The sequence below is a fragment of the Archocentrus centrarchus genome, chromosome 6 (genome assembly GCF_007364275.1).
Source record: "Archocentrus centrarchus isolate MPI-CPG fArcCen1 chromosome 6, fArcCen1, whole genome shotgun sequence".
NCBI classification, from domain to species: Eukaryota; Metazoa; Chordata; class Actinopteri; order Cichliformes; family Cichlidae; genus Archocentrus; species Archocentrus centrarchus.
The window spans coordinates 15,350,016-15,490,656 of record NC_044351.1 but is presented as its reverse complement, the minus strand read 5'-3'; the positions used below and the strand labels follow the sequence as shown (position 1 = coordinate 15,490,656).

At 42.1% G+C, this 140,641-nt stretch overlaps 6 protein-coding genes across 10 annotated transcripts in view; 1 reads left to right on the top strand and 5 right to left on the bottom strand.

Annotated features, from left to right (window-relative positions):
• dhtkd1 (dehydrogenase E1 and transketolase domain containing 1) overlaps positions 1-12,276 on the bottom strand; it is a 19,858-nt gene extending 7,582 nt beyond the window's left edge. The window contains exons 1-12 of the mRNA XM_030731890.1: positions 12,117-12,276; positions 11,726-11,878; positions 6,402-6,613; positions 6,118-6,312; positions 5,685-5,954; positions 4,071-4,242; positions 3,211-3,409; positions 1,487-1,799; positions 1,298-1,382; positions 1,057-1,196; positions 829-979; positions 623-729 (exon numbers count right to left, since the gene is read on the bottom strand). Coding sequence (XP_030587750.1) covers positions 623-729; positions 829-979; positions 1,057-1,196; positions 1,298-1,382; positions 1,487-1,799; positions 3,211-3,409; positions 4,071-4,242; positions 5,685-5,954; positions 6,118-6,312; positions 6,402-6,613; positions 11,726-11,878; positions 12,117-12,276 — 2,157 coding nt within the window. The remainder of the gene's footprint in view (positions 1-622; positions 730-828; positions 980-1,056; positions 1,197-1,297; positions 1,383-1,486; positions 1,800-3,210; positions 3,410-4,070; positions 4,243-5,684; positions 5,955-6,117; positions 6,313-6,401; positions 6,614-11,725; positions 11,879-12,116) is intronic.
• A 9,073-nt stretch (positions 12,277-21,349) lies between these two features.
• LOC115781692 (CUGBP Elav-like family member 2) lies at positions 21,350-53,742 on the bottom strand. Of its 3 annotated transcripts, none has more exons than XM_030731496.1 (14): positions 53,596-53,742; positions 40,213-40,409; positions 32,471-32,553; positions 30,757-30,805; positions 30,173-30,307; positions 29,180-29,259; positions 27,523-27,684; positions 26,615-26,678; positions 25,407-25,544; positions 24,755-24,883; positions 24,464-24,640; positions 24,175-24,318; positions 22,479-22,658; positions 21,350-21,558 (listed from the first exon to the last, which is right to left on the bottom strand). In XM_030731496.1, the coding sequence occupies exons 1-13, from the start codon at positions 53,706-53,708 to the stop codon at positions 22,531-22,533; spliced, it is 1,599 nt and encodes a 532-aa protein (XP_030587356.1). In that variant the 5' UTR covers positions 53,709-53,742; the 3' UTR covers positions 21,350-21,558; positions 22,479-22,530. The 3 variants fall into 3 exon arrangements, with proteins under 3 accessions (XP_030587356.1, XP_030587355.1, XP_030587357.1); XM_030731495.1 differs by having other exon boundaries at positions 24,175-24,321; positions 53,596-53,741; XM_030731497.1 differs by lacking the exon at positions 53,596-53,742 and adding an exon at positions 50,943-51,248 and having other exon boundaries at positions 24,175-24,321.
• A 6,976-nt stretch (positions 53,743-60,718) lies between these two features.
• On the bottom strand, positions 60,719-70,221 carry taf3 (TAF3 RNA polymerase II, TATA box binding protein (TBP)-associated facto). The gene is made up of 7 exons (XM_030731599.1): positions 69,860-70,221; positions 69,195-69,437; positions 66,729-68,563; positions 66,552-66,634; positions 65,859-66,132; positions 65,574-65,680; positions 60,719-61,594 (listed from the first exon to the last, which is right to left on the bottom strand). The coding sequence occupies exons 1-7, from the start codon at positions 70,023-70,025 to the stop codon at positions 61,480-61,482; spliced, it is 2,823 nt and encodes a 940-aa protein (XP_030587459.1). The 5' UTR covers positions 70,026-70,221; the 3' UTR covers positions 60,719-61,479.
• Positions 70,222-73,589: 3,368 nt separating this feature from the next.
• tasor2 (transcription activation suppressor family member 2) lies at positions 73,590-97,214 on the bottom strand. 3 transcript variants are annotated; one of them, XM_030730530.1, is made up of 22 exons: positions 96,799-97,214; positions 96,328-96,476; positions 95,991-96,086; positions 95,835-95,907; positions 94,443-94,534; positions 94,216-94,353; positions 93,068-93,201; positions 92,923-92,939; positions 91,852-91,951; positions 91,651-91,745; positions 91,415-91,521; positions 91,036-91,108; positions 90,850-90,921; positions 88,622-90,748; positions 87,146-87,869; positions 86,552-86,993; positions 80,782-85,797; positions 77,274-77,396; positions 77,033-77,186; positions 76,842-76,947; positions 74,770-74,951; positions 73,590-74,528 (listed from the first exon to the last, which is right to left on the bottom strand). In XM_030730530.1, the coding sequence occupies exons 1-22, from the start codon at positions 96,830-96,832 to the stop codon at positions 74,431-74,433; spliced, it is 10,152 nt and encodes a 3,383-aa protein (XP_030586390.1). In that variant the 5' UTR covers positions 96,833-97,214; the 3' UTR covers positions 73,590-74,430. The 3 variants fall into 3 exon arrangements, with proteins under 3 accessions (XP_030586390.1, XP_030586391.1, XP_030586392.1); XM_030730531.1 differs by having other exon boundaries at positions 87,146-87,440; XM_030730532.1 differs by lacking the exons at positions 73,590-74,528; positions 74,770-74,951; positions 76,842-76,947; ... (3 more) ...; positions 86,552-86,993; positions 87,146-87,869 and having other exon boundaries at positions 90,164-90,314; positions 90,362-90,748.
• A 7,576-nt stretch (positions 97,215-104,790) lies between these two features.
• LOC115782301 (ankyrin repeat and SOCS box protein 13-like) lies at positions 104,791-111,182 on the top strand. Its single transcript, XM_030732409.1, has 6 exons — positions 104,791-105,089; positions 105,728-105,927; positions 106,037-106,187; positions 107,620-107,754; positions 109,862-110,053; positions 110,143-111,182. The coding sequence occupies exons 1-6, from the start codon at positions 105,047-105,049 to the stop codon at positions 110,289-110,291; spliced, it is 870 nt and encodes a 289-aa protein (XP_030588269.1). The 5' UTR covers positions 104,791-105,046; the 3' UTR covers positions 110,292-111,182.
• A 4,085-nt stretch (positions 111,183-115,267) lies between these two features.
• LOC115781834 (neuroepithelial cell-transforming gene 1 protein-like) lies at positions 115,268-124,242 on the bottom strand. Its single transcript, XM_030731709.1, has 12 exons — positions 123,947-124,242; positions 122,440-122,506; positions 121,432-121,491; positions 119,199-119,306; positions 118,938-119,102; positions 118,776-118,838; positions 118,593-118,689; positions 118,417-118,493; positions 117,125-117,382; positions 116,867-117,037; positions 116,589-116,775; positions 115,268-115,746 (listed from the first exon to the last, which is right to left on the bottom strand). Exons 1-12 carry the CDS (start codon positions 124,090-124,092, stop codon positions 115,421-115,423), a joined length of 1,725 nt encoding a protein of 574 aa, XP_030587569.1. The 5' UTR covers positions 124,093-124,242; the 3' UTR covers positions 115,268-115,420.
• Positions 124,243-140,641: the final 16,399 nt, after the last annotated feature.

The window sequence follows — 140,641 nt, the reverse complement described above, 5'->3', positions numbered from 1 at the left end:
CACTCTTAAACCCTCAAACAGGAAAATGAGAGCTGCTTTTATGCAAATGAAGTGACAACAGCTGCACTGGAGAAGCAGCAACAAGACAACCCTCAAAAAAGGAAATGGTTTTTATAGGTGATGGCCACAAACCGTTGCTCTCTTTCTCCCTCCTGTCTGATGACTGCAGATGAAATGGATTCACAATGTTCCCTTCATTTTATTTGAACAGTGCGTATTGAATGCACTGAATTGCACGCGTGCATGCCTGGTTATTAGGAGTATATTTCCCGATAGGAATTATCAGGAAAACGTTGTTCCATATATAAAGGAATGAAAAAGCAGTTGGAATACTCTACTTAAGATGCCAACAGGAGAGGACTAGTTCAGCCTGAAAACTGGGCTTCACCTGGCCTTTCACTTGCTGCCACCACAGGTATACTGTATGGCCAGGTATGTCCATCAAATCTGAGCACAACTAGCTTTATGGCCTTCATGGCATTCTGTGATATTAAGCAGCAGGTTAAACAAACACGCCTATTGAAGTTTCCCAGTTGTGACAGTGGAATTTGTCAACTCCTGCAATTGATACTGATATGAACACATTACGCTAACTGCACCATGACAGTCCTGTCTCACTGACCTGGAGGAAGCGCTCCATGCGGCAAGAGGAGTGTTCAGGACCGGCTCCATCGTATCCATGAGGCAGCAGGATCACCATCCCACACTGCAGCAGCCACTTGGCTTCGCCTGTTGAGGTGAAATTACAGTTTCACCTCTGATGAATGAATCAATTAAATCTTTTGACTGTGTTTATTAGCAAATGCGGCAGAGGGGTGAGAGGTTCACCTCCAGAGATGAAGGTGTCAAAGATGATCTGCGCTCCGTTGAAGAAATCTCCAAACTGAGCCTCCCAGATGGGCAGAAGCTTCGGCTGTGCGATGCTCATGCCGTATTCAAATCCGAGCACAGCCTCCTCAGACAATGGGCTGTTACACACCTAAACACACACGAAGATATCATGATTAAAAAAAAAAAAGAAAATTTAATCTTTTATCTGCTTTGTGAGGGCGTTACCTCCAGGAAACCTGTCTGGTCAGGGCTGATGTGATTCAGAGGGACGTACATGTCGTTAGTGTCTTGGCACACAACCATGGCATGCCGCTGACTGAATGTACCTCTTCCAACGTCCTGTCCACTGATACGGATATTAAAGCCTGCAGTGATAATAACTTGAAGTTTATAGGAAACCCCAGGAATTCCCAAACTGGATTTTAGGTTGACTGGAATGGACCAGTGTCAGACCATGACAACAGACCTTGGCAGAGGAGAGAGCCAAAAGCAAGGGCTTCTGCTGTCGACCAGTCCAGTTTGGTTCCCTCTTCCAATTTTTGTACCCGTGCCTGAGTTTACAAAAGGAAAACAAAACAACAACAAAAACATAATTTAGCTTCTATGACATTTGTACAAGACCACTCAATATAAAATATAGCAACGATCCCGGTACCTGTACGTGGGTCTTTCCGAGGTGGCTGTGAAGCTGGATTTGCTCAGGGATGTCCACAGATTTCATTCCCACAAACTGCAGCAGAGGAACGGGGACACCCGTGTCCCAGGTGGTGACTCGCACCTGGGGTTCAACAAGATCCCCCCAGCGGCCCTGCAGGTTGGTGGGTGGGGGGCTGTACAGGGTCATGTTGGACAGCTTGTCATTGAGCATGCTGTAGTATTTAGTTTTGATCTCGCCACACTCAGCTTCTGTCATCAGACCCTCTGATATCAGCTGGTCTGAGTAAGAGTCTGGGATGCTCTTTCGGGATCTGCAGGGAGCAAACAGCGGGACAGGATCTCCTTATTGATGTGCAGACTTTAATTCAGGGGTTCATCAAAAGTACTGCATTAACTGTTTAGAAATTACAGCCACCCTCAGAGGCTCAAAAGCAATTGGAAAGTTGACTGAAACAGTTTTATATCCAGGTGAGAGCTGGTCCCTCATTATGTCATAAGAAATTAAGCAAATAAAGGATCTGAAATTGATTCAAACTGTTGAACTCGCACTTGTTATCCAGAACTCTCAATGTGACGTTCAAAGTGGTTCAAAGAGACGTTGATGTAAGTGAAGGAGGCCATTATTAGGCTGAAAAACCAAAATTAAACTATCAGAGAAATAGCAAACACTTTAGGAGTGACCAAATCAAAAATCTGGTATATTCTTAAAAAGAATGACTGAAAGGGGCAGCTCAGCAACACCAAAAGCTCTGGAAGACCACAGAAGACAACTGAAGTGGGTGATCACAGAATTCTTTCCTCGGTGACGAAAAAGGCCTTAATTAGCAGCAGGATGAACTGTGAAATGTACACTCTCCTCAGATTCAGCCAAATGCTGCAAAACAGATGGGACATTCTTCAATGGTCAAGTCAGTCACCTTATCTCAGCCTAACAGAGCATGCTTTTCAGTTATCCATACATCCATCTTCCTCCACTTATCCAATACAAGGTTGTGGGGGAGCTGGAGCTTGTCCCAGCTGCCATAGAGCAAAGGGCAGCAAACACTCTGGACAGGTCACCCATCTGTCGCAGGGCTAACACAGAGAGACAGACAACCATTCACTCATATTCAATTTATAATCACCAATTACCCTAACCCCACTAACTGCATGTCTTTGGACAGTGGGAGGAAGCTGGAGTACCTGGAGAGAACCCGTGCAGACATGGAGAGAACATGGAAACTCCACACAGGAAGGCCCTGGCCAGATGGTGGATTAGAACCCAGGACCTTCTTGCTGTGAGACAACAGCGCTAACCACCATGCTGCATGGTGCATCACATCATCCTACAACAGCAGTCATCTGTCAGAGTGTAGGTATGAAGGTTTTCAGCACAGGCTCCTGGAGGACTTCTCATTATGCAGCAAGCACCTCTTGCCACTCCTCATGTGTTCAAACACGTCATTTACCTTTGTCTAACCTCTCTTGCAGTTTGTGTTTTGTCTTCTTTGTTACTCATTGTCTGTCTATGTTATTTTCTGACACACACCCCCGCCCCCGATGGCTGCCCCTCCATGAGCCTGGTTATGCTCGAGGTCTCTTCCTGTTTAAAGAGTTCTTTCTCGCCACTGTTGCTTGCTAATAGGGGCTTGTCTGAAAAACCCACACTAGGTATATGTAGAAGTGCACATACAAGAATAGTTCAAATCAAACTGCTAAGTAAAAGAAGTGCATTTAACTGACCGGATGATCTTGTACATGGCCGGGTTGGTGAAGAAAGGCTCGTCCAGCTCATTGTGGCCCCACTGACGGTAACAGATCAGGTCCAGGATGACATCTTTCCTGAACTTCCGCTGGTAGTCGACAGCCAGCCGAGTAGCTCGCAGCACGTCCTCCGCATCATCTCCATTTACATGGATCACAGCACAGTTCACCATCTTACCTGTCAAACAAGTTTTGCCCATTTCAACGTGATTAGCGTTCCACTTTACAAAGTAAAACTACACTGGCAAAGGAATAATGTGAAAGATCTATGTGCATGCAATTTTAAGTATCCATATGGTAGTCCCGATTCAAACCCTTCATGGTCATAAAATTGAAACTGTTTTAAATACTAGGATGCAGGCTGCATGCTCAACACATTTTTAACTTACAATTCATCATTAGTGTTTCTTCTCTTACTCACTATTTATCTTACATAAAAAAGTAAGTAAAGAGGCTTTACTGGAAAGACTGCCTGGCTAAAGACTGCCTGCTCTTTGATTACATTTAAACACAGCAGATAAAATGTCAGGTCACAGGACTTTTTGACATTAGCAGCACCTCTAATTCACACTGAACTTGGAAAAATTGGGTTTAAATACTTTGGAATGAGTTAAAAAATATATTTATGAAAGCTCCATTACACGTGTTTCAATTTATGAACATACTGTGCCTCTGTATTAAGTGTCTGCCTATCAGACTGCCTATTCTTAAATCATATGTTTTTTGTACACAGGTCTAGCTTGAAAAAGAGACCTTTTAAATAAAGGTTTTAATAATAATGTGTTTCCTCTTTACAAGGGTGCCAACAAAGTGAATACTGATGCGAAGCTTTCACTGACCGACATCACTGCAGTACAAAGAGGACCTTCCTCTCTCCGATGGAGTGGTGTAGCCCACTTGGTTGTTCACGATGATGTGGATACTCCCACCAACTCTGTAGTGAGGAAGGTTTGAAAGAGTCAGAGTTTCAGGAACGATCCCTTGACCAGTGAAAGAGCCATCGCCGTGGATCTGCGGAGAAGAAAAGAAAAAAAAAAAAAGGTTCAAATAACGACATCTTTATCAACTCATTGCTGCAAATAAACAACATCTGATACATTCTGCTGTCTTACACTGACCTGTTGCTAATTAACCTAAATAGTTTTCCAGCCTTTCTTGCCCCGTCCCAACTTTACAGAGATGTGTTGCTGCAGTCAAATTCAAAATGAGCTAATATTTTTTGTGAAGTAGTAAAATGCCTCAGTTTAAACATCAGACATGTTTTCTGTTATATTATGCTAGAAATGTGGCTTCAGGAGATTTGAGATCATGAGGTTTACAGATAGATAAATACATAGACATTTATTGATACACTATTTTGTCAAACGTATTTGCCTTCACACGCGTATGAACTTCAATGACGTCCCATTTTTAAATCCAGAGGGTTTAATATGATGTTGGCCCACCCTTTGTAGCTATAACAGCTTCAACTCTTCTGGGAAGGGTTTCCACAAAGTTTAGGAATGTGTTTATGGGAATTTTTTACCATTCTTCCAGAAGTGGATTTGTGAGGTCAGACAGTGATTCAGATTCAGAAAACTTTATTCATCCCCGAAGGGCAATTGAGGGCACACAGAGCAGCAAAATCATAATAAATATAAAATCTAATTAAGAGTAAGATATAAATAACCAATACTATAATAAATATGTCACATCTGTAAATCACAACCAAGTAGTAATCAGTGCAAGTTAACGGTCCAATAAGATATAAGATATCAATGACTGAGTGTTAGAGATATACATAGTGCAAAGTGATAATGAACTGAGCATTGGAAATATACAAGGTGGGTGCAAACTGCAATGAGAGTTAATACAATATGAATGTATATATGTGTAAGTGTGTGTGTGTGTGTGTGTAGTGTGAAAGAGTAGAGTCCACAACAGTCCGTCTGACGTTGGACAAGAAGGCCTGGCTCACAGTCTAATTCATCCCAAACGTGTTCTATCAGGTGGAGATCAGAACTCTGTGCAGGGCAGTCAAGTTCTTCAAACCCAAACTCATCCATGTCTTTATGGACCTGCTTTGTGCACTGGTGTACAGCCATGCTGGAACAGGAAGGGGCCATTCCCAAACTGTTCCCACAAAGTTGGGAGCATGAAATTGTCCAAAATGTCTTGGTATGCTGAAGCATTAAAAGTTTCACCGGAACTAAGGGGCTGAGCCCAACTCCGGAAAAACAACCCCACACCATAATCCCCCCCCTCCACCAAACTTTACACTTGGCACAAAGCAGTCAGACAAGTACTGTTCCCCTGGCAACTACCAAACCCAGACTCATCCATCAGGTTTCCAGATGTAGGAATACAAGCAGCTGTATGTGCTAGACTTAGTTTACTAAATTCCACGCTAACAGACTAATCACTTATTCTACCAAGGTTTAAAATATACTCTCATACATGTGGGTTTGTGTTACCTGCAGACAGACGACTTGGTCCCCTGGCTGGGCGCTGTCTCCAGTTGAGTAGTCCCCCTCTTTCCGGAGCTGCTGCCTGGCTCTGGTTTTGCCCTGAGCCACGGGGTTGATGGCCTCAAGGTGAGAGGGGTTCGGCAACATGGTGACATGAAGAGGGCGTTCGGCTCCAAAATCCAAATCCACCGACGAGGTGAGGTGGGAGAGGACATCACCGATGGCCGGCGAGGTGTCGGGGAACTCGCTGAGGCCGCGCATCTTACGGAACATAAGCTGGAGAGAAAAATGAGGGAAGCACAGCTTTATCTGAAACCATCTCACAAAAGGTGTTCAGCAATGCTGCAGATTATAGTCATGTAAAAAAATACAAACAAAAAAACTCATTTTGAAGATCACGAATGAACTAAAGTATACCGGTCACATTAAATATATTAACCTCTGGCGGGAACTTGAGCAGGCCTGTTAGGAGATTCAGACGGCCTCTGTGAGGCATGCCAATCACAATGTCAGTGACCCCGCTGTGGGCAGACTGGTGGAAAAGCTCATAGAAAAAACCCATCATGCTCTCTGCTCCCTCTCCTCCATAACGCTTCACAGTAGCAAACTTGGTGGCCAGAAAGTGGTCGAATTCCTGCATGTTGTAAGAGGAATATTAAGAACTGCATGTCATTGAAACCACATGTTACAGTCCTGTTTCATAACTTTTTTTCTTAAACCTGCCTGAGACTCCAGCATGATCTTGGCTAGCCGCCTTCTCTCCTCTGGAGAGAAATTCTCTCTCTTCAGCTCCTCAAAGCGGTCAGCGAACCACTCCCTCTCATCCAGACTGCTCAGCTGGCTGGTCTCCACTGACAGGTGGCCACAGTAGGCTTCTTCCAGGTAGGCCTGAACCTCTTCCACGGAAGCCTGTGCCTTCCCAAAGTGCCGCAAACCTGCAGAAACACATGTAGTGAGTAAAGCAAGCAACACATATATGTGAGATTTGAGCATAAATTAAGTGTATGAGTACCTTTACATCTGACACCTAAAGCACATTTTAACAATAAACCCTAAAAACGCTTAAATTTCTTAAGCTTTTTTAGCACTTTAACGTGTGATTATTTCACTCTGACTTGATACTTTTACTTTGAGAATCTAAATTCTCAAATGCTGCATAAAATGCAAATACAACCGAATGCAGCTGTTTCCAGATTGAATCCATAAATATACTGTTCAGAAGATAATAGTCACTAAAAAATACATCCACAGAAGGTTAGGTACACAATGCCTGTGCTGGGTTGGATCCCCCTTTTGCCTTCAGAACTGCCTTAAGTCTTCATATCATAGATTCAACAAACTGTTGGAAACATCCTCCAGACTTTTTGGTCCATATTGACATGATAGCGTCACACAGTTGCTGCAGCTTTGTCGGCAGAACATCCACGATGTGACTTTCTTGTTCCACCGCATCTTAAAGTTGCTCTATTGAATTGAAATCTGGTGACTGTAGAGGCCATATGAGTACAGTGAACTCGCTGTCCTCTTCAAGAATCACCTCCATAAATATGGATTCAATCTGCCATAAAATATTGCTACTGATAATGGGAGTAAAAACTGATATTCAGGACTGATACACATCATAGCGTTTTAATAAGAATCTACAAATTGATTTTTTTGAATGTTGGAGTGCAGTGTGTCACAAGATCACAGGAGGGACACATTGCGCTCATGATTACAGATGTGGCTTACAGATGTCTTTGCAGCCTGATGCTGCTATATTTACTATCAGATTTAACAACAGGACATTTCAAATCATTCAGCACTCTTCATGAAGACCAGGTTACACGTGGGTTGTAAAGTACCAACAAATGGTCCATGTTTAGACTCTTAGATTCCTTGGCCACTGGAAAAAAAACTGTCCCATAGCACCTCGTTGTCCACCAGTCCAAAGCTTGATGTTACATCCAGTTCAGCTCTAGACCTTTCAGCCTGTGGCTCTGATGATATACAGTTATCCTGGATGAAGATGATAGGCCTTCAAGTAAGCAGTAGAAAGTAGATCAGGATGTTGAACGTGTAAGTAAATGTGGAAAATGTGTTTACTGTAACAGCTTCATTTCTTTATAGAAGTATTTCATTTCAGTTCATGATTATATACACTCACTCACCACTTCATCAGGTACACCTGTTCAGCTGCTCGTTAACGCAAATATCTAATCAGCCAATCACATGGCACCAACTCAACTCATTTAGGCATGTAGAAGTGGTAAAGACGTCCTGCTGAAGTTCAAAATGGGAAAGAAAGGTGATTCTTGAAGAGGACAGCGAGTTCACTGTACTCATATGGCCTCTACAGTCACCAGATTTCAATTCAATAGAGCAACTTTAAGATGCGGTGGAACAAGAAAGTCACATCGTGGATGTTCTGCCGACAAAGCTGCAGCAACTGTGTGACGCTATCATGTCAATATGGACCAAAAAGTCTGGAGGATGTTTCCAACAGTTTGTTGAATCTATGATATGAAGACTTAAGGCAGTTCTGAAGGCAAAAGGGGGATCCAACCCAGCACAGGCATTGTGTACCTAACCTTCTGTGGATGTATTTTTTAGTGACTATTATCTTCTGAACAGTTACTTTAATCTTCACGGACCCAGAAACTGGTGGAGCTCATACAGATAATATCTTCTTAAATGCACAATTTTTTGGAAGTTGTCAGTGGATGCATTCTAGAACTACAAGTTCATCCAATACCTTCAACACATCCTTTTTCCTTCTCATCCACAGAAGGTTTTCAGAGGTAAGGACTGCTCAGCAAGTGAAATTTTATAGACTGGAAATTTAATGTACATATAATAATCCAGCTCATTTTAGAGTTTTTAAATAAGATATTAGAGCTATACATAATCTTTAAGTGAATATGTTTTTGTGAAACATCTGGAAGGATGAATTAAAGTGTACTTATTTTATGTTATTTCTTAAGTTGTGTTTCATATTTTGCCCACGGTTTAGAGTCGTGATCTTTGTAGTCCTCAGTTTCGTTTGTTCATAGTTCTGGCCATTTTGAGTTTTGCATGCTAGATTATTTTCCTTCATGATTTTATTCTCTGTCCTGGTCCTGCTTCTGCTCTAGTTTGGCTAATTCCTTGAGTTTGTTTTCCTGCCTCTCTCTTTGTCTTCCCCAGCACAACGTTCCCTCCCTCCAGTGTCTTGTGTCTCAGGTTTTGTTCATTCATGTGTCAGTGTTCCCTTGCTCCCTGTGTTAAGTCTGCATTTGTTTCCATGGTCATTTACTTCCTGTTTTGCTTTGCCAGCCCCTCGTAACAAAGAACAGGGGGGACCCTGCCCTTTGTTATGTCCTCCCTCACGCTGTGTGCGTCCTAGTCTCATGTTGTCTCCCAGTTTAAGCCAAGACTAGGCTATGTTTTGAATTTTCTCACGCTGTGAGTTGTGTCAATAAAACCCGCGCTAAATTTATTTTGTTTGCAAGTCCTGCATTTGGGTCCTACTTTACCTTCATACAGCTGAGCCATAACAGTTATGACACAGTTTACAATGATGCACTATGCTGGACTGGTTATATCTAGGGTAGCAGACATCAAATTAAATTTAAACTGATGACAATGATAGCTGATGACTGACTGAACTCTACATGTTATACTGGAAATCAGCCATGTAGCTAAAAAAATATCTGTTCATATACTGTTGAATTGAGTTGGCTAAATCCACAAAGAGCAGCGAATATCGGAATAGCAGCACAGGTTCATTGATTACAGCCCGCGCACAACAAAAAAATCTGCTGGAGCTCCCAAAACAAATTATTATGTGACTTACTTCTAAGTACTTCTGTTCCCCATTCTGGTCACAGGCTTCCCCCACCTGCCAAATTCCACTTTAACCACAGTATCAGTAATGAGGTTGTTTTCGTATTGGCTTGACTGTGACCAAACGAAAAATGACCAAAGGAGATGGCCGAAGACTTTTTCCTTTCACATTTCAGCCAAAATGGCCACAAAATCAAGGTTTGTGCACCTTTCGCAGGCCCTTTCTTAGCCTGTGGCTTAAAATCAAAGAATTATTCAGTTACTTACTTTATTTATTTTAAAATCCCAAGCAATCAGCAGACAAATTGTATCGGATTGAGGCTGCTTCCAAAATCATTTCCTCGATAATAGACAATTTATTGAACACTAAATTGAGATTGCACATACTTAAGACTTACTTTGTGTCATCTTTGGCAGGTGAGTTAAAAAAATGAATTGGCACCCGGGTGGCTTAGTGGTGAAGCCGGCGACCACATATATATATGCCGCGTTGCGGTGCGGGCGGCGCGGGTTCGCATCCCGGCCTGTCGCCAATTTACCCGCGTGTCTTCCCCTGTATCTTTCCCCCATTTCCTGTCTCTCTCCACTGCTAGCAAAAAGCCGCTGTGGCCAAAAACGCAAAAAAAAAATAAAAATCCTAAGCTAAAATAATGCAATGTAATTTCTTTCCCCACCACTCCCAGCCAAAGCCTCTCTCTAAGTCCCGAGCATTTCTAAACACTTTTGTTTGACTGCTGATGATGCACTCACAGTCAAACACTGTTATAACAACTTCCTGGGGCCCAAAGTTATAACCAACACAAAGCAGTACAATTACATGTACGTTGACTGATACTTCAAGATATATCTAAACTTTTGCTATAAGCAGACTTATTTCAGTGTTTGACTGTATAGTTTTAACAGGAAGATGATCTCTGTCTCACTCTCCACCCTGCCAGTTATGCCTAGCCATGGTTGTTGTTGAGTTGTGAAATCTTAACAAGGTATCTCTGCTGAGTTATGATGTTCTTAAGAATACAAAATAATTCATTAGACAGCTGTACTTCTTTCAGTACTTTATTTCAAAACATCTTTGCTTTCAAGGAATTTTCTTCAGTTTACCTTTTGATATCTCCAATATGCACAGCACAGTTTTGCACATAAGTTTGGTGATTCTCTGGTTATGCTTTTGGCATTGGTTTGCCTTGGAAATTTTGGACTCATGAAAATAGGCTTCAGAAGAGACACGAGTCCACTGAGGAAAAAAAAAATGGACGCTCCTTTCTTCTTCTTCATTCAGCTGCTCCCTTTAGGGGGTCACGGCTTTGGATCAACTGCCTCCAGCTTACCCCATTCTTACCATCCTCCTCTGGCACACCTACATGTCCTCCTTCACTGCTTCAGCGGGTTACGTTGTAACCGCAAACTCCTAGGGTTTCCTGAAATCTACCTCCCTGGAAATGTAACTATACATTGAATCAATGCAGCCCTCAATTATTGTAATTGGCCTGTTGGTCACTGGAATATGACCTGGAATATGCACAAGCATAAATGGCATCAACAATCGGCCACTTACGTAGGGTGCGTTGTAGGCTCTACAAAGATTCCCTGGAAAATCTTAATCAGGCCTGACACTCATCTCCAGCCTGCGCTTCCTTTTTCACCTCTTGTGCACTGTCTGTTGGTTTGGATGGTTAACCCCAGATATTTAAACTCATCAAAAAAAAAAAAAAAAAGGGCTGCTTATTTATATATGAGAGGTTGCCACAGCAGGTAGCTCTTTATGTTTGATTTGGCAGATTTTTAATGCTTGATGCTCTTTCCGACACATCCCCAAAGGGATTTATGGCTCTTCCTGGAATCAAACCAGGGATCTTTCGGTTGTTAAGCAAAACCACCCACTACTGGGCAACTAAAAACCATTAGCCTAAAAAGCAGCCCAGGTCCCACCATAAGAGCAGCATCTTTGGCAGTAGTTTATTTTTTTCTTTAGGTGGTTTGTGGCCCTTACAGATGTTATCCTTCTCACTATCAATCAGGCCATTTGATGTGTACTAAAACAGCAAATTTTAATTTAATTCATTGCTTTTTGTGCAGTTATAATAATGCTTGGTTGGCTCTCATTGCTTCATTTTGGAGCTGAAGAGTTAAATACAGGTGTATTTATTTAAGAAAAAAAAAAAAAAACACACAACATGATTTCAAAGGAGAATAAGTGTCAGTATCCCACATTCTGGTGCGCGCTTTGTGTGGGTTTCCTTTACCTGAAGTGTTGAGTTGTCCACTTATGGTGCCAGTCAGCATGCTAATCTCCGGGACGCTGTCAACAACAGGCTTTTGAGGTAGTAATGGATTAATTTTAGCAGCCTTGTGCCCGTGGGCTCTGTATGCTTCCACCAGACGAGCAAGAGCATGATCTGAGTACAAGAGAAGAGGACAGCGTGTAACAACCTGTTGCCATTGATTGAATGAGTAACCACTGAGTGAACACCTGTTAAAGTTCTCGAATCAACAATGAGCCACTTAAACGGGAAATAATTTAGACACATATGTAATTATGGAATAAAATAAGAGTTGATGCAACTTTCTTTGTCAAGCCGACGTTTGTCGACGTTAACTCTTATGCGTGGCTCTGCAGTTTAACTCCATACTGACCTTGATTCAGCTCGCTGTGCCGCTTCTGGTCCCGGTCGGTCCTCTTCGGTCGGTACCCGTAAACGCCTCTCTCGGTGTGGTAACTGCAGCCCACAACTTTCCGAGCGACGCTCTGTGGCAGTCTGCTCAGCGAGCTTCTCAGCAAAACCAAGGCTGACATGTTAATACAGCTTTAATCTCACATGAGACGACACACACTCGACTACAGACACACAACGGCCGCCATACTGCCTGGAGGACGACGTAATGGGAGGTGACGCCGCATCGGAAGGTGATTGGCTGAAGCGTCGCTGTATGTAACTTTTACCTAAACACAAGGTTTGTATTTATAAACGCGAGAGGGCGCCAGTTGAACTCAGTGGATAACCAGTCAGCCATGCCCTTCAGCTGAAATACAGTGGTGTGGGTTCGAGTCCGACCTGCGGCCCTTTGCTGCGCGTGCTCTCTCTCACTCTGCTAAAATAAAGGTAAAAAATTGTAGGACTCAAGTTACACTTAAGACCAACGCTATGTTATGTTCAAGATGGCTAAAAAAATCTCCGAAGTAAGTGAAGTACGCACCAAGTGTTGGCGTTAGAGAGTGAGGGTTAGGTGTCTGTGCTGCGTTCAGGGAATCCTTGAAAAAGCAACTATCCATTGGAGAGCAAGGTTATTGTGGTCAACTAACAAAAATTAAAATTACGTGTCTAAAACACATTCAGTTAACTGAAATAACAAGTAAAACTATGTGTGAAGAAACTCAACTACATTTTCAGTTAAAAATTATGTTTTGTAATATCTGTTCTAAACTTTTTAATTATGCCCCAAGAAATACTTGGGCAGTTTTGGGTCACATTTGACCCAAATCTACTGGTATGATTTTGGATCCACCAGTGGGAGTCAAATCAAATTGTGAAACAGTACATGCCATGTCTGTGTGTATCCACCCCCACTAAGTGCATGTCTTTGGACTGTATGAGGAAGGTGGAGTACCCAGAGAAAACCCACGGACACACGGGGGGAACATGCACACAGAAAGGCCCCAGCAAAGGGGGATTCAAACCCAGGCCTTCCTTCTGTGAAGCAACGGTGCTAACCACCCTGCCACCCCTGTCTGTGTGCCTTTCTTTTAATGGGACAATGATTTCAGAGTTCAAGGGGACCTGTAAAACTTGTCTGGAGTTTTGCATGGGTTTCCTCTGGGTACTCCAGCTTCTTCCCACAGTCCAAAGACTTGTGTGTTAACGCTGGTTAATCATTGATTCTAAATCTGCCATTGGATATGAACTAGAAATTGGCTGTATGAATGTGTGACTTGCAGTTAAAAGCATTTAGAGTCTTTAGTATGACTGAAAAAGCACTTTGTAAGGGGCGCCGGGGTGGCTCAGTGGTGGAGCAGGCAACTATGTTTGCCACGAGCAAATGTACCTGCACCTGCAATGTAACAAAATAATCGAAACAGATTATTCTGACATTAAGCTGAATTTATAAAAACTGAGGTTGGGGGGGCATAATCTTATAAAGGCACCTGAGCTGCTATTTCACTGAGTGTGGGAAACACTTGAGCATGCCATAGGTATTAAAGGTAGTGCACTGCAGTGGTTTGAATCATATTTATCTAATAGACTCCAATTTGTTCATGTAAATGGGGAGTCTTCTCCACACACTAAGGTTAATTATGGAGTTCCACAGGGTTCTGTGCTAGGAACAATTTTATTTACATTATACATGCTTCCCTTAGGCAGTATTATTAGAAACCATTGCATAAATTTTCATTGTTATGCAGATGATACTCAGCTTTATCTATCCATGAAGCCAGATGACACACATCAATTAGTTAAACTGCAGGAATATCTTAAAGACATAAAGGCCTGGATGACCTCTAATTTCCTGCTTCTAAATTTAGATAAAACTGAAATTTTTGTACTTGGCATCACAAATCTTAGAAACATGGTGTCAAACCAGATACTTACTCTGGATGGCATTACTTTGGCCTCCAGTAACACTGTGAGAAATCTTGAAGTCATTTTTGACCAGGATATGTCCTTCAATGCACATATTAAACAAATATGTAGGACTGCTTTTTTGCATTTGTGCAATATTTCTAAAATTAGAAACATCCTTTCTCAGACTGATGCTGAAAAGCTCATTCATACATTTATTACTTCTAGGGTGGACTATTGTAATTCATTATCAGGCTGTCCCAAAAGCTCCCTGAAAAGCCTTCAGCTGATCCAAAATGCTGCAGCTAGAGTACTGACAGGGACTAGAAAGAGAGCAGATTTCTCCCATATTGGCTTCTCTTCATTGGCTCCCTGTTAAATCTAGAATAGAATTTAAAATCCTTCTCCTGACCTACAGGGTCTTGAATAATCGGGCCCCATCTTATCTCAAAGACCTCATAGTCCCATATCACCCCAATAGAGCACTTCGCTCTCAGACTGCTGGCTTACTTGTGGTTCCTCGGATACTTAAGAGTAGAATGGGAGGCAGAGCCTTCAGCTTTCAGGCCCCTCTTCTGTGGAACCAGCTCCCAGCTTGGATTCGGGAGACAGACACCCTCTATTTTTAAGATTAGGCTTAAAACTTTCCTTTTTGATGAAGCTTATAGTTAGGGCTGGATCAGGTGACCCTGATCCAGCCCTTAGTTATGCTGCTATAGGCCTAGGCTGCTGGGGGGTTCACATAATGCACTGTTTCTTCTCATTCACCAAATTTACTTTGTTATACTCCACTCTGCATTTAGTCATTGATTGTTATTAATCTCTGGCTCTCCTCCACAGCATGTCTTTTTTTTCTCTCCCCTCAGCCCAACCAGTCATGGCAGATGACTGCCCCTCCCTGAGCCTGGTTCTGCTGGAGGTTTCTTCCTGTTAAAAGGGAGTTTTTCCTTCCCACTGTCGCCAAGTGCTGCTCATAGGGGGTCGTTTTGACTGTTGGGTTTTCTCTGTATTATTGTAGGGTCTTTACCCACAATACAAAGCGCCTTGAGGCGACAGTTTGTTGTGATTTGGCGCTATATAAATAAAATTGAATTTTATACATACCTCATACCAACTGCAGAATCTTTCACATACACTCATCAGATTTAAAGATCTGACAGTTTAACAATAGTCTGTTTTATACCCATACTAAACTCTTAAAATCCTTCATTAATCGTATTCTAATATTTTGGCCAGTTCATAAACAGTATCTACAGGACAGTAGGCCTGTTTGACTTTACAATGGAAGAAACAACATTTTTATAGGGGAATAGCATCCAAAGTATAATTAAAAATGATATTAAATTTACAACACAAAATATCAAGCTGTTTACTTTTTTTTTTTTTTTAAATGTATTTATCCCAATTTAAATCCAAAATAACAAGGCATGTTTAAGTGCCAGTTTCCACTGTGGGAGGTCCAACACTAGGTGGAGCTATTGTACCACAACAAGTTCCATTTTGAAACTACTCAAAAGCTCATCACTAAATATTAAAGACCTTTGGCTACATTATAAAGAAAGGACAGCAATATCAAGTAGCACTAAGTCACATTATTCCATAACACTAAGAAGACTAATTACATCCTAATGTGTGTTCGATGACACCTCCAACACCACCACACAGACATCTCCACCATCTCCTTGCTATAACAAGTTTAGCAGAGGGAGAAACTGCTTGCACACAGGAACGGTGGAAGATTCTCCTCACACACACATTTTCATAATACTGCATAATAAGTTGAACTTTGAGGTCCCACCTATATATGCATTCATAGTGTTAATTTTATGCTGCTAAATCCACTATTCTCCATAACATTCTGGCAAATAACCATGTCCCTTAGCAGAAACAGTGTGATTTGACCTTTTACTGATTTCAGGGACATCACATAGTCATGATAAATGAATGAGACTTTTTTTTTTTTTTTTTTTAAAAGCTTTCACCTGGAAATTTGTTTTACTTTATAAAAGGAGACATTTTCTAGTACCAGGTTGGAGCCCCTTTTGCCTTCAGAACTTCATAGCACAGATTCAACAAGGTGCTGGAAACATTCCTCAGAGACGTTGGTCCACATTGACATGATAGCGTCACAGAGTTGCTGCAGATTTGTCAGCTGTACATCCGGTTCCACCACATCCCAAAGGTACTCAAGTGGGTTGAGATCTGCTGACTGTAGAGACCATTTGAGTACAATGAACTCATTGAGACGTTCAAGAAACCTGTTTCAGATGATGTGAGCTCATCCTGCTGGAAGCAGGTATCAGGACATGGGCACGCTTCTTTATGACCGAGGTATACCCATCAGAAGGATACACTGTGGGGCACACTCCAAACGTATACTGATGGTGATGGTCTGGAACAATACTCAGGTAGGCTGCAGTGTTTAAATGATGCTCAACTGCTACTAAGAGACCCAAGTGTACCCAGAAAATATGGCCTACGCAATTACACCAGACATGAACTGTTTGTACAAGGCACGTGGAATACATCTGTGTTCTTAGACCGTTTACACGAGATTCTGAGCCCACCATCTGAATGTCTCAGCAGAATTTGAGACTCAGACCAGGTAGCGTATTTCCAATCTTCTGTCAAATTTTGGTGAACCTGTGTAAATTGTAGCCTGTTTCCTGTTCCTTAAAGGAGCAGGCTCCGGTGTGGTCTTCTGCTGCTGTAGCCCATCTGCTTAAAGAGTCAACATTTTCACCCAGAGAACTGCCGCTCACTGGATAGGTTTCAGACCACTCTGTAAACTTGAGATGGTTGAGTGGGAAAATCCCAGATAATCAGGTTCTGAAATGCTCAGACCAGCCTGTCTAGGACAGACAACCATGCCACACAAATTTAAATCACCTTTCTTCCCCATTCTGATGCTCAGTTTGGCTAATCTATGCCTATATGCATCGTTACTTCCAAGTGATTGACTGATGAGCTTTTTGCGTTAAAGAGCAATTGAAAGGGTGGACCTGACAGAGTGGCCAGTGAGCATGTTTCATTACAAATAATATAAACTAGAGAAGCAAATAACCCCATTTGAGAAGCCCCAAAAAAAAAAAAAAAAAAAAAAAAAATTGCCTTTATCTCAGGCAATCTACATGAAATCTCTGCATTTAAGAACACTGAGCTAAAGTGGATGTGTTGCACCTAGAAAATCAATATAACTGCTAATCAGTTTATGAAGACTGGCTTACTCTTTAAAGCAGGGATCCTCAAATCCAGGCCTTGAGGTTCAGTGTCCTGCAAGTTTTAGATGGATCTCTGCTTCAACACACCTGAGTCAAATATAGAAGTCATTAGCAGGACTCTGGAGAACTTGACTGCATACTGAGGTAATTCAGCCATTTGATTCAGGTGTGTTGGATCAGGGACGCACCTAAACCCTGCAGGACACTGGACCTCGAGGCCTGGATTTGAGGATCCCTGCTTTAACTCAAAGCATTTGAGTTTGAAATTAAGTTTTGTGATAATGTACTTTATAGTGCCTGAATTTATTTTGCTCTTGGTTGCAGCTTCAAAGATATATTTTGGGGGAAAAAAATAGTATTTTAAATCAATAAAACCCACCATGAGATACGGTCTGGGCCTGAGTAAAATGTCAAACCTTGTTGCCCCCACCCACCCCACAGCTCAGGTAAAGGCAGAAAGAAGCACAACGAAGAGAACAAGTTAGCGAGACATGACACACTGGGGGAGGGGGGGTGGTTTGTAAAATGCCTTTACAACACTGGACAAGCACAACACACCAAGACACACAGTCCATATTAGGGGAAATGGTTTAATTCGGAGACAGAGGCAAAGAAACACACCACACATAAACAAACATTGACCCAAAAAGAAGAGTCTTTCAGCTACACACTCCACTATGGGAAAGAAAACTCTACACAGGTAAAAAGCAAGGCTCAAACTAAACAATTAATTTTTCAACTAAGACAATTATCCACACAGGTTGTCAAAAATCCTGATGACAATTAAAGTATGTGGACAGCACAAATACTAACATGAAACTTACCACAATTTAGAGGATCCCAACCCCACCCCCTGAAACTGATTAATGAAATGAGGAACATGTAGAGATCCAAGGGGGGGAAAAAATAATCAAAATCAAGCATCTTTTAGAGGCAAAAGCAACAAAAAAAAAAAAAAAAAAAAAAAGAAATTAAAAAAAAAATTGCTTGACACCACCAAGAGGCCAAACTCAAGACCTAGTCAAGGCGAGGCCACATTGAGAGGCCAGACAATTTTTTTTCCAATATAGATTTTTTCCTTTAATTTCCAATATAAAAAGCTTCACTGGTACAAAATACATATGAACAACCAGTTGTAGAAATAGGACAGCCTGTATGTCTTTGTTTTGTCTTTTTCAAATCCCACCCATTTTCAAAAAATTTGAATTGAACAAAAAAAAAAAAAAAAAAAAAAAAATGTATTGTGTGTGTATATATATATATATATAATACAGATCACATCAAGATGCACTCACTTTGGCTTTCATCAAGACAAGACAAAACATCTATTAAATTATTGGTGGAACAAGAACAGAGTCCTACCGATTATCAGACCAAAAAAAATAAAAAATTAACAGGAAAAGATTTTTCTCTACTCGTTTCTTAAAGATCAAGACAATATCTATAGAGATGCAAAGCTACCACACTGTCAAAAAAAGAAAAATATAGCACTTCAGAATATGAAAAACAGCAGAAGAGACAAAGTGATTGTTAGAACTTGTTCAGGATTTGTGACGGAAGCCCCTGAAGTGAGTCGAGTTGGGACTGCTGTGGACTTCACCCCCCCCCACACACACACACACTTTTTTTAAACAATATCCATTCACAGTAACGCTTCACCATGCACTGCATCATCATAGACCTGCAGTCATTTCAGTAATTGACACACTTTCAAGATCTTAACATGGCACCCATGCTGACTCCTTTGCACTTAAGCCTTTAGTTCAAAATACACCCCCCCCCCCCCCCCCCCGCCCAAAAAATGTGATCACCCACGGTTTGTATCGCAAATTGTTACGGCACATGTGCTCGCACTCACTAAGAAAGACGTTTAACCTTCAAATGTATAGGGAAGTTTATTGTTTATCTACAACTTTTAAACCAACTGTTCAAATTGAGTACATCACAATACACATTTACCAATAACTCAACACAGTAAAGGTGGAGAAGAAGGGGAAACATTAGCAGGTGACAAGAGCTTTCATGACACTGGCATAAACAGACCAAAAAAAAAAAAAAAAAAAAAAAAAAAAAAGAAAGGCGAACTGCAGCACTCTCTAAACCAAGGCCTAATAAGAACGTGTAGGCAGTTTCTAGACGTATATATGGCACTTTGAATATTGTATTGCATTTGGATAGAGAGAGAAAAAAAAGAAAAAAAAAAAAAAACGAACACTGTAAAAAGCACATGCCCATATTAAAAGAGAAATCAGTGGTACCTTGAAAAGTCTGGGATCTTAATCACACATCCACACAAACATTCTGCAAAAGTGATTAACTCCCACAATTGTGCTTAACATTTCCTTACAAAACAATAACGCTCCCCTCCAGCACCATTTCAAATTTGGTACCTCCTTTTTAGGTTTTTTTTGTAGGAATATTTAGGTTGAGAAATAAAATAAAATTTAAAAAAATATCCCAACTGAAAAAGGTTAAATGGTGGTTAACTGTGCATTTTGTGTAGTAATCCTCCATGAGCATCAAGTTTTACACACACCAGAAAGAAAAAGAAAAAGAAAAAAAAAAGCCCTGAGCTGACAACTCTTTAGCGCCATCAGGTACGCAGTTTTAGGGAACCCTTCTTTGGGGGTGAAGTGGTTGTCATTTTACCAGGGTCGTCTCCCAAACATCAGACAAAAATGCCACCCTGATAAAAAAGTGTAAACACTTGTGCTGAAAAAAATGGAATGTATTTGTAAACCAACACTACTGTGGTTGATTAAGTTGAATTAATGTGCTGTGTGAGTTAAACATTACACTGGGAGTCACATGAGCGTGTGCCTAAAAATGTGCAGAGACCCACAGGTTGCGAGTTGTGTCCGAGTGACCTCCTCTTCAGGGGCTCCCACATTTGCAACCACGAAAGTGTGTTTGTCGCAGCGTGTGTGTGTGTGTAAAGACAAACTAGGTAATATTACAGCAAAGAAAAGTTTGACACATGGGCACTTTGAACAACAAAATACAACTGTACATCTGTATGATTAACAGACATTGTAAATCCTCTTTCAATGAGGCTTCCAAACCCAAAAAAGAAAAAAAAAAAAAATCCATTAATTAAATTAGTAACGAGAAATTCACAGAAAGTCAACAAGTTGTACGTACCATGGGAATTTTAGCGGGGAAAAAAAGAAATTAAACTTTTGAAGCAGAAATTGAAATTACAATTAAAGCAGAGGAATTTTGGACTGTTTTAATTTACTAGAAATGACCCTGAAATGGTCATGCTGATCAAACAGATTTTTAGTCCTCTTTAAAAATGTAGTACACTGAAGACCCTCCCCACCCTTCCCTCCCCTCCCCAAACACAGATGACATTACAACGTAATCTACAAAAAACCCAACGTTTTGCCTGGGTTCTGTTAGTTAAACTTCTATAGATTCAATGGTATAAAATATAGTTAATCTAAGTGTGCATTTAAACCACAGATTGTCTATTTGTGAATCAGTTCTAAAAAAGTTGACTCATGTAGGTAGTCATTTCTCTCAACAGAGCAATGTACCTTTAATTGTGCCATCAATAGTTCAAAAAAGAAAAAAAAAAAAAAAAAAAAAAGTAAATACACTGGATATTTTTGTAAATGAAAGTTTTTTTAAATAGCCTTGGTGAAAATCTTTACACTGCCCGCAAAATGTAGAGATCATTACAGAGCACTGAGAGGGATTTTACTGGTCAGACTTTCAAAAGTGTTGGAAAGTGGTCTGTAGCTTTTTTATTTTTTAAAAGAAGCCAACATATTGCTAATGGCACCAAATGGCACAGCTGTGTGCCAATCCCTGTATTCAACTTTCAAGTGAGCTTTACTGAGAGAGGTAAAAAGAAAGCAACATTTAAAAAAAAAAAAAAAAAAAATTCTGATAACGCTAAATTAAAAATAAGAAATCCCACAGGTTTTTTTTTTTTTTTTTTTTTTTTTAAACATTCGCAAAAACAGAAACAGGTAACTCAAATGAATTCAACCTAGGTAAGTTTTCACATTGATTTACTTGACCTCTCTCCCACCTGTCACATTTCTATACAGAAAAAGCAAATACAAAAAAAAAAAAAAAAAGAAAAAGCAAAAAAAAACCCAAAAAAAAATACATGCAGAAAAATCAGGTTGAGCTAAGGTCAAGGTCAGTGGGTGGCCAGGTATTGGTCAGGCGAGCTTAGAGAGACATCACAGACAATGGTGGGATGATGTGGCCAGGAGTTTGGCTTGGCTTTCAACATCATGAAGACATGCTAGGCTAATGATGAGCAAACAGGCATGGAGATTTGTTCTAAAAAAGGAACAAAAACACAAAAGGAAGAGGAGAGAGAGAGGACAAAGAGGAGAGAAGAGAAAGTTAGGGGCACAGCACAAGAATCATTTAGCCATGAGGCACAAAAAACAAAAATAATGCCAGTCACCACATACAGTAAGGACAGTGGGGGCAAACACACCCCCTCTCCCAACACACAAAAACAATACACAGATTTAAGGAAGTGACACCACTAGGACATATGGCAGAGGCTCCAACATGCACAAACTGTATACTTGGCACTCAAAGAGATCCATCTAGAGCCAGTCCCTTGTGGGAGACTTGGAGGATGGATGGAATGACTAGAAGAGGTTGTTAATAGAGACAGAGAGGTAGCCTAGCTCAACATGGCTTAGATAATGAAAGATGACAGAGAAATTGGGGGGGAAGGTTAAAGAGAGATGGGGTAAAGACTATAGAATCTAGAGTGCAAAAGATTTTCACATTAATGATGATACAAATGAGACAAACGGCACGTAAACAGCCAAACACAGGCTGAAGCTCTGGGCTCAGGGGTCCATGTGACCTGGCTTCAGCACTTCAACACAACAACTGATCCTTAGTCAACCTGTCTAGCTTGACCTGAAGGCAATGAAATGGCATGGAAACACACCTGATGCTCTCCACTAAATACAGTGACACAAAATACCTCCAGCGAACACTGACTCCAGTGATAGTCATAAATAATCATTTACATTAAAATACTAAATCAGACTCAAATTACATGACAAAAACCCGCAGGAATGAAATACAGCAAAATGTGGAAAGATCATTGCAAACTTTTTTTTTTTTTTTTTTTTTTTTAAGGAATAGGCCAAGTCTCCCTCCTGTGACGGGCTCCTTTCCCCCTGCCCCACTGAGTCTCTGCTGTGGTGACCTTGGCTTGAGGGTGAACTTACCCTAGCAGTGCTAGCTTTAGAGCTGGGGAGGGGGAAGGCCCCGGGGCTAGGATCAGTAGGGTTTGCTGTCATTCTTGGAGCGTTTCAGCTGAACCTTCAGCCTCTTCATCCCAATCTGGAAACCATTCATGGCCTGGATGGCAGCTTGTGCAGACACAGGATTGTCATAGCTGACGAACCCTGAGAACCAAAAATAAAAGCATTGCATACATTAAAACTTAATACCAACGTGGGTGGGCTGCCAGTCTTGTGTTTCCTTATTACCAGGTGGAGTCTCCCTTCCTATGACTTGCATATGATGACAGTTTGGGGTTTTTTTTGTCCTGCTCTAGAAATCCACTACAAGTTGAAGGGCCACTAACCAGTACCAGCAGCAGGTGGAGAAATGGTTTACTTGGCACTATGTCAAACTCAGAGGTAACAGAGCAAAACAAAGGGTACTGTCACTACCTGCAGTTCAGAGCAGGAGAGTTGGGAGTCTATCCACAGGCTGAGGAACTGACTGGAGAGGTGGCAATTTAATTGCATCATTAGTTACTATCACAAAGTAGATATATTACCTAAAAAGAAATGTGGTTATAGAAACAAAAGGATGGACATGTGCACCTCCTACCCCTATTATTGCTACAAATGGAATCCTATTCAGAAGGAAACCACACAGAATCCAGCTTCTGTCAGGCACAATAAGCTGATTTACTCTTCTGTATTCTTATGCTCCCTTCTGCATCATACCATCAAAGTACACAGGCCTGTCATTTTTATTTTATAACCGAAGCACAGTCATTCCTTTTTATCTAAAATAAAAGGGGAGAGTGGGAGAGGGGGAGAGAGGGGGGATGCTTTGTGGCTGGACAGGCTGCTGAGGAAAGCTGGCTCTTATTTTTCTCTGCCATTTAGTGTCAGAGAGAAGGGTCACAAGTAAAGTTACTGCCCTGTGAATATGTAATGTAGAGGGAAGGCAGAGGAGCATGTCCAGTAGCAGACAGCTGTCTCAAACCTGCTCAACAGGGAGAGTGACATACTCTTTTGTCCCCAAGGCCATAAAAATATTCAGCTCCCCTCAGAGTGACCTCTAATCTACCACTTGGCTGTTGAACTGTGACTCCGCTGTTGGCTGTGTTACCTTTATGCACAGAAGCATGTGTATTATATATATACATATATACTCATCTTTATTTTTTGCAGTTTTTCCTTATTACCTTAAATTTGCACTCCCTGCCTATACTGTTTCCAGTGACCTGACATGAGAATACTGGATTTCTCTATTATTCAGCATAATTTTGTGTGTCACATTAGCTACCAGTAAAGCACATTTACCCATTTGCTGATGTCTATCAACATACACTCAAACCAGGGATGCAAATAATGCTTAAGAATACCTCCAGCTGCTTCAAATAAAAGACACCTACCTAATCCATTTAAACAGAAAATATATATCAACATATTCATGTTTACAGAGCACTAAAGCTCTGCATTAAAGCTTTAAATCTGGACTGAAACATTTATGCAATTAAGGTTGTGCAAATAGAAAAAAACCCCACTTGTTGACTTCCTAACTGATCTAACCAGAGCAACACCTAACAGACATACTGTATACGCCAGTAAGAAATGCCTTGAAAAGTAAACATCCCATTCAGTATTCATTCAACAGCAGTATGCTCATCTAATGTTACACCAGCACTGCCACCACACTTACCAAAGCACTTGCTCAGATTGGTCTGTTTGTCAATGAAGACTTTGGCAGAGACCACATTTCCGAAAGGAATGAACATCTGCAGAAGATCCTGGTCCCCACACTCCTGGGGCAGGTGATAGATAAACAGGTTGGCGCCCTCTGGCCCTACTCCATTTGGTAAGAAATTCAGATACTCTAGTTAGTTACAAATTCAGATGCACACAAAATATTTTATCATCGTAAGTTAATTCCATTTAGGAAACGCTTGAGAATAATCTTAAAGCTTGATATGTGTTAGGGATCTGCTCACCTTCCTTTTGACTGCCTGCCACACTCTGCTGCAGGAGAGACTGGCTGTAGAGGGCGGGCAAGGCAGAGGCTGTGTACTGCTGCATCCCTGAGTAGGCCTGGGTTAGGGCATCCATAGAGCTGGCTGCTGACCCATTGGCCATGGAGGCTCCCAGACCCCCATTCATGGCCCCCATACCTGCAAAAGGCAAAAGTTAAAAATGTTTTTCTTTATTTTTGCAGGGGGGGGGGGGGGGGGGGGGGGTTGCTGTTAAGATACTGTAAAGCCATCATGTCATGTCAAGATTCTCACCACTGACGCTGCTGGTGAGAGCGTTAAGGTTGTTGAGGCCCACAGAAGTCCCAGTGAGACCCTGCAGAGTCCCCAGAGATGCCAAGGGGTTCACAGCAGCACCAGCACTGGACCCTGCTGTTGACCCTGCTGTTGACAAACAAAAATGGAGATATGCTCAAATACTTTATCACTGTTGTGATTATGGAGGACACATTTCATAATGAGCAGAGGTCATTACCAAAGCAGCCATATGTTAAACTCAGACAGATGGAGCCAATGTATATTTACACAGATTAAAGGGAAATGGGTGCTCTCATAAATTTTTTATGTGTGGGTGATTAACTCCCATAAAGTAAATGAGGAATGGCTGAGGGCTGTTAGCCAAATAGTTGATGAGAGAGATTTGCAGAAGAGAAGAGGGCCAACTGTGGACATGTACTATACATCTCAATCAGTGAGTGTGACTCTTTATACTTTAGTTATTATACATTAAGTACACAAAAGATTAAAGAAGATGACTCTAGCAGTTAAAGTCAGGGATGTGTGTTGAGATGGTCTAACAAAAGAAAACAATGAAGCTGCCATAGGGCTAGACTCACAATAGGTGGTTAGTACTCGATATTTGGTACATGTAGTATTAAAAATTTTGATCATGTTTGTGTTTAATTACCTGGACTGGCAAGAGCTCCCAGGGCTCCACTGTTTGTAGACAGAGCGCTGGTGGAAGTTGGGCTAGCAGAACTCTGTGCTGCAGCCGCAGCCGCAGCTAACGTGGCCAAGTTCTGCAGCTGAAGGGGATTCACACCCGCTGAGAGCACAAAGACACATAAGTGATCAAAGTCTTCAAAATTTATGCTCTATATTCTTGCAGAAAAATGACTTTCAAAAAAAGTCCTGAATGAATGCATACATTTTCAAATGCAAGAACAAAACACATTTGTAAAAGTTTAGAATAAGAAGTGCTACCATTAATTTAAAATTGATTTCCTCTACATTAAACTGCTTAGATATGGGAAATTTTTGCTCTAAATTGTTCTGCTTTCCATCGGTTTCATCATCAGTCACATTCTCTTCAGTGTGTAACAGTTGTGTTTTCCCCATGTATATAGCTGTTGTCAAACTTCAAGTATTTTTCCATTTACCATTTTGGAGTTTTGAATCCAGACTTGACAAAGGCTGGATCTGACTGAGAAACTGAAACACTCCATGCTATGCAGTAGCTACCTTTCAACAGGGTCAGACCAAACATTACCCTGCTTTCTGATTCTACTGGGCACAATAAGGTGCTCATGCTTTGTTCAATAAGATTTGTAACTAGTGATTGAGACCAGAGGTTTTAACTGAGGTCATAAATCAATTGAGCATTAGGGTCATACTCCACATACTTTTTGCAACAAGGGAAGTCACCCCTTGCTGGCTATGGGAGAGAGCGCAAGTTCAAGCCACTTAAACCTAAACCAGAAAGCCATTTTAAATTTTTTTTTTTTTAAATACACAGTATATTACTCTGGTATAACAAAAGAAGCAGATTGTCATTTATAATTTCACACTGGTTTGAGGGTGACATCTAATATGAATTCCAACTTGAAGATGCAACATTAGTTTTAGCTGCCCCGCTATAGTTTTGAAGCTCCTCACATTGCCTTTTAATTTGATCAAGTCACGGTGATGAGCTGTTTGTCTTCAAGCAGCCCACACAGGCTGAGAATAGCACTACTGGTAGTTAACATGCCACTGATCTGAAAAGAGTAATGTAATTTAAGGTACTTAAATCCATGAGGGTGAAGAACACAGAGAGAAAGCTGTTGACACGAAAAGTGCAGCTTGTTCAGACCCATGATGTGAAAACAGCAGTCTGATCATCGGAAGAAAACTTACCTCCTAGCCTCTGAATACCATTGAGACTGCCTGGGTTACTGAGAGATGTGGCCTGCTGGAGCAACTGTTGAGAAATTAAAGAAAAAGACAAAAGGGGAAAAAAAAATGCAAATCAAGAAAACATACTTGGGTTTTACATGATTTTTTTGTGTCCAACATCATAATTTTAAATTGGTAACTTAAACAGTTCGTTGTCTCTATAATATTCTGTGGCAAATTAATTTGATGTGCAGGACCAAGACTTGTAATACATGTCATCGTTTTGACAATGTTAGGAAAATATTAACAAATGGGAAAAAATTCTGACCAGTGGGCAAAACTTGAGACATTTAAATTAACACAGCAACAGGTTTTACAGCTGCAGGCAACAGTCAGCGTATCATTTTCTTCCCAGAAACATAAACAGCTCAGCTGTTGCTGTGTAAATCACATGTTCTTTGGCTCTGAATTCGAGAAGGCACATGCAAGTCACATGTCAGTGTCCTCTAGCCAGAAAACAGTCTGGAACTACAAACAGAAATTTTGCTCAGAGTAGAAACAGCTTCCTCTTCAAACTATTATGCAATATTCAACTTACACAACATCCTTTAATTCCAGTTTACAACATTTTTTTTTTATTATTTAGAAGTAATATGATTGGATGTATCATACACGAAACAGCTGCTGCATTTCTAGCTACAACATTCACTATCAATACTTAATCAAACAGGAAAACAAAACAGGATCACTTGACTTGAAGAGCCCAACACCTCAGGAACACAAGTATACAGCTTACTAATAAAATTTCTTGATATATAGTAGATTGTTTTATAATTGTCAGGTGGTTCAGTGCTTTCTACCTTTGTATTTTGTACAGCCCATATAGTTAAACAGCTAGCAACTTCTACGTATTCTTTAGTAATACTTACAGCCAGGTACTGCGGTGTAAGAGTCCCCAGCCCAGCCAGGTTTCCCCAGGTGGAGGCGCTGTTCAGCTGCTGGATTTGCTGCACTAACTGCTGCTGCAGGCGCCGCTGCTCTTTATCTCTCTGCGTGTCAGCAAACTTCACCACCAAAGGTGAGGAACAGCCCTGGAGCAGTGAAGAGTTAAGAGACGTTAGACCGGTTTAAAAGCACACTAAGGAATTGAGTTTATTTACCCATGCAAGGACAGTCTTTTATTTATTTATTTTTTTAAAGAAAAGGGGGTGGGGTGGGGTTGGTTCATCTATGCCTCAAGATAGTTGTATGCCCATTGCATTCATATTAAAGCAAACACAGAGGACATCTGTCATGCATAGCTGAGCCAGGCCACATTCCCAAAAAATAAAAAAGGAGTACAGGACAGTGGTGCGGACAGTGAATCATTTAAGCCAGGGGTCTCCAAACTTGCGGCTCGCGGGCCGCATCCGGCCCCGCCCACTTCCGGCCCGCGAATTGATGTCAAAAATAACATACAGTTTGGCCCTTTAAGTTACTTTTTTGACATTTCGCCTTCCCCTCCAATTAAGAGGGTTAAGCGAAATGTTAAAAAAAATAACTTAAAGGGCCAAACTATGTTTTTGACATCAATTCTCGGACCGGACGTGGGCGGGGCCGGATGCAGCCCGCGAGCCGCAAGTTTGGAGACCCCTGATTTAAGCACTTTGAAGAGTTTAATTGAGTCCACAGATAGACAACAGATGGACAACATTAAAAAAAAAAAAAAAAAAAAAAAAAAAAAGAAAGCAAGAAAAACCATTCAAACTGGGATATGTCCACAGACATTAAGAAAAATGCATTACAATACACAGACTCTCGCAAACAGTCACATGTTCAGACAGACACATGGACGAGGCATGCGGTGCAAAAGTATTTTGAGAGTTGAGAGCCAGACAGGGACCAGGCTGGTAAGGGAAAATGGCTTCTGCACCAGCAGTACCTCCCATGGCAGCTGAGAATCAAGGAGGACGTGATGTAGGGGCAAAATAGGTGGCACCGCTACTGGGGCCTGAGTTTAATCTGGTAGGAGGAGTGTTATGTTTGGTTGGACTCCTAATTAGACTTGGTCTGATGCTTCACTGGGGAGCCTCTGACCTGCTAGCTGTCAAATTACTGCTGCTCTACTTCCACAAAGACTCCATTGGTTATACGAGTAGAGACCCAGTTTTGGGAGAAGTCTAATAGAGTAACTGTTCCAGTCTAGGTTAATTTTTGCTAACCTATATTTGATAGTGTAGGCTCTTTTCCCTGTGGTTCAAAATACAGACTACTATAATGGCACGCTAATGGCTAGGCTCTTATCAGAATCAATAAGTGAGATGCATTTAGTTCAGCCCAAAAGAGAGATGACAGCAATTTTGTGTGCCCCGTTAGTTCTGAACTCAGCAGCTAAGTAAGAGGCAATATTTTGAATTTTATTAAATTATTTTGCAGATGACAATGTAATTTTGTAATTAGCAAGAGTGGTTTTGGAAATGACTCATGCTTTATGATGAATGGATGCCATCTGCTTGGACAGGTTCTTCATCTTTCAACACAAGGGGGCAGCAAAATGTATGGCAGGGAAAGAGGGAAATGAGAAATAGGTGCTAAGGGGTACAGTACCTCCATAGTTTGAGAGTGATGCATGGTTTTGATTGCATTCTGTGCCATTGCCCTGGTAGCAAATGTGACAAACGCACAGCCTGTAAGGGGGGGGGAAACAATAGGAGAGGGGGAGGGGAAGGGAGGGACAAGAAGAAACAAAACAAGACAAAAGGATTGGACAACTCGTTATGAACCCCAAAAAAAGACATTACAGTACAGAGAATGGCAACTCCCAAGCACACAGAACCACCCTCACTGGTTAGCACACGAAGAAAGAACACAACAGGAGAACAATAACACGTGTCACATGAGCGGTGATCGACGGATTAAATTGCCACCCAGAGAGGCTTGACTACGTGATGTCATGGTGAGACAGTCAATGTGATTATATACACAGAAAATGCACACAAATACACACCGAAAGGCTTTGATCTACTAAAATATGTAAGGCCTGCAAACATCAAAGGTTAATATGGCACGTTTCAAATTGTAGGAACATTGCGTATATTTACTAAAAAAGGAGCAGAAATTCATGGCTAGCTGTTCTGTGGGATGTCAGCATCGACACTAGAGCCCCGTGCTGCCTGCTATCTGAGGCTTTATTCAGCAGAGTGCTATGTAGGAGATGCGACGACAGGCTAATTCCAGCCTTTGTAGAGTGTGATGAAGGAGGTGGTAAAGGAGGAGCTGAGCTGAGCCGCCTGCCAGCTGAGCCTACGAACACCAGCAGCCAGTGGTTGCCTAGGCAACGGGCCATTGTGGCAGACAGCAAGTGCAGTGGCCCTTTGCTGTGCATTGTGGAGGCCAAGTGTCACAGTAATGGGAGGATACACTATGGACAGACAAAGTGCCACTGGAGGTGAATAGCACTTGATTTCGGGGTAGAAGGGTTGAAATAAAGAAGTAGGGAGGGGCCCTGTATAAATACTTAATGAGAACATGTACTCTGCTTTGCTGAACATGGCGGATGTATGGTGCTGATCATCATGTCCACACCAAAGGCACGCTTACCTCTACTCTGACCGTCTGGTCCCCGAAGAATTCGGCACTCTTCGATCTGTCCGAAAGACGAGAACATCATTCTGACCTCGTTCTCGCCATATTTCTTCGAAACCATTCCGACAAAGAGTTTTCTGTCTTCTACCGCTGCAGGAGGATGAAAAGGGGACAGCTATTTAGTTAAACCCAAACAATTATGAAGCTCTGAAAGCAGCAGTTACATCAGATGCTAAAACCTTGCACCTCTCTCTCTTGTTCAAGCACTCTCTTTGTCATGCTGCCACATTTTCTGCCTCTCACTCACAGTGCCAGGCTTTTGCACAAATCTCTGCAACTTGCTTTGTTTTTCTTCTGTGTTGGCTTCTCTAGACAAAGTAGTACATCATCCTGTACCTGCTCTGCTATTAAACCACCATACTATATAGATGTTGTGTATAAGTGCAGACTCTCTGAACTAAGTCCTTCTCAAAAAAAATTTAAGAGCTAATTTTACCCTTTTCAAATCTCACACCATTTGTCTTTACTTAATCTTTCCTCTTGAAGGTTTTCCCCTCAACAGACCCACCCTTTACATCATCCTGCATGAATCCACTTACCACTTGTTTTCTCACTGTCAGCGGGTTTCATCTGGATAGGATGATGCATCTAAGAAAAAAAAAAGAAAGAAAGAAAAAGGAAACAGTTCACACTACATCTGTCACCATTATTAACTTTATCGCTCATCATAAAGAGCTCATGTCTTCACTTATCCTGCCATCTTCAAGCATTTCTCCCTGCCTCTTGTTTTGTTCTTTCAATCTAAGACCATCATCCCTCACCACCATCAGATTCAGGAGGAAGTGTCTAAGAGTTCCTGGTAGGGGATCAAATTCTCCTGTATCCAATTTCACTTCTCGCTGTAGAGTAGACTCGCAATTGAACTTATTGATTGTTCCCTCATCTTCTATAGAAGACCTCTGGTAGCCAAGCAAGCTTCTTTGGTATTGCTTTGAAAATATACAGTGAGCTTCTCTACACCCGATATACAATTGGATCACATACAAATAGAACAAGGTGTGGCAAATCAGAGCTGTGAAAAATCTCATTTCAGTCAGCATAACATCTCTGAACATGACGCTTGTTCTCAAGCTTGTTATGTGAGAAAGTGGAGGCAGAGCAAATGCTGTGGGATCTGTCATTTCATGCCGCTTAATGAACAATTTTCTCCAAGAAGACTCTGAACTTCGACTACATCTATAGCACACTGCATGCCATGTGAAGTGAAAGAAGAAATAAATCTAGCCACGAGATGTCTGAGCAGGTTGTACTTATGAAAAGTGGTGGGTTTGTTTTTGACAAGCACTAAGGAGAAGCAGACAGATGGCCTGCTCAGTATGGGGACTGGCTAGCGTCACTGACCAAGTAGAGAGGCACAGAAGGGAGAGAAAACAAAAACAGGGAAACAAGCTTTTCCTCTATCACGCAAACCAAAAAAAAAAAAAAAAAGTCAGTCACCTGCAGTCAATGCCAGTAACAGTAGGACCCAGGAAAGGGATTTGAGAGCTGAGCCATTAGACCACACTTTGTTTGAAATGTCTACCTGATTGATAGTCTTCCAGAGAAGAGAGATAGGACATTATTCTCAGCCTGCTAGACTCATTTATCAGCCCAGTTCAATATTTACCTGCAATCTCACTGACAGTGGCACATTTTACCAATAGACTGGACTATTGGCTTCATTGACAGCTGGGGTTGTTTGGTATAGATTTAATTGATTGGAAAGACAGTAATACAGAATGATGTATAGACAAGACAGATTTGTGGAGGTTTAACAAGCTGCTGCATTTATTACAGTTGACTGGGCGTTAATCTCACTAAAAAAATCAGGTTAAGTATTAGGAGACTGCACTCAGTCTCACCAGGCTGCATTGTTAAGGGGGAAAAAAAAAAAAAAAAATTCAATTTGCCTTCAGCTCCTTTTCTACTTCTAAATTTTGGGAAATAAAAATGTAGGTGTGCATCAATTATTCACAAAGACAAGCATTAATAATTTGTTCCACTTTGTGGCGATCGGGTCTTGTGTCTCAGTGAATAACCTGCAGCCTGGTCGAGCACACTTTACCCGATACCTGCATGCTTATTTCAGTGCGTTGAGGTTCAGGGCAGTCCTAAGTGTGGCGTTAGTGATAGTGGGGGTTGAGACATTTCTCAGGCTAGACAGGCATTCAGTGAACCGAGAGCTCATTATCGGTCAGCGTACAGCTCACAGCCTGCATCAGGGATGTAGAGGGGCTCAAGCAGCTAAAAGCAGCCCATGCTGTGCCTACTCACCCCACTTAAGGTCTTTATGTTGTGCAGTGCATTCTGGGCCTCCAGTGCAGCTTTTCTTGTATAAAAAGTTACAAAACAGCATCCTGCAGAGTGAAAAAAAACAAAAAACAAAAAAAAAAACAGGGACAAACAATGGGTGGGGGGGGGAGAGACAAAACTGCATTAAAACACAGCACACAGACATTAAATGTATTACCATGGCTGCTGCAGAACAGGAAAGATGCTAAATGGATGAAAGTACTTTCACAACATATCACATTTTAGAAGCACGTGACAGGATATTCTTAGCACCAACTGTTAGATGGTGCACATACACCATGTAGGAGCTGGCAGCGAGGACAAAGGAGTAATGAGACAGCTGAAGGCTGTGACACGGCCAGAGAGTACCACAGGGTTAGATAGCTGTCAGGAGGCACTGATGTGCAGTCGGCAGGTCAACTCAGCCCAGGCCAACACATTACATTAACTATTGCTGCATTACATAAGAATCCAATCCCATACATATGTACATACATATAAACATGAGGCATGAAAACAGCACAAAGAAACAAGAGGGAAGAATCCAATCCCATACATATGTACATACATATAAACATGAGGCATGAAAACAGCACAAAGAAACAAGAGGGAAGAATCCAATCCCATACATATGTACATACACATAAACATGAGGCATGAAAACAGCACAAAGAAACAAGAGGGAGTGGGAGTGAGAGCAAGAAAGAGAAACCGTGGGAGGAGAGAGGTTGTGGGGGAGGGGAATGAAGAAGGGGGAGGGGGGGGGGGGGGGGGGGGGGGGGGGGCAGCTCTCATCCTTCCGTCCCAGTAGACCGCCAGTGGCGTTCCAGCCCGTCAGTTTCACTGGGCTGGGGAAGTGGAGCACTGCAGCGTCTCTGACCTACATAGTGCGTATTATGCTGTTACTGGAGCTCCCAGGCCACGGGGAGGGCTGTTGAACTCTAATATGCATCAAGCTGCACTCTTCTCTCCCTCTCACAACCAGCTGAGCGCTCCCTTTCTCTACTGCTAAGCCCGTTCTCTGATTTACTGGAGCTAAATAAACCATCCGGAGAGGCGTGATAGTCATCAGATGATTTTTTCATGACCTGCAGTAGACATGACCTAAAAAACTACCGCAAATCTGGTGGCTTGCCAATAGATCTGCACTAAGTAAACAAGCAAAAATGGAAGTGGGATTACAGCACTTTCAAACAAACAAAAACAAAAGCAACATGATTATATAAGAGTGGATTGGAGGGTGGCATTATGTGGCATACAAATAAACAGCAGCCACATCATTGATAAAACTGCAGTAGGACTACGAACTACTATGAGAGGAGACCTACAGTGAAACTGAGTATGGGTGAACTCATCAGCCTCCCAAATGAACTGCACAGTGTTGGGTGTATATTTACACACACACACACACACACACACACACACACACACACACACACACACACACACACACAGAGCATTATAAGAACCCTGGGGACTTTCTGGCACATCTGCAAACACTCGCAGGATTATTTGGTGTTGTTACATCTGTTTAAAGGCCCTTATCATGGGAATTCAAACGCTCTCCTGGTGGCATGCTGTGTTGCAGTTTTGGCCTTGACACACTAAAGCAAGGGTGTGAAACTCATTTTAGTTAATGGGCCACACATAACTCAATTTGATCTCAAGTGGGCCAGACCAGTAAACGAAATGCATTAGAACCTGCATCTTTTAATGCAAATGAGTTAACATTCATATTTAATAGGCCAACTATTCAAAAAAATAAATAAATAAATTATATACACACACACACACACAGACACGGGCTGCAATGATTCATTTACGTAAATCGATGACGTTGACTACAAAAATTTGTCCACATGGAATTTCATCGAAGCGTCGTACTTTTAAACCCATCCATCTATTTTGTTCCACTTATGTGATTTTGTAATTGCAATACACTACAGGAAGATATGGGGGCAGTATCTGGTTAAGTGATGATGTAGAATTCCATTTCCGGGTCCAAACTGTCACATGATCAATATGCTGCAATGCTGTGTCGCTGGTTGTTTTAACAGATCCGATTTGAAAAAGAAAAAAAAGAAAAAAAAAAAAAAAAAAAAAAAAACACACACACACACACACACACACACCTGTCATTTTACCGATGAGAAATAGAAGCGGAAATGGTTGTAACATACCTTATCAACTGCAACCATCTTTAATAGTGAACAGTTATTGGTTATGCCATTGCTGTTTATTTTGGAGCATTTGGACCCGGAAATGACGTCAGACTTAAAGACCGGATTTCCTCCATTGTCTGCCAGCAACAACAATACCAACAAAGAAGAAAGTAACAGAACAGCTAACGCTAGTGGGACAGAGAGGAGGGTGGAGAAAATTAAAGAAAATGGAGACAGACTGTCAAAGATGTGGGAGCATTTGACAGCTGTGACGTCAGCTCTGGATGGGTACGTTAGTGCGTCATTGATACCTGTTAATGTTTGTACAGTAATATTTCTGTTAGTTTACCTGTCGGAAACAAGCTCTCATGGATAATGTTCGCTAAGCACCGCCATTTCAATTATGTTAGCTAACAAGTGAAGGACAATAGGAGCAGCTACGTTGGCTCCCATTTTTTTCCCTCATATTAATATCAGCGTTCATTCTGAATAGTAAACCTCTGTATGAACTGAATCATCTGTAAACCTTTCAGCCGTTTTGGATGGAAAAATCTTTGATTTCATTTGAAGCCTTATTTGAACTTTTGGACAGAGGCCATTTTTATTTTTGTTTTTTTCCCAAGATGGCGCCACGGTAGGCAGCCTGTTACTGCAGCTCCCAGGTTACTTCCCTTTTTCTTGTATTTTAAGGTTTTCTTTCAGACTCTTAGTTTCGTAGTTATATCGGATATCAAACCCGCCATGGACCTGCAAAGTTTCATTAGAGTAGTGGCATTCCTTATACTCTTTTTGGGACTTTTCACCACTTCATCTGGAGAACCAGTGAGCCACTCTATTGTTTACAGCCGGGATCAGCTGTTAGCCCTGCGCAACAGGAGCGTACTCCCGGAGGAGAGACCCGAGATTCCGAAGGAATTACGGCGTCGGAGGAGGGGATGCAGAGCTGGAGCGAAGTACCGGGAGAGGAGGAGACGGTACAAACCGAGCATTCCATCTATTCTCATGGGCAACGTAAGATCTTTACCCAACAAGATGGAAGAGCTGACGGCGCTAACCAGACTGCAGTGGGAGTACCAGCAGAGCAGCCTCCTGCTGTTCACGGAGACTTGGCTCACGGATCACACACACCGGACTCCATCGTAACATTGGAGGACTTTGAGCTGGTGAGAGCCCACCGGAGCATGGGGGAGAGTGGTAAGAGGAGAGGTGGGGGACTGGCGATGTACGTTAATGAGAGATGGTGTAACCCAGGACACATCACTGTGAAGGAGCAGCGCTGTACCAAAGACATGGAACTGTTAGCGGTTAGCGTTCGGCCATACCACCTGGCCCGGGAGTTTTCACATGTTATTGTGTTAACTGTTTACATCCCGCCGTCGGCCAACGCTACAGCAGCCTGTGAGGACATCCACACCACCGTCTCTCAGTTACAGACGGCACATCCGCAGTCCCTGATTATCATCTCTGGGGACTTCAACCATGCCTCACCTTCTTCCACTCTCCCTAACTTCACCCAATATGTTGACTGCCACACAAGAGACAATAAAACTCTAGACCTGCTGTTTGCTAACACAAAGGAGGCTTAACAGCTCATCACCTCTACCCCCGCTTGGCCACTCAGACCACAACCCGGTCATTCTTCACCCCACCTACACCCCCACTGTGAAGAAGAAACCCCCCACCAAGAAGACAATAAGACTGTGGTCTGAGGACTGCAGTGAGGCCCTGAGAGACTGTTTTGAATCTACAGACTGGCAGGAACTCTGCAGGCCTCACGATGAGGACATTGACGCCCTCACCCACTGCATCACAGACTACATGAACTTCTGTGTGGAGAACACTGTGCCAACCAAGAAGGTACGGTGCTTCTCCAACAATAAACCTTCAGATCTGGAGACAAGGAGCAACTGAGGAGAGTGCAAAAGGATGTGAAACACAAGATCCGGAGAGGCAAAGAGAGCTTCAGGAGGAAGATGGAGGAACAGCTCCAACATAAAGTCCAAGAAGTCTGGAGAAACATGAAAAAAAATCTCTGGCCACTTCGAGGACAATGGAGGAGCCACAGTGTCTGCTGACCTGGGGTGGGCTAACGACCTGAACCTGTTTTTCAATAGATTTGACTCTGGGTCGTTGACCACCTCCCCCACCCCTCAGCTCCCATCTGCCCCCTCCGTATGCTGACCCCCCTCTCTCCTGGTGTAGTGCTATCATTGCCTGCACTCTCCTCACCCTCACCCACAGCGGAGCCAGCCCCATCACCCACCCCAACCCAGCCTCACATCCACCTCACAGCTGATCAGGTGAGAAGTCAGCTCAGAAAGACGAAGATCAGGAAGGCAGCGGGTCCAGATGGAATCAGCCCCAGACTGCTCAGGGACTGTGCAGACCAGCTCTGTCAGGTGGTACTGCATATCTTCAACCTGAGCCTGAATCTGGAGAGGGTTCCTGAACTGTGGAAGACTTCCTGCATAGTTCCAGTGCCAAAGATCACACAGCCCAGGGAGTCCAACCACTACAGACCTGTGGCCCTGACTTCTCACCTGATGAAGACCATGAAGAGGCTCATCCTTCATCACCTCCGCCCACTGGTGAGCTCAGCGCTGGACCCCCTGCAGTTTGCCTACCAGCCCGGCATTGGGGTGGACGATGCCGTCATCTACCTGCTGCACAGATCCCTCTCTCACCTGGAGCAGGCAGGAAACACTGTGAGGGTCATGTTCTTTGACTTCTCCAGTGCTTTCAACACCATCCAGCCTGCACTACTGAGAGGGAAGATGGAGGGAGCCAGAGTAGACAGTCAGCTGACGGCATGGACCATCGACTATCTCACCAACAGACCACAGTATGTGAGGTGCCATGACTGTATGTCTGATGTGGTAGTCTGCAGCACAGGGGCACCACAGGGCACGGTCCTCTCACCCTTTCTGTTCAGTCTGTACACCTCAGACTTCAGGTACAACTCGGATCACTGCCACCTACAGAAGTTCTCAGATGATACGGCCATCATTGGATGTGTATCAGATGGGAACGACCAGGAATACAGGGGTGTCATCAGTGACTTTGTCGGCTGGTGTGAGAACAACGCACTCCAAATCAACGCCAGCAAGACGAAGGAGATGATCATAGACTTCAGGAGGAAGCCACCCCCTACAGCACCGGTGAACATCCAGGGAAAGGATATTGAGACAATGGTCTCCTAAAAATACCTGGGTGTTCATCTCAATAACAAGTTGGACTGGACTACAAACACAGACGTCCTGTATAAGAAGGGCCAGAGTCGACTCCACCTGCTGAGGAGACTGAGGTCCTTTGGTGTCTGCAGGACTCTGTTAAAGACCTTTTGTGACACAGTGGTAGCATCTGCCCTTTTCTATGCAGTGGCCTGCTGGGGGGGTGGATGCACCGAAAGTGACAGGAGCAGGAACGACAAACTGGTGCGGAGGTCTAGCTCTGTGTTGGGATGTCCTCTGGAGTCTGTGATGGTGATGGGTGAGAGGAGGATGTTAGCAAAGCTGACATCCATCATGAACAACCCCCATCACCCTCTGCATGAGACCGTGGGTGAGCTGAGCAGCTCCTTCAGTCAGAGACTGAAACATCCTCGCTGCAGGAAGGAGCGCTTTCGCAGGTCATTCATCCCAACAGCAGTTAGACTGTACAACACTTCATAATGTCTTGAGTCACTTGGACAATTTACCTCCTCTGCCATCACTTTATCCATACAGTCCAGATACATTTTATTTATTACACTCACCCATATAATGCATACCGTGTATGCTGTGTACCTTACCGGCTACAAATGTATATAATATTTTGATATCTGTATATAGTGTTTTGATGTGTATGTATATGTACATGTGTGTATTGACTATATATTTTCTGTATATAGTGCTTATGTATATGTGTATAGTGTTTTTCTATTTTATTTTATTCTATTCTATTTTTAGTTTTCTGTACTGAGCTGCTGTAATGCGCAAATTTCCCCGTCGTGGGATCATTAAAGTTTTATCTTATCTTATCTTTATTTATTTGCACATTATATTTTCATTTAAAAATAAAAACTGCATTTACTTTAATATACATTTTTATTTGATATTTATTGTGATGTCACATTAATGTTAAAAATACATTTGACTAGTTTCAAACTCGTATTTTCATGGGTCATTATTTTAATTGTGAGAAGAGAACAAGGTGATGTTAACTGGTAGGCAGGCTTGAACAGGTGAGTTAAGACTGAAATAATTGTTGACTAACCAATACCAAAAATGACATAATTCGACTACCAAAATAATCTTTAGTTGCAGCCCTACTACCAACAATGGTTGACCAGAGACCTTCAAAGCGAAACACCTCACGACAGATGGCACAGCATCCAGCTTGGATTATCAGGGCTGTGACTGGTAGCACAAAAATGGCTCCTTTTAGACTCAAGTCCAACATCAAGTGTAGTCCCACCAGATTAAAAGCCAAATGTGGATTAGCACCTTTAGCTACAGCAAGTCATTCAACCATCAAGGAAACTGAGATTTGGGTGACCCAGGACAGTTACATCAGGCAAACTGACGTTACTTTATTCACCTGCAGTTAGTTATGGGAGACTGAGCACTTCCAGTGGCACTTTGCAGTTCTCTGCAGACAGCAGGCTTCCACTTCACCGTCTCCTCTAATTGCAGCCTAAACGGAATCGCTCAACTCAAGCACCATTTCTAAGGTGAGCGCATCAATGGATGTCTTAATGGAAAATTGCAGTCAAGTAACACTTCCTTTGTACAATGCTGCTTTAGAAGGAGGATGACAAAGGAAAAACAAAGTATGTATATGTGTGTGTGTGTGTGTGTATATATATATATATATATATATATATATATAAAAACAAAAAAGACTACTACATCACCTCATATGTAAGCACAAACAAAGCTGCAGTGCGTGTGCAGACAGGTAATACATTGCCTAAAGGGGTCACGCTAAAATGAGGCAATAAAGGGGTTTCTGCATTCTGCCTGCTCACTAAAAGCAAGGCCAATATAGTCAGATGACAGAAGTGGCCATATCAAAAGTCCTTCCCTGGTTCATACTAAACCAACCAGTGTTATACTTTATTATATAAACGTAAACAAAGTCAGTTTATTGTGTAATTATCAATTTTCACTTTCAATTAAACAAATGACCATGTCCCATCTCAAGTTATGAAACCTCAGCGTCTTCGTTGGGGATTCAGTTACCCATGTTTTTTCTACTTCTGATATGATATTAAGGATACCTCTCAGTAACAAGTATGAATCAAATTGACAAGAAGTTGTTACCATACAAGCAATGAAAGATTTCCAACAAGTTTTATGAAAAAACAAAACAAAAAACAATGCCCATCTAGCTTCTCCCTTATATTCAGCCATAGAGACGTTATATAGGGGTAGTGGAAGTGAACGAGCAAGAGAAAAACCTAAGTATAATCTACTTTTCAGTGGTGCCGCCTCACTTAAACATATTTTGCAGGGCACGCCTCAAATACCTCCAGACTGTTGCCTCTGTGGGATGGTAGAAGAAATTACACACAGACTGTACCTTTGCTCTGAGGAGGATTCTGAGTGCGATCACGGAGGATGTTGATCTGGTGCACGGCTCCAAAGGGCTCAAATAGCTCTTTAAGTTCTGTTTCTGACCAGGAACGCGGGATCTGTCCCACAAACATCTTTATGGAGTCAGGGTCTGGCTGGTCCAAATGCTCCAGCGACCCATTCATCTTGCTGCCGCTGCCGTTGCTAAAACAAAAAAAAAAAAAATACAATTTGCAATCAGTATGCCAGAATTAAAAAAAAAAAAATTTCATAATCTGTGTTAATGTTCACATCATTTCATTGGAGGCAGCTAATGCTGCTTCAACAAGACAGCAAAAAGCACAGGAACACTACATCTGCAGACCAAAGACAGGCTCAGGGGTTAACTTCCATTAGGTGGTTTAGAAGGGCTTTCACTGCATGTGAGGACTGTCCTGTTTGGCAGCTTACAAACAACAGTTTCACCTCATGTTTGTGTTTACCTTGGGTTGCATAATGATAAAATCTAATGCAAATTTTAGATTCACAGAAAGCCCCAGGCAAAAGATACGCCTCAACAAGTTATTCATCCAGTGAAAGACGGTCACACGCTGCAACCAGTAGTTCAGGAAGATTTGAGAGGAGGAAAAAACAAAACAACAAAAAAAAAAAAAAAAAAACTCCACTGTAATGGAATTCTTTCAGAAGATGAAGTTACAAATACACAGAATCAGTTATTCTCAAAAGTGAAATCAGGACTGTTTGCTGAAGGGGTGGGGGTACACAAACTTGTCATTTCCCAGACTCTCAAACTGAAAGGTTGACAGAATGCATGTTTTCCTGAGAAATTGCAGTTCATATGTTTATACTGATTTTCAGAAAATGATCATTGAATCCCCCCACCCACACACACACGCTCTATGGCTGCAGACTTGACAGAAGTGATAGTATGTGGCAGCCATTTTAATAAATTAAAAAAAAAAAAAAAAAAGACTGCAGATTGATAGGCCTTTTAAAAATGTGACACCATTATCAATTATTTTCAACAGTGACCTAAACATATGTAAACAATACCAATTTGGGATACTGTGTGCCTTTAATATTATGAAGAGACAATGTGCTGTACTGAGTTTTCTGCATTTCAGAATTCCTACCTATAAGTCAAAAGGTTTTGCCGTGTGAGTGTTAAAACACGCGTCTACTCAAGTACAAGCTGAAACAATATATTGTTGACAAGTAATTGCCAGTTTCCTCTGAGAAAAGCCTTAGGGACAAAATCAATACCCACCAGTGTACCTGTGACTACAGCATCTTTGTCTCACTCACACACCGAATCAGACACACAACACTTCCTGACAGGCAGAGGTGCTGGAAATTATGAATGAGGCAACAGCCTTTCACAGGTAAAGAAATAATTTGCAACACAGATGAAGATTTCCAAATCACACTACAGATGTGTAATACTACAAACAAAAGGTCCAAGAATCACAAGTAAAACTCAAGTGGAGACTATGCTATTAGCTTAGCCAAAAACAATTATAAAAGCAACACGGACCAAATGTTTACATTTAAAAAGTTATTTTACACACAAACCTCTGGACACGAGTGATCCATCTCTTGCAAAATGAGCCCAGCCGTTCTGCAGAAACACCAAACTCCTTGAGGGACTTAAATGACATGCTAACAAATCACACTTCTGTTCTTGTTCCTCCTGAAATCCAACTCCACACCTTGAAATTAACCCTTGTCCAACCCCTCTGGAGGTTTTGAATATAGTCAAATGATGAAATAAACATTAAAAGACTACAGTGAAACAAAAGCCTCTCTTCTCCAAAAAAAAAAAAAAAAAAAAAAAAAAAAAGGGTGTGTGTGCCCCCCCTCCCACCAGTTTGTAACAGCTACTCGAAAACAGCACCGCAGAGCTCTAAACCTTCAAGAATCGGTGGTTAGAAGGCAGAGATTTTGCAGTGCATCTCCTCCTAAGGCGCTTTGGCGATGGTACAGAGTAACCTACAGCTTCTTTGGCACAGTAGGGGAACAATCACATATTGTTCCCCCATGCTGGAGAACACTATTCACCGTTCCTCTGCAGCACAATGGACCAAGTCATACAGACGCGCTGGAACACGTCAAAGGCTACATCTGCTAAGGCCACAGAACTCGCTTGTGACACCATTTGTCCATTTTTTGCCAGTGGCATTCCGACGCCATTTTGCCGTAGGCCCTTTAAACAAATCCCACTGCACAGAAGGAGCAAACTCACTGGAAAAAACTGAATTTGTGTCAGACCTCAGAAAACAACATGGAAGGCTGCGTATGACACTTTTACATGTATTAAACTCCCAAAGCCACTGCAACTGTACAGTCTCTTGTGCTATGCAACTATGATAATGCATTCTTTGGGGACGACGCTGACAGATTTTAAATTATATATTCCAAGGGAGTGAAGTTATTCAAGTAAACAAAATATAATGAAACTGCTTCAAATTGTTGTTGCATCACAGTATAACCCATACAAGCTGACAACTGCACAGAAAAACAAAAATACACTAAATGCATCACAGTAGTTCAAACTGAATAAACAACATACGGGAAGGTTTTAGAGCTTTTGAATAAGCAAGCATCCATAGCCTAAAGTAATTTGATATTTTGGGAAATTAACTATGACTGGGCCTGTTAGCTTAAACAACACAGAGGTGGCTGCTGCCAGTTTTAAGTATTTGCATTTGCACGTATAAAAGTGAGTAATGCCAAGCGGTTTAAGTGAGGTTATGTTATGCAGCAGTGCTGTTTTGCCAAATAAAAAAAAGCTGCTGGCATACACCCTGAACAAACAACATGCAGTTGTCAATTTTCAGTTTGTGGAAATGATTTTCAGTGAAATCCATTTGCTGTGGGTCCAGTAGGGTCAGAAGAACTGGGGCATTGAGTAAAGACATGCCACTGTTGGTATTTTTTAAAAACAAGAATTTATCCAAATGCCATAATTACAATTTCATTTGCCTTTATTGTAATTGGGAGCAACACCAGAAATATCAAGACAGACATTCAGAAAGGCTTAGCAGCTTTAATTACTGCTATCAGTCTGACAGCAAAGCTGTTTATACTGTGCTAATCAAGGCTACTCGATTATAGCAAAAATTGCAATCATGATTATCTAACGCTTACAGGACACCACCCTTCTGGGGAGAAGAAAAAGAAGAAAAAAAAAAGAAGGTTTTCTTTAAACCTTGTCATTTACTCAATTTGGGACATGGGCATATCAGAAAGTGGGGTGCTTATAGACCAAACAAGCCCATCCCTGCTAAACTAAATTACTGAACAAAACAGTAATTGCAATTCAAATTTGAGTCACTAAACAGGTATACTGGCAATAAGACTTTATAAAGATACATTTTACAAGCACACCTGTAAGGCGAGCCATCATTTAACATGACCAACAAATGGCCAATGAATTTGCCAGAGCACCTAGAAGTAGACTGTCTATCTTAAGTAGCTAAAAAACTATGTTGTGGACAGAAACAGCTGCGGACACCGCAGACTAGTAGTTATTCCTGTTATACTTTTTTAAAGTCCAAAAGAAACCCAGATAAAGTGTGTAATGCATGCACAGTTTACACATTGCAATCTTATTATTCTCTTAAGGACCAAAACAAAAGTTTTTTCATTGCTGCTGCAATAGGGGGTGGTGGCGGTGGGGGCTGTCAGCCTGCTGCAAAGTTCACAAGATATCTCTCAGTTCTGAAGGTCTTGGCAAACTAAACTTGTTTAATATGCTATGTCACCACAACATTTAAAACAAAGTGATGGGGGATTTCTTTTTTATTTTTTTGGGGGGAGCTGAATATCAGTCAAATTTATCAAGTTCAAAACAGGTCTTACAAGACAAACACTGGGTGTTGCCGACTGTCATGTAGACATCCCAAGCCTCAACAAACAGACCAAAGCTTCCTCAGGTATGTTGTGTGGACAAATTTAACCAAACTGGCAAACGGACAAACTAAAATCCTTGACTGTATACATTTAAATTTCATTTACTGTAGTAAAACATTTAGTTTCATTTTATGTATAGTTTCTATTTTTATTTCCATTAAACAAAAGGTTTTTTACCTCACCCACCAATAGGTGGAGAGAGGTTATGTTTTCAGTCACATTTGTCTGTTAGCAGGATATGAGTGGATTTCAATGAAAATGATATAAGCGCTACAGAGTGGCCTTCCAGTTCAAACGTAGTTTCAGTTTTTAGCTGCATCTATAATAACAGGTTAACCCAGTTATGTTTAATCAAGGACTTGACAACGTATACAAATGCAAACAGACCTGCATAAAAGGTTAAAACACAAAAAAAAAAAAATACTTTAACTGGTTCTGTCAGTACTGCCCAGCTCCACTTCCTGCACAACCTGGCCAGCGTGCTCCCAGACAGCGGTGATCAAGTTTTTTTTGCTGAGTTTCCACAAACAGTCTTGAGATGTGGTAGCTCATTGCACTCCAAGATGCCCTGCAGCAGCTGACAAGTCACCCAAAGCCACAGCAAAAAAAACAGGTGATTTATCTGGACCATGTGTCTGTCCTGTTGGTGAGCTCTGACCGCACAAGTATGCCAACACCACCTTTTGCTGTGCTCATAATAGAAAGCCAGCCAATCTGCCTGGTTATGCTTGTGATTCTGAAAGCTCAGTGCTGTGTGTGGACATTACTCATCCCCAAACCCTCAGGGGTCATAGCAACAACACATGTCACATGATGTTGGAGCCCCCCCCCCCCCCCCCCCCCCCACTTTTTTTTTTTTTTTTTTTTTTAAACCATTGCTAATGGAAAGCAATCTCACTGCCTACTATTATCATTCATGAAAAATAAATACCAGCTAATTACTAGAAATTCACTAATGTTACCTGGTACTTTTAATGTCAACCATCACAATGTTGCTTTAACTAAAAATACTGATCAAGCAAATCTTGCTGGAAACGTGTTACGAATAGCCATGAGTTTCTTCCTTTTTGAGTGACAGACTCATGGCCTGGCAATCAGCAGCATGCAGCTTTAACACATTATTGGGGATAAAATAAAGTCAAGGTTCACACAAAGAACATGCTGCTTCAGAGAAAGAAGAGAAATCAGTCAACTGAAACAGCTGTTTGCTAGTAATATCCTTTAAAAAAAAAAAAAAAAAAATCATGAGCTGCTTTTTCCTTTCAGGAAACCAATGGCCTTATAAGCTGATTCAATGAGACACAGAACGCCTCTAATGCCTCAGTAATATCTCTGACAGCTGTCAAGCACAACATAAAGGCTCTCTCTCCCAGTGCCATTCATTTTCCCTAACACTACAAAAACTGGCAGAATATTCTTTGACAGCTTCAATAAGGTTTCATGAGCCTGGAATGGAAATATCCTCCTGATAGGCTTGAAGATGCAACTTAAAAACTGGCTACAGAAAACAGGATTTACAGAACAGCTGTGTGACCCTTATTTTTAAAAAAAACAAACAAAAAAAAAAAAAAAAACACACACACACACACCACACTACAAATGTCTGTAGCTTCAAGGCAGAAAGCAGAAAAAGGAGGACTGTGTGTCACTTGATTTCCATACCAAGTGGCTGACCTAATCAACACAATGTGGTTCTGATGAGAAAATTATTAAAATATTTTTCCTCCTGGCATTAACTCCAATTCGGCTCAAAATGGCCTAATTTCATTGTTGCATTTCCCCTGATGAATACAGACATGTTCAATCAGCTTCTGAATGGGCTGTGTGTTAACAGACAGCCAGCATCTGATGACAAGGCCCGCCCCATTAGCTACATAATCACACCAAGAGTTCCCGGCGGTTATAGATGGTGTTGCTAAAGTAAAGCTTGCATGAACGAACAGTAAAACGTCCAACTACACAACCTGTGCTCCGTTAGTGCCAGACAGAGCGTCGCCAATTAATCTCGAGTGAAGAGACCAACAGGCAACTAAAAGCATCAATTAAACTCAATCACTTTGCCCAACTGTGCTGACTTAAGGCCCTTTCACACCGGATGCGTTGCGTAAAAACGACACGAAATTCTGAATCTTTCGGATGCGAACCTGTCGTGTAACCTACATACACACCGGACGCGTTGCGTTTTTGCGACTAAATCCTCCTCATATAACGCACGGTGAAAAAAAAAAAAAAATGTAGTCGACATCAAGCGATGATGTAATGAGGCCCTGATGTTTCTAAACAAGAGAAGGAAGAAACAGTTTATGGGTTCATCCAACTCATAAGAAAGCAAATCACCCCGGTTTCAAGTGTTTACACGAGAACGCAAGGCGGTGCGTTTCTGAAACGCTCCACTCTGGACCCCATTTCCGAAACACATCGTTTTCACTCTGTTGTTGTGTAAATGGAAGGCCGAAACGCATCAAAACGACGCTGTTTCAAAATGAAAACGTCTCGTGTAAACGGCACCTGAGGTGTGAATGAATAGTGCATGAAACTGTAAAGCGTCTGAGTGTCTAGAAAAGCGCTATATAAGACTAATGCATTATTATTATTATTATATAAAGGTCTAAATTAATAGAAATCTAAATGACTTCCTATTACTTCTGGCTATTTGATAAACTCAAGTGAGTTTTAATCTTTACTTACCAAAACCCCCATTAAAAAAAAAAAAAAAAAAAAAAAAAAAAAAAAAAGGTTAAATATTTTTCTATCACAGACCTAATAGAATAGAGTAGAATAGAATGCCTTTATTGTCATTATACAGGATGTACAATGAGATTGGAGGGCCACTCCTGTTCAGTGCCATGTAACAGAAAATCAAACTCTCTAAAATAAAAATATTATGAAAATATTATAATCAATATTATAATATAAAATAATTATAATGAGCTTCACTTGGGTGGGGAAGGCCAAAGCCACTTTGGTGGGTAGGGAAAAACCCATCCAACACAAATCTACATGCATATCTAAGAGATATCTGAAATCACTGGTACAGTGCACATCAAACTAAGACCAGAGTAGTCGCAGAATGTGGTCACATCAATTTTAGCGGTTATTTCAGTTCACTCCCACACTCTGCATACAACTAGATTAAAATACTGCAGAACCACGCTGGGAGAGAGGCGCTGATATCCGTCAGGGCCATCGCGCGAGGGATCATAACATGTTAGAACCAAGAAATAACTGCCTTTGTAAATAAATAAAAGAACACTAGTTTTACAGATTAGCATTTCTGATATTGAAGAGCCAAGGTAGCAACATCTAGTCCTACCATTTCAAAAATCAGGAGTGCCGCAGCCAATAACGTGAAATCTTCTGTGGTTCACCCAAACCTTCAATTACAGCTTTAAATGAAAAACAATGCAAACCACTGATGCGTTAACACTGAACGAAAAGCAGTTTTCACTAAAGCAAGATACATATGATTTTTTTTTTTTTAAACTCTATGGAACAAGGCAAACTGTCACCACTGTGCGCCAAAAACCACAAAATAGGGGTGAATGGGTATTTGCGTGAGAAAATATTTCAACTTTTGCGAGAAATTCACTTCATGCTGCATCATGAATGTTCATTAGCTGGGATTCTGCTGACAGAAATGGGAGGACAAGCTCGGAGTGTATGGTTCAAATTCTCTTACATAGACATGAGAAACAAGAAGTGAGCCAAGTGAAGAATGATCGAGATCGTCAGAGGTAGGTATGCAAAAAATTATTATAGCTTTTGGTTCCATTCTTCCCTTTCCTCTGGCTAAGGCCTTTCAAAGTGACTTAATTTACACAAATAATGCAAGGCGAAACTTAACATCACATTTGGCTTGAACATCTTTTGGTGCCACACTTGTAAATTGCACTGATAGGTACTCATTTGAGCACTTTTAATAAGTCCTTTTTGTTTTAAGGATTTATTAAGTTCCTGTGGTAATTTGCTTGTTGATTCTCCATCAAAAGAGTTCCAGACTAAAAACTGGTGAGATAAATATCTAATATGGCCTTGTTCCATTAGCTTTCAGTGCTTTCTATTGTAAATTACTTTTAACTGCAACACCAACTGGCACAACTACTATACCACTGTGGCCCACACTTTGTGAATCACTCATCTAACTGACCATTAACCACATTCAAATAAATTTTGAAACCTGAATACCCACGCAGTGATCGAATATCTGGTTCATAACTCTGTTTAGGGACGAATCTTTTTTCTACAGACCTGCTCATGAACTAAAAAAAACACACACCATTATTGTAATGCATTTCCAGTTAAGTAGTTGCGGAAAACAATCTTGAAACATCACGGCTTTCACTAGTATGTTTTAACCAACATTAACAGGTCCACATGTTATCAGTGCACAATATTGCTGACAGATTTCATAGTTTCAGTCTCAGTTTCACCCCTACACTCCAATTCTACAGACAGTACTTTAAATCAGGGCTTCTAGTTATGCACAAAATTCACACAATGTGGGCACTGATAAATTATAAGCTAATAGTTGATTCACCCAAAGCACAGATACTCAATGCTATGCAAAAGGATCGGTCCAAATGAAGTTTGTTTATTCTTGTGTCCTTAATCTAATCCATTACTCTACCTAATTCCATAGTTTTCTGCTTAAACAGACCTCCACCTCTTCGTTAATCACTTCAGAGCTAACTATTGATAGTGCCATGGACATAGTGGATGATTGTGGTCTTACGCAACTTACTCTCTGTCCCTCAACATCTTTTGTTTGCAAAGCTTGCAGAAGAATTTGCTCAACCTTCGATCACACCACCCCACAATGGAGATAGAGGATCTAATTGAGTGTTTTGTGGCTCCGGGACAGACAAGCCTCAGAGTTACTGTCGTGCTGAGCAAGCAGCCGTAGCCAAAAAAACAAAACAAAAAAAAAACACAGGTGACAATCCGGATCAGAGCACTCGTCCTCATGGCCTTTAACATCTGGCTGCAAGGGCATTCACCCACCAGCACCCCAACAGCAAAGAGAGCAAACAACTGGCCTGAGCAGGCATCAGACTCAGCGCCAAGATCCGAGACTTCACACAGATCAACAACTCCCTGACCACAACAAAAAGGGATCACCGTGACACTTAGCTAACTGACATAGCACTATGGCAGCGTCGGCTGCCAAAGGATCATGCTTAAGCCCCGATAGTCACTCTCGCTGTCAACAATTAGAGAGCCAAATCAATCAACTACAGCTCAGTCTGGATGTAGTCCCTACCTAGCCATATTCACTTAACAGATTAAAAATGGTTTATTTTCCTTTTTTTTTTTTTCCCCCGGGGGGCCGGTACAATATCTGATCAATATCTATAGAGGTAAAATCCTGACCATATTCAAACCTCATTGTCACTTAATTAGCCATTATATCTCAGTATGTCAGTTTATAAAACACTGCACTAAACACTGCTGAATGTAAATACATGCAGTTTACTGCTACTTAATGTGTAGTGTTTTTAATTGGGCAAAAAAATACAATTAATTTAGGAATAGAAGCAAGAGTTACTTGTTTAATCTTTAGGTAAATTTTTTTTGTAGTGTACAGTAAAGCAAATAAATAAAGGATAGCATGATTAAAACATTCAAATAATCCTTGTTCAGTTGCTGAATTTCCTCATTTGTGAGACCATGAAATAACAGCCATTTTGTTGCAAACTAGAGAAAGCACTGTTGGAATTGCAAACATTGAAATTTTTAAAAGCAGGCTATTTTTTTTTTTTATGTTTTTGTCAGACATGATTAGCGGACTTTGTGTCGTCAGTATGGTTGTTGTTGGTGGGGTTAATATGAACCCCTGTATTTTATAAATGCCTGTCTCCCACTTGTTTACATGCCCCGTCACAGGATTTCCATTAATGGCTCAATAATGTAGCAAACCACGTGTTTTCTGTCGTTAGGTCAGCACTCTATATCCAACATGGACGGGAGGAGGAAGAAGAGGAGGAGGGGGAGCTGCAGCTAACCATGTTAGCAGGCTCGACTGCTACAGAGACACAGGGAGGGACCGAGAGCGAGTGTGCCGTGTCCTGCCTGCAAACAAGGCTCACTCATGCTGCTGAGCTTTAGAAACTCAACATACATTAGTAACAGCTTGGCAAGCACATACACTGTTGAAAAACTTTAAAGCAACTTCCCATACTTCATATCCTAAAAGCGCTTCCCTTCAAGCCAGATAATTGATCGTTTAACACGCACCGTTTTGTTTCGATCGACCGCTCTTAAAACGGTAACTTGATCAGTTGTAACAAACTCACCCGAAGCACCGAGCCAGGTTTGTGCAGTTAACACAGCACAAGGGGACACAACGGGAAAACAGTTTTTGTGTTTTTAAATAGCTACCTTGTCTTTTTCTGGACTCATAGTGAACCGTGTGATCTCCGGAAGCACATGTCCCTTGACTATTGTAGCGCGCCCAAGCGTCGGATACCGCTGGTAGCAAACTGCGTTTCCACGTAAAGTAAAGAAATTAGCCCGGAAACAGTGTCCCGTAGAGGAGCAGCAACCTCACGCTTTATTTAGCTGTCATTTATCGTCGTTACATCCCCGTATTATCCAAGTTAGACGAGCAACTTTAACTCCAGGTGAGCGTACCGTCCCCGCTCGCATGATTAGCAACGTTAGCATCCCAGCTGCCCGTTAAGCTAGCGTTAGCTAACTCTCAAGTGGCCCTCAACTGTTTTGTTTGCTTCACCTCCTTTAAAAAAACAAAAGAAATAACAGTCGGTGTTTACGCTACCGAAGAGACGAGACGGGAACTCAACACATGTCTTTAGCTGATTTACTTACATTGCGTCGCTCGAAGTCATTAACCGACTTTCGGTGAGAGGGAGAAAATACAGGTTGTACGCCGAAGTCATGCTCACCCCCCCCAAAAAAAAAAAAAAAAAATACCAGCGTCTAAACAACGAGAAGCGACGTCCGCTCAAGTACTGCGAGGCGGCGAGAAGACGAAGCGGAGCAGGTGCTGGGAGGGGGCGTCTTCTTTAAAACTGCATGAGAGGGAGGGAGAGAGAGAGAGGGCACCGGTATCCGCCTTTTATTCCTTCCTTCTTGTTTCGCTCTCTGTCTCCAAGTGAAATAAATTCAGGCGAGCCGCCGTCAACGCTGCACACCGAGCTGCAGCAAATTAGAGGCGTGGCCTCGTCAACAAAAAGTCTGAAAGCGTGCTGCGTGCTGCTCGACGAGCGCCTCTGCCAAACTGTAAATTATTGTAATGCCCCTTTAGAGACCACACGTGGTACTCTGTGGAGAGTTTACTAACCTATTTCTACTTTATGACCTTTTATCTGCTCTACTATCACCATTACATCCTAATAATGACCTACATTCTGCAGGCTTTCCACAGAAATACCGTATTAATCAGATCATGTCAAGCCATATTGTGAAGGGAGGCTAATAATTATAATTGGAGAGCAATTTAAAATGCTTAAATATAGTATCCAGGCCATTACTATCAATCATACTAATGCCACTCTACATGTTTTAATAGCTTCCCAGCACTAACTTAGGCAACTGGACTTTTTTTTGTAATTGGATTACTGAAATAAATAAGATTATGTCTAGGTTTTTTATTGCCTTACATTGTAGATAGGTCCATAAATCAATTCCCAGTCAGATGTGAGATGGTTAAACTGTAGCTGTTCATGTCTGTCTCCATCCTTGCTTCCCTTCAGGGTCATAGGTCATATTCCCTTTTGAGCTGGGCTGTTATCTCCTGGGGGGGGGGCTATCTTTCTTTGTTGTGCCGGACATACAGGGTGAGGCCTCCACAGATGAGAGAAAGGTAGGGGGACCGCTGTCAAGTACTGTTTGCCACAGCAGAGAGGCAGGGGGAGGGGAGGGAGGCTAGCCTAATTATCAAACCACTCATTACTGCTCCAGCAGCTGCACGCTCCTAAAATATTATTCATAGCGAGCGTTAAGAAACATCCCATTTATGAAATCCCACTTAATCCTTGTATCCATAGCAATTTCTAGGCAACCTGGCACCAGTGCAGAGTCTCCTCTAATAAAGAGTGCCTGAAAGAGGTTTGTATGCATAATGTGATAATGCAAACTATTTTTCCATAAGTGTGGACAAGCCCACTATACAACATGCATTACCTTTAGCTTAAGGGGTTGCTATAAAAAGGTGGTCTAAACCTCTCCAAAGAATCGGGTTTCATTAAGATGGAGGCAAATATCATCCCATCTGCAGCATCCATGTATTTCCTTTGATTCAATTAGATCGTAGGAGAGCTTGCTGAATAGATTTGCCATGTAAGGAGAATTCTTGTAAAGAGCACTCCTGCTCCCTGTGTTGGTATGTACTATATACCATTTGGCATCAAAAAGATGTTTATTAGACTGGATTTCACCAGCCAATGTCTAGTTGCCGGCACCTTCTAATACTAGCCTGCCTTTCTTAATCTCAGATTATTACTACTGTAATCCTATCATAATCCTCCACATGTACCATGCTTTTGTTGTTTACATCAAATGTTTCCCCCTCATGCAGTGGAGCTGAAGTGCCACCTGCCCAGCATTTAAATTTGCACCTTTTCGATACAAAGTGCAGGGTGTAAAAAATAGGCCAGCTTCAATTTTTTTTTTTTTTTTTTTTTTTTTTTTTTTTTAGAAAAGAAGGGCCACATCGTGTCTTTTTTTTAAACAGGGCACCTTTAACTTGAAAGCACACTTATTCTCAGCTCTGCCTTTCATGAAATCATTTGTCGAATGGCGACCAGCTGAAGTGCTCTCAAAATGGAGAGAGTGAACTTCATCTTATCTTTGCTTTGCAGGGGAAATGAACTGTTTCAAGATATATACTAAACAAATATAGTGCTGCCTTATCAGAGTAAATGTTCCACTAAATTAATGCAAATTCCATGACACATGTAAATGTTTCTTTTTTTTGCTTTTAAAGATAATTGATATCTTCAGTTGTGTGTTTGACTGGCTCAGCACAGTAAGGCCTGGGTTGGTTTCAGCAGATATCCACTCACGTATATTTCTCTTCTTCAGCAGCTTGTGCAGTTCAAAGACAAACACCTGCATCACTGACACATGCATGTCTCTTTTTTTATTCATATTTCATGCAAATCTACAATCCCTTGAGGAAGTTTGAAAAGAAGAAGGAAGGTACATTTTTATTCTACTGTTTATTTTCCTTTTGCAATCCATTTTATGGATACATTTTTCCAGGGAAGTTGAGGTGATATAAAATGTCAAATTCATTAAATTGAAGCATGGCTTCTGGATTCCTATTTAAAAAGAAAATCATATAGGCGCACCAGAGGAACACTACCCTGCCCACAGGCACACTCACAGCATGGGAGAACGCCTCAGCTGGAAACAATACATCCTATGACAATATCCAGCCCAGACAAAGAGGCAGTCCAAATACGGGCTGCTCCACAAAAGCTAGCCCAAATTTGAATGAGGGGCCAACCCAACGTACCTCATAGGCAGGTCCTCATTCCTGACTGAGATCCCGGCCGCAGAGGGGGGACAGCGCATGCTGTTGGCATACAGACTCTGCACCAGGGCCAGCTCAGAAGAGTGTTCCAACATCGGTGCTCTGGAAAAATCCACCCGGTGTAATGGACACTTTCTTCTCTTTCCCTCTTTCCTCTGTGTGTCTCTCTCCCTTTCTGTGTCTCCCGCCCACTCTTTCTCCTTGGTTTAGTGCAGCAGAGCGGCGCCCACCCCCTTCGCTGGCTGTGGTGGCTGAAATAATCCTCTCTGACAGCTCATCATGCGCTAATGCATTGTGCTGCCTGCGGCAGCGCAGTTTGCAGGCTGTAAAGCTGTGTCCACAGCACTCTTCTACTAATTGACACCCATATTAGGAAAACTTCAGAAAATTGGACATGGATGATTTATTCCCATTGTCACACTAGAGGAAATTAGACGAAACATCAACACAGTTACCACCGAATTTTATTCTGTTCCAGTTCTGATTTTGTTGCACGTTTTTTTTTTGGGTGCTGCCATGTAGTTCAGAATCAGTGATGACCAAAGCAAAGCAAACTGGTTTATTGAGCCACGGATCCAACAACTGTGCCCACCGCAGCTCATTTTAGCACTAAAATGATCTGTTTGAGCACCTGTACATTCTATAGAGAAATGTTATAACCCTTCTCCAGTCAGTCAGGTCACACGTGGACGTCACACTGTATGCATGAGTTGGCTGGAAACAGACCAGTTTGTGACAGGGAGAGAGCTTTCTATGACAGCCTGGCATCATTATTATAATTGAGGAGATAGAGATAAAGATGGCCTGCCAGAATATAAGCAAACACTTCAGTCAGCACAGATACTTGTTAAATAAGGACAGTACTCCCCCTTATTGTTCACTGCACACAACCTACAGTGGGACTGACATACCTGCAGTGTTTGCAGTTCATTGAACAGCCCGTGACTAAAACAGGCCCGATTATAATGGAAACACTGGATGCATAAATGACATGTGCCGCTCTGTAATCCTGCAGAACAAGGATTCTCCACAGTACATTTAAATACTAGAAACCTGAACCATTAGCTCACTGCAGAATTAAGAGCATACTGAAAAGTCTCAACGGTGTTTTGTCAAAAGTGCGTAGCTTCGAAATTTGCATGGCACAAAGTTCACTCCACTGTGTTGGGAACCATCTAGATAGGAAAATGAAGAAGCCATGGAATTTTTTTTTAAAGCTTTTACTCATATTCTCTCATTCTCATGTCCTCACAGCTGATGTTTTGCTGCCGTTATACAATTAGATTGAATTTTCTGAAACTCATTTACCACAATAGTCTTTTCACAAAACCCAGGAGGAATTAAATCTAGGTCTTACCCTCCCATAGGTGTTGTGTCCCGTTAGACTAATATGACATTAAGTCGGAAAGTCATCTGAAACAGGGGCATGTCAGTGTGTGCTGATATCACTGTTGAGTATACCAGCATGAAGGGGCGCTCAGCTTCTTCTGATCACGGCACAAAATCCTCTTCATCTCAGCCCCACTCCTTCTGTTGAATATTTTAAACACTCATGTTGAAATCCAGGCCTTTATGATGTGTTGCTGCTTAGCGTGACTGTCAGAGCCGTCGAGCACGAGAATAACTGAAAGATTTTCTCCCTGCTCTGGAATCAACACGTACAGTAAGAGCACCTAAAATGTACAGTGTGATAACATCTTTCTGCTAATCCTTTACAGCTAAAAAGAGGCGGCATAGGTGTACTAATATGGTATGGGAATGATACGGGGGAAAAAAAGCTGTAACTACAGTATACCACAGTGAAGGTGTACTGCTGTGAAAGGGAGTGTTGGTGGGTTTCAGTGTATTTTGTGGCTGAAAAACAAAATGCATTCATGCCTGACATATATGAAGTTGTATAGCAGCACAGGCTGAAGGCACTGCAGGTGGTCTCATGAGCGAAAGCAACATCAGCTTTCCCTTTTTTGTCACTTTCGGCCTCCCTCGAGACCATTTGCACAGACAAATACTGTCTGTGTTTTTGGAAGTTAAAACTGAAACTGTTACAGCTCGGTGAACACTGTGCTCATGTGGAAACGCCACGCGCTGGTAGCACGAATTTTAACTGACACTTGAATTTGAAATGTTAATAAACAGCGTGTCTTGTACTATCCCAGCATCATAACCTGTTTACGATGCTGTGCACCTGGACAATGTGAAAATACTTCTACCTAATAAGAAATAGAAATTTAATCCTTTTTATATCAGACACACCAGCGCACTACCTTTACAGGCACGGGGCAGTAAAATTTATGATCCAACAGATGCCAGCAACAGGCTCTGACTCTAAGAGACCTGACACCATCTCCAAGAGGGAAAGAGACACCCAAAACCTGAGTGGAGTTAACATTTTAGCACCAACATGCTGAAGGCAGACACTAAACTACACTGCTGCTAATCAAATGCTATTCATATATTCACATACAGTCTGGAAAAAAATTGATTTTATAGATCTAGTGCCCATCAGTTTTTCTGCTCGTGATCACTTGCACAAGTGGAAGCGTTTTGAGTAATTAAAAGTGCTACACCACATTGAAATGTCAGCTTATTTTGCATGGACAGAAGTCACTTTACTTCCCTTTTCTTTGGTCATGCATCATTTTTCCCGCTTCCTCTTTAAGTCGGTGTTATCGGAAGATGTTAAGTAGATTTCCATTTGGGCCATCTGTGCAAGTAAAAAAGAAAGAGAAAGGAGTGGATCAGTAAAAGGAAATAGTCACGAGTTTAAAGGTGAATGGGTCAGGTGTGCTTTCTATGTTCACAAAACACCAAGGATCTATACCTAATTTAAAGAGTATAAATACTAAAGACCATGTAAATACACTCACCAGACAGTTTATTAGGTACACCTAATAAACTGTCTGGGGATTGGACCCCCTTTGTGCCTTCAGAACTGCTTTAATTCTTCATGTTGCAGATTCAACGAGGTGCTGGAAACATTCCTCAGCAATCTCGGTCCACATTGACATGATAGCACCACGCAGTTGCTGCAGATTTGCAACTGATGATGTGAATCTGCTGTTCCACCACTGTGGGGCTGTGGAGGCCATTTGAGTACAGTGAACTCACTGTCGTGCTCAAGAAACCAGTTTGAGATGATTTGAGCTTTGTGATATGGTGTGTTATCCTGCTGGAATGAGCTATCAGAAGATGAGTACACTGTGGTGATGGACATGGTCAGCAACAATACATTTAAACTGGTGTTCCAACTGGCATTTAAACAATGTTTAATTGGATCTAAGTGTATCCTCCACACCATTACACCACCAGCCTGAACATTTGATACAAGTCAGGATGGATCCATAGATTTATGTTGTGTACACAAAGTCTGAATGTTGCAGCAAAAATTGAGAAACATCAGACAAGGCAACATTTGACCAATCTTCTATTGTTCCCAGTGTTTTATTGTGACCCTCAGTTTCCTGTTCTTAGCTGACAGTGGTGGCACTCTTCTGCTGCTGCAACCCATGTGTTTCAATGTTTGGTGTGTTATGTGTTCAGAGGTGCTCTTCTGATATGTGTGGCACTTTCTTCTACAGTTAAATAAGGACTGAATCAATCAGTGGTGCCAAAGAGAAACACTGGCATTTCCACCTCAAAAACACAGCCTCCCTGATTGGGAGGAACGGCCTGCCCGATCTGAACCCGAATGGTGTTTTGTTGTTGGACTTCTGTGCAAACCACAGTTTGTCCATAACGAACACCATGTTTGAATATAAGGATGTCCATAAGTGCACATGGCACCAGGACACCCTAGGTCGCAGGTCGATGATCGATTTTGTAATCGTATCATTAGATCTGCGGCCGTATGTTCTGGACACTCGGGTGAAGAGAGGAGCTGAGCTGTCAACTGATCACCACCTGGTGGTGAGTTGGATCAGGTGGCGGGGGAAGATGCTGGACAGACCTGGCGCACCTAAACGTATTGTGAGGGTGTGCTGGGAATGCCTGGCAGAAGCCCCAGTCCGGCAGATCTTCAACTCCCACCTCCGGCAGAACTTCAACAACATTCCGAGGGAGGCTGAGGACATTGAGTCCGAATGGACCATGTTCCGCACCTCCATTGTTGAGGCTGCTGCTCAGAGCTGTGGCTGCAAGGTGGTTGGTGCCTGTCGTGGTGGTAACCCCTGAACCAGATGGTGGTCACCGGAGGTGAAGGGAGACATCAAGCTGAAGAAAGAGTCCTATCGGGCTTGGTTAGCCTGTGGGACTCCGGAGGCAGCTGACAGGTATCGGCAGGCCAAGCGGAATGCAGCTCGGGCAGTGGCCGAAGCAAAAACTCGGGTGTGGGAGGAGTTCGGTGAGGCGATTCTGGCAAACCATCAGGCGACTCAGGAGGGGAAAGCAGTGCTCCACTCACACGGTTTATAGTGCGGGGGGGGTGCTGCTGACTTCAACTGAGGCTATAGTTGGATGGTGGAAGGAATACATCGAGGACCTCCTGAATCCCACTGACACGCCTTCTGTAGTGGAAGCAGAGTCTGGGGACGAGGGAGATGACTTGAACATCACTGGGGGTGAGGTCACTGAGGTAGTTAAACAACTCCTTGGTGGCAGGGCCCCTGGGGTGGACGAGATTCGCCCTGAGTTCCTGAAGGCTCTGGATGTTGTAGGGCTGTCTTGGTTGACACGCCTCTGCAACATTGTGTGGAGATCTGGGGCAGTGCCATTGGATTGGCAGACCGGGGTGGTGGTCCCCATCTTTAAGAAGGGAAACTGGAGGGTGTGCTCCAACTTTCGGGGGAATCACACTCCTCAGCCTCCCCGGAAAGGTCTATGCCAGGGTGCTGGAAAGGAAGGTCCGTCCGTTAGTCAAACCTCGGATTCAGGAGGAACAATGTGGTTTTCGTCCTGGTCGCGGAATGCTGGACCAGCTCTTTATCCTCTCAAGGATATTCGAGTGTGCGTGGGAGTTTGCCCAACCAGTCTACATGTGCTTTGTGGACTTGGAGAAGGCATTCGACCGTGTCCCTCGGGTATCCTTTGGGAGGTCCTGTGGGAGTATGGGGTGTCTGGCCCGTTGTTGCAGGCCATTCAATCTCTGTACAACCGCAGTAAGAGCTTGGTCCGTATAGCCGGTAATAAGTCTGATTTTTTTCCTGTGGGTGATGGACTCCGTCAGGGCTGCCCTTTGTCACCGATTCTGTTCATAATTTTTATGGACAGAATTTCTAGGCGTAGCCAGGTGGTGGAAGGCTTCTTCCTTGGTGGCCTCAGAGTCTCATATCTGCTCTTTGCAGATGATGCGGTCCTGTTGGCTTCATCAGGGGGTGGCCTCCACAGTGGAACGGTTCGCAGCCGTGTCTGAAGCGGCCGGCATGAGAATCAGCACATCTAAGCCTGAGGCCATGGTCCTCAGCTGGAAAAGGGTGGAGTGCCCTCTCCGTCTCAGGAACGAGTTCTTGCCCCAAGTGGAGGAGTTCAAGTATCTCGGGGTCTTGTTCACGAGTGATGGGAGAAGGAAGCGGGAGATCGAAAGACGGATCGGGGCTGCTTCTGCAGTGATGCGGACGCTGCACCGGTCTGTCGTGGTGAAGAGGGAGCTTAGTGTAAAAGCGAAGCTCTCGATTTACCGGTCGATCTACGTTCCTACCCTCACCTATGGTCACGAGCTTTGGGTAGTGACCGAAAGAATAAGATCGCGAATACAAGCGGCAGAAATGAGTTTCCTTCAAAGGGTGGCTGACCTCTCCCTTAGAGATAAGGTGAGGAGTGCGGCCATCCGGGAGGGGCTCAGAGTAGAGCCGCTGCTCCTCCACATCGAAAGGAGCCAGTTAAGGTGGCTCGGGCATCTGATTAGATTAGGATGCCTCCTGGCCGCCTCTTGGGTGAGGTGTTCCGGGCATGTCCCACCGGGAGGAGGCCCCATGGTAGACCCAGGACACTCTGGAGAGATTATATCTCTCGGCTGGCCGGGGAACGCCTTGGGGTCCTTCCGGATGAGCTGGAGGAGGTGGCTGGGGAGAGGGAAGCCTGGGCTTCTCTGCTTAGGCTCCTGGCCCCGTGACTCAGCCCCGGATAAGCGGAAGAGAATGTATGGATGGATGGAAAACATAGCCTCGTTAGATAATTGTCAGCATGAGATTTGATAAAAAAAAAAAACTCACTGAACTTTAGCCGACCTCAAATTTCTCCAGTCGTCACTGGTTTTTCACATACTATTACTTTTCTGTAAAATATGACCTTTGCACCAAAACATATTCTTAACATGCTAAAATGTCAACCAACTGGTGCGGTTTATTTCCAGAAATATATGATGTAGAAACACATTAAAGCTGATAAATACTAAGTTTGTAGAGTCACTGATGACTGGCAATAAACTTCTATTACAGCTGATTCCTCTTCCTTCAGAGCCTTAATTGGAGCATTTTACTTCAAAGAATGGAAAAAGTGACATCAGACATGCCGAGCCCATGTTATAAAATTAGGATCCACTGATAACTCTGGGAAAGATGTTTTACTACCTGGCAGTGCTTTTTCCCTATAGAAACCCACCTTAAAAGCTTCTGAGTGGCTGTAAATTTCAGTCATTTATAGGGTCTCTCATGAAGGATGGCACTTTTAGAGCTGATTTCCTTTCAAAGCATGTTTGAGAAGGTCCCACATGCATCACTTAAGAGAACACCGGCAACAGTTTCTGCATTCGTGATGTGGTGAAACAGTCTGCGCAAACCCGTCTTACCGTCCACGCCTTATGAGCAGCATGCCAGGTTCTGTGCATGAAGAATGACACCATGTGGTCATTTAGAGAAAGGCAACAAGTCAAAGATCCGTAGCCAAACTAAGAAATCAGTTCCTCACAATCCACACTGATCTCTTGGATAAGCTTACGTATTTTGCAGTGTTACTCTCCCAAAGGCACAGAGAGTAAACTGGAGGATCCTGGAGGTGATTTTTGTACATTAACACGAACAAAATTCAACAACTGGGTTTGATAAAATATTTCCAATCTATTTTTATAAAGCAAATGCAAAACACAGCTATTGAAAGCGTGCACTCGTCAAAAATAAAATTATGGATGTATGGATGGGTTTGACAGATGAGCTGTGTACAGTTTTGATGGTAATGAGATTGACATGTTTAAGTCTGTGAATACACAGACTGTTGATCTTTAATATTGAAATATCAGCAAAATTAATTACAAGCACAGCTACAGTGTAACTCCAGGACTACTCCATATGAAGGGGGGGGAAAAAATAAAAATACAAACTTTAAATTTAAAAAAAATGTACAGAAATTACAGAAAATCAGTAGATTTTAAAAAAGCAATATCTGAAAATGGGCTGAACAAGTCAGAATCCTAAGAACAAAATGCACTTGGCTTGGAAGTTGGTATTTACACATTTACACATGCCTGATGCAATCACTATTTATATACATGACATTTCAATGATATTGCAGAAAACTGGGAGAAGGGCGTGACAAAGAGGTCACCCCTTTTTGTGGCAACATGAGGGAAACAGAAATAAACATGGCAAGCCTTGCTTCACTTTGTGACAAAGTTTACCTGTGATTTTACAGAAACCGTCTCGGGGTCCTTATACAGACAGGATCATCCGTGGTAGGACATTCAAAACAACAAATAAACAAGGGGAAAAAAAAACCCACATAAGAACTAAGGCGGAATATGTGCTGGTTAAATCCTTTTTTTTTTTCTCTTATCAGCTCACAATGCATCATTGGCTGACATCTTTAAAAAAAATCAGAAGTTTCCTTCAGCCTTGATTTTAACTTTCATTTTTGTTTTTATTTTACAGCAGTGCCACAAGTGTTCAGTGATGGCTTTAGTCCAAAACAGTCCAAAAGATGTGCTTTTTTTGCATAGTCTCAATGTGGTTTGTGTTTCCTTTTCTTGTGTTTTTTGTCTTTCTTCTTGCTGGAACATTTAACGCAGAACCACTGCTGGTCCTCAGGAGGCGCTGTAAGGATCCCGACGCAAGGCCTGAATAGAAGAAGAAAACACTTTCAGGTTAGTAAATATATGGCGAGAGTCCACTCTAATATTTCTATGAGATTTTAGCATCGTTTGTGTGTCATCCAAAGTATGACACAAGTCTTAATGACTTGAATGACTGGAAAACAGAAAAATCCAGACATGATTGTACTTTTTAATTTAATTTTTAATTTAATTTTTATTTATTTGGGACAATGCACATTAATAAAACAATCAATACTTAGTACAGATTGTAAATGAGCCAGATTATAGCATATTTGCTAATTTGCATCTGTAGTCCCTAGGCAGAAGGACAAACAACAGAAAACATCATGAATATACAATAGTAGTAAAAGACAACACATTGACAAACAAAACAATATACAAATGGAAAAAGAAAAAAGGAGAAAAAAAATAAAATAAAATAAAATAAAAATAAAAATTAGTGAAAGTGCGAACATGTCTGGGAACTTTTAATGAACTGCTTAAGGTGCTTTTTAAAAGTACTGTAAGTGGAGCATTCTCTGATGTTAGTCGGTACAGTATTCCAGAAATGACCCCCTCTGACTGACAGAACCGTTTGTCCAAAGGTTGTTTTTCTACGGGGGATCTCAAGGTCTCCTCTGGAAGAGGCTCTGGTGCCAAAACCTCGGTCAGTTCTTGATTTAATGTATGTTGAAAGTGGAACTGGAGCTAGTCCATGAAGAACTTTATAGATCAAGCAGCTATTTTTAAATTTAATAAAATTGTATTTTTCCAAAATATTACACTGATGATATGATAAGGGCTTTTGATCAAGGATTTTTATAGCCTTTTTAAATAATATTTCTATTGGTTTTAAGAACGTATCTCCAGTGAGTGACCAAGATGTAATGCAATAATCTATATGTGATAATATCATTGAATGTAGAAAAACCTTAGCTGAAATAATTGTCATTGATGGTCTAATTTGTTTGAAGTTATTTAAATTAAATTTAATTATGCTTGCTGTAAGTTTTATATGTTTTTTAAAAGACAGTGTGGGATCCAGTGTGACCCCAAGGTACCTGAAATCCTGCACAAGATCAAGCTCTTCGCCCCCCAGGAACACACTAGACCGCTCCAGTTTTATAGGTTTTTTTGTAAACATCATTGTAACTGTTTTTTTCTTATTCAGCAGTAAGGAGGACTGAAGGAGCCAGTGTTGTATATTCTCCAAGGCTAATGTGAGGATTGAAGATGCTTCCTGAGGACTTTTTGCAGGTGTAAAAATAACAGCATCATCAGCATACATTTGAAAGTGGACACTTTGACACACATTTGGCAAATCATTTATATACAAAGAAAACAGGACTGGTCCCAAAATAGAGCCCTGGGGAACCCCTGCTGGACAGTCAAGGTATGACGACATTGTGCCCCTGACAGACACAGACTGTCTCCTGTTGGATAAATAAGATTGAAACCAAGCTAATGCATCTTCGGCAAAGTTAAAATAAGTCAGTTTGGACAGAAGGACCTGATGGTCCACTGTATCAAATGCCTTCTTTAAATCTAGAAAGACTGCACCAACACAGGTGGTTTTATCGAGCAGGGATTTCACTGTTTCTATAAGGACACAATTTGCCGTCTCTGTGGAATGATGCTGGCGAAACCCGAACTGCATGGGGTGCAGAAGAGAATGGTGGCTGAGATGTTTGTTCAGCAGCTTGGCAATCCATTTTTCTGCAACCTTAGAAACAACAGGGAGGATGCTAATGGGACGATAGTTAGAAATATTTGATTTGTCTCCTGATTTAAAAATTGGTGAGACTATGGCAGCCTTCCAACTTGCTGGGACTGTTGCCATTCTGATGGATAAATTTATCAGATGTGTTATTGGACAAACCAGTGCATCTTTGTGTGTTTTTAAAAAGTGTGTGTCAAGCCCGTATGCATCTTTAGTTTTTGAAGCCCTCATTGATTGAATTATACTAGCGACTTCCATATCTGTAATTTGATCTAATCTAAAAAGAGGCTGTCCAGAGTCATTAGAATTGCAAACTATCTCTGACTGACTAAACATATGTCTTATTTCATCAATAGACTTAATGAAAAAGTTATTGAACTCAGTTGCTAATTCTTTTGGATTAATCAACAACTTGTTATTAACTTTTATTTCCAATCTATCATTGATCATTTTATGTTCCTTACCTATCAGTTTATTTATGTTTTGCCATATGATTTTGACGTTTCCATTAGCACCTTTGATTACATCCAGAAAGAAATTTTGAGGATAAAGGCTGCATAAAGAAGGAGCGGGGTGCTGCACGGCTCTGATAGCTTATCCAACAGGTGCTCTTTAGAGGGGCAGGTAACAATGATAAATAATAAATAAACATCATGCTGGATGTTACATGTATAATCACAGAAAACAACTGAGGCACACTCTTTCTAGGTGAAGTGATAAGTTAAAGTTCTTCTTCAAGAATACTGACAAAAAGCAGTCAGATTATGTTTCATATGGCTGAAAAAATTTAACTATCTGGTGACACGAAAGACACAGAATCACAGTTTTCTGTGATTATGCATGTACCATGTAGTGTCTAGCAGGATTTCCTGGATTTTCTCTAATAAAAAAGATGACATAAACAACAACAACAACAACACAGCACCTGGCAGACACAGCACATCACTACAGCTTAAAACAAAATGATTTAATAACCGCAACAACTCCCCCCCCATAATGCACTATATGGACCCACTATTTCAGAAACTTGATCTGCTGGGATTTTCCCACACAACCATTTCTAGTGTTTACAGAGAATGATCTAAATAGAGAAAATATCCAGTGAGCAGCAGTTCTCTGGGTGAAAACACCTTGTTGATGCCATCAGAGGGGAATGGCCAGACTGCTTTGAGCTGATAGGAAGCCAACGATAACTCAAGGTTGTTACAACCAAGGTATGCAGAAGAGCATCTCTGAATACGCAACATGTGGAACCTTGAAGTAGATGGGCTACAGCAGCAGAAGACCACACTGGGTGCCACTCCTGTCAGCAGAGAACAGGAAGCTGAGGCTACAGTTTGCACAAACTGGACAAAAGAAGATTGCCTGGTCTGATGAGTCTCCATTTCTGCTGCAGCATTTGGATGGTGGGTCAGAACTGGGTGTAAACAACATGACAGCATGGATCCATTGTGCCTTGTATCAATGGTTCCCGGTACTGTAATAGTGTTGGAATATTCTCTTGGCACACTTTGGGCCCCTTGGTACAAACTGAGCATTGTTAAAATACCACAGGCTACCTGAGTGTTGTTGCTGATCATCTCCATCACCTTTATCACAACAGAGAGCCAATCTTTCGATGGCTGCTTCCAGCAGAATAATGAGCCATGTCACAAAACTCAGATTATCTCAAACTGGTTTCCTGAACATGAAAATGAATTCACTGTACTCAAATGGCCTCCACAGGAACCAGATCTCAATCCAGTAAAGCACCTTTGGGATGCGGTGGAATGGGAGACTGGCATGATGGATGTGCAGCCGACAAATCTGCAGCAACTGTGCGATGCTAACATCTCTGAAGAATGTTTCCAGCACCTTGCTGAATATATGTCACAAAGAATTAAGGCAGCTCTGACAGCAAAAGGACTAGCAAGTGCTAGCAAGGTGTAACTAATAAACTGACCGATGACTGTGTGCATCACTACTGCACAGCACAAAATAATTAAAAAACAGCAACGACTTTTTCTTACTGCATTATGGACCCATACACATTAATCATACAGATGCCTTTGATCAGCTGGTGTAAAGCATGGACAGTATTTGACATATTTGTAATTGTGTGGCTCAGTTTCTTTTATTAAAAAAACATTCTACCAGATTGACCAAATGATCATAAAAGTGAATTACATATAAGTGCATATAACACAAAGTAAATAAGAACCCAGAGCTGAAAGATTTAATTCAGATTTGGTACAGACAATCACCCAACTTTGTCATGAAAAGATTAAAAAATAAAGCTCTTACCAGTGATACCAGTCATCACAGCCATCACACCCTATCATGGGACTGCCATCATCAGGTTTGTTGCATCCAGGACAAATCCAGATCTGGTTTCCCCATTCATCTCGAATCTTAATTGATACAGACAGCGCAAAACTTTAGTAGCATGCCAATCAAAGCCTGGTATGGCGGTATGTACTCTCAGACTGTCAATGTGCTTTTCATCTACACTCAACAAAAACTGGTGAAGCTAAAGCTTTTAAATGCATCAATTTTCAGTACACAAATATTTTTATCTCGAGCACTTACCACGTAAGTACTGACGGTCTCAGTTACCACGCTGCGGACCGGTGTTTTCACAGAAGCGGCAGGAGGAAGCATAGGGGACGGGGAGAGCAAAGACGATGACGGAGGTGGGGCAGGAGGAAGTGGCGAGGGGGGTGGGGGCAGGGTCGGTATGATCGGGGGGAGAATTGGCGGTGGCGGCGGTGTCCGGGGGCGATTGCCAGGTCCGGACTTGGTAGCAGGGGTCTTGGGTGCTGGCGTGCTGGGCTCTGAATTTGGAACCACTTTGCTGATGACACTGTTGATGCAGAGACACACAAATTAGTATGAACAGAAGACTTCTGTACTCCGGTACTCTGTAAGAAAAGGAGTTACGGTGGTCATCTTAGCGAAACAGCTCTGGCTGTGAGCACAGCAGCTGTTCAAAACCTTTTGTTTTGAGGAGCAGCCAATGAGAAGAAAGTTGCCGTTAAGTTGGGTTAATCAAAGCTGGATTAATCTCATCAAAGAAATGAAAAGGAACTATGAATGTGAATAGATCTCTGATGCAAGCTTTAGATGTTAAATACAACAGATACCTTTCAGACAGTACCAAAACATACTTAGGTTTGAGACCCACAAAAAGTAAGATTCCATAGTACAAGAAATAAAGACCCTTTGTGTAACATGAAAAATCATTTTTAGAGGTATCACCAGAAACCTTTAATCAGTACTTACATTTTGTCCTGACCTGCTCCCACCCTGAGGGTCAGTCTGGGGATGACCGGAGATGGTAAAATTGCTGGAGTGTCTATTTTGACCTAAAGCGACAGAAGGACCATGTAAATATTAATGATGCTAACACACAGCAATAACAATAAACCAAAAGCAAGCTTGACATAAATAAAAACTGACCTTTTCCAGTCGAATTCTCTCCTTTTCTTTCTCCTTCTCTTTCTCTCGTTTCTCCTTTTCCCTCTCCTTTTCTTTCCTCTTCTCCTCTTTTTCCCGTTCCTTGTCTTTGGCCTTTTCCCGCTCTTTATCTTTCTCCTTATCCTTCTTTTTCTTCTTCTCTTTCTTGTCTTTCTTCTTGTCCTTCTCCTTGGTCTTTATCTCCTTATCCTGGAGGATTGGGGGCAAAGGAGGCAGCATTGAAGGAATGCGCAGACAGGTAGAGGGGCTAAACAGTGCTGGGACTTCACCCAGAGCAAAAGGGGATAATGTAGATTGCTTCTGCTTGTCATCTTTGCTCTTGTCTTTACTCTTGTCCTTCTTATCCTTGTCCTTCTTACTTTTTTCTTTATCCTTCTTTTTGTCTTTATGTTTCTCTTTCTCCTTTTTAGGGCCTTCCCCATCTCTTGACTTTATCTTGATGGAGCCCTCAGCCAGGGGGAAGTCTCGTGGAACAAAAAGTTCCTCATCCTTTACCCCAAACTCCTTCCAGGGCATCTTCACATCCTTGGAAAACTCCTTGTTTTTATCCCTGTTCTTGTCCTTATTCTTCTCTTTTAGCTTACTCTTATCTTTTTCCCGGTCTTTGTCTTTCGGCTTGTCTTTCTCCTTCTTCTTCATCTTAGTTTTCAGATCCTTCTTTAGCTTCTTCTTGACATCTACTGATGACACAATCTTATTTTTCTCCTCAAACACCTTAAGGAGAGGTTCAGGGGTAGGCGGTGAAGCTGACCCAGATGACACGTATTCTGCTTGGTGGAGGACAGTGGGGGCAGACGGGCCCCCCTGGTTGGCCTTTCGGATCACCTCGTTGATTGAATCATCCATCGTCCAGTTTCCTAGGCCTGTGTGTGACTGAGGGTGAAGTGGTGTTGACGTGTCTCTTAACATGAGGCCAGCACCAACTGGGCCTTTAGGTGCAGATGGCTCCATAATAGTCAGTCTCCTGGGGCTAGAGAATCCATTACTGTCCGAATCAGAGCCAGAGGAGAAAGCGAATGGATCAGGTTCCCGTTCAGCACATGCTCTAGCTATCACAGCATCAATAGAATCATCAATTGCTCTATTATCAGGCTCTAGTTTCTTGAAAGGGCCTGGAGCTATCTCCCTGTCCTCTATGTTCTGACGCATATGAATGTTCTCTTTGCCCATGCTCTCACTCAGTGCAGACAACGGTGGTAACTTATGCATGACATCTGCCTTGCTCTGAGGTTGGGATACTTTAACTGGAGCCATTTTGGGGCTCTTGGGGCTTTTAGGACTCTTTGTCTTGCCCGGAGACTTTTTCTTTTCCTTAGATGGTTTTGGTGAATGGATGGGACTGCCAACCACCGGAACAGGAATAACCCCTTTAGGGGACTTAGTCCTTTGTCTGCCAGGGGATGAGACCTTGGGCTTTCTTGTGGGAGTAGCGAGGCCCTTCTGATCAGAGTGTTTTGGTATTACGGGCTGAGGTCTGAAGGAAGGCAGGGTAACAGATGGCATTTCGGGTGACAGTGGGTCCAGGCTGTCATGAGAAGGCAGAATGCCTGGGGGAACACGTTGAGGATTGAGAGAAGTAAGAGGCTCTCTGGGCTCAACACCCCACTCTGGGCTGAGGCCAGGATACATGCGAGGTCTCTTGGAGGTAGGCATCATGCCCATAGCTGCATCAGGACTATCCAGGTGCCTCTTTAGAGGGTGATTTTCATCGTTGACTGTTTCATCTTCATCTATTTCCTCCTCATCTTCTTCCAGTGCCACCTGCATAGCTTCAGCTGAAGTACCCATGTCAGGGGGGACCTCCTCCTCTTCTTCTTCTACAGAGGTAAATAGGAAAAAAACACAAGAAATAAGAACTTTGACAACCATAACACCAGCTTTAAAACATAAACCCGTTATTTTGGTAAATCTTTTGAAATAGATTCACCCTGATCCAAACATATAATTTGTGCACGAGTCTAGAACAAACTACAAGAATTTTATAAATGAGAGATTTTAGTTTTTAACTGTTGATTTTGAATATATTTGGGGTATTAAACAAAACCGACACATTTACACTTATTTTTTTAGCAATATAAAATGAAATCTACAACACAAAGTGTGCAAAAAGAAAAGACATTTGAATATTCAATGAATCTGTTATGTTACATCACAGTCTAATGTAACAACCCTGCAATAATCTTTACCAACATTCATGGAAGTTATGATCTGTTATTTTAAAAAGGTTTTTAAAAGGAGTTGATCCAACTTCATTTTCAACTGTCAACCTGTGCATACTCAAAGTAATGAGCATATCGCTAATACTATACAAGCTATTATATATATATATATATATATATATATATATATATATATATATATATATATATAATAGCTTGTATAGTATTAGCGATATGCTCATTACTTTGAGCATATATATATATATATATATAAAATATATATTCTTACCTTCTTGTAAGGAGACCAGGGGTGGCATATAATCTGGAATGTAATCCTTTCTTTCCTCTGCATCTCGGGCTCCGGGTTGGGGAAACTGCAGGACATTATTTTTGCTAACAGGGTAGAGTGGTGTTTGGTGGGCAAAGGGCACAGGCTCTAGGTTGTTGACGTAGTCCTCCAGTTCACTCAGACTCACCCCCAGCAGTCTGAAAGCCTGGCTGACATCATCCAGGACTGGATCTGTTCTTCCATCTGAAATATATAAAAAGCTGTCATTAAAACAAAGCACTTGGCACACCCCTTTCTTTCTAAATTGCACCGTTAAGGGTTACTGCAGTCTAAGTCAAAGGTGTGATGGCATATACAAGGTGATATTGCAGTAAGAAGTAATGCTCAACAGGTTTGCAGTTAGTAGATACCAGATTATGCAACACTTTAGATAACCAGTGCTCTTGCCATCGACTGCTCACAATAGCGAAAACACATGGAAAGCAGCACAACCCCCGATAATAACAATACATGGAAGTCGCTTAGCTATGTCACTACTGTACTTTCTGACACGTTAACCTCTTGCTAGGGGGCGCCAGCTGCAGTCGCGGTTAACAACAACGTGATCGACTACTTGGAGTTTACTGGTTTAAAAAAGTAATAAGAGCACCACACAAAGCACTTACACAGCTCAGAGTACCGATGACAGACACGGGCCAACTGCTGGATGTACCGATGCAGCACATCTGACAGCAGATCACACGCAGTGATCTGAACCGCATCCCAGCCCAAAGCCTGGCAGATCTGCGCCACCGAGACACGCAGCAGCGAGCGGGCATAGCTCTCGCACATCTCGCTGACTTTGTTACGATATTAATTCTGGTCAATTCCTCTTGGAAAACATGCTCCCGCTCTTCATGTTTCGCGGAACGCCCCGGGGGGCTTGGGGAAACCCACTACCACGGTTAATTCTGGACATCTACTTCAGTAAATATATTGGCGCTTTTGCCAGAGTCGCCATCTTGTTTCCATCGATAGCCCCATCCCCGGAATCTAGTCTGCGCGTGCGCACACGCGAGCCCCCGCCTACACGGCTCCCCGATGTTCGAGCGGTTCGTGGTTGTCTGAGCAGGCGCAGAAGCTCTCTATAGACTATACCGGAAGTTGTTGCTCAAACTGCAGGCTAGTAAAGTTAACTGGAGTCACCGTTGATGAGAAATTGTTCTAGATTAGCGCCATTACCTACGCAGTGCACTAAACAAGCTACATGCATTTACACCCCCCCCCCCCCTTTTTTCAGGAGAATTTTTACTTTCGCCGCGCACCAACAGTCAGTTTCGGTTTTAGCTTCTTCACCGCCGAGTCACATCGAAGCTACCATTTTTCACTTCCGCCCCCAGTAACAAATAGAATCGGTTTAATAAAACAAACCTAGTGTATGAGGAAAATTCTGATCTACAGCCTGTTTTAATGTTATTTTATCAGATAGGCGGTGACTGTGGTCGCAGTCTTGGATCTGCAAAACTAAAGTTAATTTTGAGCCACATTGTGTGAGGAAGACAGTATGGTTTGCCTGCAGGTTTATGTGCCCACACTGGGTGGTGCTGATTACTAAAGATTATTACCGCCTTTCAGCTGAGTTTCAGTTTCTTTCATATCAAACTTGTACAACAAACCGAGTCACATTAAAGTCAAGCGCACCTTAGCAATGATTTTTCCCAAGTTTGTGAATCCTTTAAGGACCATTTATCCAAAAAAAAAAATTTCCTCATTGGTGGTGTGACAATGGTCGTGGAGAGGGCTGTTTAATATGTAGTTTGAAAATCTCTCATAGGTGTTTGAACAAGTTGTAGATATGGTGATTGTGAAGACTATATGGCTTATGATGAATGGAGGCAGTGTCAAATGTTTCCTCCAGGACATTATAGTCTTGAGTGCTTGAAAAGATACCATCTGGATTTTAGGTTTGTGAAGATGTTTTGGTGGAGAGTCCCAGGTATTAAGCCCCTGGTGGGTGCTGTCCTCAGGGTCTCTGACCCATTGTTGGAGATGGTTGGTTGGTTGGTTGGTTGGAGCACTCCCCATTGCATTGCACAACTTACACTATGTTTTGCCCTTGGGATACCACTCACCAAACACGTGGCATAACAGGAGAGCCACTTCAGGAGCACCAAGACTCAGCTGCACGTAAAGGAGAAAGGACACACTTTGGAGGATGCCAATATTCTTGTTTTGGATTGAGAAGAAAAAGGGTTTGAGAGAGGAGTAAAGGAGGCCATTGCTGAACAGAGGTGGTGACTTATGACACCAGCTCTTGCCTGGTGTTTCAGCCCCCACTCTCACCTTGCCTCAGGCAACCTCAATAGTTCACACAATGGTAGGGTGAGGTTTCATGTTTTGGTCCTTGAGGTGGTAATGACCCACGCCTTTTTAAATACCTTGGCCTATGTGACGACTCAAATGATTAATAGTGGACCAAAAAGCCTCAGGAGCCCCCACTAGGGGTTAAATACCTGGGATGCTAGAACAGAAAAAATATCTTCACAAACCTAAAGAAGACCAATTTCCTTCTTTTGTCAAGCTCTCAAGACATGAATGTAGCTTCCAGGTCTGAAAAGTGAAGCCAATGCAGGAGTGTCTTCTTTTTTTTTTTTTAAAAAAAAAAAAAAAAAAAAGACCACCAGAGGGCATCCTCTAGCTGCAAAAAACCCCAAAGACTTGGTTGTATAAAAGTCCATGGGAAAATAGCCCTTTGTTGTGAACACTTTCCTGTTAAAGATTTGTGAAGTTTAGACAGTCAGGAAAGAGGAGTATCAAGGAAATTACGCCCACACCATGTAGGTTGTTTCATCATAGGGTAAAAGTGGTCACACCAGAAAACCTTTGTGTAGGGTACAAGTGACCCCCATAGTATCAAAATGCCAGCAGATCCTCTGAGTGCAGGGGTCAGATGTTTCCTTTAATCTGTCAGCTGACTGTCAGAAGTGAGGACTTTGAAGGAATTGAGTGATACTAGATAAGTGTCACCAGGTCTGCATTTAGTCAAGTTTGATCTTCTGTTCCCGAGTTGGAGAATGTCCAGAGGGTGTTTTTGGAAAAAAAAAACAAAACAGAGTGAGCATGAGCTTTGATCTTTAGGACCTGGTCATTTGACCACTGAAATCTAACCATTTCATCCTTGAATCCAAGTAGATGTTAATGCCAAATTACAATAAATAAAACAAAAACATTCTCTTAAGGTAATTGCGAGATATCCCCATGCACAAGAAAGGGACAACTGCAAGGAGGCGATACCAATTTATTGTATTTAGCTCCTATTTCAGCCTTGTCATCTCTCCAGTTTAAAGTTTAAAGAAGTAAAATATGACCTAGATTGTGAATACTAAATTTTCTACCCCATATGGTTTAAAATCATCCAAAACTTGTCAATTTTGCCCTCAGTCATTCTCAACAGTACAGTTTTTTTTTTTTTTTTTTGTTATTTAAAATAATATGGTTTGTTTGCGTGGGTTTCCTCCGGGTACTCCGGTTTCCTCCCACATTCCAAAGACATGCACTTACTGGGGTTAGGTTAATTGGCTAATCTAAATTGCCCATAGGTGTGAATGAGAGCATGAATGTGAGTGTGAAAGGTCGTCTGTCCCTCTGTGTTGGCCCTGCAACAGGCTGGCGACCTGTTCAGGGTGTACCCTGCCTCTCGCCCTATGACAGCTGGGATGGGCTCCAGCCCCCCCGCGACCCTTAACAGGATGTGCGGAAGCGAATGGATGGATGGATGGATGGGATGGTTTGTTTGGTTAAGCCCTATGATGGACTGGTGATCTGTTCAGGGTTTACCCCACCATTTGCCCTTTGACAGCTGGGATAGCCTGGAGACGACAGAGAAAATGGATGGATTGCTTAGATATACTGCCAGCTGGGGGCAGGCTACAGCCTCAGTGTGGGACTCCAGCTGGACAAGCAGTCAAGTAAATGCTTGGATGTTTCAACATCTTTACTGTTACTTTACCAACTGTACATTCTTATATCAATCTGGTCTGCCCTATTGAATTCATCATGTTTAATATCTGCTTCCTTCAGCACTTTATAACCTATGGTCAGTGTTGCTGCTGTCTTGGTTTGATGACGCTCCAGTTCAGTTTAGGCCCTCTCTGGGCTTCAGTCATACCTTTATCCATGTACTCTTGGACTCCCTAATCAAGCGATTCTTTAAGAACGTATCAATAAACTCAAGCCTTACAGTTTTCTCTCATGTCAGTTTTAATTTCTGGGAGCAAGGCAGAACAGGGAACAAGGCAGTAGAAAATCCACAGTAAGAGAAATTTCACTATGTAGAGACCAATTTGAAATGATGGGGAAGCAAAGGGTTGGGGGGGGGTGGACAAACATTTGAAAGCACTTCATTCAAGGTCATGGTTGATTTTCATTAGAAAAGTAAATATTTTTATTTTAGTACAGACAGATGACTAATTTTTTTTTACAGGAAAATAGAAGCCAAACTCTTCCTCAACATGGGCACAGTGCTGAGGTTCTTATTGCTGCGGGAAACACATTAATGTAGTGTGAGAAGTCTGGACCATCACGTGTTAGTTCTTTAAAGAAAAAACATGAATGAAATTTCTTTATTTTCAGTCAGCTTGCTGTACAGAATTCAAGCAAAACTAAAGATACTTAGCATTTACTAACAAAGTCAAAATGCCGTAGTGAGTTATGAGACACTGTACATGTGTTTAATTAAATATGTAACATAGAACGTGAGCTTTTCCAGCCATCACAGCTATTCTGTCTGAAGCCATGAATAAACAGACTCCCAACAAACAAACACTATTCTGATTGTGCTGCAAATGTATAAGGCCAGAAGTGTAAGGAAAAGATAAAACAGTAACAATGTAAAACTCACTTTTTAAACCGGGTTTACAACACAATTTACAATGAAAATATGATACAAAAAAAAAAAATCAACTCACAGCACAGCTGTTGGCCTAGCGGCTCTAGCGCCACTCTATCCAGAAACTGAATGATAAACTAGGTTTATGTATGAACAATGTGAACAAAGAGGAAAAAAAACACAAGTCAATAATCGCTGTTGCATACAAACCCCAGCTATATTGAAGAGTAACAAGATGTAGTAGGCCTTCAATAGCAATTACTGGTATCTTACTCAGTTGTACTCACATTTAGTGAGTTTTTGAACGTCCTTCAATTAGCAAAACATTAGTTCGTCCAGCTGACTTTTTTTTTTTTTTTTTTTTAAAGGTCACACTGTAAACATCTCACTTAAAGGCTTTGTTAAGAACGAGTTTGAAGTCATTGTTAAAATCCCATTTTTCTCAAAGCCGCTGTCCACTGCTGCATCTGTAAAAAGAAAACACATTATTATCTTTACAGGTTGACGCAAACAATGTGAGAACTGTGCATCTTTTTGGGGACTTCTGTCCTGTAAACCTCAACATTTCTAAGGTCACTTCAAGCATCTTAATGAATATTGCAGATATTTATAAAATCTTCCAAAGTACAACTTCAAAACAAGCACATGATGTAACAGGACTCAGTGAACGTCACAGTTGATATGGATATTAGTACATCAGTATCTTACCGGTTATAAAAACAGGGTAACGAGATGATATTTTCTGGACCTGCAGGCGCATCAAACATGTGAGATAGTCAGGCTGATCTTTTGACATCTGGTCACATTCATGGTAAGGCAAGACCTCCAGGAGTCCAGCGTCCTGGCCCCAGTATAGAAAGTGCTTCTTTTCCTTTGCCTCTGCACTCAGCCTGGATTTGAGAAGAGTAAACTTGATGTTCAGAAAGTTCAGATTCCAAAATAAAGACAGATTGTTGCAAATACTTAAAATAAATAAACACAAAATAAATAAATGATAATTGCAAGAACCAGCAAGATTAGAAAATTATGCCTGATGAATTCTGGTCCCTGTTTTCATTGCATTAAAAAATTAGTTAAAAAGCCAAGATTTCCCTGTACACTTAGCCAAAACATTATGATCACCCCAACAAAATGTGGTGTTGGTCCTAGAAGGGAAAAGTGTGGTAAGAAAAGACAATCAACGGGGATGACTGAGACATTAAAAGGATTGTCATGAAAAGTAAATTCAAGAACTTGGGAGAGCTTCACGAGGACTGAGGCTGGTGTCAGTGTATCAAGAGCCACCACATACAGATGTATTCAGGAAAAGAGATACAACTATCACATGTCTAATATCAATACACTCAGAACCCAGAGACGATGTCTGAAGTGTCTCACTAGGGCTAAAGATGCCCTCCCTGCCCTCCCTCCAGGAACTGTTCAATGCCCGCTGCCAGAGGAGGGCACAGAACATCCTCCAGGACCCCTCACACCCTGGACACTCCTTGTTTCAGCTACTGCCATCAGGCAGACGTTTCAGGACAATGAAGGCCAGAACAAACAGACTGAGGAACAGCTTTTATGCCAGGGCTATCATTGAACTGAACTCTGTGTGGTTTGGACAGTGATGTGGGGTGGTAGTGCTGACTGTGTGCGTGCGTTGGTGTGTGTATTGGGGCTAGATTCATCTTAATTTACTATTGTGCACTGTATTTTAGTAATCATTTTTATCACTCATATTTTTATTATTTTATTATTTATTGTCTGAGGCACCTAGAAAGGAATGCATTTTAAATTTCGTTGTGCAACTTCTGTGTACAATGACAATAAAGATTCTGATTCTGATTCTGATTCTGAAGAACTGGATGGTCCTCTTTTCAGAAGAGAGTAAACATGAAATTCAATATGAAATCGAGGTCCTACAGTTTGGAGGAAGAGTGAAGAGGCACAGAATCCAGGGTGATTGAAGTCCAGCGGGAAGGTTCTGCAGTTTTTGATGATCTGGGGTGCCATGTCATTTGCTAGTTCATGGTTGTTGGTCAGCTGTGTTTTATCAAGTCCAAAGTCAATGCAGCCATCTAACCAGGAGATTTCAGAGTATCTCCTTTTCCAGTGGGACTTAGCTCTTGCTGACGGTGCCAGAACTACCACCATTTATTACTGTGCTTGATTGGCCTGTCAAATCACCTGACCAGAACCCCATCTATGGGAACCCCATCTATGGGGTTCTGGTCAAGGAGATGAGAAATACCGGACCCAAAATTACTGATGAACTCAAGGCCACTGTGAAAGCAACCTGGGCTTCAACAACACCTCTACAGTGCCACAAGCATGACCGTCTCCACGCTACGGCCTATTAACTGAATACTGGTAACGGAGCTCCAACCAAGTGTATAAATGACCATCTCTACTTTTGAGAAGAAGACATTTCTGCATTATAAATCCTTTTTTCATTGAGCGCAGGAAATAATTTTAGATATTAGATTTCTGATTTTCATGGCCTATAAGCTATCATCATCAAAACTGAAACAGGCAAATGTAATACAGTACATGTAATGAAAGTCTACATTCTTAATTACAAGAAAATTATACTTTGTGATATTTTAATTTTTTAAGATGCACTACTATAGGTACTTGTACCCCATGAGATTATTATTATTGCATTTTAGTTTTTTGGAAGAATTCATTAAAAAAAAAATTAATAAAAAGAGAGAAAGAAAGAAATTCATGGTGTGCAGCTGGGATCTACTGAACAAGGAAGTTTTGTTTTTGTAGTTCAGTTTTTCTGGGTTGGTCCCTACCTTGCATTTTCCTTTATCCGACGACTGTCTCTGTAGTGCAGCATCCACTTCCACTTTCCCATTTTGCTGAGTTCTAGCAAGATTTCAGACACCTTCTTCATCTTGCCTACAAATTTATACAAAGTTTAAACAATTAGTTGAAGAGGGATAACAAACACATTAAGGTAGTGCTCAATTAAAAGTGCACATACAAAGGCTGAGGACATCCAGTGTTGATCTGTTGAACATTATAAAACCACCCTGTGTGAACAGTTCCTGATGCGTGAGATTCACAACATCATCTGGTTCATCAATTCCAGCAAACTGCACACTCGGTGACTTCTTCAGCTCAAGCAAATGTGGGACCTGAAAAGCAGAAAGCTGAATCTTTAAAATCGCAATTATTAATTCTCAAAGTACTGTTGTGATCTTTTACACAAGCAGATCCATTACCTTACAAATATGCTCAGCAATGTCTTCATTCCTGATGATGATGATTGAAGATGAAGAACTATCCTCACCAAGAAAGAAATCAGATGGCTGTATAGCAGTGTGGCCCTCTGCCTCTAACTGTGCCTATGGAAATTGAACAAGAAACTATTTAGTCCTTAAAATGTATTACTCCGTGAGGTGTTAGACTAAATGTACTTTTCTTGACTTGCTATATAATCATATATACAAGGGTTATTAAAAAAGCTGATATCCTTACATTAAACAAGACAATTAATGTTAAGTTGTATGCCTCTAATGTATGACTAGTTGTGAGTCTTGGTTTACACCATTTTTAGAAACCAGCACATATGTACAGGGGGAAATAATTATTTCATCCCCTGCTGAATTTGTAAGCTTGCTCACTTACAAATAAATAGTCCCTATTTTTTTATGGTAGTTTAATTTTAATGGAGAGAGATGGAATATCAATCAGAAATCCAGAAAAAAAAACACATTACAAAAAAGTTATAAATTGATTTGCATTTCATTGAGTGAAACAGGTATTTGAAATGGAAGGAGCACTACACTGTAGTAACACAAGACTTCAATACAGCTGAGATTCTCATTGAACATGGCAGCTGGAATGAGATGCAAGACCAAGAAGCTTGGTGGGAAGGTGACAACTGTTGGTGCAAGTATTCGGAAATGGAAGAAATCTTAAAATCGGTCTGGTGCTCCATACAAGATGCCGTCTAATAGGTTGAGGATGATCATGAGAAAGATGGTGTATCAGCCCAAACTACAAGGGAAGAGCTTGTTAATTATCTGAAGGCAGTTGGGACCATAGTCACCAAGAACACCATTGGTAAAACACTACGCCATAATGGACTGAAATCTTGCAGCGCCTTCAAGGTCCCCCCGCTCAACAGGGCACATGTACAGGCCTGTCTTAAGTTATGCCTTAATGGTTCAGAGAAGGCTTGAGAAAGTGCTGTGGTCAGATGAAACCAAAATCAAGATCTTTGGCATCAACTCAATGCTTCATGTTTGGAGGTAGAGAAATGCTGAGTATAACCCAAAGAACCCCATCCCCACAGTCAGGCACAGAGGTGGAAACATTATGCTTTGTATAAGCACTTTGAGTGCTCAGTCAGAGTAGAAAAGTGCTATATAAGAACTAGTCCATTTACCATTTGGGGCTATTTTTCTGCTAAGGGTACAGGACTATTTCACTGCATTGAAGGGCCAATGGATGAGGTCATGCACCATAAAATTGTGGATGAGAACTTCCTTTCCTCAGCCAGAACACTGAAGATGGGTCATGTCTGTGTCTTCCTGCATGACAATAACCCAAGACATATGGCCAAGGCAACAAAGGAGTAGCTAAAGAAGAAACATATTAAGGTCACAGAAGCCTCTTTCCCATCAACAGGGTTCTGGAGCCGGTGCCTTTATTTAAACCATTGGGCGGGTTTTCCACTGCAGAAAAATGGGTTCAACTCCAGCCCCCGCAAAACTAGCTGGTCTCGAACCAAGAGCGCGTGATGAAACCGGCAGAAGGGTGTGACTCTGCCATCTCAACATCAAGTGTTCTACCATATTACATGTGTATTACATGAGAAAAGTGAAGGGATTTTCACGGCTGTGAATTAGGTTGGGCTCTAAGGCTGAACTTGCTGCTGTGTATCAGTTCATATCACAGATAAAAGGACACAAAGTGCGTACTTGTCGTCTTGCTCTAATCGCTGTCTGTGTTTACCTCTGTGCTGCACACAGATGCTGCAATAGTTTGGTTTGGACCGTAAAACGTATTTGCAACACAAGAAAGGGGAGCGTGCTCTCCCACGTTTGTGTGCTTCGGCTTCCGTGTTCAGACGAGGACCCGCCCTCACTCATACGTAAAGGAGCGGTTCACAGAAATGCGGTGGGAAAGCGGGCCCGTTCTTAAGCGTTTCGCCGGTTCATTGGAACCAGCACCAGCACTGGCACGAGCACCGGCTCCTCGGTGGTGGGAAAGTAGCAGGAGTGGTCTCCAGACCTCAGTCTCAGGGTTCTAGCCAGTGGTTGATTGCCTAGTGCTGCGCCAGGCTGAGGTATTGTCATGCATGTTGCACAGGAAGGGGCCATCCCTAAACTGTTCCCATAAAGTTGGGAGCATAAAATTGTCCAAAATGTCTTGGTATGCTGAAGCATCAAAAGTTCCATTAAGGGAACTAAGGAGCCGAGCCCAACTCCTGAAACACCACCCGACACCATAATCCCCCTCCACCAAACTTTACACTTGGTACAACGCAGTCAGACAAGTACCGTTCTACTGGCAACCACCAAACCCAGACTCATCCATCAGATTGCCAGATGGAGAAGTGTGCTTTGTCACTCCAGAGAACAGGTCTCCACTGTACTAGAGTCCAGTGGCGCCTTGCTTTACACCACTGCATCTGATGCTTTGGACTGCATTTGGTGATATAAGGCTTGGGGAACACCTCACTGAACTTTTGGTTGTTAGCAGACTGCTAAGGGCTCCCAAAGTCTGAATGGAAGACACTGACTTATTGGTACACTCGCTAACTAACTGCGGCACAGTAGTGAAAATTGAAAAAGTGTGACACAAACAGGAAATGGAGACCATTCACCTTAAAGTAAAAGTTGTGCCTTACTGCTGAAACCAACACATTTCAAAAAGCCCAACTTTTACTTTCAAGGTAAACGGTCTCCATTTCCAGTTTGCGTCATACTCTTCAGTTTCATAACCACAGCGAGTGGGTGGCAAGTGTTTGCAAATAATTCAGCATCTTCCATACAAACTACAAGCGACACTGGCAATCTGCTAGTGAACAAATCAGTTGTGAGAGGTTTTCGGTTCAGCACTGCATATCTACTTACAACAATTTCACCTAGGGACAGCAAGGAACCTCTCACCAACCAGTTGGAGAATACACATTTTTCCCTAAAGACCCATGGTTACCATAAGGTCACTGACAAGCTAGTAGACCTCTTGTAGGTCTCTAGCTCTGTGTGACTGAGGCCTTAGCGGGTTCTACAATGTATTTTACCCTAAGGGTAAAATACATTGTACAACCCGCTCTAAATCATTAGAGATGTAGAACCCACTCTAAATCATTTGTAGTACTAATAAAATGTAATTAGAGAAAAAAAAAAAAGAATCTTCTCTAAGAAAGGCCTTCTTATTGTTGCAGGACCGGGTCAAAATGACCCCCCCTGCTGGTTCTTAAATAGTTTGGACTGGTGGTGGTCCTAGTGATACATGTTGGTAATCAGTATGTTCAGTATGTTCAGTCAAAAAACATTCTGTAATATACTGAACATATAGATACTGTGAAAGTAGGTTGAGAAGTCTACCTGAACATCTGTACTGACAATTATCTTCAATCTCTACTTTGGACCAATCAGCAACTTTGTTCTAGCACCTTTTGTGCACGTGTGTCCTTGGTATCATTTTGTTCAGAAATGTAGGTTTATAAACAATACATGGCTGAGAACACTATTGGGAAAAAAAAAATTGGCTTACCTTGGTTTGCTCAAAGAAGACATCATCTGACGTTGCCAATATGTAGAACCTATACTTTGTTCTACAGGACTTCTTCACAACTGAATTGAGATTAGTCCGAAAGGTTTTATCCATTTCCTTCTTCATTTGATCACAGAAGTCATAATGGTTACCAGGTTCAGTCTTTGTGTAATTCTTTCGGAAATGTTTGGCTCTAGAGGAGACGTTTTTGAAAGCACAAACATGATGCATTTTTGCCTCATACAGTCTGGCACATTCTGCAGTCACATCAGAAACCCAGTCATGTTCCACACTGTTATCTTTGCCCTGAGATTGTTCTCCAGGACGCAACATATCTTCTTCAGTTTTTTCTGTCGAGTCATTCCTGTCGGACAGGTCCACCTTGATTTTTTGTCCAATAAGAGAGGCGCCTAACTGGTCCAGTGAATCCTCTTGCTCATCTAGATTAGAGAAGTTGATAGTCATAGGACTGCTGCAAGACGGCCTTATATTGTCATGAATGTCCTCTTGGTGGATGGACCACCTCTCACTCTTTTTCAAAACTTGTTTCATTTGTTCTGAGAAAATGAGGCATTCTTGTTCAACTGATGCCTGAGTGAGATCATCCTGTAGGCACCGCTGAGAAACTTGCTCCAGAAAAGAGTAGGATCTCTTGTGGCTGTTGTTATAGACTGTGCATACAAGTGAGCTTTGAGGTCCCAAGATCATACTTTCATCTATGCTGTCATCTCTCTGACTCATAAATGAAGCTGATGCACTGGAGGAGTCTTTGAGATCCATCTCAATACTCTTTTTAACAGTCTGCTCATCTTTCTCAACTGAACCATTTACCAAGATACACTGAACTCCATCAACAAGTTTGGAGGAACTTTCTGCAGATTCAGAAGATTGCACAGATGGTGATGATGATGGGATTGTGTTGAATTTTGAAATATCCTTTCTCTGGCACTGATATGACAAATCTAGAAGGCCAAATTTAGATTCAACTGAATTTGATTTACTATTATCAACATCTGGATGCCAGGTATTTTTGAAGGAAAGTTGACAGGCCTCTTGGTTATCATCAAGTCTTTCAGAATGTCTTCTTGATTTTTCTTTTGTCCTCTTCTCTGAGAGAATGGATTTTGGCACGCTATATGCCAGTCTAGGGGTTTTAGGTGGTTTGCTTTTGAGAGGCTTTTTAGTGTGTACATCTATAGAAAAGAAATCTGCTTGACTTTCATCATTCTTTGATGGTTTAACAGCCATGACAGGGCGATGACTAAATGGACGGGGTTCATGATTTATACTGGACTGCAATGTTGATTTAGGTCTCTCTGGGTCTAAACTTGGTTTAATCACTTGCAACAACTCAGTAGAGGAAGGACTGTAGGAATGGCTATCCTGCCCTACAGAGTTTTCTTGTATATTGACTCTTTCAAAATAGTTTAGAGGAGCTGAGTCAGTTTTCTTTAGATGCAACTTGACACCAAGCACTTCCTCCAATTTATTTTTAAAAGGTGATACAAGAAGGTGCTCTGATGAGTCTTTGCGTAGATCTTGTGAGACAGAAGCTGGCACAGCAGCTGGCTTATTATTACCTATTTTCTTGTCCTTAAAGGATAAGGAACTGGGGATACATTTGCTACTAGGGTTAGGAGACTGATCAACAGAGTCTTTCATCTTAGGTGTTTGGATCTGACAGGATTTGTCAGTGTAGTCTGATATGGAGAGGAACTTGTCTATACTTTGTAAAACTCTTAGAGTCCTCACTTCAAGATCAGGATGAAAAACCTGGTGAGGGCTAGAATCAGTGTTAAAAATAGAAGTGTGACAGATTTTTTGCTCACAAGGTAGCTCACCATTTACAGGTGCTGAGACTGTGCTAAGGCTTTTATGATTAAGGTTTTTGGCAGTTTCAGTTCCACTAAATGCAGAGGTGCTACTGCTAGGACTAGACCTAGGTAGACACCCATGTGGTTTTTCATCTATAGTTGGAGTAGGGCATCTGTTGTCTGACTCACTTCCCAAGTCTACTGGCCGGTACCTTTCATTTACATCAAGTAATATTTTGCAAGGTTTTGCTTGTTTACTACATTCCTGAGATGTACTATGCACCTCATTGGGCAGGGCAGATTTTGGGTCACTAGAGTCACTGATGAATGGAATTTCTTCCTGACTTTGTACCACTTCTTCACCCCCATCATGTGGGAGTGAACCATGTGGCTGTACTGTATCCTCTCCTGAGGATTTAATTCCAATAAGGGGAATTTCAACACCAGTGCAACCTTTGTCCAATCCCTCCTTTATTTTTTCTGCTCTGAGAACTGTTTCTTTAGTAAAATGCACTTTTACCTCAAATATTTTTGGAACCTCAGACTGAAGTGAATGTGGCTGGTGTTGAAACTGTTCATCAGTTGCACTGTAATCCTTTACCTGTGCTGTATCCTCTCCTGAGCTATCTATTCCAATAAGAGGAATTTCAACCCCAGTGCAACATTTGTCCAATCCCTCATTTGTGTCATCTGTTCTGAGATCAGTTTCCTTAGTAGATGTCACTTGTGCCTCAAATATTTTAGGAAACTCACACTGAGGTGAATGACTCTGGTGTTGAAATGTTTTTTTGTGAGTTGCGTTGTCATCCTTTGCCTGCACTGTATCCTCTCCTGAGCCATCTATTCCAACAAAAGGAATTTCAACCCCAGTGCAATTTTTGTCCAATGCTTTATTTGTGTCTTCTGTTCTGAGATCAGTTTCCTTAGTAGATGTCATTTGTGCTTCAAATATTTTAGGAAACTCATGCTGAGGTGAATGACTCTGGTGTTGAAATGTTTTTTTGTGAGTTGCGTTGTCATCCTTTGCCTGTACTGTATCCTCTCCTGAGCCATCTATTCCAACAAAAGGAATTTCAACCCCAGTGCAACATTTGTCCAGTCCCTCATTTGTTTTGTCTATTCTAACATCTGTTTTTTCCGTAAATGCCAATTGTGCCTCACACATTTTTGGAACATTACACTGAGGTGAATGAGGCTGATGTTGGAATTGTTCATCAGCTGCGTTGTTATCCTTTATCTGTACTGTATCCTCTCCTGGGCTATCTATTCCAGTAAAAGGACTTTCAACCCCAGTGCAATTTTTGTCCAATGCTTTATTTGTGTCTTCTGTTCTGAGATCAGTTTCCTTAGTAGATGTCATTTGTGCTTCAAATATTTTAGGAAACTCATGCTGAGGTGAATGACTCTGGTGTTGAAATGTTTTTTTGTGAGTTGCGTTGTCATCCTTTGCCTGTACTTGATCCTCTCCTGAGCCATCTATTCCAACAAAAGGAATTTCAACCCCAGTGCAACATTTGTCCAGTCCCTCATTTGTTTTGTCTATTCTGACATCTGTTTTTTCCGTAAATGCCAATTGTGCCTCACGCATTTTTGGAACCTTACACTGAGGTGAATGAGGTTGATGTTGGAATTGTTTGTCTGCTGCATTGTTATCCTTTACCTGTACTGTATCCTCTCCTGGGCTATCTATTCCAACAAAAGAAATTTCAACCCCAGTGCAACTTTTGTCCATTCCCTCATTTGTTTTGTCTATTCTAACATCTGTTTTTCCCATAAATCCCAAGTGTGCCTCAGATATTTTTGGAACCTTACACCTAAGTGAATGAGGCTGGTGCTGGAATTGTTTGTCAGCTGCATTGTCATCCTTTGCCCGTATTGTATTCTCTCCTGAGGATTTAATTCCAATAAAAGGAATTTCAACTCCAGTGCAATTTTTGTCCAATGCCCCATTTGTTTCATCTGTTCTGAGATCAGTTTCTTTAGTAAATGAGACTTGTGCCTCACATGCTTTTAGAAGCTCACACTGAGGGGAATCAGGCTGGTGTTGAAATTGCTCTTTGTCATGCTTTAACACTTCCTCTGCTGACTTATTGTCTTGATCTTCATGATCACTTTGAGCAGTACTGAAGTCTGACCTTTCTTTGTTTTGGCTCTTCATTTCAACATTGTCTTTTGTCTGAGGTGTAGACAGAGGAAATACTGCCGTTTTAAGTGCCTCGTTTCTAGCCTTTTTTGAAATGTCAGCTGCAGATTCAGTATTCACAGATTTAATTCCAAATGGAGTATGAGAAACCTTTTCTGAAACAGAATAGTCGTGTACCAATGCATCTGAACGTAGCATGTTAGCATCAGGTAAGTCATGGCAGGCATCTTTGGTGTTGTTTGTTAATGATGGTTGCTCATTCATTTGTGCTTGATGATTACTCTGTGTAATGAAGTTCTGGTTTACCAAGTCTGGGCCATTACACTTTTCAGGTAGTGGCTGATGAGCCAAATCTTTGTCAGCTTTTAAAGCAGAAATGCAGTCATCTTTCTCGTCAAGTGGGTCATCTTTCATCACTTCCCCTTTGTATTTTGGACCACGGACCAGAACTCCTTTAAAACTTTTGTGTTGTTCTTGTGAGACTGCTTTATGTTCCTCCCTTGATAAGAGCTTCTCACTTTCTAAACAATTTCCATTGCATAAGATATCTGATCCTTTTGCAGAATCATCAGCTGCACGAGCCACTTTCTGAGATGGATCTGCATTACCTTTTTGGCATGGGTCTTCTTTCCTTTCACAGATTGCCAAATTTTTTGATTTATTTTTTTCATGCTCATCTGTCTGAACCACATCTTCTGCTTCTATATTCTTTTCATGTTTCACAAATTTGAATGAATCCATTACATCTTGTTTCACCAAACTCCTCTCTTTAGGTCCTGAATTTTCAGTGCCCTCTTTCTTATTTGTCTTCTCTTCATTGCATCCATGTAACACCTGGCCAATTCCTAATGCTGCCAAAGGAGCATCGGGCTTGATGGATGCACAGTCTGTTACCTTCTGAAGAGGAATGACTTTCTCATCATCTTCAAAAGATGGTATATCAGTGCTCTGCAGGCAGAGTGTTTTTCTGGGAGTACTAGTCTTCTCACCTTCATGGGGTTTTTTGACATTTATCATGTCAGTGAGATTCACTTTGGAATTAACCATCTTTCCAGAATGCTGAAAAAGACCAAATAAACAGTAATATTATACACTGCAATATATTAATTGATAATTTAAGACTCTTGATTGCATTGCATTTCATGCCTAAAACTTTAGAAATACAGGAGATATAGATAGGCTCTAAAAAAAAAAAATTGTTCCAATGTAAGAGCTGAACTGTCCCTGTTTAGTATCATCCAGAGTGCCAAGCCAAGCCAACTTTATTTATATAGCACTTTAAAAACAGCAAGAGCTGACCAAAGTGCTTAACATTAAAACACAATAAAATATACAAAAAATAGAAACAAACATAATTAAAATTGATAAATAAAACAAATGAGTAAAAGTCAATAAAAGTCAACTCTCAAGCAGTTGCCAATAAAAAAAAAGGTGGGTTTTAAGAAGTGACTTAAAAAGTGCCGAACTTTGTGAATATAAAAAATATTCAGAAGTTTCCCCAAGAAAATGAACACAACTACTGGCCAAATAGCACTTCAGGATCTATTCATTTGGCTGTGACAGAAGATGGGAGCAACGATGTGAGAAGATGTAAATGTAGTACTGCACTGAACTCTGAATTATGCAACCCAAGTAATGATAGTGTCCTGACAGGTTGGTATCCAAACAGGACAGCTGGCACTAAAATTTCTGAGGTGTTGCTGAGACTGGAAAACCCTTCCATTTAAAAAAAATAAAAATAAAAAAATTTCATGATTTGCATATTGTATGTTTAAATTAAGTAACATTAGAACCAAACCTGAAATGTACTTGCCTCATAAAGCTGTCTCGGTAACTTTACAGAGTTCAGTGTTTCACTGGGTTCTTTCTGTTCACTTGAATCAAAGGTCCCCTTTTTGTTGACTTGTGGTGGTGAAGTCAGAGACTCTGAACAGGCACTGGAATTTCTCAGTGACAAATCCAAGACCACAGAATCCTGGTCCTCATCTTTTTTGCTGAGGTCCAAAGCTGTTGAATTCAAAGGGTCTGAAGTATCTGTTAAACTTGGGACAGAAGCAAGCGCAGTGGCCAAATGATCATACCTAGCTGGAGTGGATACCATTTCCACAGAATCACTCTCTTCTAAGCTGAGGTATGAAAAATTTGGCTCAACATGAAAGAACCGGGGCGTTGACCGGCTGTAAAACAAGCCTATCCACATGTGGACGATTAGCCGCACCTCTTCATTAGTGTCTTGAATGGAGAAATCCCACGGCCTGTTGAAGATGCCAAATGCACAAAGGTTAATGACATCTGAGGTAAATGTCAACAGTAACAAAACATACATAAGTATATATTATAATTGTGCAGCATGTTTAATTTCATGATGAGATTATATATTATTGTACAAATAAACAACTATACATACCCATGCAAAGCTCTGATGATAGTTTTGTCCTTAGAATCACTTGTAAACTTGCTGTCTAGATTAAAGTCATAGTTTTCTTGCCAGTGTCTTGTCACTTTTATAGATCCTTCCTTGTTAACAAATGTACGAGAGTATCGGAACTTTTGCTTGCGCACCATGCGCTTTTTCAGATATTCTGGTGTCTTATTGTGCTCACTTCTGTCCTCTTGATCAACAGTAGGCTGTAGTGTTTTAATTCCAGACATTGGCTGGTCATGGTGCAGCAGTCCAGGAGAATCGCTTACAGGGGATGTACCTGGCAAACCCAATAGTAGAGAGGAAGACGGGGGCAATGAGTAAGCATGTTCTTTAGATACCAAACCAACCAATTCACATATAAGGTGGCTTGGTGCAGGAGACTCATGAGGCTCAGCGGCTCTAGGAGCAGGCTGTCTAAGCAGAGCATGGAGAACTGATTCTTGTTCAGCACTGGTAAGTTCTTTTTTAAGGTCAGACTTCTTCAAACTTGTCTCAGGTTTTCTCTCAAATGATGGTTTTGGTTGTGGAGGGACCTGGTCATTATTGGCACTGAGTGCCAAGTCAGCAAGCAAGTTCAAAGCATCTGCAGATGAGTAAGCACTGTTCACTGTTTTTTCAGTCTTCCTGACAGAATTATCACTAGTACTGTCTTTGTATTTGAGTTTTTCACTGGCAAAACAAGCTGGAGTTTGAAAATGCAACCACCCTGTGAAGACAAAACAGAGAAGAAACAAGAGAAACAGCATGAAAATAAAATGTAGCACATTGAAAGCACTTGAAATACAACCAGTGTATCACTATTAAGAATTTGTCACCAACATGTTAATTATGCCACTGTTTTCAGCAAAGGTGTTGGTTTAATTACCCAATAATGTCAATCTTCTGCAGATTGATAGGACTAGCAACAACAGAGCACAAGCAAGAAGGAGCAAAAGCAAACTAGCTGTTTTCACACAAGTCCTTTATCAAATATAGCACACAGGAGAAGAAATTTGGATCAGCTGCATTCTCACTTCTGTGGTTTATACAAGGAAGTGCCTACCTACAATGTGCAGGAAATAAGACACAGGGTAACGGCTTGCTAGCTCTGTATCTACTAGAATGTTACCGGTGTTACTCTCACACTGGTACCCTCAGACATCATAGGAATTTCATATGAGGCACTCAGCAGGTTAAAGACTGTTAAATTTCCCAGCACTTTTCATCAGGCATTTGTGTTCTCACATGCACTTCAATTGGGTAATGTTGACAAAAGTTCAAGGTGGGAGTGCATGTGTGAAAACAGCTCATGAGATAGCAAAGGTTTGCAAAGTGCAGAAGTAGCATGCAGAGGACAGCTACAGGAGTGATAGTTAAGAAAGGGGTTAGTTCAAATGTCCTGCACCTGACTGAAGAGACAAGAGTACATCAGACAAAACACAAGCATTCCAAATTTTATAATTATAAAACATGACTCACATTTCTTTTTGATGCATTCTGCTGAGATGCTTTGATGCTTCTTGAGTGTTTTTATCCTCCCACGTCTTGTAAAAATTGATGGAGGCCTATGTATGATTTGAGATTGCTTGTCTGAAATCATTTGTTCCTGCGTCTTTGTTGGGTCCATCTTTTGCGGAGTATCCCGATCCTCTGTTTTCGTCACCTTCTCTGGTATCACTTTAGGGGTCAGGCCAAGGGCAAATGCAAACCGAAGATCAACTGGCAGCATCTTTGGAACTTCCTTGACAGCAGCATCGGTGCTCAAGGTATTTGTATCAGACTTCAAGACTTCAGTCTCAGAGTCCACTTCTTTGTTCTTCTTGAGACAAGGCTCAGTGTCTTGAAGAGTATTTGGAGTTGTGTTCCCTGTCACAAGATCTACTTTTCTCTTTCCTTTTAAAAGTACTGATTTTAGTTTCCTCAACAAAAATTCACACTTAGTTGGACTCTTTTCAGGGGAAAGGTTATCAGAGTGTTTTTCCTGAAATGCTTGTGAGGGAAGAGTGTCTGTGTGCTCATTCTTTGAGGAATTACTCTCTGGATTCAAAGGCAATAAACTATTGACAATATCCAGCTGCTTTGAAATGTTCTGCTCTGGATTAACATCACCAGCAGTGATGTTCTGAAGATCATTCCCACCATCCACGCTCTCTGCAGCCTCCATTTCTTCCACTGCTGTCTCTGGAGCAGTGCAAGACTCTGGATCCAATTTGACTGTATCATCAGCATCCACTGGGGCATCAAGCAAAGTTTTTTCAGGGGACTGCTCATTTTTTGTAGCCTGGAGCTTATCCTTCAAAAATGTAATCTGATCAGTAAAGTCCGTAGCGCCATGAGGAACCAAGATTCTTCCACATTCACTGATGATTGGTTTTAGATCCCAGCGCTCTGTTTTCCTTCTTAAAGGACAAACCTCAAGCTCCACTAAAATTGTGCTTTCGACGTTCTGCAACCCAGGGTCTGTTTTTTTCTCCTCTGCTATAGGTAATGCAACAGTACCTGACCTTAGTTTTCTACTTTTTGTAGACAGTTTCCCACATTTGCGCTTACGCCTTTGTAATTTCCTCCAATTTGAAGGATTACGCAGCTGTGGGTGATCTGACAAGTCCTTGGTGTGTTCATCCTTCTGAATGTTTACACTGTCAACCTCCACTGGTGTTTTGACTGTTTGCAAGTTAGAAGGCTCAACAGAAGCTTTAGATACTTTATTCGATCCCTTGGAAAGCCTAGTGTGCATTTTGAGTTTTGTTCCTGTAAAACTGGTGACCTTGGGGATATCCAAAAGCTTTTTAGTATAGTCAGTCTCATCACAGAGAGAATTTACTTCTGCTGCCTGTAATTTTGCTCTTAGATTTAGAGTCTCATCACTGACGCTCTGTTCCGCAGAAGTGATGCTGACAATCAGCTCTGCAGGAAGGTCATCTGATGTAGGAGGGGTGACATTATTTACCCCCTCAGTTTTGTTCAGTTCACTGAGGTTACTGCATTTTTCATTGTCTTTGGTAAGATGTCCGGGTTGCAAATCATTTGTTACCACATTACGAGGCACAACTGTTAAGTCATCTTGTGCTCCAGGACTACTTCTACCATTCTCCACAGATGTCTCAACAGTTTCAGGAGAATTCAGGTCTGATAATGTGTCTTCCAACACTGTACTAACAGGATCTATCATCTCCTGAGGTGCCTCCTCAGGAGACGATATACAGATATAGACATCATCATCAAGATCTTCTCTCCTCCGTTCCTCTTGTCCAGCTGCCAGGATTTCTGAAGCTCTGGATACTGGCAGTTGGAAGGAGACTGGTCTGCTCAGGTATGACTTGAAGCTCTGCATTGCTCTATCAGACCATTCAGGGGATGAGTACAGGTGGGCATCCGGCACATCATACTGAAATGGAAACATGCTGACTTCCCGAGAAGGACTTGATGCCAGCCCAGGATTTATAAGTGCTGTGTAACTCTGCATATGCTGTGCCAACACTTCACACAGCTCTTCACTTGGGTCGATGGACGTTTTTTCAACTTCACCCTCTGCATAACTTAGTACAGGCAGAATCTGAAGGATTTCAGATGTCATTGAAGGCTTCTTCTGTCCAAATTTGGTGTCTATGAGAAATCAAGACAGAATATTTGTTTAGTGTCTGCTCTCGGAATTTCAAATGATGTAATAAATTTATATTTCATGTTTAACAAAATGTTACAATCACCTTTCATTACAACTCGAGAATCTGGAAACACAAACAAGCCTTGCAAGACTTCAGTTGCACAGGACCAAGCATCTAGGAAAACAAAAAGAAAAAAAAAAGATATGTGGATAATATGTAGCTGTCAATCTTAAAGACAAAATGTTATCATGCAACTGACAGTGTGCCGTTATCATTTTCATGTCTTACCATCATATGTGAGAAAATGGGAGGAGTGCAGCAGGATAAGAAATCCACCATCACTCAACAAAACAGCGAGAGCCTGTGCGCAAATGAGCAATGTTTTGATGTTAGATAAGCCACATGGAACCGCATACTGTCATGCAGTACAAGATGCCTAAAATAGTGTCCAGTTTTATATTGCACTGGAAATTTACAATGCTGAAACTATTCACAGATATACCATTAAGTCTATCAGGAATCAAATAGTTCATGACCAGGTTTTAGTTATTTCATAAAGAACTTGCCTTGTATTCTTTATTTTATATACTGATGTTTAACATTTCATGTAACAAATGACTAGGCCTCACAGTCTCTTTGAATTGATGGACAATAAACAGAAACTCACAAGATCCTTCTCTCTGATCTCCCACACAAGCTGAGCAAGTGAGTTGGTTTCTTCTGCCTCAGTCGAAACCAACTCACACAGACTGCAGTATAAGCCATCCAGAAAGGCTGAAGGACAGCAAAACAAAAAACAAAAAAAAACACATTAGTATGTTTATTTAACAATGACTTAATTTTTGTAAAGCTTAATTCCTTTTAAGAAAAGATTTCTCTCCATCTTGAATCTTGAAAGCACACCTTCACCAGCGAAGCAGGTTTCAAAAACAGCCTTTGGTAACAGCTGTCGCAAATCTAACATAGAAATCGCCCGGTCAACTTTCACCACTGGTGGGCTTCAACAGACACAAAGAGAAAGCACATAAAATAGTTTATTCAATCTAAATGATCTAAGCCAAATAAGAATACAATGCCGCTTTTCTAAGTGCACAATTAACTTACAGCTTTGCAGGTATTAAGGCCCCTGTTGTAGACCTCAGCCCAATATTGTATAACTGGCTGCCAATCTCAAGCTGACCTCTCCAAGGCAAGTAATGAAAAACTGAAATGATCCAATACAACAACCAAAAATGTTACACATGAAAAAGCCTATTTTTAATAATGATAACAAAAACAAAAAAATAAAAAAACAAAAACAAACAAACAAAAAATACACTGCTCAAAAAAATTTAAAGGAACACTTTTTAAATCAGAATATAGCATCAAGTCAGTTAAACGTCTGGGATACTGATCTAGTCAGTTAAGTAGCAGAGGGGGTTGTTAATCAGTGTTAGCTACTTTGGTGTTAATGAAATTAACAACAGGTGCACTAGAGAGGCAACAATGAGACAACCCCCAGAACAGGAATGGTTTTACAGGTGGAGGCCACTGACATTTTCCCCCATTCTCATCTTTTCTGACAGTTTTTTCACTAGTTTTGGATTTGGCTAGGGTCAGTGTCACTACTGGTAGCATGAAGTGATACCTGGACCCCACAGAGGTTTCAACTCCTCAAGGGTGGCACATCAAAACATGCCTTTGCCAGAAGGTTTGTTGTGTCTCCCAACACAGTCTCAAGAGCATGGAGGAGATTTCAGAAGACAGTTACTCTAGAAGAGCTGGACAGGGCCGCAGAACGTCCTTAACCCACTGGCAGGACCGGAGATTGCTCATTTGTTCAACGAGGAACAGCATGAGCACTGCCAGAGCCCTACAAAATGACATCCAGCAGGCCACCGGTCTGCATGTCTCTGACCAAATAATCAGAAACAAACTTCATGAGATTAACCTGAAGGCCCAACATGTGCTTAAATTGGTTTGGTAATTTATTTAGGGATTCAAGTGGGGTAAATGAATCATACAAACATGTAATGAAACACTACCATCATGTAGTCCTTGCACTTGAACACCTCTTTGAAACAGATTCCACAAAAACTGAACATAACCTTCACGAAAGCTGTATTTACTAAAGGAGAGTATAATTCCTTGAGAATATAATTTGAGTGTATAATCCCAATCCCTATCATTACTTACCTGCTTTTTTCTCGTCGCTGAAAAAAAATGAGAAAAAGAAAAAAATTAAATATGACTTTAATATTCCCATCTTGTATGAAATGGAATAGGATCAGGAACACACAAAGATTCAAAAAAGGCATGTGTAGCTGTAAGAATACAATACCATTTCTCCTGAGGTGGTGCTATTGTTGCTTTGGTATCCGTATATGAAAATGATAAAATAGCAAATGGACAGGCCGCACTGGGAGACCGGGCTGTAGCATTGCTTGCATCATCTAGCAGCTCATACATGTAACACTGCAAGACCAAACAGAATGGGCATTTGAACTGCCTGGTATGCTTTTATTTATTTTTTTCCCCCAAACATGCACTGAGTCATTAATGAAGGAAGTAACCAAGCATGGTTAAAAAAAAGAAATAAAAAGAAAAATGAAACACCACCACCAATACCACCTCATGTGAGCACTGCTACAGCACTAATAACAGGGGAGTTAAGGTAACATTTATTTATTAGGTTGGGACTTGATTAAAAAAATTAATCTAATTAATTAGGAGCTTTGTAATTAATTAATCGAAATTAATCGCATTTAAATATTTAACATGATAAATATTAATTTAAGTTTGGTTGATGAATGAATCAATATACCTAAGCTTAAACTTCAAAATTTTGTTTATTTTCCCACCAGTCTACTACACAGACCAAGGAAGGGTGGAAGTGCTCCTGTGATAAGCAAACACCTGAAATTAAAGTTAAGCATCATAACTGGATAGTTTTATTCAACATTAATGTCTCACTTAATAAAGTTGGAAATTAATCATTAGCTCAGCTGTATTCCTTGATGTTGAAATGTGTTATGCTTGTTTTAACAGCTTATTTTGAATTAAAGACTTAAAATCAAACCACTAAAAGGAGCAAAAGTTCGTTCTCCGTTTAACAGCTGCTTTTACACAGCTGTGCTTCGCACTCACGGGTGCTAGGCGACATGAGCTACGCAGAGGTGAGGGCAGGCGACGCTGATATGAAGGCTAGCCGCTCACTTCCGGCCTTTGCGGTCTTCGTGGGCTGCGAAGGACGTGGGCCGGGTCTTCGAACGATGCGGCCGCTGAATTTTTGACATCATGCGTCGATATAATCTGTATGCCTGGAACTCGTGCACTGAGAAACGTTCCGGTGCAAAGTGCGATTAAAATGCGTTAAAATTTTAAAATTCGTTAATTTCCCCGTAATTAATTAATCGAAATTAACGCATTAAAGTCCCACCCCTATTATTTATAGTATACCTCAGACAGATCCATCCATCCAAATCTTACCTGGGTTCTCTCAAAGGCAAGAAAGGAGCTGGTTTGTGCAGATACTGAAGGGAGCTGTTCAGACACATGGCAGTCAAACCCCACAGTGGGTGCTGTGAAATTCTGGGTATAGTTTTCTGAAACCTTTTTAACTTTACCCTGTTAATGGCAGAAAGAATAAGCCGTACATTTATAACAGCAGTAATAACACATTTTCTAGAAAAATCACACATCTCTTTGGTCAGTACCTTTGTCAGCCTGATGATGGCGATGTACCCAGATTTCCCATGATACCAGCGATTTAGATCCAAACAATCAGAGTACATTGATATGTAAACACCTTTAAATACACAGAAAATTCAAACTTAATGCGGGTCCAGGTAAAATTAAAACAGCGAAAGGTCAATTATTAGTAGCAGCCTGACACGCCCGCAGTAGCAGAACCACACCTAGGAAAATGACTGGCTCACAATTCCAAGAACACAACTCATGTTGCGTAATAACCGTACTGAATTACCTCAACCACTGCAGTAACATTTCAACAGGCCATAATGCTGACATTTATCAGCCCAGAATCAAAATTAAGATCTATATACAATAAACACTAAACACTTTAAATACAGAATCTAGTTAAAATTCACCAAAGTTTAAATAAGATGTGTTTTCCTGTTTATTACACAAGTAATAAAATGTTATTGTTTGCCAAACTAAGTCAGTTTTGAAAAACTCAAAGTATATAATAATATAATAACAGCTATAATAAAAAAAAGGAAAGAAGGCCAAACTCATAAATATGTTGGAAGGTAAGGCAAACAGCCAAAAACTAGTCTGACAGGTCTGGTGCGTCTTTTCTTTTTTTAGACTTTTTAAACCAGCAGTGTCAAGTAGCAAACGTAATGTGAAGAAGTACGGCATTTGTGAAGAGAAGGTTCATTAAAAAAAAAAAAAAAATGCTATTGCAAAACTGCAAAGCTGCACAGGAACCTTGGCTCAAAACGGGGACGGGACGTGAAGCAAAAACACTGCTCGAGCTGATAACGTGACACACTGGAGCTGTTGTTCTCATGCGCCACGCTGGTGCCATTTTGTCCTACAGAGCACTGCATAAAACTGACTCTGATCAAAGTTTACTCCTGATAACTTCTACGCTTTTATCACAGCCCACGCTGGGCCGTGGAGCTGCAGTGGCATTTTAAGCTGGAAGTTTTAAGGGCAGACAGAACAAAAGGGGGAATACAAGTCACTGTGCAAAACAGAAAGAAATGCCAGAGTCTCCCTCACACACTTCATATCCTGAACTGCTCATATAATATATAGTTTCTGTTTCACAAATTCTTTCACTTTCATTTGTATACATTCAGTGCTTTAACTTGCTTTCACTTTCAAAGGCAGAGCAGCACCGGACAATCAACATGGACTATTCTTTAGCTTGATCTTCACACATGAAGGACAACTTCTACATGGCCATAAAGGTAAAAACATGCTTTAAAATAAATATTTAGCGCATGCCTTTACAGCTAGGGAGTCTATCTAATGTTAGATTATAACAGTGTGCTTTTACACATGGATATCTGATGGTATTAGTGTCAGACTGAGAAAGGGAAGGGTATGGCGGGGGAGGGGGACAAAAAAAAATGTACCTTTAGAGGGATCTCCCAGAGTTGTACATGTGCTATTCCCAGCGAGCACACCAGTTTCTCCGAGTGCATTAGCCTTGGGGAAAAAAAGCACAAGGTCAGAGAATTCAGCCGAATGTGTGTGTTTTCTCAGCTGTGTCTGTGACCTCCAGTCTGTACCTTGTTGATATCGTCAAAGAGCAAAAAGCCATAGGACTCCTCTAGATCCTCCTCTGAGTACCCAGCTTCTCTCCTTTTTGCTCGAAAGGCATTGTACTGATACAAAACAGAAATTAAAAAAAAAAAGGAAATCAGACTGAAAGCTGTACTGCATGTAAGAGCAGTTCCTGTTTTAGGTGTTAGAGGTTTTTCTTATGAGCACAAAAGAAGGAAATCTTTAACATTATATTTATAAAAAGGGGAGAAAAACAAACAAACCACTGCATATGCACCAATTAGATGCCACATGGTGGCGTTTGAGCTTAAATGGTGGGGCTTAACAAGATTTGAGACTGACCTTTCTTTCCAGAGTTGGATTCTTTACCAAAACAGCAGACTTGTACCTGAAAAACTGCCTCGACTCATCATACAAGTATGCACTTTGAAGTGGAGCCAGGACACTATTTTTAAAGACGTCAGAAGAGTCGGGCACAGGTATCAAGCCACCTAAAAAGCGGACAGAAAATTCAAACATGAGCTCAAAAAAAATCCACTGGAAAATTACAGCCAAGTGAGTGTTGGATTTCAACCAGGAAAAAAAAAAAAAAACCTCTCCGAGCTATTTCTCAATCCTGGAACAGTTTGTTCTTATTTGATACCCTATCTACGCATTTCTTTTCAGTTTTACGAAACATTAGCAGATGTCTATTTCAAGTAAAGCGGGCGAAAACAACCTCCCACCATACGACTTTTTTTTTTCTTTATCTGGAAGTGAAAGTCGCATGAGTGGGAACGGGAAGGGAAGGGGGGAGCAATAAGGGCTCATCACCTTTACTCGAGGCACCACCATTCCCAATTTCCATTGCTTATGAAATCTGTCGGCCTCCCTTTGCCTTTCGCTGAAAACTGCTCTCTCTGGCTTCAAACATCACATTTCGATAATTAAATCCCATGTATCCCGTGTAAAAAAAAACTCTCAAAGTCGCCGGAGCTTTCGCCGCAGTTGCAACAGACATATTAACACGACAACCAGGAAGTTAGAAAAAAAGCCTTCAGTCCTCAACGCCGTAGAAACAAAAAATATCCACGTAGGTTCACTTTTATCGTTTCACAAACGACGTGTCCGTTTACTCGTGGAAGCCCCTCAGTCATCCACATGCTTCCTCGCATAGAGACTCGGTGATACTCGCGTCGGTTTCGAAAAGGAAACAGAAACCTATCGAGGCGAAGCGTCCATCTTGAAAGTCTACGCCAAACTGTGGTGGTGATGAGGCAGCTGCTGGAGCTGCGCTGAGGCTAGTTTGCGCCTGCGGCTCACTTCTCTCTCTGTGTGTGTGTGTGTGTGCATTTGTGTGTGTGTTTGTCTATTTATTTCTCTCCGCCTCGCGAAGAAATTATGATTTATAACAATAAACAAGCTAACGTTGTCAGATTATGTTTGCAGGCTAACTTGTTATCAACCGGTTTGGTGGGTTATAGGGGACATTTGAATACCACAGCGCAGGTTAGATCGACCATTGGCGCTGTTTGAGAAGCTGAGTTCAGTGCTAACACGTCTTCACGTTTCCCGTGAAATTCAGTTTCTCTGATTAAACCTCTTTATAACATTGTAATATTGTGTTATAGTTTTTATACTTATTTGTTTTTATGTAAGCACGAAGTACCGCAGCAATTTCCTAATGTTGTGAACCTGTTCACCCTTATGGCAATAAAACCTTCTGATTCTGATTTAGCACTACAAACTCATGCAATCCATGCAGAATTACAGTAGATGACACAGCTAACCACTGTAAATGGAAACCTTTACAGTGGTTAGCTGTATTCAGGGCTGGACTGGGACAAAAAATCGGCCCTGGCATTTTTGGCTTAGACCGGCCACAACTATGTCTTAGAAGCATTTGTTTTACTCTTATTCAGTGTGGGCATACCTTTTGCTAATAATACTTTTTTTTTTAAACTTACTTTAGTAATGCTTAAATTGCAAAGCTTTGACGTATCATTTAGTTTTTTTAAAATCTTTTATTTCACCTGCTTGAGGGCTTTTAAAAACATGTTTAACCAGCACAGAGGCTACAAATTCAAACTACTGTGCAGCCTTTCAGCACACCTTTAACCTAAATATCTAAGATGCTGTGATGCAGCCTAAAATGGACACTTGCTGCTCATCCAACACTTCTCGGCCTTGACCGTTTGCCATTTTATCAGATTAAGGTGCCATGGCTGGCAGATTTGGGGAAGTATGCAAATGTAAATAAATATTGATATTAATCAATCGCCATTGCTCATCAAACTGCTGCTGTCTTCACCTACAGCAGAGTCTGCCCAAGCCTTGAAGGGGACCTAAGCAATATTTGATTTGGGGCCCCCTTCATACCACTTCATTGTCCCCTGAACTTAATTGTTATTAATGCTGGAGGGTTAAAGTTGATTTTTTATTTATTTTTTTTAGGATATATTACAGTTTCAGCCTTTTCAATTCAATTTTTCAATTCAATTACATTTTATTTATACAGTGCCAACTCACAACAAACAGACATCTCAAGGCACTTTATAGTGTAAGGTAAAGACCCCACAATAATTACAGAGAAAACCCATCGTTCATCCTAATCTTAAAAATAGAGAGGGTGTCTGTCTCCTGAATCCAAACTAGGAGCTGGTTCCACAGAAGAGGGGCCTGAAAGCTGAAGGCTCTGCCTCCCATTCTGCTCTTAAGTATCCGAGGAACCACAAGTAAGCCAGCAGTCTGAGAGCAAAGTGCTCTATTGGGGTGATACGGTATTATGAGCCAATGAAAAGAAGCCAATATGGGGGAAATCTGCTCTCTCTTTCTAGTCCCTGTCAGCACTCTAGCTGCAGCATTTTGGATCAGCTGAAGACTTTTCAGGGAGCTTTTAAGACAGCCTGATAATAATGAATTACAATAGTCCATCCAAGAAGTAATAGATGCATGAATTAGCTTTTTAGCATCAGTCTGATACAGAAATCTTAGAGTGTAGCCTACTCATTAAATTAGTGTTGTTACAAGTGTACAAATCTGGACAGTTAGAATAGTCTCTTCTTTATTTTAGGAAATTGGCATTTGTAAAAAATTAAAACAAACCAAAAAAGTTTCATGACAAATGTGGGCGAGCTTGGGGGGCCCCTGGTGGTCAGGGGGCCCTATGCAGCCGCATATGTCTCCTATGCCTCTGGCCGGCTCTGCCTACAGCCTGCTGTTGCTGCAGCATTACTGTTACAGAGGACTTGGAGGCTACAGCAGCGACCATGTCTGTGATCTTTACACATTTTGTAGTATCTACAGCGACACTCTTCAATGTCTTCGCACATAACTTCTCCGCACCCCCTTTCTGCCGCTTCGGTTTCTCCATGTTGCCTCTCCTTTAACACACGCGCTCAACTTGCGGGAGTAGTTTCAGTGTTCTGCGCCACGCAGAGAAAGGGTGGGGCCGCTTTCATCCTATATCCTGATTGGTTCTGTCCACTGTTTATATTGAAGTTGGGCCAATGGGCCGCCCCCTCTAAATTGTGGGCCGGTCTCTTAGCAAAAAAAAAAGGGAAGAAAAAAAAGGGCATCGGCCCTTGAGGACTGTTGGCCCACCGGGCAAATGCCCGGTACGCCCGATTGCCAGTCCAGCCCTGGCTGTATTATTATATTATTTCTGCATTATATACACATATATAATACACTGCATATCTATCTATATCTAGATAGATAGATATATCAAAGGTTAGAGCCCCCTTTTGGTAACCTGCATGCTTTGAGTGAAAACTTTGTTGTGATTTTATTTTTAAGTGAAGCTAGCGCATTAGGGCCTTAAACTGGCATTACTGCTAATGGCCACCATGGGGCGATAGCTGAACTTGCTGGCCGCTAGGGATGGGAAACGAGAACCATTTCTTGTAGAGTCTTGCAGAGAACCGGTTTCCAGTAATTCAGTTCCGTAGACTCGTTAGTCTGCTTGCTTAATGATTCCGCTTATCGATTCCATTGAGTTGAGGACGCATTTACGTGATTACATCACACACACGCCTTATTTGGTTCAGAATATATCCAACAGCATCAAGACAGAAGCGTCAAGATAAAAAGCATTACAAAATTATGTTCACACTGTTTCAGCAACAGCAGCAGTTGTTTTACGTGCAGTCTGTGCACACGCAGCAAGCGCAAAAAGGCGGACCCGATACCAAGACGGTGAGCTCGGGTGGAGCGAAAGGAAGCGTTTTTCTAGCATCAAAACAGCCGCGCTTTTTCCTGTAACCACCTTAAAAACCTTTACTTTGAAACAGCTGGAGGTCCTTCATCAATCACCTGTTCAGTAAGTGCCAGTGTGAAGAAAAGAGAACTTTGTAGCTTCTCCATCCACCACTGTTTGTTTCACACAGCAAAAAAACTGGAGTATGTAAATTAAACTGTCTCAAAAGTTGCTAGAGAGGGGTTTGGGGGACGGGGCAAAGAAATGGGGTACAGAAGCTCTATGTCAGGGGTCTCAAACCCGCGATCCGCGGGCCGCATCCGGCCACGCCCCCTACTTCCGGTCCGCGATTTGATGTCAAAAACATGACAATTTGGACCTTTAAGTTACTTTTTTGACATTTCGCTAACTCCTCTTAATTGGAGGGGAAAGATCTGCCCCTCTTCATCACATTTGGTTTCAAGACACCAAGATGGTAATGACAAAAAATTTCAAGACTTAAGAATGGGACTTCATAAACCAGTGGGAAACTGATATTAATGTAGGCCAAAAAGGCTGATAGTAGCTGCCAGCCACTATATTGGTCATACTATTGGAATGTCAAAGGGCATTCACACAGGAAGTCCTCATTGTTTTTGTTTTTTGGGGCATTAGTGTTCCATTGGACCTTGGAAGTGGAAAAAGTTGCAAAAGCTATACTGGTTCAACATTGAACATAAATGCAGAGAAGCTGTATTTGCATAATGGAAACAGCCAAGGCTAGACCGCAATCTTAAACCAGTTATACAGGAGAAATACCTGCTTATAGTGTGATCTCTGTAGCTCATTTTCTCACTAATTAGGAAGTAATGAAATTGGAAATGGGACTTTTGGTGATGATCTCAGAGTTTGAAGTCACTACTGAATGCAAACGTTTAAAAAGGAGGTCCTAAAGAATTATCTTCCACCACCCCTGAAACACTAGGGGTGGTGGATTTTCATTATGAAAAGGTTTTACAGGAAGCCAACAGTCACGTTAACTTCCTCCCTTGCACAGATTGATTATTTTTGTTCTTCTGCTTGTCTTCTCAGATGTGACAAATGCTTTGAAAGCTGCTTCCCTCTTGGGCTGTGGCCAGCAAAGGCAGGGCGATGGCTAGTGAAATGCCGCAAAGCATTTAAGTGCCTGTGGTATGCACCTTTTGCATGTAAGCAACATGACTATATCTTCAACAAGCAACCCATAGTTTGATGACCAACCCTGTGAGTGAGTGGATGGGGAATGACACACTTGGAGAGTCAAGCTCTTGGTCACGACAGTCACCTGTACCTTGATCAGATGAGTGAAATTGTGAAATGATAAATAAATAAATGTTCAAAACAACATATAAGCTGACCTCCAAGATCAAGATACACTGGAGTCTGGTTCCAGCACTCTGTAAAGGTAAATGGCTTCTACAGAAGAAGCCTTGGAAATCCTAACTTTGGAAAAAGAGACATTAAAAAAAAGCCTGCCAAACGATTATTAAATGTATACTGACAAATAACAATGCTTCTGGAAGAACATCTTTTTAACAGATGAAACAAGATGAGAGTCTGTTGATGAGTCACCTCATCTCTTTGGTCACAGAAAATGATAAAAATAAATGCACTGCACCCTTGAGAAGGACAAAAAAAACAAGAGTTACAGCTGTATGACAGAGCAGGTTTGCTGCTTCATGAGCTGCCTATTACCTGTGCAGGACACAGTAATAGCAGAAAATTATCAATTCATTCTGAAGAGACACAGTCACAATCACAGGACATGGTTGCACCAGCAGGATAATGACGTACCTCTAAAAACATATGTGGAAAGAGCAGAAACTCACAGACATTTTGAAAATGCCATCCACCCAGCCTGGGCAAGAAGTGTGCTGAACACCACTGAGGACTGCACATGTCTCATGAAAAGCTTCAGAAACACTGCTGTGTTTGCTCATGGTTGACGGTTTGTTTGTTCAAGGAACAACAAGCGCTGTCATACGCTGCTACTGTGTGTATGTTCTTATGACAGTGGGGACCTGAGGCCTTGCCACTGCAGCAAGCTGACGTGGAGTTGCTTCGCCATCAGATCATCATTCACGTTGACTGGTGAATGATTTCAATGGTGTAGCAGTGTCTGGCAATGGTAAACACAAACACTGATTGCTCATTTGATTTTTCCAGTGATCCTATGTTGTCATAGCGAGCATGCTAACGTCACCAAAAATCATTCCAACTCAATACATGACCTCTTTCACATAAAGTCAGATCTTTCATTTATTCCCAGTTTGGTGATGAATCTTGAATGCGTTAGACCAAAAAATCCTACATGTTGCACCTTTAGTGCAGCCTCCTGTATAAAAGATTTGCTACCGTACCATCAGGGGAAGTAACAAAAACATGCGATATGATGTTATAGCACCTCATCTTCATCTTCTGTAAAAAAAAAAAAAAAAAAAAAAAGAGGTCAGTGCTTAGTTGTTAATGCTTAACCCAACAGTTAAATAAGGAGCTGAGGAAAAGAGGAACACCACAGAGAAGGAGGACATACATGGTGTGACAGACGACGATGATGGGGATAGGGTGAGATGGAGGGAGATGATCTGCTGTGAGGACTCCTAGGAGCAGCCCGAAGAAGAAGCTTAATTGTTAATGCTTTAAGAATGAGTGTCTCCAGAAAAAAGTGCTCTCAATAGCTCAGTATCTACAAACATTGGTTAAAAAACCTTTCCCTCTCCACTGAGGGGAAGTGGTAACTGAGAGGTTAATGGTAAGTTCTGTGGTCATTACTACTATTAGAATTGAGGCACCAGGAAGCACTGGTGCCATGAACCATGGAATACAGGGTGCAATAGTACACCTAAGCTGGCCTTGTATTTACCCTAAAATCATGAACCTTTTTTGGTTCATGATCAATAATGTAATGTTGTCAGAAAAATTCACATAGAAGCTGCAATCAAAATGCATCACTGACTGTGAATTTTTCCACCATGTTGATGTAAAAGTTTTCTTTCACTGGGTGAAGTCGTTAGATAAAACAAAGACACTGGAAAATGAAGCTAACGTGAAAGTACCAGAAACTGCAGTTCTTCTAATGACCACTTGAGGCTTGCCCCAGAGGCAAGTTAATCCCCACTATGTTAAATGCTTTATAGCAGGGGTCGGCAACCTTTAATACGAAAAGAGCCATTTGAACCCGGTTTCCACGGAAAACAAAACAGTGAGAGAAGAGAGACGCGAGTGACGCATATATTGAGAAACAAAAATAAATAAATAAAATGATTTTATTTTAATATTTCAAGATCACAATAATGTTTCAATTTAAAACTACAACAAAAACCGAACTGACAAAAATAAAATGCACTTCAATTGGATACTTATAATTTACTTCCGCGAGCCGCACAGAGCTGCAGATTAAGCCTGAAAGGGCCGCATGCGGCTCCAGAGCCGCGGGTTGCCGACCCCTGCTTTATAGCAATAAAAAGCACGTTTACAGTTGGGTACAAAAAACAAATCATCCAATTGGATACTGGAGTTAGGGGCATGGCTGCCCTCATTGACAGGTGTCCCAACACAGGAAGTTTAAGCCAACTTCAGATCCAATAAGCCAATAAGCATACCCAGAATAAGACTCCTTTCTAAAACTTAGAATAACCAAAATTCACAAAATGGACCTAATTTTGTTTTTATTCTGGATCATATTCTGTTTTTCCATAGATTTCTATGGGACTAGAACTCTTTTTGTGACCACAGCTAATACCCCCTGGTGGTCATGAAAATAATGCAGGCTTAATGTACTTATTTTTCAGACCCAAAAGCTACATCTATCCCTTAGACTGTCTGTGTTATTTTACTAATAAGCAGGTATCTGTGTCTATGTGTTGCATTCATATGATTTATGAATGCAGCTTGCTGACCAAGTCAGCTGACCGGGCAGTCGAGGAGAGAACGCCTGACTTCCGGATTTTCCGATTTTTTTCCACGGTTGATGTTTGGTTTATTTCAGTGTTTCATTTGTTCCTGAGCAAATCGGTTTGGCTGAGATTAAAGTTAAGCTTCATAACTGGATAGCTTTATTTAACTTTAATGTCTTATTATTGAAGCACTGTCTTTTTATTTGGAAATGAATCATTTGCACATCTTAATACGGTGATGTACTGGCAATGATGGTACAACTGCTGCAGTTCCTCCGAGATTAAATAAACATATAAATAAATAAATAAAAACAAGCAAAATTCAGGCTCCATTTTAAAAGCTGCTTTTCCACAAATGTGCTTTGCTGTCACAGTTGCTAGGCGACAGGAGCTACCCTGAGGTAAGGGCGGAAATAGCTGGTGACGTAGATGACGGCTCGACGGTCCTATTTAAGAGCCCCTCACTTCCGGTCTTTGCGGATGCAGACCCCGAATTGGGACACACCCAATGACGTTAAGAAGACGTCCACCGTATACAGTCAATGCTCAGAGACAATAGATGAAGGCTGATCTCCTCTCTGGTCAATGCCTAAAAATCTAAAAGTAATAAAATAATATGATAGATTAATAAATACATTCGTCCTGTTCTGAATTGTTAAAGAACCACATCAAATGCAAATATATATTATTATTTATTTATTTATTTTTTACTATTGCTGAGTGTTTTATTTTTATCAGTCAGCAATTGCTGCAATCCCGTCGCCTACATGTCCCAGAATTCCCCGGCGTTGTTTATTTAGCCTAAATCTCAGCTGCTCGGACTGTGCAACGGGCTGCACGGTGTGTGTGTGTGTGTTTGTGTGGTAGTAATGCAGTTTCGGTCCTTTCGGTTTTTATTGTTTTGCTTCAAAATGAAGGACACGCTCGGCTGAATCCGCGTGGCTTACGGAGACGAAAACGGGAACATGAAATGGAGATCACACGGGCCAGACCGTCCTTGTATGGAGAAATCGGTAAGTAGCTTACAGTGGGTGACTAGTAACCAAGACGGCAGTTTAAATAAAGAGTCTGAGAGTTATTATCGGATGACACCAGTAGATGCTTTCATTTCATGGAGACCGCCTTCCAGCTTCCTTTGACGATGCTGTCTAAGGTCAGCCTTAGCCGGCATGGTTTCTTAAAGTGGTTGGCGTTATTATGAGAGCATGACGGTGCGCCTTAAGCTCGTTAGCAAGGCCAGCAGGGACTGAACTGCCTGTTGAGCAAGTGATTCAGCAGCAGATTCATTAACGTACACCTCACACCAAATACAAATGCGCTATCCAGGTGGGTTGGACCCTGCTGCACACGCACTACTGCCAGTGTCATTTTAGTTTAGGTTATGAGAAACCACAGTCTCAGGTTTTGTCACGTTTCCAAGCCTCTTCTCCATTCCTGTGCATTTGTCATTACTGCTTAAACATGATGGCTTGCTGTCTAGTGTGTAACTGCAAGATCCAGATCTGCATGTTTTCTTAGAAGAAAAGCTCACTCTGGCTTTTCTACCTACCCCCCCCCCCCCCCCCCCCCCCCCCCCCGGACACACACACACACACACACACACACAGTGAATAGAATCTCTTAGGTTTTTCTCGGTTTCACATCTTTGCAGCACATGGGCTTGGATTCTGGACAGACCGGTCAGCAGTGCACGAGGCTGCTGCACAGGGCAGGGCCCTCCAGTTGCAGCAGCTGATCGAGGGAGGTGCTGCAGTTAACATAGTGGCTGTGGACTCCATCACACCCCTGCATGAGGCCTGTATACAGGGACAGGCCCAATGTGTCAGACTGCTGCTGGATGCTGGTGCACAGGTGAGGTGGTTTTGCGGCACTGACTTCAGCACCACTAGAGAATCGAGCAAAGTTGGTGGCTTTCCTCAACATGGTGCATGTGTGGCGTCATTATGGCCCTGTCCTTCAGGTGGATGCTCGTAACATTGATGGTAGCACGCCACTGTGTGATGCTTGTGCAGCTGGTAGTCTGGATTGTGTCAAGCTGCTGCTGGAGTATGGAGCAACTGTAAATCCCCCACTGTTCACCTTCTCACCTCTTCATGAAGCCTGCATGGGAGGTGTGTCTAGTACAACAGAGTATTGTACATAATCATCTTTTAAGTCATGTCAGTCTATTAAAGTAATGTATATTTTATTACTCTCACATTTCTTGATTCCACACAGCATTGGTGCTGTATTCATGCAGAAACATACCAAACAGAGCAAATTACTCATAAAAACAGGCCCTAACCACCCTCAGTTCATGACTCATGTTCTGATTGTTGAAAAATATTTGAAAGAGTCTTGACTGGCACATTTCATACATTTATCTAAGAGGAAAAGCATGTAACTACCAAAAGTGCATGGCTGGACCCTTTTGAGGACTACTTTTGCATTAACCTTTGCATTTCCTATCTAATGGAGAAAGACTGAGCTGTGTGTTGTGGTGACTACAATGAAAGACATTGTACTCAGAGCTGTGGCTGCACATGGACAAATCTGCTCCATTGTATTTATAAAAAAAAAAACAAAAACCAGAGGAGCAGGTTCACCAGCTCTCTCTCACTGACCACTGTTAAAACAGTGTTTGTGGATGCAGCCTCGCGATGATGTAACTGTCAGCGTGACTGAAACTGCAGCTATGGCTCGGTGCCTTGCCTGTGACGTGCTCGTTTATAATACTGGCTACAAAAAATCACGTGGGAATACAGAAAATTCATGATTGTCACAGAAGTGCCACAGCTTCAGATGGTGGCAGCTGGATGTATCCAAAGCTCACAGTCCAAACAATAATTCTGTACGTACACACATACACCAGGTGCAGCTGCATTAACAACCAGCAGCTGGATAGCATCTCAGAAAACGAGTCATCAATGCAAAACACGCAACGTGTCTCATAGTATCCAGAGTGTTTCCCTTAATCGGACTCCACCAACAGACCTATGGTTCATAAGGATCAGAAGGACTGGAGAGTGTATTGCAACACAGAATTTACTGCACGATGATGCAAAGCAGTCCTGAAATAAAAATTCTTTGTACTAACTTTCAGGTTCTCTGTAGAAAGAAGGAAGGACACAGAACAAACTACTTACTGACAGACTGTGCGACCTCGAGTTTCAGAGCGCTTTTCAGCTTAATATTTAAAAGCGTTTCAAGATGAAGGATTGGGAAACCAAAAAAAAAAAAAAAAAAACACAGTTACAAGTAAGGATGCTGGAAAAATTGTGCTGACTATGTCGACAATGCACTGAAACAATCTTGATTTGAAAAGTGAACTAACTACTAGGGAGAAGGCCTTAAAGTGCACCTGTGACTCTCTGAATGACACTGCACATGTTTACAGCTGCAGGAAGAGGGAATCTGAAAAGGAGTTTCCTCTGATACTAAAGACTGTCGCCGCTAACTGGTGTATCCAAATTTAACTTGCGTGCATTGACAAAATTCACTCACCTGCAGAACGTTTCAGGTTTATACAACCTGAGATATTTATTTCCTCTGTTTTTATATCAGGGAATTCAGATTGTGTTCAGCTCATGATCGATCAAGGAGCTTACATGGAGGCCCATGACTGCCACTATGGGACACCGCTCCATGTAGCCTGTGCCAGGCAACATTATGACTGCGCCAAAGTACTCCTCAACGCAGGTGAGTTCAGAGGCCTGTACTGCAAAGCAGGATTTGGGCTTATCCAGGTAAAGTCGGGGCTAACTTTGAGTCTTCTGTACTCGTGGTTCACTTCTTACCAGGGGATATATCGCCACGGTAACTTAAGCTGTGATCCTAACCTGCCCCAGAGCAGCATGAAATCAGCCATCTGACCAATAAATTCTCTGGAGAATAGCATCACATTAGTGGAAGATTCTGAGGAACTCTGTTCAGACAGTCTCCAGTTTTTTATATAGTGTGTAATGCTTTTGTGGTTCCCTAATGAACTAAATAAATTACAGTCAAGAATCTATAATAAATATAGATTCTTGACTCCAACATTATTTCTTGACTTTGCCCTGTTAGCTGCAAACAACTTTACAGTAATTTTACAGTTCTATAGCTTAAGTATTTGATATATGATCTTAAACAGAGCACCTATTTGTGCTTGTGGTGTTTATATCATATTTGCATAGAGACTAAGCCAGTCTTTGATTTTAATTTTTATACTTAGCCTTCACTCGCAGGCTGTTAAACACCACTGGGGCTGCAGCTGAAAGAATTAAAAACTAACAGTACTGTGCAAATGTCTTGAGTCAATCCACATTTCTTTATTATTTTGCTTCCAAGTAGTCTGACTTTCTGGTACCCCCCCCCCCTCCAGGTTGTCTGAAGCTCTTTCAAAGTTTTTCTTTGGACATTGGCTGCTTTTTAACCTGTTTTCAGTCCAGTCTTCGTACCAGACCATTTTTAGAAGACTGCTTCTTTTTTTCTTTGTTTGTTGAACCATCTATGACTCATTCAAGCATAAACCTAACTCAAAGGATGAACCAGTGTTGTGTCTAAACATAACAGTAAATTTGGCAAAGAACACTTGGCATGGGTGCAGTGGCCTTTAAAAAATAATCTGAGGAAACTGGACAAGTCGAGGACAAAAGAAGTGGCAGTTGATCCATCTACTGTTTGCTGAAGCCTCATCAGAAATGGTCTTAGTGGAAGGGTGGCTGTCAAGAAGCCATTCAAAAGGGAGAAAAGGCTGAGGTATGCCAAGAACTGGACTGAAAGTCAACAGCAACAGGTCTTATGAAGCAATTGGTCCAAATTTAAAATTCTTAGTTTAAACCATCATTAATATGTCAGACTCTGTCTTATATACTGTATTTCCATGTATGTTTGCACATTTCAATAAATTGCTGCATCTATTTCACATTTTCCTAACAAATATAAAGAAATGAGGGTTGGCTCAAGACTTTTGCACAGCACTGTACTAATCTATTAGATGGTTCTCCTTTGTCTTAACAGTAGATTTGTGATTATTAAGAAGTCTGTTAACTTACATAGTTGGCATTTTTGCCGGCTTTCTTTCCTGGCCTAAAGTGGACTAAACTTTAACATGGTAGCTCTTGGCCAGGCTTATTCATTATCACCCTGTTGGATAATAAAGTGTATAATCTCATTGTGCAATATGGGTAATTTTACATGTTGCATGTTATCGCCATGTATGTAAATCTGTCAGTCTAAAAACCAAAATATGATCCAGGGCACCTGTGTATAACTGAATTATCCCAAACTCATTGCGACTGCAAGCTTAACAGATGTTTCTGAACTTTTACTGAATGAGCTGGAAAATTATTGTCCATACAGTCATGAGTTATACGCCACAGCTTAACCACAAATCAAGAGCATCATCTAAAAACAGGAAGCTGACTTCTCTGCGTTAGGATGTTTTCATGCAGAACACTTTAGGCTTTGAGCGTGAATTTCAGTGTGCTTGATCTAATAATTTTATTATTAGATCCACAGTTTCACAGGTCCAGCGTCTGTCAATAGCAGCAGCTACAAGCAGACCACTTTGAGCTATATGAGAGAGAAGGCTTCACATCCAGTCTGTTTTTAGGATTAAATTAACAGGAAGGTTAAAATGATTATGCTGCAAATGCTAGCTTTTTATGTCTAATACGTTTAGGCTAAAAAGGCTAGCAGTTAGAGTACACTCCACACACTGTGGCAGTTTACAGATGCCGACTAATGGATTGATTGAAGAGTAGTTGCAATTTTCGGTTGGCCAAGATTTTCTATTGTAATAATATTTGGTCCTTTTCTAAAGGGGCAAATGTGAACGCTGCCAAGCTCCATGAGACGGCTCTTCATCATGCAGCCAAAACAAAGAACACCGATTTGATTGAGGTGCTTGTGGAGTTTGGGGGGAATGTGTACGCCAGGGATAATCTGAACAAAAAACCTATCCACTACACCACTCTAGGATCTCCGTCTTATCTCTGCCTTGAGTTCTATGAGAGTAAGTATGCACACAGAGTGTATATGCTGTTCGTGCCGGTCCATAAGGGCACTGGTGATATATAACTTGGGATGGCTTTTCTGTCTTAGATAACCCCCTCAGTTTACAGCAGATCAGCAGGGTGGCAGTGAGGAGGATTCTTGGAACGAGAGCTCGCAAAGTTGTTTCCAGGCTCGACTTGCCCAATCGCATCATAAGCTTCCTCTCTTACATTCCAGCGCCAGTTATTGAAATTTAATCGCTGGTTACATCAGCTGTGGCACTTTCTTTTGAAAGTCATATGACAGGATGTTGTAGCTGGCAGCAGTACCACACAGAGGTGGTATCCGATCTTTTTTTTTTTGTTTTTTTTTGTTTTTTTGCCTTTTTCCTCTGAGTTGCCCCACACAACATTAAAAAAAAAAAAAATCTCTTCTTCACCTGCCAGTTGTACATTTTTAACTCTGCACTTTGGGCCTTGGCAGATGGTGCACAATTTTGGGCAGGAATTGGCTGTTTTTTGTGAAGGCCAAAAGATACATTTTTGCCATTTAAGGCCATGCACACCACGAATCAAGCTGACATAGGCCAGTTTCCTTATTTTAGATCTCCTTTCGGGGCTGTGTCGATGCATGCAGACCGTTTTGTCGTTCTCCTGTGTGTATTTGTTGCAACAGGCCAAGTTCCACCTTTTTTAAATATCCTTTTATTAGTGGTTTTGATTTCACGTAGTTCGCCTCCACTGAAGAGGAAGTCGAGAATTAGTATCAGTATCAGAGCACACCTGTGCGTATTCAGAGGCTCTGGCAGCAGCAGCTTATTTCACATTTCTTGGAATTATTTGTGTCAGTGCTGATAGATTTTTTTTTTTTTCTTTGTGGAGCTTGAAATAGTAAGAAAATACTTGGCTTGTTCTACATGACTAAGTATGTGTGAATGTAAATTTCTTTAAAAAACAAAACAAAAAAATCCCTGTAAGACTACATTTAACCTTTTGGGAACATGTGGCTTGATTACTAGGATCGTGTTAATGTATAAATTTGTATATATTCTGTAATGACTTATTTTAATGTAAATTTGTACATAATACAGATGGTTCTACCTCTATCAGGTTTGTGTGAATAAATAGACTACCAGACAATTTTAAAAACAAGTTGGCGTTGTGTGTTCTATTTTAATTGGACTTAAAGCATTGCTTTTCAAAATAAAACAGTTTTGAGAAGCGTGGTTTAGAAAAGAGTCTGCCTTTTGTAACTGACAGTGATACAGAGTTGTTTGCGCTGTTGCGATGATTTGCGCACCACATGAAAATAAATGGAAACTGTACCGGAGCACACATCAGAAATGTTTATACTAAATAAAGTGGAACACAGGTAGGAAAAAAACTCGACCAAATAAACAAAATCACTGATCATTTTCAGTAAATAATGTGAAAGGGTGTATAGCACATATACTTCAGTCACAGCGTGGACTCAAGTACATCATTGGTATCTTAACATGCAGACTTTTTGAAAGACTCGACTATTGTCTTAGCAGCAGTTTACTAGAAGCTTGTTTCTGTATAAAATCGTTTAAAATAGACCGAACCAAAACGCTCTGTCCTTTCAAAACTGCACAATTACAAATAAATAATGTGTAGTTTGTTGGACAGCAGTCGTTTGGATAGCCCCCCTCTTTCATGTCAGTCAGACTCTTGGGTGGGACAAAAAATAAATTAAATGTGATCATAAACTACTAAGAAAAAAACTCACTGCAGCCTTTTTCAAGAGTCCCACTGATAATATGGTATTCATTTAGAGAGGAAAGAAAAGACTAGGTAAACAGCCAACGCCTGAAATGAACTTGAACCTACACCTACACTCAGACAATAAAAGCATTCATTATGTCTGACTTGCACTAAAGCATGACTGGACATGAGCTTTTGCTATAGAGCCTGACTGGTATCAGTGCTCTAAACCAACTGTTCTTATAGCAAAGATAAAAAAAAAAAAAAATACAAGCCAAAAACTGAAACCAGCTGCTATAATCGCACTCAGGCCTGCTGGAAAAGTTAATGATTGATGAAGTATGTATGTTGACATACTGGTTGGTGACAAATGTATACGGCTGAAAACAAAGATCACGTGGACCTTCATTTGAAAGATGTAAAAACCAGAATGTGGAAAACTTGATTAATCACCCTGAGTTGGAGGCAAAGAGTGACGATCATTCTCTGATTTAGCAACGAAACACACAGTGAAGAGGAAGTTCTGAAAAAAAAAACGTCAAATGTAACCTCAGTGTTTCTGGAACCAGTTCAGCTGGGGCTGGGTCAAAGTGAATTAATGTCATTATTCACAGTTTGAGTGTTTTCAAGCTCACCATGGCACCACAGCTTCTTCCTGGTTGGGACCCACCCTTTCAAATTTCCTCTCTAATTGAACAGACCACAGTAACCTGCAGAACTTTTTCTTCTAAACAATACCTTCATGTTCTTGTTCTTCACTTTGGAGGGTGTGAAAGCACGCTAAATCAAAACTTCATGATGGCAATGACATTTAGTGACTTGTCACTTGTCTTCTGAATCCAGAACTTACAGTTAAGCACACAAATATTTGGTACCTTATGTTTGTGACCAAAGTTAAAAGAAACGTGTTTGTGAACCCTTTGGGATGAACTGTAATTCTGCTTTGGTTATGTGTCTGATCTTCATCTAAGTCACAATTACAGGTGAACACAATTATAGATGTGGTCTTTTTGACCACGCTGAACAACAACTTAAGAGTCTGGGTTTGAAAGTGCAAAAGTGAAAGTGAAGACATGCAAAAAAGATGATGGAGAACACCTGAACAAGCCAAATAATGATGGTGGTAACCAAAACACTGCTGCATATTAAGATTGGCCAACACCTCCACAAAACATCTGGGACAATATTCTGTGAACAGATGTACATCATTCTCACTGGGAAGCATGTTGGAGGAACCATCAAGGTTTGAGCTTGTTGCTATCCTGATGTCTGGATGTAATGAACTCAATGAGGGGACAATGAATGGTGAATACAAGGGTGGCAATCCATGACCCAAAGCTGGTGGAGCACACAAATAAATAGACAGCAGAAGGACTGGAAAAAAAAAAGTATGGTTAGGAATGAACAAACCAGAGTCCTGACCCAATTTGGGATGTTGTGGCGTGATCAGAGGCAGGTCACTGAATCGAGTCATGAACTGAAACTGAGACATTTTTGTAGGAGGAATCGTGCGAGTCGTAAATAGCTGCAGGAAGCATCACCTGTTTTCGCTGTGCATTTACTTTTCCAGCATGGGCTGTGAATACTTATCCTAGCATGTCCAATAAAGGTTTGAACAAATATTTGACAGTTAACTTTCATCACGTTTTCATAATTGCAACTTAATAAAGATAAAGAGCAACAACTCGCTTTACCTGAACCTCCCGAACCTTGGTCACTCAGCTGTGGATATCCTTTCATCTTCTGCAAACAGTTACCCGTGAGTCATTATTTGATGAGCAGGAAGCTCTTGAAAATCCCAAACTTCTCCACTTCCCCAAGCTTGTCATTTGATCCTACCTAAACTTTAGCAGCTGCCACCAAAGGGAAGCAGGTGTAGGGCTTTGCTATCAGGAAATTTTACCACAGGGAACCACTGAGCTGCTGTTGACCAGTAAGGACAGGGGGCAACAGTTAAATAAAAGGAGTGGCAGCTTACCGTTAAGCTTTAGACTGACTACTAATTTTATAACTGTTTCAGAAAGAATGCACAGACGTAAGCATCTTTGAGGAAGAGGGTTTGTTAGGGTGTTGAAAAGTGGTTCATGCTGGTGACACATCATCAGCTAGAAATACTGCTGGTCAAAAGCCGATGCTTTACATGAGGCCCCTGAGGTTATTAGCGGGAGTAAGAAGTGTGCTGCTAATCAGCCATTTTAATCAATGGCTGATTTAAGCAAAACATCCATCAATTGACATTCTAAGGATCTAATTATTCATTACTTTCTTTAATAATTAGAATTAAATATCTTTTTGGCTCCACCACTGCAGGTAAAAATTTCCCCCTCCAGTCTCAGTGTCTTCATTACAGAACACTGAAGGTATCTGGCGAACAAGACGAGAAGCAGAATCTCGTTTCCTCTGACCTGTTTAATGAAATAGAGGAAGTTGCTGTTGTGATGTGTTAGACTATTGCTCTTTGTGACAGTGTGTTTTAAAAGCTTCTTGGTATTAAAGTCTGTTTCCTCAAATGCTTTGAGTACATATTGAACTTTTGTAGTGATGCTCTTTTATCAAGTTCATCTCCTTTTTCTTATCTGGAGTCATAGCGTGCCAGTTGTAATTTTTACAGTGAAAACACACAGATGCAACAACAGAAGTTGGAGCTAAAATTTTCCTACATGTAAATCTGTTTTTGCAGGTGTATAAGCGTGTCATATTCAATGCAAATCATGTTGCGTTCAGTCTTTCAGGATGAAAATGAGCGATTTGACTTCAGATCAATTCTGACTGAGTCACTGTCACTGCATTTTCGTAACAATAAAATAAAACTGAAGTCTCTGAAATAAATTATTTACCAATAAACTGATTTTATGATTTTCAATAGATGACTTTTAAGAGCACACTACCTCTCAACTCAACAAATGAACAAAGCTGCTTAAAAGATCATGTTTTTCAGCACTGAGTGTAAAGGAACCAGTGCCTGGGTTTTTTTTTTCCAGCTTGTTTGCTTTAGAAGTGTTGCGACATTGTTGAACAACCCTGTCACCAGTAAAAGGAAATGACTGAGAAGTCAAAGTACAGTCAAAAGGATCTCAGTAACCCTGCAATAAAGTCAAACACAGCTTAACTAAATGTTTTATTTTTCCCTTTTTGATTAACAAAATTTTCACTAAATATTCGATGATTTCTTTATGTTTTTCCCCCCCAAGAAATGTTCTTATGCCTGTGTGATCAAGTGCTCACATTCATGTTCCACTCAGTATCTCGAGGCTGATCTGAAACATTTTTAGACTCGTTTCTTCCAAACGCTTCCAGCAGACAGATGAGGCTTCATGATCTCTCAGTTTCTCGATCCCTTATCTCGACACACTTATAACGGACAGCTTCGCAGCAAGGCAGAGACAGTTTAAAAATGCAGTAACCAAAAACCAAAAGCTAAAATGGTTTCTTTGCAAGAAGGAAAACAAAACAAAACAAAACCCTAATTCCACAAACACGTAGCTGGTGTAAACATATATACAAATGGCACTAATTACACATTTTAAGGGCTACAAATTGATTAACATTTGGACGGTAATGATTGGGAAGACTTTGCAGTGGAGAAAAAAGAAACAGAAAAGAAAAAGCAGACACATGATGGGCCACACGCTGAGTACATGTAAGAGGAACCCTCTAAATATCTACACTCCAGTTTCCTTCCTCTTCAGTGAGCCCTGTAACTTCTGGTCCAGTCTGCTTTTGGAAAGTGTCTGGGGCCTCAGTTTGGGGCCAGAGACAGGCGGACAGTTCTCGTCTTCCTCACAGACTGTGGTTGACATCACAGAGGAGTGGCTTTTTGCTGGGACGTTTGCCCTCTGCTCAACTCTTTCTGGAGCCCCCTGCTGTTGGGACATTGCGGCACGGAGGCAGTTGAGCCACTGCTGCTTGTGGTAGACGTCGCTGACGTACAGGGTGTGGGACTGGCCGTGAGAAGGGGTCACAGAGCTCACACGGAAAACATTCTTAGCTAGAGAGAAAGAAAAATCAAAGCAGCAATCAGAAAAATAAAACCAATGCTTTGGAGCTGCAGTATTTTTGGAAAATCCCTTCTAATGACACTTCCTTTAAAAAATAAAAGGAATCTTAGCCATTGCCTTCAGGATTATGAACTCTGATCCTGTAAGCATCCACAATACCCTACTCCACCCAAGCTTTTGTGCACATTTCTTCTAAAGAGTATTTTAGCACAATGGTAGGGACTCCATGTGAGCAAATATGAAAAGGCTTACTAGAAGTGGCAAAGCAACAGTGAATTATGACGTGACTCAGCAGGTCCGCTCTGCTCTACAGTGCTTTGATTTCCTTTAAGCCACTGTTTTGGTTTTTACACAATCTCGACATACAGGTGGGTGACAAATTACAAGAATACCCAACATGAAATCTGCGAGTTTTGGGTGAACTTGGTGTTGGATCACCACGTGCTGTTGAACTTTTCAGGAGGTAAGAAACACCAGAAGATACTCCCTGTCATTTGATGTTTTTGATCAAACGAGGGGAGTATGTTGCTCTGTCCAACATGGTGCTCCAATCAGAACCTGATAAATTGGGTAAAAAGGTGACCAAAGGATGAACATGTGCAACATGTCTCCCTATGAGAGAACATGATGCACAGGAAGAGCAGGCTGAATGCAGGTGGGCGAGAGAGGAGGCAAGACACATCTGTTTATAGAACACATAGCTCCATGCATATTGAACGTGTGGAGTTGTCTGACCAATGGTCTAAAACCCCAAAGGTTCTCAAATTTATATTGATATAAACTCCTGTCTGCAAACATTTAGCCAGCGGCTCATCATCGCAAATCAACCCACCTTTCTCTCCATTGGTGAAAGCCCCTCTGAAGGACCCACCCATGCGTATCTCGCCATCCTGCAGGTCCTCCAGGGCCAAGTCCTGAACGGGGATGGGCTGTCGATACACCTGGAAGCAGCTCCTCTCGTTACGTGTCGCCGGCCGGGTCAGAACCAGCAGCTCAGAGAAGAGGAACACGTGCAGCCTCTGAAACAGCACGGTAACAGAGCATGGAATTTCAAAATGACACAAACGGCATGTAGACACTATAACAAGGAGAAGAAGCATTAATTCTTACCGAGCCGCTCTTGTTCCGCAGCTCGCCGTGACACAAAAGTGTTTTACATTTATCTATGAGGGGGTCCCGCTGCTTATCATCCAGAAACTCCAGTTTGTCTATGTAATACTGGCACTCACACTCTCCCTTTCTCACATTGATATCAGACAAAATCTCCTGGATTATAGTGATCTAGATAATAAAAAGAAAACAGTTTAAGTTATTTGGCAAAGCACCAAAAATATGAACAAAGGATTATGTGGAATGCAGATAACGTACAGCTCTCTCCAGACTGGTCACATCTGGGTGATCGGGAGGAGTGTGTCTAAGGATCTCTCGCAGCAGCAGTGGGTATTTCACCAGACGTGAACGAGGGATGTCAAGGAAGCTCCAGAGATCCAACTTCCTGCTGAAGGGGGATTCCAGACAGCGCTGCAGGAAATCCTGGACCCGCTTGTCCTGCTTTTTCTGGTCCAGCAGGGCTTTGGCAGCAAGCTGGTTGCTGCAGTAGTTTTTGTAGGCATTTAAACCAGGCAGCTGAGAAAACATGTTGAGTTTCAGTTTCAGGTTCCACAAAAACATCTTAACTGCAGTTTACTAAAGTATGAATATTTGCTTTTGTTAGTTATGATGGCAGGCTGTGAAGTGGGAGTTCCTGTCAGCATCATCAGCCCTCTAGTAAACATCATCTCAGCTGCCGGCCTCAGCAGCTATGAAGATTATTGTTTAACAAAAGCTAAAATGAAAGTAAGAGAATGAACTTCCTAAACCCTGAGATAAACATCCTCTAAATACACTCACTGTCCACTTTATAAGGTACACCTTGTTAGTACAGGGTTGGACCCCATTTTTCTTCCAGTATGGCTTTAATTCTTCGTGGCACAGATTCAACAAGGTGCTGGAAACATTCTTCAGAGATTTTGTTCATATTGACATTGGAGCGTCACACAGTTGCTGCTGATTTGTCTGCTGCACATCCAGATGCAAATCTCCCGTTCCACCACATTTTACAAAGGTGCTCTTTTGGACTTAGATCTGGTTACTGTGGAGGTCGTTTAAAAAAAAGTGAACTCACTGTCATGTTGAAGAAACCACTTTGAGATGATTTGAGCTTTGTAACATTGGCTGTTGTCCTGCTGAAGCAGCATCAGCCAATACTCAGGTAGGGTGTGGTGTTTAAACGATGTTCAGGTGATACCAAGAGGCCCAAAGTGTCCCAAGAAAATGTACCCCACACCATCACACCACCAACAGCCTGAACTGTTATACAAGGCAGGATGGATCCACGCTTTCGTGTTGTTTATTCCAAATTCTGTGTGTTCACAGATGCTCTTTTGCATGCTGTAGTTGTAATGAGTGGTTAAGTTACTTTTGCCTTCCAATGAGCTAAAGGAATTTTGGCCATTCTCCTCTGAAGTTCAAACTTCGGTGATCGGGAGGAGTGTGTGTGAGGATCACCTTGACCCTGTTGACATGCTTGAATTAGATTATTTGTGGAGCGGTTGAACAGGTGTACCTGACATTGTGGCTGGTGAGTGTATATTCTCAGCATAATGTTACTGTAATCATACCCAATCTATCACTATCTGTCCAATCTGTGCTACTGTTCCATCAGGGCCGATTCCTGCTGTCAGCTTCTTCAATAATTCTGCAGAAAAAACAAAGAAAGAAATTCAAAGGGTCAGACACATTTGTTAGTAGAAATAAACAGGTTCCAGTTTTATATCCAAAGTTAGTGGGAGCTCACCTTGGTGTAGAGGGATATATGCATCCAAGCCGCCAAAGATGTGAGCCAGTTCCTCTTCTGTCATGATGGAAAGCTTTAGCATCGGATCGTGGTAAGCCTAAAAGTGATCAAAGCAGTAGTTTGAGAGAAAGGAAGCTGACAATAAGAGAGGATAAATGTTTGATTCTCCTAATTTTACAGAACCTTTCGGGCAAGCTGAAGATCTTCGATGAGATCCTGCTCTCCCCTGTACAGCTCATAAATCGCCTGAAAAAGAAACAAGAGAAACCACAGCAGGAGGAGTTACTTTTTCAGCTCTCAGCACTTTTGAGATGTTGCTCCTGACTTAAGACTGAGCTGCACAACCTCTTGTCTCTTGATCTCTTTTGTCGAGAACGTGCTCTTCTGATGGACGTCCAGCGTCTCAGACCACAGGGTGCTGTTTCTCCGTTTAGTGGGAGTCGGACCTGAAGCTTTGCTGCCACCTCTGAGGGACCCACCTGGTGACTTGCTATCACGTGATGACATTGACTAGAAATAAAAAAATGTCGTCAAACACAGTGTTGTTATGTAAGTTTTTAATTTTAAAAACATTTTTTAGACCAGGTGTAACAGCACGGTGCTTACCTGGATGGACTGACCGAAGCGCCGCACTGCTCCATGCTTTGAAGGAGATATCAAGTTGACGAGGGATGAAACTTTGGCAAGTGATCTGACACGCTTGTTACTGGGTTCCTTTAAAAATATATATATATAGTGAAGGGAAGAGTCAATGGTGTTGTGGTCACGCTTGTCAACGTTCATGTCCCACCAGAGAGCGACATAAAATTCTTTAAACTGTTATTTAATACAGTATTATCAGTAAGTGTATGGATCTTGGTTGGTTCTGTGATTGGAATACAACTCTAATTCATGTCTCGGATACAACAAGCTCTAAAAAAATCTGGCAGATCAAAAGACCTCAATATTTTAACTAATGAGCCTGGCATGTTTGAAGCCTGGAGGGCTCTTCACTTCAAAGCGAAAGACCCATTACACTCTGAAACACCGAGTCCACTCTAGGATTTATTTTTTGCTTAATGAACACTGTGGATAGAAATAGATGGAAAAAATGCTCGATTATACCATCTGATATATCTGACCATAACATTATTTATCTGTCTATTCAGCTATCTGATGAACCTAAGCTTACACTGTGGTGATTAAATATTGGTATCCTAAACAAGGATGTATATACAACAAACGCTGGGTGAAATGGATCACTTACAAACTAAAGGAAGCATAAAAACCCTGTTATTAAGTAATTTGGTATTTAAAATCTGCTCAGAGCCCCAGGTTTTATCTTATTATTCTATGTTCTCTGTATATATTTTTGTTGTATTGAAATAAAACTAGGAAAAACACAATGGCGCGGCGGTTAGCATTGTTGTCTCACAAGGTCTGGGTTTGAATCCACCTTGGGACGGGCCTTTCTTTGTGGAGTTTGTATGCTCTTCCCATGTTTGCGTGGGTTTTCTCCAGGTACTCTGGTTTCCTCCCACAGTTCAAAACATGCAGTCAGTGGGGTTAGATTAATTGGTGATTCTAAACTGCCCATATATGTGAATGCGAGTGTGCATGACTGTGTTAGCCCTGCAACAGGCTGGCAACCTGTACAGTGTGTACCCTGCCTCTCGCCCTATGACATCTTACAGGCATATCTTTGGACTGTGGGCAGAGGCGAGAGTACAGCAGACTCACCAAGAACATGCAGACGCTACACAGTTGCAATCAAAATGATTCCACCCTTTTTAGCTGAAGGTATGTGAATAAAATTGAATGAAAACATCTAGTTTTGGTAAACAGTCAAAATTAATGCATTTTTGATGGATTTTCAGATCAAAATGCTGAACTTACTGATGGTTTTAAAGAAGAATATGTTTCTAATCCAAAAGCACCAAAGAAAATTATTTATCCTCAAAGTTAAAATTGAAGTTTCAGGATATTTTGCTCTTTTGATGCTGCAACAAATGCTCCCAGCTCATTATCCAGGGACTGAGATTCCCCCCTCCAGAGTACCAGGGCAAATTTCGGAACAAAGGTTTAACTGAGCTCCTGAAAGTCAGATGATTAGCAGGCATCAATTTATTAAATGAGTCACATTCTTCTTAAGCTTGATTAGGCATTTCTAAGAATCCCAGATTCCAGCTGCACAGTCGAGTTTAACAGTTCCCACAGCAGCAAAACACCCACATGAAATGAAACCCACCTCTATGCTTGACTCCTGGGAGTCCAAACAGGTTCAATTTAGTCACAGGACAGTTTACTGTGCTGATTTATCTACATTACATTTAGATCTACAACCCGACTCTCCAGTGAAACGCAGACTGCGGAAGCATATCCAAGAATGAAGTGTTTGCTTGGTTAGAGTTCTTCTTGTATAATAGATAAGGCTTTAAAAAAATTATTGAATGACTGTTTATCAAACAAAACAAAAAAAAATCATTTGTAAATTCATACAAATGTCTCATAAAACTTACCAAGAAGGGTTGAATATTTTTAACATAACTACTTTTTTAATGTTATCATATCAATTATGATATATTGTTTTAATCTGGTCTTAAATATTATAGCTGACCTGTAATATGTTGAACTGAACCCTGAATTTGAGACAATTACAGGACCAAGAAGCGCACTGCTCGGATATTCTTTCACAGTCGTTTCCTCAGCCATTCTGAGCCATAGCAGGATTATCCTGCTATGACTGTCTGTGATGAGAACCTGAGTCATGCAGAGGGATTAAAGTTTACTGTGAGGATGCATCCAAGGGTGCTCTCACTAGACATATGATGTACAGAAAGAATGCTTTCTTTACTCTCACCTTGAGGTCGAAGCTGGACAGGCTGACGGTGTCATCCTCCTTCTCTTTGCGCTTTCTTTTCTGCAGCAACAAAGCAAAACAAAACAAAAAATACTGGTTACTTTTAAAAGCTTCATGAATATTTAAACATCCACAGCCCAGTATACCCTGCTGCCCATGACGTGATGCTATTCCTATAGAGGTTTTCCTGGCTCAGACTGGGTCTTCGTGGTGACTACACACACAGCAGTGTGCTCTGTCGACCCACAATGAGTCCATGTTGTGTTATTTGACTGAAAATTATGCATTTCCCCATTTATTTTTGACAGGAGTTCTAATGTAAAAACAAGCTGCAGCACAATTGTATTTAAAATTGAAAAGTTAAGTTTTGAAGTCCTCCTTTTTCAACCGTGACATTTCCAGTTTTCCCAACAAGGATTTTTTTTCAGATGTAGCACTAGATGAAGTGACCCTTTACAGGCGCAGACCTTTATATTGGGGGAATACTAGAACTGTATGCTTTAATATTAAAAACACAGTGATTGTTTCTTTAAACAGTGGACATTACTACACAGCATCCCTTCCCCCACTGGCTGTGACACTCCCTTTTAGCTCGTAGACTGGGCCGCAGACAGTATAAAAACCCTGTCAGAATCAAAACACTGCAGGTTGGTTGGCTGACCTGGTGTCTGTGTAAAATGTGCAGCTATGGATGAGGGGGGAGCCGACTGCTGGAAGACAGACATGCCACACTTAGGTTTACATGCTGCTTGTTTAGCTGCTGTGTGCTTGATTCAGCACATTCAGAGTGCTTGATTTTTTTTTTTTTTTCCTTCTTAAATGTAATCACTGTGTTGATCGGATTTTAGCGCTGGCTAAAATCTCCAAAAACTTCTCTGTGTAACAAAAACCTGATATAGAAGTCATAAAAGCCATGGATCGAGATAGTTGCTCAGTTCACAAAGAGATAATTGCGTGAGGACCTGATTGCTGCAACCCAACATGATGCTGTTTTTAACATGAACTCACTAGGCTGAAGTCCCACGGAGTCCCAGGAGTGAGGAAGGTGAAAGAGGTGCCTCTCTGCAGCGGCGGTCTGTGGGAAATTAAACAAATCATGTTTGACCTTGCACAGTGAAAACGTGTTTATAACATGGTCGTTACACAATGGCAGCTTTTCATATTCCAGTAAGCTACCTTATCACAATGTTCCGCAAGTTTCTGTGAGGCTTACAGTATCATATGGATACAATTTCATTACAATTTTTTTCTTGCAGTTATGTTTAAAATATGTCAAGTGCTCTGGGATGACTGAGAGATATTAAAGTTTAAAACCATAAAAGGAGCACTTCTGCTACAGCCAGTAATGTAAAAGTTGCATTTTGATGAAAGTCATGAGATTTACTAAAGTCATTGTCACCATTTTTAACAGTCACCACTTCCTGGGAAAACTTAGTTGAAGCCAATCGTGTTTTTTTGTAATCCGTATCTGATATTATGCTGTTTGCATATTTTGCAAATCTGCAAGTACAAATACAGGTGCAGTGCACGTCCAACAAAGTATATCTGCCTTGGTGAAAAAATAAAAAGAACAGAAAAGAAATGTGTCTTTAGCTCAACAAGTCATCAAAACCAAAGAAAACAGCATAACAGTACACTAACTACAATGTAAAATTTAAACACCTAAACACTGTTTATAATGCACATATAATAGACCTGAATGATCTGGAAAAAATCTAATTGTGATTTTTCTGACAGATTTTGTGATTGCAATTTAATTTTCAGTTTCATCTTTTAAGCTCAAGGCCAGCTCAATATTCAGAGTGCAATAATTTATCAGAGATGTGGGGTACCCCTAACCCACGTGTATGTTGTTTTTGGGTGTACATGCAGTTGTCTTGGGTCACTTCTGATCGGCCAGAATGACTCACTCAAGAAAAAGGTCAAGAGTTTGTAAAGCCTGGATCAGATGTGCTGGAAGAAAATGGATGGATGGAATTTTGAAATCGATATGATATAATCATTATAAATAACTGTATAATCATTCCTTTTGTAAACCCTTGCACAGGTGCTCTCCACCTCTTGCATTTTGATAGTAATTCATTTGCAATAAAATAAACAAACACACATAAACAATGCCCCCCCCCCCCCCCCCCCCCCCCCCCCCCCCCCCACACACACACACACACACACACACACACAATACAGTTAAAGATTTCTTTTACAGAGCATAAAATTATTATCATTTACACATCGGTCAATCATCAGTCAACATTAAATTAATTATATATTGATTCTTAAGTTGACTGTCGTTTAGCAGGACAAGACAAACAGATACATTTGTCTCTTCAGTTGATTATATGGCTTCCCGGGTGCACTTGAAGGCACCATTTACCAGTTACAACACCAGCCCAGCCCGTCACAGTTGGCTAACCGGGTAATGCTATCTCTGAGCAAAATGTTTGTTACAGTCAGACTATACTGCAAAGGACCGTCGAGTAAATAATTATGTTATCATCCTTTCGCAGCTACGTACTTCTTGGAGTTGTTTCTCCGCAGGGTTTGAGGAGAGGGCTCTGCAGCGCTGATGACACTGGTTGTAGACGTCCTCGATGACACCCTGCGAAGTTTGCGTCTTTGGTTTTCCGTCGAGTTTCCACTAAATTCTTCGTTTTCTTCCATTTTGCGATATGAAATGGGCTATAGCGGAAATCGGTTATGACTAAGTAAAAATAAAAGGAAACCTACACGTATGAAACTGGCCCGATGCATACAAAGAAAACGAGAAGATCGATGACAACAGAATAACACCGCACGGCGGAAGTTTGAATATGGCGGATTCTTGGAAATGGACCAATCAGGATAGGTCTCGGAGCTACGCTGCCAGGCTACCAGGAGGTGGGAGGGGCCAGTCGCCCGACTACGATTCACAATGAAAACGATAAAGAAAAGCAGCCAGAGTTAGTGAGCTACATAAAACCTGCACGGGAGCTGATAAAGGAGCAAAGATAGAAGCAGTATGGGTTACAATGACGTTGAATTTCTTGAGTTCTTGACAAATGTGAGCAGCACAGAGAAAAAAGAATTACTGAACAGACAAGCGCATAACATATTTGTTATCCACATCAGTAATGTCTGAACTAACAAGCAAATTCTCTCAGGGCTGATCAGAGCAAACGAGCAGTTTTCAGACACGTTTTCCTGAAAATGTTAAAATTGAAAAAAAAAAAAAAAACACTGTAAAATGTAATTAAAAACAGAATCCAGTGATTTTTTTCAGATCTCATAAACCCATATGGTAATTACAGTTTTTTTTTAAGTTAATTTTGAATTTGATGGCAGCAACAAGTCTCAAAAAAGATGGGATGGGGCCATGTTTACCTCTTTGTAGCATCACCCATTCTTCTAACAACAGTCCGTAAACTTCTGGGAACTGAGGAGACCAGCTGCTGGACTCTTGGGAGAGCAATGCTGTCCCATTCTTGTCTGATACAGGATTCTAGCTGCTCAGCAGTCCTAGGTCTTTTTTGTTGTACTTTTTTCATTTCACAATGTGCCAAATGTTTTCAGTTGGTGAACAGTCTGGACTGTAGCCAGGCCAGTTCAGCACCTGGACTCTTCTACTACAAAGGCATGCTGTTGCAATAGATGCAGTATGCGGTTTAGCATTGTCTTGCTGAAATATGTACGTCACCTGGATGGGAGCATATGTTGCTCTTTCCACACCGATGGTGCCTTTCTAGACGCGCAAGCCGCAAATTCCATAGGTACTAAAGGTGTCATGGTCTGTGAGTTTTGTGGGCTTATTTTGAGTTTTAAAAGTTCTTTACGGTTTGATTTATTTGTATTCAAGAGTCTCTATGGGTTCTAAGTTTCAGGTGGTGATGCTACCTCTGACACTGAGGCATTGAAACACGGTTTGAACTCGATAGGTCAAGTCTTGTGAAGCAGTGGGCAGTGGAACCACTTCACTGCTTCATATGACTGACTCAGCTGACCGGTGCGATTTCACAGGCGGAGCTTTGAAACTTTACTCAGAGTATTTAAGACGACTGAAAAGCCTTGTACCAAACATGCTGTGCGTCAGTAATAGCTGGTTTGTGTGAATTTCGGACTCTCAATAATAGAGCCATCGGAGTTGTCCTAAGTGTGGGAATATTTTGATTTGGTGAAATAAGGTAAAACAATTTCAGTGTAGGTGTCCATCCATCCATTTCTTTCCAATTAAATTGTAAACATGTGCAGATAGAACGAGCATGGAAAAATGTTGATGCTTAAACCACATCAATAGTCCAAAAAATAATAATGAGGTTACAGCCAATAAATCTCTCCGATCGCTCAGCCGCCGGGCAAAGGAATCCGGCTTTGACATCGGAGCATTCCGGGCACTGATAAACTGCGTTATGATCAAGCAAACATGATGACACTAAGTCACTTTTAAGTTGAAACGTAAATTTATGCATCCACCTTTAAATTGGTGTCCAGATGTGCGATGAGCAGCCAGCGACATTTCAACTTGTCGAAAAGCAAACAGGATAGCAAACAAGACGCGGTGATCGCAAAACACCTATTCAGTGGTTTTTCAAATATATTACTCATAGTGCCATATCATTCAAGAGGTGCTTTTCTTCGTCCCTTTCTTACTTCCTGGTGACACCAGCTTCTTCTATTCCGTGTAAAAGGCTGTTTTTAAAGGCTGGGGAAGTTGTGCTTAAAAATAGAAACCGTTTAAGCCCATCTACTGTGAAAAATGTATTCCTGAATTAAAACAAACAAACAAACAAACAAACAAACAAACAAAAAAACCGAGGTGCATAAGCACACCAAGCACAATAAAAAAAGGGAAATAACTGCACCCCCCCCCCCCCCCCCCCCCCCCCGGCATATCAATCACACCTGCTGCCTCATTATTATTGAACATCTTCCCTGTCCCTGTATAATTTATAATCACTGAAAAACCAAACCATTTCCAAATGTTTTTTTTTTTTTAATCATTTCATAGAGTTCATAGAATTACTCAGGCAGATCATTTTAAAACACAGGATACAAAGAACAAATACATAAAACACAGTTGGATTGCAGGTCATTTGAAGAATTGTCCAAACATACGTTAAGAAGTGTTATTATACGCTGAAAGGTGCGTCACATTTGCAGGGCTTCATTTGGCTGTGCAACAACCATTTTGGCCAGCAGATGTCACCCAAGAGTACTGAATGAAGCGTCGAGTAGCGCGCCAATTTTTGGTTCAAAAAAAGGGGTTCAAAAAGGTTCAGAGCTTCACTAGTTCCAGGTGTTATATTTTGTGCTCTTGGTCCCCTTTTGATTTCTAGCATTAGTTACAGTTTGTAATCTCTGAGCTTCTATTCTTTGTTCTCCAATGTCTGTGTTAGATGTTTCCCTGTGTAATTTCTTCTTGTTTTATTCTGATAGTCTGACATTTGCAAACAGGACTAAATGGCTAAAAACATTTCAAGAAAATGTTTCAGTCAATACTGAATAAATGTTTGAAGGATGTTTATTAAATTTCAAACGTTTTTAATCGCTTACGTTTATAACAAATAGCTTACGTTTATAACAATGTGACTGCAGCAGTGTGAGGGATTTGCGTAGGTTTTGGGAGTTAAATTTATAAAATCTTCTTTAATAAAACAATCCTGCAATGTTACATGAGAGCAGAGGGGGGAAAAAAACATCCGGAGTGAAGCATCCTGAAAACACACTCAGATGAAAATGTCAACCTTGGTGACTATATTATGTATATTCCCCGGGAATAAACCTCATCAGTTTAGGATTTAGAACAAAAATTCTACAGCATGCGTTTCTGCAGAGCACCTTACAGCAAGAAGGTTCCTACTTCAAACCTGATTCTGTTCAGGTACTCCCACAGTCCACAGCCATTCTTGTTAGATTAACTGGTTATTCTGAATTGGCCAAAGATGTGGGGTTTGGTAGGTGATAAAGGGTTAAAAGTATTTGCCATTTCAGACCTCAGTTTTTCACCATAATAAGTTGGAAATGGCTTCAAATTCTCTCAAGTGGCTCTTTGGTGGTTGGGTCACCACTACAGTAAGTTGAAAAACTAAACTTTAATAGATGGATATAGAAAGACGGCACTGCTCTTTGGACTGTTCCAGATGATCATATTAATTGGATGCAGATAAATGAACATCAAGGTGAAATCAATGCCAAGGAATCACAGTTGCTGCGAACTGTGTGCAAGAGACTGGTCTTCTCACAATAAGTGTATTGGTAAACCCTATCACAACTTTAAAGGTTTTGGCAGTAAACTATTATTAAAATGAGCGAAGTGAAAAATGCACCAGCCAAACTTACTATTAAAGTACTGAAAGCAAAAACCATCCATCCATCTTCTTCCGCTTATCTTTATAATGTCACATCAAAAAGAAAGAAATGTTAGGATAAAGAAACTTTACAAATAACAAAGGAAATTCAGCAACTGATGCTTTCAAGCCAAAGTGAGTCTGAGGTGTGCCACAAATAGGAATATTTTTACAGCCGAGTGCATACACAGAAGAATTGCATGAGTCATTGAAACCATTAATACCACATGATGAAATGTTGAAACAAAAGGTTTGAAACTCAAATGCACAGTAATAGAGATGATACAGAAAATGGGAAAGTGGATATCTGTCAAAGACCAATTCAAAGACAATGATAAATATAACTGTTGGTATTTCTGATACCAGACCAGAGGACAGCATTTACAATGTTGATGCTGAAACATGTTTGTCAGCTGGTTGTTAGTCATGGGTCTTTGAAGTCATCCACCTCATCAGCATGCTCCGAAGCAGAGGCTGAAAGGGCTGCTCTTGTTACTATGGCAGCTGCTCTTAAGGAAACTGGAGGCTCAGGAGGCATAAATAAGACAAACGAAGGAAATATTCCATTGCAAAGTCAAATTGGTGCTCATACTGCAAGAGTTACTGTGCAGCATGAGGATTTCAAAAGGAAAAATGGATTAGCAGCAGCAGGCCAGTGCTGGAATCCATGTGGATAAATGAACCAAGGAAGTGAAAGAGCAGTGGTGTGTGGAAATGGACAGCTTCAGGTTTGAGTTGGCAGTGATGATGACAGTGGGCAGATTAATCTGTCCTTTATCTCAGGGAAGGCACGAGTTCCTCCATTAGCGAAAGTGACAATCCCAAGGTTGGAAATTACAGCTGCTGTGCTGGCATGGCGAATTGACAGAATGTTGAAATCAGAGCTTCAACTTAAGCTGGAAAGTTCAACCTTTTGGACAGATAGTATAACAGTACTAAAGTTCATCCAGAATGAGACAAAGTGCTTTCACACTTTTGTGGCTAACAGGATTTCTGTTATTAAAGAAGCCACTGCCATTTCCCAATGGAGGTACTGTACATTGGTACAAAGCAGAATCCAGCTGATGAGGCATCTTGTGGTGGAATAGTTGAGGATCTTCTCTCATGCAGCAGGTGGATTCAAAACCCAGACTTTCTTTTCAAGAATGAAAGTGAATGGCCCATAAATTCAAAATTTAACAGTGGTGATGACCCAGAGGTTAAAAGGAGGCTACAGTGAATACAGTAACCATTAACGAGGTGCAAAATGCAACAAACCAGTTGATAACCTATTTCTTGTCATGGAAAAGACTTAAGGGATCAGTTGTTTGCTTTCTTTAGGTACAAAACCTGTTGCAGTTGTTGAGTCAGAAGAGCAATAAATCATCAGCATGCCTGATGATACAAAACACCCAGTGATTCTTCATGAACTCCAGCATGTCTCCATTCTATATCACATTCATGAGCCATTAGAACACTGTGGAAGAAAACACTTGCTGTCTTGACCTCGCCAACATTTTTGGAGTACTAGTGCAGAAAGAAAAATCATCTCTTCTTGTGTTATCTGTAGATGTATGGGTGAAAGCTCGGCAAACAAAAGATGTGCCGACTTAGAGACTTCAACCCAGCGTCCCACCATTTACAAATGCAGGTGCTAATGGAGAAAACTTTGTGGGAGCAGTACCTCATGACTTAAGAGAAGCTCTATCAGTCTTGAATCACAAAAGGATTCAAAATGTGCTACTTCAGTCGGGAGTGAAATGAAGTTTCAATGAGCTAGAAGCCATATTGAATGATTGTCCTATTACAAAAATCTCAGACGATCTTAATGATCTTGAATACTTGACACCAAATCCTATCGTCTTGCTAAAAGGCAAGCCGGCTTTACCACCTGTACTTTTTGAAAAAGCTGACTTGTACATCAAACAACGCTGGAAGCAAGTTCAATTTTTCAGAGATCTCTTCTGGCACCGATGGATTAAAGGATATATACTACTGTTACAGGAACAACTGTGGTCAAATGAGAAGATATTTGCTGTAGGAGACATTGTCATTGTGGCCGACTCCACTGCCCCTCGAGGATCTTGGTTGCAGACCTTCTTGACACACAAGTCCGTTAACATACCGGAGCGACCAGTCACAAAGATTTGTCTTCTGTCTTCTGGAAGCTGTGTGAATAAAGACTGATTAGAACTCAGATTTCTATTTGGCTTACTGGACATTATGGACTGAAAACAGATTATACATATTTTAGACTTGGAATTGGCTCCAATTTTTGTATAATATTGACTATGTTAGTTTACAGTAACAATTAGGGGCTGGTGTGTTGTTGCCAGTATGTATGTATTTTTCTTAGGAAGGTAAGTGTATCTGAAGTATCTGCAGCCATAATAAAAGCTGGTCAAATTCTCTAAAGACTGAGGCTCAAAGTAATTGGACAACTATCAGTTTCATAGCCAGGCCAGGCCTGTTCTCTCTTTATTCCCTGACAGATTAAGCAGAAGGAGTAGAATCCAAGCATCAAACTTGTATTTGGTAGCTGAACTCTCAATGAGGATTATAGATTCAACAATATATTTTGATTGACTCATATGCCTCACAGTGGTGTGATCCACACCCTCTCTCCTTTACTTTGCAAGCTTGTCAGATCTCAGTCTTTACTTTGAGATGGCCAGAGATTTATCTAACCAAATCTCTGTGTGGCAGTAGGAAGAGTTGTTCTGTAATGGACACCTTTTGTTTTATGCGTCTGCATCACTGCAGACGCAGCCCTGATCCGTCTGTCGATCTCTCGTTCCACTCTCCCGTCACTCGTGAAAAAAGACCCCGAGAAACGTGAACTCCTCCACCTGGGGCAGGAACTCAGCCCTGAGCTGGAGAGGGCACTCCACCCATTTCTGGCCTCAGACTTAGAGGTGCTGGTTCTCATACCAGCTGCTTCACACTTGGCTGCAAACTGTTCCACTTCAAATAAACAACTCCTCTGCAAATGACCAGTTAACTGCAGTTAAACCTGTGGTCTGTAGACTTTTAATAAAGATGCATGAATCATATAGAAATTAAATCAAACTTCTTTGAACAGTCTTGTAGGAATGGGATCTATAAGGCACATTTATGGATTAGTCGTTAGCTCATTGCATACAATAGATGCTACATATATTTTTTTTTAAAAGTATATCCTCACATGAAGATAATAGCTTTATTTTACCACATAAAACAATAAGCTCATCATTGTTTAAGAAAATACGAACAGAATGAATTGTAAGGTGAACAAAAGTCTAAATGTAATGTGTCCGTATGATGGCGTAGGATCTCAGGAGGCTAATATGACTGCTAGTTCTTCATATGTACATGTATGCATTTTAAGGACTTGCATAAAAAAAGAATAAACCATACAAACAAAATATCTTTTTCAATGTTTATTTTTAAACAGGATAAAACAATTAAATGAAAGTTAAACATAACAGCTGCTGGTCTAATGGCTGTGAAACAGAAGCTCCTCTGGTGAGTTTTGGAGATGAAGAGGACCTCAGGAAGAAGCTGCTATTGATGTGTCTACATAGGCAGGTCAGTTTGTGGTTGATGTAACTGTATCTTATTTTGCTGGTTTCCAAATTGGGTGTAACGATTTTAGGTTTGATAGGACTTTATAGTCAATTTCAATCTAATTCAGTTCAATTTATATAGTGCCAATTCACAAAAACACTAAAATATTAGAGAGAAAACCCCCAACAATCAAATGATCCCCAAGAGCAAGCACTTGGCAACAGGAAGGAAAAACTCCCTTTTAACAGGAAGAAACCTCCGGCAGAACCAGGCTCAGGGAGGAGTGACCGGTTGGGGGGTGAGTGGAGAGAGAAAATAAAAAAATATGAAATCACAGGAAGACAGGAGAAAACACACCTGATGGGAGAGAAAATACAAATGTTAATGACATGCAGGAGTGAAAGGAACACATTGGGAGTGAAAGACAGTGCTCGGTGCATCAAGTCCCCTGAATCCAAACTGGGAGCTGTTTCCACAGGAGAGGAGACTGAAAGCTGAAGGCTCTGCCTCCAATTCTACTTTAACAAACTTCAGGAAGCTAAAAAAAGACAATACTACTATCAGAGATGCCAATACTACTAAACCTACTACTATTACTACTACTACTACATTTTATTTATAGGTACCTTTCAAGACAATATGCATGTGAATAAATGCTAAAATTGTCCAACAGGGGAAAAGAGCTCTAGCTTTGTGGGTACAGAAACTGCTCTTTGAGGAATTTTGAGTCAATTGGAGGAATATCTGGGAACTTTTAGAATAGCAAAGTGACATTACTGTGACACTAAAACACAGGAGTGAGTGATGCTAAAAATGGGCTTCTGCATGTGTGTGTAGAGATTCACTTAAACATCACAAGTGATTTATGCTCAATGATTTTGTTAAGAAACACCTGTGAAAAGATTAGTGACAAAGCTCATGTAATGTGACATTAAAGCCAATTTCCTGTTAAAATCCTGGACGTTTCTAAGTGACCCCAAAGATTTGAGCAGTAGTGTGTATTGTATGCATGTATGTGATGAGGATTTTGTTTCAAAGATCATAATTTTTGAACTCTGTCTTTCAGGAAAACTTGAGTTGAAATGTTTGAAGGCTGATAGCAAACTGTCCCTAACAAGTCCACTTTATTGCATGCTCATTTTCTGTGATTAGTGGTGCATAGGTTGTTGATGCTTGTTAATCTGTCATGCTTATTAGTGGCTCATGTTTGCTTAAAGCCTATGTCTGTACTTGACCACAGAGGCAGAGCATCATTCAATCCTGCCAGCTGCCTCTCTTGGCAGCATTTTGAGGATGACAGACTCCACTTTCTCTGCAGGAAGACAGCTCATAACTTTTTAACAGTCTCTCCCTGTACTGATGCTTCTGTATCATCTGCTCTAATCAATAATCACAGTGCAATCTACACCACAGCTCAAAAGTTTGAAGTCAATTAGAAAGGTTCAGTTTTCTGAATGAAATTTGTCTTTATGTTAACACTAAACCAACCATTAATGTAAAGAAATATATAATTGCTTCATTGTGAGACTGATCCTAAACTCTGAATAACTTTGAATGGAATATCTACTAATCCAGATTTTGAGAGCAGTTTCAATCAATCTCTCCTGTGTTCCAGTGGTACATTGTGGTACCTAATGCAAGTTTTTCCTGTTAATGTCAAGACCCGGGGAGGAAGAGGACACACAAGCGGTGGCTGATGACAGCAAGGTGCAAGTTTATTTACAGTGATCGAGAAATGTGCAAAGACAAGGGGGTCCAGGGAGGCGAGGGTGGAGGCGGCTGAAGAGGGTCGAGAGGCTGGAGGAATTCCCAGGTGGTGAGGGGAGGTCAGGCAGGTGAGTGAGTCAGGGAAAGGAGCCAGCTGTGGTACGGCGTGGAACTGCGGGATGACGAAAAGCAGGGGTTCCGAAAAGACGAGCAGGAACTGACACGGGGATCTGAAAAGGAGCGAACACGAAGAGCAGGTAAGTAATATAAATACACGAGAGCGAGAGTCACACGAGAGAGCCGGTACTAACTGAGAAGTAGTCAATGATCCAGCGAAGAGTGATGGTCTGCTGGCAGCTTAAAGAGACCCTGCCTGATGACTTGATCCGTAGCAGGTGTGGTGATCTCCGCCCTAGGGAGGCGGAGACACTGGAACCTCCGCTGTGGCCCGCAGGACAAACACACATGTATACAGACACACACACACACACACACACACACACACACACACACACACACACACACACACACACAGACCCTCTCCCTAGGTTATGACAGTACCCCCTCCTCAACGGGAGCCTCCTGGCGACCGAAACTTCTCGGGATGGCGCCGACGGAACTCCCGCACCATGGCCGCATCCAGGATGTTAGCTCGGGACACCCAGGATCGCTCTTCGGGACCGTAGCCCTCCCAGTCCACCAAGAACTGATAACCCCGCCCCCGACGGCGGGTGTCCATAATGCGACGGACGGTATAGATCCGCTGGCCATCGAGAAAACGGGCAGGAGGAGGTGAGGCAGCTGGAGGGCACAAAGGACTGGTGGCAACAGGCTTAAGTTGGGAGACATGGAAGACATTATGGATGCGCATGGTACGAGGGAGTTTGAGGCGGACAGACACAGGGTTAACGATGGAGTCGATCTCGAAGGGCCCCAGGAAGGTGGGGGCCAGTTTCCGAGACTCGGCACGGACTGGAACATTTTTCGTGGAGAGCCATACCTTTTGGCCTGGTTGGTAGTCCGGCGCAGGGGTCCGATGGCGATCAGCGATGCGTTTGTTCTGCTCCTTCGTCCGAAGCAGAGCTGCGCGGGTGAACCTCCATAGCCGGCGACAGCGGTGAAGGTGGTGCTGGACGGAGGGAATGGTGAGATCCTCCTCGATGGCAGGGAGGAGTGGCGGTTGGAAACCCAGGGAGGCCTCGAAGGGGGACACCCCTGTGGCGGAGGAGGAGAGAGAGTTATGTGGATACTCAACCCACGCCAAGTGGGAACTCCAGGTGGCCTGATTGGTGGACGCCACGCATCGTAATGCTGCCTCCAACTCCTGGTTGGCCCGTTCCATCTGCCCATTGGTCTGAGGATGATAACCAGAGGAGAGGCTCACCTTGGCTCCGAGAGATGTACAGAACTCCTTCCAGACCTGAGATGTGAACTGGGGCCCCCGATCCGACACGATGTCTTCAGGAATCCCATGGAGTCGAAAAACGTGGGTGGTGAGAAGCCGGGCCGTCTCCAAGGCGGAGGGGAGCTTGGGTAGCGCAACGAAGTGGGTGGCCTTGGAAAACCGGTCGATAATGGTCAGGACCACGGTGTTTCCTTCAGAGGGAGGAAGGCCTGTGACGAAGTCCAGAGCTATGTGAGACCATGGTCGCTTAGGGGTGGGTAAGGGCCGGAGGAGACCTGATGGAGGTGACAGAGAAGGTTTATTTTGTGCACAAACGCTGCATGCTGCCACATACTCACAGGTATCCTTAATCAATGTAGGCCACCAGAAATAACGCTGGAGGAAGGCCACAGTGTGATTGGCCCCGGGATGGCACGTGAATTTGGCTGTGTGTCCCCATTGCAGTACGCGGCTTCGCACTTGAGAGGGCACATAAAGGCGGTTGGGGGGTCCCGTCCCAGGATCTGGTTCAGTCTGTAGAGCTGCCTGAATGGCGGATTCGATCTCCCAGGTGATGGCTCCAATGACGCAAGATGGAGCCAAGACGAACTCGGGCTGCGAGGAGGAGTCCGTGGAGCTGAACTGTCGGGACAGAGCGTCGGGCGTGACATTCCGTGATCCAGGTCTGTAAGAGATAGTAAAGTTAAATCGGGTAAAAAACAAAGCCCACCTGGCCTGCCGGGGTTTCAAACGTCTGGCGGTTCGCAGATAGGCCAGGTTCTTGTGATCAGTCCAGACCAAGAAGGGATGCGTCGCGCCCTCCAGCCAGTGCCGCCATTCCTCCAAGGCTAGTTTGATGGCCAGCAGCTCCCGGTCCCCTACGTCGTAATTCCGTTCTGCCGGGGAGAGGTGGTGAGAGAAGAAGGCGCAGGGTTGGAGGCTACCCATGGACTGTTGGGACAACACTGCCCCTACCCCCACGTCGGACGCGTCCACCTCCACGACGAATGATTTGGATAGGTCAGGTTGGATGAGGATGGGTGCGGAGGCAAACTGACCCTTCAGGAGCGCGAAAGCCTCTGCAGCGGCGGGGGTCCATCTGAAAGGAATCTTGGGAGAGGTGAGAGAGGTCAGAGCATGGGTGATGGAGCTGTAATCTTTAATGAAGCGGCGGTAGAAATTGGCGAAGCCCAGAAAACGCTGCAGCTGTTTCCGATCCGCTGGCTCGGGCCAATCCAGGACCGCTTGTACCTTAACTGGGTCCGCCTTGATCTGCCCTTTTCCAATAATGTATCCCAAGAACGCAGTGGACTCCACATGAAACTCGCACTTCTCCCCCTTCACGAACAGACGATTTTCCAGTAACCGCTGCAACACCTGCCGCACATGTCCCTGATGCTCCTGTAATGAGGACGAGAAGATCAAAATATCATTGAGATAGACAAACACAAAATGATTGATGAAGTCCCGGAGTATGTCGTTTACGAGGGCCTGGAACACAGCTGGCGTGTTGGTTAGGCCGAAGGGCATGACAAGATACCCGAAGTGGCCGAGGTGGGTGTTGAAGGCAGTCTTCCACTCGTCTCCCTGCCGGATCCGGACGAGATGGTAAGCGTTCCGGAGATCCAGTTTGGTGAAGACGGTTGCCCCCTGCAGGAGCTCAAATGCAGAGGTGAGAAGTGGCAAAGGATATTTGTTGCGCACAGTGATTTCGTTCAGACCGCGGTAGTCAATACAGGGCCGGAGGGTCTTGTCCTTCTTGGCCACGAAGAAAAACCCCGCGCCCATGGGAGAGGTGGAGGGTCGAATCAGACCGGACGCCTGAGCTTCGGTGATATATTTTTCCATGGCATCCCGTTCCTGCGGAGAGATGCTGTAGAGGCGGCTGGAGGGGTAGGGCGCCCCCGGGATGAGGTCGATGGCGCAGTCGTAAGGCCGGTGGGGAGGCAGGGAAACAGCCCGGTCCTTATTGAATACTTCAGCGAGGTCGTGATAGATCGAGGGGACGCCGGACAGGTCAGGTGGGTTCCCCTCCCCCAAATCGGTGGACCGAGGGACAGAGGGAGTTGCGGATCTGAGGCAGCGCTGGTGGCACCGCTCACTCCAACCCGAGATGCTGCGAGTCGCCCAGTTGATCTGTGGATTGTGCAGTTGCAACCAGGGAAAGCCGAGGACGATGGGCGTCTTGTGCAGAGTCAAACAGGTAAAAGGAGAGCTGTTCAGAGTGATTACCCGACAAAGTCACAGAAAGCGGTTGGGTCTTATGAGTGATTTCAGAAAGCTTGGCGCCGTCCAGAGCGGAGACCAGGAGAGGCGTGGGTAGCGCTGTGGATGGAACGCCCCACTGCTGGGCGAGGGCACGGTCCATGAGATTTTTCTCAGCTCGGGAATCGAGGAGTGCCAAGACTGTGTGACTGCCTGATGAAAGATTGATCCTTGCCTGAAGCGTGAATCTGGGCAGGGAGGAGCATGCGTTAGCTTGACCCGCCAGTATCCCCACCATTACTGACGGGCGCGGTCTTTTGGGCGAACAGGGCAGGACGCGATGTAATGGCCCTCTTTGCCACAGTAGATGCACTCCCCCGCCTCCCATCTCCATCGTCGCTCAGAGAGAGACAGCCGTGCGCGGCCGAGTTGCATGGGTTGCTCCTCCGCGCCGCAAGTGGGCGCCGTATCTGCGCTGTCGTCCACTAGGAGGGTCCTCCGGTCCGCGGGGCATGCTGGGAGTTGTAGTTCCTCGGAGTCCGTCGTGCTCTCAGGCGGTCATCTACATGGATACACAATGAAATCACGGCCTCCAAGGACTGAGGCAAATCCCTAGTAGCAAGTTCGTACTTGAGATCTTCATTAATATTGTTCAGGAATACTCCCCTGAGCGCCTTTTCCTCCCAGCCGGCCTCCTCCGCGAGGATCCGGAAATCCACGGAGAAATCCGCCATGCTCTGTTGACCCTGCCGCAGGCTGAGCAACTTCTGGGATGCGGATTCGGGGCTGATTCCTTTATCAAACACCTCCTTAAATCGAGACAAGAAAGCATGGAAAGACAGATCGGGGTTTCCCCGTAACACAGCGTGCCCCCACTCTAATGCTCTTCCGTGGAACAGATTGATCATTAAACCAATTTTTGCACAATCAGAAGCGTAGGCATTTCTTTGTTGCCGGAAAACGAGGGAACATTGGGTGAGGAACCCTCCACATTTCCCTAACTCACTGCGGAACACCTCCGGGATGGGCAGGGCTTTTTCCGACGCTACGGCGGGCTCGGTCGCGGAAGCCAAACCAGCCGGCGGATCTGTCGGCGGAGGGGATAAATCCTGGTGACGGGGCGTAGCTGATGACATGGTGGAATCCAACATACCTCGGAGATCGGCGAGCTGTTGGGTGGCTGCGCCCAGCTGACTGGAAACCAGACGGAGCATATGGTCGTGACGCTGGAGGGTTTCCTCTTGAGTAGCCAGGGCCCGATGAACCGGATCAGCGTCCGCGGTGTCCGGTTTTGGCTGGATCATTCTGTCAAGTCCCGGGGAGGAAGAGGACACACAAGCGGTGGCTGATGACAGCAAGGTGCAAGTTTATTTACAGTGATCGAGAAATGTGCAAAGACAAGGGGGTCCAGGGAGGCGAGGGTGGAGGCGGCTGAAGCGGGTCGAGAGGCTGGAGGAATTCCCAGGTGGTGAGGGGAGGTCAGGCAGGTGAGTGAGTCAGGGAAAGGAGCCAGCTGTGGTACGGCGTGGAACTGCGGGATGACGAAAAGCAGGGGTTCCGAAAAGACGAGCAGGAACTGACACGGGGATCTGAAAAGGAGCGAACACGAAGAGCAGGTAAGTAATATAAATACACGAGAGCGAGAGTCACACGAGAGAGCCGGTACTAACTGAGAAGTAGTCAATGATCCAGCGATGAGTGATGGTCTGCTGGCAGCTTAAAGAGACCCTGCCTGATGACTTGATCCGTAGCAGGTGTGGTGATCTCCGCCCTAGGGAGGCGGAGACACCGGAACCTCCGCTGTGGCCCGCAGGACAAACACACATTAAGATTAAGATTAAGATAGTGTTTATTTGTCACATGCACAGTTATACACAGTACAATGCACAGTGAAATGTATTTTGTACCTGCAACCATATATACACACACATATAAATAAGAAGAATAAAAATAAGAAAAAAAAGTAATTCACACTATACACTATACTCTATATACTATACACTATACACACTTTTATAAATTATAATATTTACATTGTGCAATAATGGTCCAGTTAGGGCTCAGAGTTGAGCAGACGGATGGCTTGTGGGTAAAAACTCTTCTTCAACCTTTCAGTCTTAGTCCTCAGGCAGCGGTAACGCCGGCCTGATGGGAGCAGGGAGAAGAGAGAGTGTCCGGGGTGGCTGGGCTGTTTTAGGATCTTCATGGCCCTCAGCCTGCACTGCTTGGTGTAAATGTCCTGCAGGTTGGGGAGGGTGGTTCTGATGGTCCGTTCAGCTGAACGAACCACCCTTTTTAGGGCCATGAAGTCCTGCTTGGTGCAGTTTCCCATCCAGGTGGTGATGCTCCCACGCATGATGCTCTCGATGGTGCAGGTGTAAAAGTTCCTGAGCACCTTGAGTGGGAGCTTGAAGTCTCTCAGCCGCCTGAGGAGGTAGAGACGCTGTCTGGCCTTCTTCACAGTGATGTTTATGTGATGAGTCCAGGACAGGTCCTGTGAGATGGTCACTCCCAGGTATTTGAAAGTGTCCACTCTTTCCACCTCAGCACCACTGATGACAAGTGGATGGTAGTCCCTCTGCTGCTTCCTGCTGAAGTCCACGATCAGTTCCTTTGTTTTGCTGACGTTGAGCAGGAGGTGGTTCTCCTGGCACCAGTTCTCCAGGCGGGAGACCTCTCTCCTGTAGGCTGTCTCCTCATTGTGAGAGATTAGTCCCACAACAGCAGTGTCGTCAGCAAACTTGATGATGACGTTGGACTCTGACGTGGCCTCGCAGTCATGGGTGTACAGTGAGTACAGCAGAGGGCTGAGCACACAGCCTTGGGGGGATCCAGTGTTGAGGGTGAGGGAGGATGAGGTGAGGTGACCCACTCGTACCACCTGTGGTCTGCCGGTCAGGAAGCTGTGAACCCACCTGCACAGGGATGGGCCCAGGCCCAGGTCCAGCAGCTTAGAGACCAGCCTGGAGGGAACTATGGTGTTGAATGCTGAGCTGTAATCTACAAACAGCACTCTCACATAGTTCCCCTTACCAGTGTCTATGTGTGAAAGGGTCTTGTGGAGAAGGAAGGATATGGCGTCATCTGTGGATCTGTCTGGCCGGTATGCAAACTGTAGTGGGTCGAGGGTGGTGGGCAGTGAGGAGGTGATGAATGTCTTGATGAGTCTCTCAAAACACTTCATCACCACAGAGGTGAGGGCTATGGGCCTGAAGTCATTGGGGCTGCTGGGGTGTGGTTTCTTTGGGACAGGGACTATGATGGACTTTTTAAAGCAGGTGGGAATCACACACAGTTTCAGTGAGAGGTTGAATATCAGTGTAAACACAGGTGCCAGCTGGTCAGCGCAGGTCTTAAGGACACGTCCACTAATACCGTCTGGTCCAGCCGCTTTCCTGGTGTTTACACGTCTAAACGCCCTCCTCACGTCGCGCTCCGTCACAGTGAGTGTCTCCGCCCCTCCGGCCGGGAGCGCAGCGGGCTGTCGGCTTCCCGACTCAAAGCGCGCAAAGAAGATGTTGAGTTCATCAGCCAGAGAAGCGTCGGCACTCACCGGGTGTGTGTGTGGTGCTTTGTAGTCCGTGATGGTGCGTAGTCCCTGCCACAGTCCCCTAGAGTCAGACTGTTGTAGTTGCTGTTCCAGTCTGCGGCCGTAGCGATGTTTTGCCTCTTTCACCGCTCTGCGGACGTTGTATGATGCAACCTTGTAGTCCTCCATGTTCCCAGAGGCGAGGCCGGAGTTGTAGGCAACGGTGCGGGACCTCAGGGCGTCGCGGACAGATTTATCCGCCCACGGCTTCTGGTTGGGAAAAGTCCTGATGGTCCTCCTAAGTGAAGTGTCATCAACAACTTTCCCAATAAATCCCACGACAGTTTCCGTAAACTCCTCGATGTCTCCGCCCGCGCTGCTGCGAAACATGTCCCAGTCGGTTGAATCCAACGCACCCTGCAGAGCGGCCTCTGTTTGATCAGACCACCGTGTATACATGTATACAGACACACACACACACACAGACCCTCTCCCTAGGTTATGACAGTTAAAATCCAGCTTTTCAGTCAGAAAACCTTT

Excerpts from the sequence above, each read along its gene's own strand:
- tasor2 (XM_030730530.1), bottom strand. The coding sequence starts at position 96,832 with ATGGAAATTGGGAATGGTGGTGCCTCGAGTAAAG. Across the intron at positions 94,354-94,442 it reads CCATCATCAGGCTGACAAAG|GGTAAAGTTAAAAAGGTTTC; the intron begins GTACTGACCAAA and ends TGCCATTAACAG. Across the intron at positions 87,870-88,621 it reads AGAATGCATCAAAAAGAAAT|GGTGGTTGCATTTTCAAACT; the intron begins GTGAGTCATGTT and ends TTGTCTTCACAG.
- LOC115781692 (XM_030731495.1), bottom strand. The coding sequence starts at position 53,708 with ATGTTGGAACACTCTTCTGAGCTGGCCCTGGTGCAGAGTCTGTATGCC. Across the intron at positions 32,554-40,212 it reads GAATCCTCCTCAGAGCAAAG|GATGCTGTTTTGTAACTTTT; the intron begins GTACAGTCTGTG and ends TTCACTCTGCAG. Across the intron at positions 27,685-29,179 it reads ATCACTCTCAAACTATGGAG|GGCTGTTCCTCACCTTTGGT; the intron begins GTACTGTACCCC and ends TCACTGCTCCAG.
- LOC115781834 (XM_030731709.1), bottom strand. The coding sequence starts at position 124,092 with ATGGAAGAAAACGAAGAATTTAGTGGAAACTCGACGGAAAACCAAAGA. Across the intron at positions 118,494-118,592 it reads ATATATCCCTCTACACCAAG|AATTATTGAAGAAGCTGACA; the intron begins GTGAGCTCCCAC and ends TTTTTTCTGCAG. Across the intron at positions 117,383-118,416 it reads GACAGATAGTGATAGATTGG|CTGCCTGGTTTAAATGCCTA; the intron begins GTATGATTACAG and ends ATGTTTTCTCAG.
- taf3 (XM_030731599.1), bottom strand. The coding sequence starts at position 70,025 with ATGTGCGAGAGCTATGCCCGCTCGCTGCTGCGTGTCTCGGTGGCGCAG. Across the intron at positions 66,133-66,551 it reads GGAGCAGGTCAGGACAAAAT|TGTCATCAGCAAAGTGGTTC; the intron begins GTAAGTACTGAT and ends CTGCATCAACAG. Across the intron at positions 65,681-65,858 it reads AGACCGTCAGTACTTACGTG|ATTCGAGATGAATGGGGAAA; the intron begins GTAAGTGCTCGA and ends GTATCAATTAAG.
- LOC115782301 (XM_030732409.1), top strand. The coding sequence starts at position 105,047 with ATGGAGATCACACGGGCCAGACCGTCCTTGTATGGAGAAATCG. Across the intron at positions 105,090-105,727 it reads GTCCTTGTATGGAGAAATCG|CACATGGGCTTGGATTCTGG; the intron begins GTAAGTAGCTTA and ends ACATCTTTGCAG. Across the intron at positions 106,188-107,619 it reads TCATGAAGCCTGCATGGGAG|GGAATTCAGATTGTGTTCAG; the intron begins GTGTGTCTAGTA and ends TTTTTATATCAG.